Genomic DNA, 106680 nt, shown 5'->3' on the forward strand with positions numbered 1-106680 from the left:
GGTCAGCACACACCGCAAGTTGGCTTCTCTGTGCCTACTTCATGAGCTATCTGGGCAGAGAACCTGGTACCCAGCAAAGTCAGTCCCCTGAACACAGGGCAGTGTGGGAGGGGGACTTCAAAGCCTGATCCTGTACCTTCTCAGGCTGCAAGGAGTGCCGGGTTGACTTCTAGAGACAGACCAAGCCCCCCGGGAGCAGATAATTAGCAGTGCGCAGGAGGCGGAGCCAACTCGGAAAGACCTGGGTTCCAATCCTGCCCTTCCTGGCTGTGTGACCTTGAATAAGTGAGTGAACCTGTCTGAACCTTTCCTTATCCAGAAAATATGGTAAATATTTATTTCGCGTGGCTGTAGGAATGTGAATTGCCTGGCACAGGGCGTGGTACCTAGTGAATGGCAACAGGTGAACTGCGCTTCTAAATATATTAGAGAAGTGGTTCTCAGGGTGTGGTCCCAGACCAGCAGCACCCCGGAAGCTGGCAGAAGCTGGCAGAAATGTGGACTCTCAGACCCTACCCCAGACCCACTGAGTCAGAAGCTCCGGGGGCAGGGCCCAGCAATCTGTTTCAACCAGACAGATGAAGTTGGAGAATCATGTGCAGACGGTCAGATTCTGAAGTCTAGGACACATCAAAATCACCTGGGAGCTTGTTAAAAATACAGATTCCTGGGCTCAAAGCCAGGGATTGAGGTGAGACCTGAGAACTATATTTTAACCTGAGATGAATTTGAAGAGGGAGGAGGCATGTGCCCCAGAGGCCGCCTTGGGAGAACGTCATGGAAGGACTTGGGGTAGTCGAAGGTGGGGGTGGCTGAGGACCCCCTCGGGGTGAGAGGGGATATAAAGCTGGAAACTGGAGGAATTTGCACTTTACCCTGAAGTCACGGAGGAAGAGGGAGGACGGGCACACAATGAGGGCAGTGCGTGCCAGACGTGGCCACCCGCCCAACCCCGTGACGTCAGTCCCTAAGCCCGGGGGCCCTGGCCGCCCTGGGGTCTCTCCGGCCTCCTCCCTCGGTCCGGCGGCTGCAGGTAGGGAGAGGCCCGGCCCGAAGGCACCTCGATCTGGGGAGGGGTTTAGTGGGGGACGATAGCAGAGCGGCCGCCGAGCTGGGGGACCTGCGCGACCCGTCACCTCGCGCTCCTGGGCCCCAGGTGGCGCTGCGGAGCGCGGACGCGGGTTCCGCCCGGGCCCCGCCGCCGCCCTCTCGCCGCGCCTCCCTGGTCCCCGGGATTGGAGCTGGCAGCGACCCTAGCGGGGGCGACGGCACCGGAGGTGGAGGTGTCCGCGCACAGGGAGGGGACCCTGTGCGAGCCCCGGAGCGCGAACCTGCCCCTCCTCCTCGCGGCCCCGACGGCGTTTGCCTACGGAGGAGCCCCAGCCTGGTGTCCGCAGGGACCGCCCGCCGTGGCGACGTCGGCTGTGGCACACGGGTTCCATTTCTAGTTAAAACGACTACCCCGCCCCCACCAAGCTAGTGAGACCCGTCCCCCGTCCGGGGACAGCCGGCCCCTCTCCCCCTCTTTTCCTCCCTAGTGTTAGTGGCTCCTGTCCTAGTTGCCATGTCCACCATCACGGGCCCCTTAATTCAGGCCTAGCGGGGCTGGGTGCGTATCCATCATCTCGTTTAGTCCTGAAGGCAGACCATCCCTTAGGTCCTAAAGCCATCACGCCCTTTCCCAAATCAATAAATTGGGCTTGGCGGGGTGTGGGGGGCGGTGGGGGGTTAGTAACTCCTCTGAGAGCTCACAGTTAGTGATATGGGATGGGACACAGGTCTGCCGGGCTGGAGCCCATGTTACCTTCTCTCTCTCTCTCTCTCTCCCTCTCTGAGCCCCACCTCTGTCCTTGAGGGCCACGTGTTCCTGTTGTGTAGGTGGTGCACTGCACAACTTTATAATCAACGTAGATCTATGGAAACATTAGGGCAATTTTCCATTGCATGGCAGTGAAGGGATTTACCGAAGGGGCACATTTTTCTGAGGGGCCCAAAGTCGCCTTCGGGGCTGCCCTAGTGTTCCTGTAGCCGCCTCTCCAAGTTTGTTCCTCCTCTTCCCAGCAGGTGCACCTGGCATCCAGATTCCACACTGCACTGGGCTTTCTGCAGGAGCAAGGAGGTCTTCATAGAGCCCGGCCCAAGGGATCTAATGTCAGGTGACAGGGCATGGCACTACTCCTCAGTGGGATCTGTGTGTGTTGGGGTCACCTCGTCTGCCAGGCCGTAACTACCTCTTAGAGGTGAGAGCGTCTTGTGAGCAAGATAAGATTTTCCTGGCGGGATTCCTGGGGGTGGCCGAGGCCAGGTGGATGAGACCCATGAGCCAGGCCTGTTGAGCCTCTAAGCTGATACTATAAGGGCTACAGGGAGGAATCCTCCCCTTCCCAGAGCCACACTGGGCACCCCGCAGTTTTGAGGGTGGACACAGAGGAGATCTGAGAGGAGGGACATGGTCTGAGGACCATGGAGCTCATTGCCTGGATGGTTCCAGCACCAAGTGGGGCAGAGGTGATGCTGGGAGTGGAGTGACAGAAGCTGGCCTGGGGTCTGGAGAGGCGGAGCAAAGGATATGGAGGGCCAGTCTCCTGGAAGTGGAGGAGGGGAGGGATACCGAGACTGCATTGGGTGCGGGGGAGGGGGACACCCTGGACTGGGATCCCTGGCCTGAGGGTGTGGAAGGAATAGGAGAGTTTGATCGGATTGGGGGACCCTGGTCTTGGTGCCCAGTGTCCCGGCTTAGCTTCGGGCTGTGGTGGGGCTCTCTTGGAATGCTGGCTTCCCCTCTTCCTTCCTTTGAGCCTGTACCCTGTCTTACCTCAGTGCCTTGCTCACTGGATGACTCCCAAAGCACAGAACCTGCTCCATGCCTCCGGCAATCCCTGCACCCACTTTGTGCTTTTAGGATTTCCTCTATTGCCAAGCCGCAGCCAGGACCTCAGACTCAACTCTTTAAAGTTGTATCAGAGTGGCTGCTGCTTCCTGCGGTGCCCGGTGGGCCTGGCTGTTGTGGGCACATCTGTACAGACTTCCTGAGCTGCTGCTCAAGGCTGGGAGTGAGGCTTGGGAGGCTGGATGGGGAGGCTGCCTTGGCCAGTGGGGCAGGGAGATGCTGGAATCCTGGGGAGAAGGGAGGGTCCTGGGCAGGAGAGAGGAAGGGGCTGGTTGCAGGAGATGCTGAGAGGAGGAGATCAGGTCTTGCCTTGGGTGGAGGCAAAAGATTGAAGTTTGTGTGTGTGTGTGTGTGTGTGTGTATGCGGTTTGGGGGAGGGGATGTCCTGTCTGGAACATAGGCTGCTCGGAAATCAATTTATATAGCTCCCCTCCGCTTTTAAAATGAGAAGATTGAGGCCCAAAAGGAGACAGATGGTGTTGCTGGAGGGGGCTGGCGTTGGGAGGCCGGTCCTTTGACTTCTGGCCCCGGGCCCAGTCCTGTGTGGGGTGTGAGTCCCTCCTACTCGTCTCTCTGTCCCCAAGAGCAGACTTTGGACCTGGGGCTGCGAATGTGGTGTCCGTGCACACGCACACTTCTTCAGCCACCCCGCATGGGTGTGGAAGGCCTCTCCCTCTGCCGAGTTCACTTCTTGCTGGGCTCCCCAGTTCTTCCTCGCAGCCCGTCCATCCCCCCAGCCCAGCACCAACTCAGCTCCGGCTCTCCGCTCAGCCCGTTGGCCCCAGAGCAACAAGCCTTTCTTCAGCCTAGTTTGTGCATAGGGAAGGTCCTGGGCGTCTGGGGATTTTCTTAGGTCGAGGGACTGACACTGTGCATAGCAGAGATGAACTTGTGGGGGTCCGGTGCTGATTCCGAGGGCTCTTCTCGCACAGCCCGGGGTTTCGCTCTCCTAAAACTCAGTGTCTAAGGCCTCGGTTTCTTGAGCATGCTACCTGGCCGCCACGACTACCTGATACTGTGGATGTGATTGGAGACCCGCTGCGGGACACCGCCCTCCAACCCCGGATCTTAAGATGTTGGAGGCCACTGGATGGGCATGGCTAGACATAGACCCTCCCCACTAACTTCTTCCCATGGAGCCGATATGACTCCCCCATCTCTTTCCCCACACAGAAGGCCCCCCCCACCCCGGGCAGTCATTCCTCTATCATGTCAAGAGCAGGGTCCCCTCCCCAGCGCCTCCAGCACTCTGCCCGTCTCCCGCCTCCCACTCTTCGTCCTCCTGCCTTCACCTGTTTGCTTTGGCAACTCTCTGGAGCCTGGGGGAGCCCTCTCAGGACAAAAATGGTCCTTCAAGACCAAATCCTTCCCACTATGGGGACGCTGCCAAGGTAAGAGTGTGGGTGAGATCCTGGGGAACACGGTGGCTGGAGCCTGGGGTGCAGCCCAGACCTTTCCCCTAGCTGTATTAGTTTTCTGGGGCTGCTGGAGAAGTTGCCACAGACTTGGTGGCGTCAAACACCAGATATTCATCCTCCCACAGTGCTGGAGGCCAGAAGTCTGCGATCAGTTTCCCCGAGCTGAAATCAAGGTGTGAGGAGAGCTGGGCTCCCTCCCGAGGCTCCAGAAGAGAACACATTTTTTGTTTCGTCCAGCCTCTAGTGGCCACATCACTCGGATCTCTGTCCCATTGTCTCCTTCTCTTCTGTGTCACGTCTCCGGTTGCCTCCCTCTTTTAAGGGATGGGGCCTCATATCTCTGGGAGGTCATTATTCAGCCTCCTACACCAGCAAAGTCTGGAGGGGAACGACCACATTGCTCCCCAAGTTGTGCATCCCAAATGGTATTTGCCAAAAGCCTTCTTTCATGCCCCCTGCCCACCTGCAGGTTGGGAAGCTAGGGGTTGTGGGTAAGAACTTGGGTAGTCAGATAGACCCCAAGGAATGGGCTGGGGCATCACCACTTACCAGCTGTCATTCTCAAAGTATGGGCCACGGCCAGCAGAATGACTCTGGGAGTTTATTAGAAATGTAATTTCTGGGGGCACCTGGGTGGCTCAGTGGGTTAAAGCCTCTTCCTTTGGCTCAGGTTATGATCCCAGGGTCCTGGGATCGAGCCCCACATCTGGCTCTCTGCTCAGCAGGGAGCCTGCTTCCCTTCCTCTCTCTCTGCCTGCCTCTTTGCCTACTTGTGATCTCTGTCTGTCAAATAAATAAATAAAATCTTAAAAAAAAAGAGAGAAATGTAATTTCTTAGGGGCACCTGGGTGGTGCAGTCTGTCAAGCCCCCGACTTTTGGTTTCAGCTCAGGTCATGATCTCAGGGTTGTGAGATCGAGCCCTGTGTCCGGCTCCATGCTTGGTGCAAAGTCTGCTTGTCCCTCTCCCTCCCCCCTGCTTCCTTTTGGGCACGGGCTTGCTCTCTCTCTCGAATCAATAAAATCATTTTTTAAAAATTAAAAAAAAATGTGAATAAGACCTCCAACAAACACACAGTGATTGGTAGAATGAAAAGAAGTCAGGTCCACGCAGGCCTTACCGTGTGCTTGGATCTTCAGGGTAGCTGCTCAAAAGATATTTATAGCATAAACGAAGGAAGGAGCCATCCAATGAGTAATAATGGAATACGAATGGTGTGTTTTTCACTTACTTGACAAACACTTTCTGAGTCCGTTTGGGGCCTGCCTGGTGCGACAGGTAATTCCCCAGAGTCCCCGACCTTGCCAGGTTGCAGCGGAGAGGGGGTAAATGGATGTTCGCAGTGCAGGGTGAGAAGGGCCCCAGCTAGGGGGTGTTTGGATGGGCTGTCCAGGAGCCCACAGATGGAAGGGAGGAAACCGCTGTGGATTTTCGTGCTTTCAGATGTGTGTTATCTTTTGCAACCCTGAAAAGAGCACCAGCATATGGTCTCTTTCCTATGCCCACTTGCCGCATGCCCGGGAGCAGAAGGCTTGGCCTTTGTGCTCGAAGGTCTATTTCCTCCCCTGCAAAATGGGAATCAGGACACCCCCCGGGGTCTTGCTTTAAGCAGCACGCCTAGCTTAAGGGAGGTTCTGAAAGCCGTTCAATCTCTCCTTGTAGTTTCCCCAGCAATCCTGTGATGTAGGTATTAACATTCACTTCAAGTCCAGAAGAGAGAGAAATATGTTAGAGACCTAGGCCAAGGTTAGTTACTGCAATCCAGCCCAAATTGAGGCATTGAGCTCCCTGCAGCAGGGGGGCAGAGGATGAAAGGGATGGTTACTATCGTGACAGTTCCGTAATTTACATAACAAAAGGAGGCCACTGAGTTCCTACCCGGAACCCTTAGCCTGGCTGGCCCTCTCGGGCTCCAGCTCCCAGCTAAAGGCTCGGCGGCAGCACTGTTTCTTCACGGAAGCTGCAACTGAGTCACAGGCCTGCTTTGATTCAAGGGGAAGGGACCCAGACCCCACCTCTCAAGGGACGGAGCAGCAAAGAAATTTTGACCACTAAAAAAAAAAAAAAATAAATAAATCCCAAATTGTCAGCATCAGGGCTAGTGTTTACAACCTGAAAAGAGTACTTTTCTCTTATTTGACAAACATTTATTTTCTGTCTGTGTGGCAGACCCTGTCCTGGGCTCTGGGGAACACGGGCCCCCACTCCCTTGTCTGAGCATAAGTGGGAGACAGGTGCCCTGGGCCCTGGCCCTCTGGCCCTACCAGATGGAGACCAGGGGTCTCCTAAGCTCTGATGTCTCCTCTGCTTTGAGCCCCCAGGTTCTGAGAGAGAGCCACTCTGTGCCTGGGCGACCCGTGGGGGCAGCGTGGGGGAGGTGGGGACAGTGTGGGGGCCAAGACACAGGCCCAGAAGGGGAAGGCTTTGGAGGCTGGCTTCAGCTTTGGACGAGAGAGAATGGAGGTGTGTGGGGGCTGGGCCCGTCATCCCAGTAGTTCTGGGGAGAAAAGTCCCTTTGCTCACGAGACCCCCACAGGCTCAGCAGTGACGGACACCAGCAGGCTCTGGACCCAGTTTCCTTCTCTGCCATCCTGGACCCCTGCTGGAACCTCTGCCCCCAGACTTTGGGTCCCCTCAGCCTCCTCCTTTCCCCTCTACCCCATCCCTCCTTAAGTTTCTGCATAGCTGTCCAAGCTGAGGTTACTACTGGGGACCACTTGGTCCCTTCATACTGTCCCAAGACCCCAGTACCTCACCTCTGCCCCCATGACCTCATCTCTCCTCTCTGCCCCCCTGTCGTTTCCTGTTTGGTTGGCACGGGCAGATGGTCCTGGAGCTACTACAGAGCGTGGCATCGAGGGCGTCTGATCCTTCTCTTACACCAGCTGCCCTCGGGCTATAGAAGGGCCTCACACCAGCACCCCCCCTTGTCTGATCTAGAGGTTTCTCTGAAATCACCCTTCGCCCTTGAGAACCCCCAACATCGCCTGAGTGTCCAGTCACGTTGAGTAACACGCTGCCTCCAGCTCATTGTTTTGAGGTCCTGACTCCCTGCTAAGCAGAGATCTGCGTCCCAAGGTAAGGCCAGCAGCTTCCTGCATGTCCTTTTGCAAAAATTCCCCTGACACGTGACCCCATTGTCCAGGACTGTGGCTGCATCTTTCGCGGCTCTAAGCCCACCCGCCCTGCTCATGGCCTCCATCCCCCCTTCATGTAACTCCAGCCTCTCCCTGGGCTCTCTTAGGCCCTAAGTAGCCGGCATCCACTTTTTTTTTTTTTTAAGATTTTATTTTTCATTTGACAGATCACAAGCAGAGAAAGAGGCAGGCAGAGAGAGAGAGAGGGAGAAGCAGGCTCCCGACTGAGCAGAGAGCCCAATGAGGAGCTCGATCCCAGGACCCTGAGATCATGACCTGAGCCCAAGGCAGAGGCTTAACCCACTGAGCCACCCAGGTGCCCCTGGCATCCACTTTTTATTCCGTATATTGACATTAAGGATATTTCCCTTCCCAGCCAGCCCAGGCCCTCACTTCCAGTAGGCTCCCCCATGCTGCGCCCAGCTCCACTCAGTTCTGCATACCCCCAACCTTGAATATCTGTTTCTGCTTTCCCAGCTTCATCCAGTTTCCCCTTCTTCATTCTCTTTGACGCTACCCAGCCTGTAGACAGCTTCTGTTGCATGAGACCCTGTTCCCCACCCTCAACTGTCCATCCCAGAAGCTGGCCTCACCCCCTATCCCTGGAGACTCACATGTAAGGGGTCTCATCTTGGCCCCCTTGTTTCTTTCCCTGTTGCTGGGTGGGGGAGGGCACAGGTCAGAAGCTCGGGGTCAGTTCGCTGGCCTGCAACTTGACCTTGCTCTCCTCTCTGGATCAGGAGAAAGGAGCGGTGGGCTCAGGCCACGATATCTCAGACTTGACCTTCTGTTGGGGGTGGGGGTCTGCCCTGCCAGCCCCTGAGATCAGGCAGGATGGGAAAGGGGGCTCGGAACATGGGTGTGTATGTGTGTGTGTGTGTGTGTGTGTGTGTGTTTGGACGTGGGTCACAGCCGTTGGAAGTGCAAGGTCCGTGACTCACTCTTCACCACTCCCTGTGTGACAGGGGCACAGTGTGGACATGTCTCTGGGCTGGCCCCCACCTGTAGGCAGCTCCCAGTTTGGGAGATGGAAAGTGAGGGTCCTTGCGGGTGGAGTTTGCAGAGGGTGGGGGTGGAGGGCTCTTGCCTCATTTCTTTGACTTGGCTTGGCTGTACTGGAGAGTAGCTTCCTGTGGGGACTTTGCCCTTCCCCTGCCTCCTCCTCCCTTGCAGGGCTCCTCAGCTGCCCTCTGCAATGGTCCCAGCCACTCTGTGGGTCACTGCATTGGAGACATCCCACTGCCCCTCAGCAGCCTGGTCCCTTGAAGGACTTCTGACTCCATCCTGTCTCCAGTCCTACCTAACCCCCCCCCCCCCCCATAGCGCCTGGCCCAGCAGAAGCTCAGGAGGACCTTGAATGACCCCTGCCAGCACTCAGACTCACTTTCCCCAAACGAGGATCCAGGTCTGGGATCACCCCTCCCAGATGACCAAAGGGAACCCCATTGCCTGGGGGGGTCTAACCCATCAAGACAGAACCTAGGGGCCTCAAGCATGACTCCTTCCTGGGGCCCTCTCTCCTCTCCCCACCCCTCCCTGGATGGGAGATGATGCAGAACTGGGACCTCCCAGCCTGGGTTTGGTGGGGGCGGTAGAGGGAGGGGTTGGGCAATCTCAGGTGGTAGGGTCAGGGAAACTTCTCTCCTTCTCCCCTCTTTTGCTTGGAGTGTCGGGGGTGGGCAGTTACCGGACCATATTTTAAATTTCTCTCCTAATTCTTTCCTCCCGGGTTCCCCCTTCCCACCTTCTGCCGTCTCCAGACAGGGCTTGGTTTGGTGTGACACGGAATCGAAATCCCTCTTTGCAGAAGAGGGTCCAGCTCTAGAACATGCCACTCTGAGGAGACTCTAAAGTTAAGGGTAGAAAAGGAGTCTCTCCTCAGAGCCTTCTCAAAGGGGAGTTTTGTTGTTGTTGTTGTTGTTTTAAAGATTTTATTTATTTATTTGACAGAGAGAGATCACAAGTGGGCAGAGAGGCAGGCAGAGAGAGTGGGGGGGAAGCAGTTTCTCCACTGAGCAGAGAGCCTGACTCAGGGCCCCATCCCAGGACCCTGAGACCATGACCCGAGCTGAAGGCAGAGGCTTAACACACTGAGCCACCCAGGGGCCCTGTTTTTTGTTTTTTTTTTAAGATTTTCTTTATTTGACAGAGATCACAAGTAGGCAGAGAGACAGGTGGGGGGGGGGGCGGGGAGCAGGCTCCCTGCTGAGGAGAGAGCCCGATGCGGGGCTCGATCCCAGGATCCTGGGATCATGACCTGAGCCGAAGGCAGAGGCTTAACCCACTGAGCCACCCAGGCGCCCCTGTTGTTGCTTTTTTTTAACAGGAAAAGCAATTCTAAGCCTCTCAGCTGGTCCAGCCAACAAAGTCTTAGGAAGAATGGGGGCAGGACTGGGACCCCTCGTTCGCTCCCCTCCACCCACCCATCCTCACATTTGTATTGCTTCTTTAATTTCAGTTGCCGAGGAACTTTCTACTTCCTGGAGGCCTCTCATAAGCCTGCAAATCGAATAGCTTGTTCTTCTTTCTGTGTCCGGGCCTAGGAAGAGGTAGTGGCTACATTTGAAGGCTGAAATGGAGTACCTGGACATACCAAGTTCATGGCTAGGGCTCCTGTAGGGCCTCTACATCCCTCAGCTCGGCCCAGGCGTGTGGATTACCTTCAAGTTTCAGCTCCAACACTTCCCATGTGCCAAAGCGACCTCAGCCTCCTTTTAACAAGCAAACACAACTTTTTGTCATTGAAATGCTCAAATATATACAAGAGTAAGGGAAATGTTATAATAACCCCCCACGTACCCATCACCCATCTTCAGCAATCATCCACATTTGGCCAGTCCTGTTTCGCTACACAACTGCCCTCACACACTGCTCCTCGTCCCCAAACCAACATCGCCGTTAGTTAACATTTTTATTAAGATCCTTGTAGGTTCACATGCAGTTGTGAGAAATGACACAGAAGGATCCCTGGTACACTTTCCCCAGTTTTCCCCCACGGTACCTGCTGGAGACTGAAGATTTTTGTCTCCTCCCCCCACCCCAAATCCATTTGTTGAAACCGAATCCCCAGTGTGTTGGTCTTCAGAAGTGGGGTCTTTGGGAGGTGATCAGGTGATTATTGCTCTTATGAAAGAGACCCCAGGGAACTCCCTTTCCCTTCCACCATGTGAGGACACAGTGAGCAGATAACCATCCATAGACCAGGAAATGGTTCCTTCCTAGACATTGAATCTGCCAGCACCTTGATCTTGGACTTCCCAGCCTATAGGACTATGAAAAATAAATTTCTGGGGGCGCCTGGGTGGCTCAGTTGGTTAAGCATCTGCCTTCGGCTCAGCTCCTGATCCCAGTGTCCTGGGATCAAGCCCCGCATCGGGCTCTCTGCTCAGCAGGGAGCCTGCTTCCCTTCCTCTCTCTCTGCCTGCCTCTCTGCCTACTTGTGATCTCTCTCTCTGTCAAATAAATAAATAAATCTTAATAAATTTCTGTTGTTTATAGCCACCCAGTGTATAGTATTCTGTTAGGGAAGCCCGAGCAGACAAAGACAGTAACATTTTGCAAAACTATACTCTACCATCTCAAGGATACTGACATTTGTATAATCTACCAATCTTATTTAGATTTCCTACTTTTATACTCTGTGTATACATTAATTCTATACAATTTTATCCTCCGTGTAGGTTCCTGCAGCTACCAGCACAGTAAAGAAAACGAACAGTTCCAACATCAAAGGATCTCTGGTATTACCCTTTTATGACCATGCCCACTTCCCTCCCTCCACCTCCTCCACTTTATCCCTAACACTTGGCAATCACTAAATCTGTCTTCCATTTCTATATTTTGGTCAGATAAATGGAACATGTGGCATGTGATATTTTGGGATTGGCATTGATAATAATAATTATTATTAATATAATATAATATTATATATAATATCATATATTATTATATATAATATATAATAATGATAAATATTATTATTATTTTGCTCATTATAACCTACCCAATTCATCTAAGTTGTCATAAATCAATAGGTTGTTCCTTTTGATTGCTGCTTAGTATTCTGTGGAATGGATATACCATAATTTAACTCTTTACCTGGCGAAGGACATTTGGGTTGTTTCCAGTTCTTGGCTATTAGGAATAAAGCTGCTATAAAGATGTGTAAAGTGTTTGAAGTGCCAAGGGATATGAAATTAGCTACCACATTCTGGGGACCACAGGTGCTTACTGGGTCCATCATTGTTTCTAATGACTTTTCAGTGGACAGAATTAGAATATACTTTTCGGGACACCTGGGTGGCTCAGTTGGTTAAGTGTCTGCCTTCGGCTGGGGTCATGATCACAGGGTCCTGGGATTGAGTCCCGCATGGGGCTCCTGAGCAGGGAGTCTGCTTCTCCCTTTCCCTCTGTCTGCTGCTCCCCCTGCTTGTGCTCTGTCAAATAAATAAAATCCTTTTAAAAAAGAATTAGGATATACTATTCTCCCTTCCTTCCTTCAAGATCCCATTCATTTACTTGTCAGAGCACAAACAGGGGGAGCAGCAGACAATGGGAGAAGCAGGCTCCTCACTGAGCAAGGAGCCTCATGTGGGACTTGATTCTAGGACCCTGGGATCACAAGCCCAAAGCCGAAGACAGACGCCCAACCTACTGAGCCACCCAGGCGTGCCTAGAATATACTTTTCAACTAAAAATACAACAGGAAGGGGCGCCTGGGTGGCTCAGTGGGTTAATGCCTCTGCCTTTGGCTCAGGTCATGATCCCAGGGTCCTGGGATCGAGCCCTGCATCCGGCTCTCTGCTCAGCAGGAAGCCTGCTCCCCCCCCCCCCCCCGCCTGCCTCCCTGCCTACTTGTGATCTCTATAAATAAATAATAAATAAATAAATAAATAAATAAATAAAATCTTAAAAAAAAATACAACAGGAATTCTTAAGCCACTTCCTAAATTCAAGACAAAAGGGGAATTTGCATAACACCATTGATTTTGTCTGTGTATCTCTTTTCAACTATGCCATAATTCCATTTTGATATATCAACATAATTATGCTTTAGCCTACAAAATTTCACCGGTTCCTAATATTACTACTGAATACAATTTAAGATTTCAAGGCAGGTTTTTGTTGTTGTTGTTGTTGTTAAGATTTTATTTATTTATTTGTCAGAGAGAGAGAGAGAGAGAGAGAGAGCGAGCAGGTGTACAAATAGGGAGAGTGGCAGGCAGAGGGAGAAGCAGACTCCCTGCTGAGCAGGAACCCTGAAGTGGGGCTCGATCCCATGACCCTGGGATCATGACCTGAGCTGAACGCAGATGCCCAACGGAACCACCCTGGCATCCTTTTTTTTTTTTAAAGGGGGTTAATTTTGTTCTTACGGTAGATCTTTGAGTACAGTTAAATTACTGTGTTTTCAAGCCATTCAGAAGACTTCCCTTCTGTGTAGATACACATTCAGGTTCATTTGTTTCATTTTACTTTCAATTTAGGGACTGATTTTTTTTTAAATTAATTTTTGTCATATAATCATGGAACACATACGTTTCCAAAGTCAAATACACAAAATAAAGTATATTCAAAGTCCAGCCTCTTTTCCTTTTATTCTGCTCTCTCCTTTTTTTTTTTAAAGATTTTATTTATTTGACAGACAGAGATCACAAGTAGGCAGAGATGCAGGCAGAGAGAGAGGGGGAAGCAGGCTCCCTGCTGAGCGGAGAGCCCGATGAGGGTTCGATCCCAGGACCCTGGGATCATGACCTGAGCTGAAGGCAGAGGCCACCCAGGCGCCGCCCTGTTCTCTTCTCAATGTCAGCAACCATTAAGTTGTTATACTTCCACTTCTAAACCGCCCCCCCCAAAATATTTACATTTGTGTCTTCCTACTCTCACAGATGAACAGTAGAGGGAATTTACATATTTTCTTATTCCTCTCTTCAGCAGGAAAGCCTGCAGTGTGTCACCCCAGAGATACTCGGAAACATTCTGTGTGTGTAAAATGAGGGCAGCTGTGCATTCCACATGACCTTCCACAGCAGTTTCTGGTAAGATAAAACTTGTGAAAAACTGCAAAGTGGTACACAGACGTGCCTGTTGACTGAATATTAACCCCTTTTGGGGAGAGCCTCAAAAGTCATGCGCCCGACTTAGCACATTTTGCACAAGAGGAAACAGGCGCACAGAACTGAGGACCTGCCCCAAGGAACACAAGAAGCGGACAAGCAATCCAGTCTCCTGCCCTGTCTAGGAGTCCAGAATAAATCCACCGGAACTTTCTTTTTAAAAAAAACTGTATTCAATCTACAGATACTTATTTTTATAGAGACGAATATTTTAGGGAACCCTCCACGGGGACAAAGTCACAAAAGGCCCTAAAGGCGGAATGAGGCAGTCCTCGCCTCATTCACTTCGTGGGCAACCACGAACGCCCAGAGTCCAGCAAGGAGCCCGGGGCTGGGCTCTGCGAGCCCCGCGCTCACTCATCCTGGGAAGCTCTACTGGTCCCACTTCGGTCCCAGTCCCGGAACGCCGGGAGACGCTGCGGAGGCAATGACGAGGGAGGGCCAATGCGGGGCCCCTTGACCTAAAGCTGTCCTGTTTGGCGCCTCGACAGAAGGGACTGACAGACACACTCTGGACTCGAGCAGAAGTCAGGTAAATACCCTGCAGGATAAACACGCCGTGTCCAGGTTTCCAAAGGCGAAATGGCCCTCGTGAGGGCCCGTAGGGCCTCCATCGGTGGCGGTTCCGAAACTCCGGCTTAGGGGCGGGGCCGAGGTTTTGCGGGCGGAAGCCCGCGGGAGAAAGGGAGCCGAGCAACGGAAATGACGCTTAGTAGCGCCAATGGGATGGCGCGGGGGCTGGTCTTCCCGCCCCTTTGGGTAGGAGCAAGCGGTTTCCGGTAGCGGTGTTTGGGAGGGGTGGCGGAGGGGGCTGGTGGTGGCCAATTCGTGTCCCGTGACCCCCGGCCTCCCGAGACCTTGCATCCCGGCAGCCACACCAAGATGATGGGCTGTGGGGAGGCACAGCTGGAGTTGGTCGAAGGGGAGGAGGCCGTGGCGGCTCCTGGGCCACCCCCAGAACCCCGCGCCCCGGAGCCCAGAGCCCCAGTGCCCGAACCTGGCCTGGACTTGAGCCTGAGCTCGCGGTCCGAGACCCCCGAGCAGCCGACTGGCTGCCCCGGCCGGCGGAAGGGGCGGGCGGATCGGCGGGGCGGTGCCCGCAAGGGGCGGCAGGTGAGCCGGGGGGCAGGTCTGGCCGCCAGCCCGCAGACAAGCCCGCGCGCATCTCTTCACCGTCCCGCTCTCTGCTCCCAGGTCCGCTTTCGCTTGGCGCCGCTCTCCCCCGTGCGGTCCGAACCCACGCCGGCCGCCGCAGCACCTAGCGAGCAGCCCGCGGCACCGCAGGACCTGGGGGCGCCCGCGCAGCAGAGCAGCCTGGCATTGAGCCTCGAGTTGCAGGCCGCGCGGGCTGCAGCCGGGGGCCAGTTCGATGCGGCGAAGGCCGTGGAGGAACAGCTGAGAAAGTCGTTCCAGACCCGCTGCGGCCTGGAGGAGAGCGTGGCCGAGGGTGAGAGAGAGAGAGACGCCCGGCGGGGCGCGGGAAGTGGGGCTGAGAGGCGCCGCTCACCTCCGCTCCCCCTGCGGTCTCAGGGCTGAACGTGCCGCGCTCCAAGCGGCTCTTCCGAGACCTGGTGAGCCTGCAGGTGCCCGAGGAACAGGTTCTAAACGCTGCGCTGAGGGAGAAACTGGCGCTGCTGCCACCGCAGGCCCGAGCCCCGCCCCCAAAGGTGAGGGACCTGGGCTTGTTTCCGTGTCGTGCCCCTTTCCCCTTCCCGAGTGTAACCTTGCTTTGGGCTCCACTTCCCAACAGGAGCCACCTGGGTCAGGGCCAGACATGACCATCCTTTGTGACCCAGAAACATTGTTTTATGAGTCTCCACACCTGACCCTGGATGGTCTGCCTCCTCTCCGTCTTCAACTCCGGCCCCGCCCTTCAGAGGATACCTTCCTCATGCACCGGACACTGAGGCGCTGGGAAGCGTAGACGTGGAGGCTCCCCGGATTGCTAGTTAATATTTTTGTGTTGAAACTATTTTCCAGAATAAAATGGTTTTGCTGACAAATGGGACTCTTCTTGGGAGCCTTAAAATGGGGTCAGGCCTCAGGGTGGGAAGCTGTCCGGGAGTCAAGTTTTGGGCCTTTTTGGAACTTGGTAGTGATGGCAGGTTGAGAACACTGTCCCACCTCTTCCCCTGACTTCCGTCATAGAACCACATTTGTTCCTTTGCAGTACTTTTTCTCTTTAAAGGAGTGAAAGCATGCCTGAGAGGGGTCGGGGGAGGAAGATGGGGGGTAGGAGTGCATTGCAAGTGGGTTCCACACTCAGTGCTCAGCTGGAAGCGGGACTCCACCAAGGGTCTGAATCTCAACCCACCGAGCCACTCAGGTGCCCCGCACTACTTAGTTTTGATCACTGGGACATGTGGGTAGGTCTCTGTCTGTTGTATACTTCCGGGAGTCCTTCCCTAATTACCTGGCTCAAGGAGCCTGCCAGGCAGCTAGCTATTTGCACCCAGTTATTGAAATTCCTTCCTTTTACCTCTAGGGGCCTTGCCTGTCTGGTTTACACCAGATCCAGGAGGGCTCAGTATTTGTGGAATATTCAAGGTTCCAGGAACACTTGAGCTGCTTAAGAGTTTCATGTTAATTGCCCATTCAGCCAGTTGCACAGCACAAAAAAGGTGGGTGGGTGGTCTGATCAGTAGTGACTTTCCCTAGGTCCACTTCAGCTCCACTGTTCATTCTTCCAAAGTTAGCCTTCTGTCCAAAGCTCCCACCAAAAAACTGTCAGTGGTTTTTTGCGGGGAGGGGAGATGGACTCTTTGCTTCAAGTTTCACATAAAAATTCACATTACACCTCTCCTTCCTGATTAGAGCTCTCTTTAGTTGCGTGTAGATGTGACTAGCATTCAACACTCAGTCTTCCCAACCACCGAAAAATCTGTCCTCTTGAGACTCCAGTTTGGGCAGAGGAAGCACAGGTTCTAACAGGAGGCACCATCCCTTCCCCACTAGATATATCCAAAGCGCCAGACGCAAGTATGGGGGCTGCTGCCCTAAACATCAAATTTATTGTGCTGTTCTTACATTCCAAACCCAACCCCCCCCCCCCCAGTGGGGGTCAGCAGAGGGAAGGATTTTCACAGTACCTGCATGCCTCCCTGCCAGACTTCCCCCTCTTAGCCCTCAGTCCATCCATCTGTGGTCTGCTGAAATGCAGCTAAGGACAGGGGCTGAGGAGAAACGGAAATCTCCTTTGGAGAACAGGAGGAAGAGGCCCGGAGAACTTGATACCCCCCCACCTCCCATACCCTTAGGAGAACAGAGGTCAGCAAACAGTCCATGCCATCCAGCCCGGTGAGCTGGGGGAGAGAGGAAGATGTTGGTAACTCCAGCACAGCTGGGCTTGCTGCTTAGGGTGCCAGACGTGTAGGGAGGAGGCTGGGGCAGCAACATAGGAAAAGCTTTCTTTGCAGATCCATGAAAGGAAACTCTTTTTTTGGGAACCAAAAAGGAAAGACCCTGGGATCCTTTCTTTTGCCCCCAGGTCCTTAAGAGCAGTGGGCAGCTTCTTCACACTTTCTGTTCAGGGGCCACTTAGTGGCTGGGGGAACGGGCCTTGTGGAACAGGTACACAGAGCGCTGGAAGCCTGAGGGGAGAGAATGTGCAGTCAGTAGAGCTGGCGGGATTTCAACACTCCACAGCATCTGTCCCCTCTCTGCCAGGACCCACCACCTCACTGACCCTGGCCTCCCACCCTCCCCCAAGTCAGCCAGCCTTACCTCTGGAGGTGTTGTGGGGTGTAGCCACAAGCTCATAGCTGGAGAAGCCCACCTCTGGGGATGTCAGGTACGAACTGAACTGCTCGGGCCTCAGCTGGATTCGATAGTAGTTCTTATAGATTGTTTCCTGGGGGAGAAAGGCAGGGGACTGCTTCAGCTTGCTGGCTTCTCCCCTGGTGTAGAATGATACCCACCCAGGGGACCTTGTTCAGCAAGTACTTCTCTTTCTGCTTCCTTGAGGCCTTTCTTGCCCCAGCTAAAGGAAGGGTATCCCAATATCCAGGTGAATCCCAACTCACCGTGAGCGTCTTTCTTTTGCCATAGGATGACCAAGGTTGGGGCTCTAGGACCAGGATGCCCCCAGGATGTAGATGCCGGTAGATGCGGCGGAACATGCGCTTCAGCCCCTCATCTCCCCAGTTCAGGTGCACCCACTTGGTGAGGCTGAGGCAGAGCACCACGTCATACTCAGGGGCTTGGGCCTCCACCAGCTCATCGCGATCCAGCACGTAGTTACCCTAAGGGCAAGAATGGAGAGCAAGGTCAAGAGAGGCAATGAAAGAACCACTGTCCACCCCCACTCATCCCCCATCAACCTGCTCTGCAGCCTCTAAGACAGAAAGTCCTACAGCCTTGCCTTAGCCCTTGGCCACAACCTTCTCTGACACTTGTCAGACTAACTCCCAAACGGTGCCCTCTTGGGTCTCATTTTCTTGTTTACACCTTCCTGCCCCTGCTTTCTGTTGGTGGTAAACCAAACAAAAAGGGAGGAGCGTGGAGAATTTTAAATTGAGCAAACTACCCACGAGGTCTCCAAAACTGGGGTGAAACTTCAGAGAAAGAACAAAGGTTCTGCCGAGACACTGTCCCACCCCACAGACATTAAGCTAGGTGACTCAATGTTATGCAAAGGGACCTAACCCAGGTTTTGAAAGGGAACCAACCTGTGGTTCCTTCCCTGGAGTGGTGGCTGGCAGAGTTCCAGGCCTATTTCCTTTCTCAGGGAGAAGTAAAGAGCCCCAGCCCTTGGGAAACCTTTTCTAGGTGATATGCTCACAAAGTTCATTCTTGCAGGCTTAACCCAACTCGCCAGCACCAACCGTTCCGGCTGATGGCCGAACTGGAGTGTTCTATGGAGAGCTCTGTGTAGTCAGGGGACAGACACTCTATGAAGACAGTACCCTCCCCTCCTGCAGAGCACTCTGACTTTTCCCAATCCCACTATCTAGGGTCAACATGAGATGGTCTCCGGCCAAGTCACTTGAGGTCCTGATTACCAACACTCTTCAACCAACTCCGGATCTAAGTCCCCATCAAAATTAGTCAGCCACTATCCTATCCCTCCACCCACCCCCAGACATGCCATGTCTGACACCTGTCCCTTCATGCACCTTCATATAGTGCGCTGGAGGGCAGTTTTCCATCCGGACCAAATCTAGCGAGCAGCAGCGGCCAGCAAGGGAAGGTGGACTGGTCTGGATTACAGTCCAGGCCGGGAGCAGAACAAAAGGAGTCAAACCCCATCCTGGGGCCAGTAGTCATGACAAAGGGGCCCAGGTGAGAGCCCCCACCTCTCCAGGTTATAGAAAAGGAGACACTCAACAGTCATTCACAGACTCAGACCCTTAAAGATCCAGTTCTAGCACAGGGCATGCATAAATCCCTCTGGGTCTTAACTTTGCTCTGTCTTGTTCCCATTTAATCTCATCTTCACACCTGGCCCCTATCCCAAGAGCCTTTGGACCCTCTTACCGTGACGAAGACAACATTGTTGGGGAAAACTGATGTGTCCGCTCCATCCAAGGGCACTTGGGGTGCAGCAATGGGACCCCGGCTGGCTGTTAGTGAGGCTGGGAAGCAGCTTCTCTTTCGGACGGTTACAGTCCCTTCCTCACTCTTTGCCCCGGGGTCCCCCTCAGAAGTCTGGGATGGCAGCCGCAGCGCCTCAGACAGGTAGTGTCGGATGTTTTGGCGGGCCGAGTGGATGAGGCGGGAATCAATATCCAGGCCCACCATGCGGGACGGACCCCACTTACAGGCAATGCTCAGGGTCAGATGGCCCACATTGCAGCCCAGATCTAGGACGTCCCGACCCCGAAACCACTCAGGCTTCAACACTCGAAGGCGCCCATCCTCACAGGAAGGATTGCGGTAACCATAGTACTTGCAATAATTCCCATACTGGAACTTGAGCTGTTGCTTTTTGAAGCCTGCTGCAGGTAGTGGGTGGTGGTGGTGGTGATGATGATGGTGGTGGTGGCGGCCTCCCCCACTCCCTCGGCCCTTCTCCTTGGGACCCTGGCCTCCACCCCTAGCCCCTGCCTCTGACTTGCTGGAAGTCCTGCGACGTTTGCGATGTCGTGAGGAGGAAGACGGGGGTGCAGAGGTAACTGAGGCAGCTGGAGGGGCTGAAAGGGAGCCTGAGGGACCCTGTAGGGCAGATGGAAGGGGAGACACGACCTCATCCCTGCAGTTGATGGCGGTGTTGAGTTCATAGGGCTGGGGGGCATCCCGGTTCTGGCCCCTATGCCGCTGCTGCTGTGTGGTGCCCTCCCCATGGAGTGAGGGAGTGAGGGGGGCTGTGGGGAGCACAGAGTGGCTATCATTCCCTCCAGTTGCCTGCTGCTGCTGGTGGTGCTGTCCCCGGTGTCTATGCCGCTTCCGACCAGTCTTGAGTGGCGATGCAAGAACTACCTGGGCCTCATCAGTGCAAGTATTGAGACTGAGCGGGTCAGTAATATCTTTGGGGATGAGGATTTCCACTGGATCTCGCCCCTTGGCCGGAAGTGGAGATGACTTAGGGGTCTCTGCATTGAGTGCGCGGCTCACTTCCTCATCCAGGAGACTATTCAGGTTCAGTGGATCAAAGATATTGCCCCCCAGGAGAAAGTTGGAGGGTAACACAGAATCACAGTCCGAATTAACCCGCCTGCGCCTCTTGAAGGCCGGATGTTTGAAGCCTCCACCACCCCCACCTACGTTACAACTATTTCTTCTCTTGCCCCCGCCTCCCCCAGGGGGCCGGTGGGGCTGATAGCCATTACGGGGTCGAGGAGGGGCAGGGGGGCCCAGTTCTGTTCCGCCCCCTCCCCGTCGCTCCTCCCCCACGTCAGGGAGAGCTGCTCGCCCGTGGGGATCCGACAAGCGGGCCTCCCCATGCGACTGTGCCTGGGGGCCGCCCCCTCGTTGCTGCTGCGACTGGCCTCCCCGAGTGGATGTAGCCCCAGGGTTCTCCTTGCCGGCCCCAGAAGCTGGGGCTCCCGCCGAGTGTGCGCGCGGGCCCGGCCCACGCTGCGTCCCGCCGCAGAGCTCCCCGGAGGCGGCCTCTCGGTGCGGTTGCACCGTGGGGCCGCCCCCTCCGCCCGACTCATCTTTGAGCGGCGGCGGCGGGGCCGGCACCAGAAACGGCTCCTTCTCCGCCGCCATCTCGATCATTTCCTCCCCTTATTCCGTCCCAGAAGAGGGCAACGGGGGGGGGGGGGAGACTGGGGGCTTAACCCCCCCTCCCTAGAGCCCGCTCCCTTCCCCCCTGCCTGGGTGCGCGCGCAGCCCTGCTCTTCTCGCCTAGTCTCGCGCCCAAGCACCTCCCCCGAAGCTCGCCCCACTCGCCCGCGAGACCAAAACAAGATGCCCGCGAGAACCGAACAACTCGAGGAATCAACCGCGCGTGCGCCGACCCCTTTCTCCTCTACCACTACCGCTTCGCCGCGAGCGCGCACTGCTAGAGCGCGTTCCTCTCGCCCCTGAATTACGCATGCGCACTCCGCCACCACCCTGGTTGCGCGCGCATGAGTACGAACCAACTTAACGGCTCCGGGAGTTTAAATATAGCCCACCTCAGCCCCCCCAAAAACCCACCACCCCAAACTGACACCCTACTTCCCTTCGCAGCTATGTCCGTCCCTACTGATATCCTTTGTCTCTGCCGCGCGATCCCACCCACCGTAGGCGGGGGACGGGGAGCTGGTGTGAAAAGGTCTCCTTGACACCCGACCCTTGTTCCTGAGGAATGAGTTTCAGCGGTCTCCGCCCGGCTCTAAACCCAGCAACCTCCCTACCCCGCCTCCTTCCTCCCCCTAGCGGGCAGCGCCTGCGCACACCCTTTTGGGCTTGCGCGGGTAGATGCAGCACGTGCTGGAGATGATGCCCCGCCCTCCACCCTAGGGGCGGGGACTGTTACGTCGCTTCCTCAGATTTGGTACACGCAAAGTGCGTCAGCACGATCCGGAGGGGGCGTGGCCAAAGGATGGGGGTGGGCCTCATGAATTATTCATAATCCGACCCCCCCCCCCTTAGAAAGGCTTCCGAGGGAACGGAGGGGTGAACCTAAAAGTAGAGGAAGGGAAAGAGAGGAGCGTACAGATAGTTTTCCTACGAACTGTTCTCAGTAAAATACAATAAGTCATTGTAACTCACCCCCCTGGGAAATATTCTCTGCTGAACTCAAAAAAAAAAAAAAAAAAGGCACTACAACAGCCGATGTTGTCCAACTTCCTCTTCCCCCGAAATGGCCGAGTCGTTTTCTTGCTCCGCCGCGTTACCCCAATCGCGATCACCTGGGGACACCACGCCCTCCTCTCCGCGTCCACACCCACAGCCCTGGCACCAGCACCTCCTCCCACCGCCCGACGCCTGCGCGCGAGCCCCTAGCCCGCGGACTGCGACCCGACGCCCACCACGGCCACCAGTAGCGCTACATTCACTACCACCACCGCCACCTCGCACGCAGGCCCTCCCAAACACACGCTGCCTTCACGCAGCCTTATATAAAAAGGAGTGTGGGCGGGGAAGAGGGTTCGGCCTGCTTTGGGCCCCTTGCCTCGGCCAATAGGGAAGAAGCGATTCGGCGCCCTTTCCACAGGGTGCTAAGGTGGCGCGTTCTCCCTGCCAACAGTGCCTGGGGAGTGGGTCCTGTGGCAGAGAAGAACGCGGGAGAGGCGAGAGTGGGGTTGCGGATCGTTTCAACTAAAATATCAAGATAGGGCGCGAAGGAAACTAAAAGGAAGAACAGGAATCAGGAAACGAAAAGAGGAAGGAAAAGGCCGTCTGGGGTAGAGAAAAAAGTTAGTAAAAGAAAGATGTGCTTCATGAACGATCAGGCGCTGCTTCTGCCGCCTAAAAAAGTGAGGCCACTGAGGATTATGGGATTTGTAGTTTCACGGGGCATTCGGTTGGAAGATGGCGGAAATAGCAGCTGCGCAAACGCAGAAGCAGCTTTAACTGCGCATGAGCCCCAGTCCTGGAAGCCCGCCGCCGGGGTGGCAACGCCGCGAGTGCGTGTCTTCACGCCTTTTCTTGGTGGCGGGAAAACTGGGTGGAGGTTGGGGGGTTTTGCAGAATTGCTGCAGTGGCTCATTCTGCTCCTCGCCTTTAGGTCCTCCTTGTTCCAGAAGGTAGCTGGCTCTTCTCCGGTTGCAGATCGAAAGTACTAGGCGCTGCCAGTCCTCGCGCCCGTCGCCTGAGGAGTTTTCTCTTCAGGGCGACAACCACCTCTTATCTCTCCTTAGAATCCCTACCGCAAACCTACCCTAAGCAAACAGACAAAAGTGACCCAATATTGTGGCGGGCGACGACGGGCTGAGCGGGAATGAGGATGCTGGTGGCTCCCCACAGGGTGTGGGGGTGCGGGCGGGCAGCTGAGGGGAAATGATCTCGTGGCGGGGGTTCTTGAGGTGGAAGAGGGGCTAGCGAGCCACTGTTCTGTCCACTGAGGGGAGTGGAGGACTTTTGACTCTGTGGTACCTTCGCTCGTAATTGCCGTCCTAAGCGCGAGTTGGTGAGAGAAAAGAGCGGGAAAATGAGGATCCCCAGAAAATTTTGCCTCTGGGTTCAAAGGCGGAATTAGGGCTTTTACTGTTCCAGACCTCGGCACCTTGTGAGGGGAGACGGGGCAGGGATCTGGGGTTTCGTGGGAATGCGCTCTTTTACGTGAAAACAACCCAGAAAACGACCTCGAGGTCGTGACGGGCACCTTGTGGAAGTGTTGCAGCCGGCAGGTAGCAAGAGTCAATGAAATCAGCGCTCACGAAGGAAAACCAGTATTTTGGTGCTAAATGGCCGTATCTTTGCCGTCTGAAGCAAGAAGCTTCAGTTCATCATTAATTTATCTTATTTATTTATTTATTTATTTAAGGAGAGAGAATTTTTTAAAAAGATTTTTTATTTATTTGACAGAGAGCAGGAGTAGGCAGAGAGGCAGGCAGAGAGAGAGAGAGAGGAGGAAGCAGGCTCGCCGCCGACTAGGGAGCCGGATGCAAGGCTCGATCCCAGGATCCTGGGATCATGACCTGAGCCGAAGGCAGAGGCTTTAACCCACTGAGCCACCCAGGTGCCCCATAAGACATTTTGATGAAAAACATATTTTCCCAAATGAAATTTAGTGTGAAGAAGGGTGGTGGTTTACATTTTTGCAAGTCTCTTTCATGTCTGCCTTGATAGAAGACAGCTAGGTTTTTATCTGTTTCTGAATTCCATCTGTTAAGAGATCTTGTTTTGGTTGAAGTGTATGAGAAAATCCAGCCTAACATGGATTAGTAGTTGGAAAGGGGAGGGGACCCCCAGGGGTCTTTGGATCACACTTTGAGAACTGCTGAAGGAGATGATTTCATCTTAAAATCACTGTCATGATGTTTAGTGTTTTTTTTTTTTTTTAAGATTTTATTTATTTATTTGACACAGAGAGAGAGATCAGAAGTAGGCAGAGAGGCAGGTGGGGGGAGGGAGGGGAAACCCGGCTCCCTGCCAAGCAGAGGGCCCGATGTGGGGCTCAATCCCAGGACCCTGAGATCAGGACTCCGGCCGAAGGCAGAGGCTGAACCCACTGAGACACCCAGGCACCCCATGATGTTTAGTGTTTTAAGTGAAAGAAAACTTACTCTTTTTTGGAACACTTCATTCACCATCCCTTGGTTCCCTTCATTTGTTATTCCCAAGTTCTTTTCCCCATTTTCACCCTTATGTTGAGTGGGTAGGATCTGATTAATGGAATTTTCTTTTACTTTCATACTTAAAGCTCTATTGGAACCCCCCACCCCCATCTGAGGTAAAAACAGAAACGAAACAAAAACCAAAAAACCCTTCAAATGTTAATCCTGGCTCCAGAGCCCCTGGTCATTTAGTAGCTGGTCAGATGAAAGTTGGTGGTATTTTGTGTACTTATTAACTATCTGGTTAAAATTTTTTTCTCTCTCTCTGCACTACATTTTAATATTTCTTATTGTGGAAGAAGAAAATTCATCTGAAATAGAGGAGCAGAGACTTGAGTTGTCTGAAAGGGACTTCTTGGCTTTCCCCTCTCTGTTGATCAGGTTAGATATTTTCTTTTTTTTTAAAGATTTTATTTTTATTTATTTGACAGTGAGAGAGAGAGATCACAAGTAGGCAGAGAGGCAGGCAGAGAGAGAGGAGGAAGCAGGCTCCCTGCGGAGCAGAGAGCCCGATGTGGGGCTCGATGCGGGGCTCGATCCCAGGACCCTGAGATCATGACCTGAGCCGAAGGCAGCGGCTTAATCCACTGAGCCACCCAGGCGCCCCAGATATTTTCTTTAAAAGTAATGTTTTTCATCAAGCACACTAGAGTAAGGGGAATTAACAACCTCAGGGCAGCAACTCTTTCTGCCCATGGGTCCTGTCCCTGTACTTTAATGAACCACCATTTTGCCGCAAAAAAAAAAAAAAAAAAAAAAAATGACTAGGGGGAATTATTATATAATACTGCTTATAAATTTACTGTGTCTTATTAACAATGATCCATGATTTTAGACAGTTGGTTGAGGCTCCAGTAACACACTTTGGCCTAGAGAGGTCAGTATAGGTTTAGGTAATGATTTGAACCTAACTGCTGGAAAATTTTGCATTTTTAGGTGGATCAAAACACTCTATTTAAAGAATTTGGAATTAAATCACTTTTGATGTGGTAACATTGGCATATAATAAAATGCTAGAAATATGCAAGGGGGTACAGTAAAAAGCTCTCTTCCACCCCCAGCCACCGAGTTCTATTTCAGAGAGACATTTTTGTCAGTTGCTTGTGTATTCTTCCAGAGATAGTTTATGGATATACAAGCATATTATGTAAATGCATATTTAAAAAAATCAAATGTTGTCATCTCAAATACACTAATTTTCATTTTGCTTTCCCCATTTAGTATAGCTAACCTTGTCCCTTCATGGGGACTTCTCATGATCTTTTTTGGAATTCTGGAATCTGGGAGAAGTGTTTGTCATTTGTGGTCAAATTAATATTCATTTTACAGCCTTATCAGTTTCTAGCTTCTATATAGAATTATCAATAAAGAAGACCAATTTGCTGTAGTACTTCTCCCTCGATTTCCTGCTTGCCTTTTTTTCCTAGAGTAAGTAGACTTAAGGGCTGGTGGTGATGAGTTAAGATGGAAATAGTGAGGAAATGTGCTCCTTGATACAAAGGAAAAGTAGTTGCTACAGAACTGCACCCCTGAATTATTCACATTTACAGAAGTAAGACAAGGAACAAAGAAAAATAACCAAAGATAATTTGAAAATACACTTAGCCATGTTGTACACATACTAAGTCATGCCCCCATTATCTTTTTTTAAAAGTTTTCATTTATTTATTTGATAGAGAGATCACAGGTAGGCAGAGAGGCAGACAGAGAGAGAGGGGGAAGCAGGCTCCCCGCTGAGCAGAGAATCTGATGTGGGGCTCAATCCCAGGACCCTGGGACCATGACCCGAGCCGAAGGCAGAGGCTTAACCCGCTGAGCCACCCAGGTGCCCCTACCCAATATCTTTTGAATTTATCTTGGGATCTAGGGGGAGGAACTCCATACCCTGATCGACTGATTGTTCACTATAATTTGGTCATTTGAGGGTCTTAAAATTGTCAAATCGTTTAAAGAGGTTTATATATATCTTTTATAGAAGATCCATTTTATGCTGCTTTTGGGTCTCTTTATGGTGAGAGATGACATAGTTGGAAGATTGAGTTTTAGGTCCAGGGCCTTCAAGTTACTTAAAACCAACAGTGAGAAATGAGATCATTGAGCAGAATAGATGTTATTAGTAGAATTTAGAGGAAAAGGCCTGGGTTCGTCTTGGCTCTACCATGTATTAACACTGAGGCTTTGGGCAAATCACTTAATTGCATTTTACATATTTTTTCTATCTGTAAAAAAGGGGAGCTGGCAATTTATGACCTCTGTAGACCCTCCCAGAGCTACAATGCTTGTTATAATTGTTATAAAAATAAGAGTGGCTTACATGTGTTAAGCCTAAAGAAAATCGGGTGGAAGGGTTATAAGAAGTTTAAGCTGATAAAACCAAGGGCATTTTTCTTCTAATTGCTGAGTAGAAATAGTCTCAATAGTGAAAAGCAAATTGGAAAATAATGTACAAATTACTGCAATGTCACAAGATGAGTCTTGGCACTCTGCTAGACAGCAAATGGTTTATGGCTGTGTGCAGATACTGATCTCTTTAGCCTTTGATATGGCTGGATGTCCCCCTACTCCCAACCTTCAGTTGTCTATGGCTGTGAAAACCCTGATCCTTTTACTCCAGAATACCTGAAATACAATTTTTGGTGTATTTCAGTGTGTATTTTTAATAGGTGCTTTCTATGTGTGCTGTGATATTAAAATGGGTTTGAAGCACTGAATTAGACTGTTGGATAATAGTGCAAACTTTAATATCAGGTGGGTTCAAATCCTCAATTATCACCTATCGATTACCTATTATGTCTAAATCCCTCTAAGCCTCAATTTCTCCAAGTGTAAAAAAGTACAGATCTCATAAATTTAAATTTATAAAATTTACATATGTAATCTTATTTAAATAAGATTAAATCTTATTAAAGATTAAATCTTATTTAATTAAATAAATTAAATAATTAAATAAGATTAAATCTTATATAAATAAGATGACAAGGTAGAGCCTGTCATCTTATTTAAGGGTAAAGAATATAGCTGGTGCTCAGTAAGTGTCATCTGTTATTATTAGTCACAATTTTGGTAGTGATAACGAAGCATACTGATGTAGTATAGAACATCTGAGTAGATAGCTGTAGGATATAGAGTGAAGGTATTAGATTCCTATTACTAGCTTCTCTGGGGACCTCTGCTGGTTGCTAAATATTTTTGAGCCATGAACTGAGAGAGATTGTGAGAATTCAGGACACTGGAAAATTTATTGGACAGGGAGATCTAAGTAAAAGGCATATAAAGAGTATAGTGATGTTAAAAAGGGGAGTTTCCTATGCATAGGGACCTCTGAATTAGGTCAGAGAATTGCCAGATTATTTGTATTTTAAGTGTTTAGGAGAACTTTGTGGGATGAGTTTATGCTTCTGAAGAAAACTTTTACTTTTTAACTCCCAGGACTGTTCATATTACTACTACTACTACTACTACTACTACTTATACTTCTATCTGTTAAAAAACAAAGGACAACAGGCCCCAAATGCAGTTGCTTCTATTAAGCGCCAAATCACCAAAACAAGACTTAAAGTTTTGGCTCTCCCAGAAATAGAATCTTGGTTGTTAGGTAATCTACCTAACAGACCCCTACCAGCTCCTACAGGAAAGTCGACTTGCAATAGCTATTTTTTTTTTTTTTTTGGTCTAGTGTAACTTCCTTGTTCCTGCTTCTCCTGCCAGTACAAGTCTTTCATTTCCTACAGCTTCTCTGAGCTACTTTGTATCTTTTAGATCAGATGCTGCCCAATTCACGAAGTTGAATAAAGCCAATAAGATCTTCAAAATTTCCTCAGTAAATTTTTAAAAAAGATTTTATTTATTTATTTGACAGAGAGAGAGAGATCTCTATCACAAGTAGGCAGAGAGGCAGGCAGAGGGGGAGGGGGAAGCAGGTTTACGCTGAGCAGAGAGCCTGATGCGGGGCTCGATCCCAGGACCCTGAGATCATGACCTGAGCTGAAGGCAGAGGCTTAACCCACTAAGCCACCCAGGCACCCCTGAAATTTTTTTTTTTTTAATGTATTGCTACCATTATCATTTCCACTGTTGACTAGTGCCTGCCTTATGTTGGACATGACTCAAGGCACTTAAAACACTAGGGATTGTTGTTTATCTTTAAAACGGTAACTTTCATTATCCTCTGGCATGTGATTGGCACTGAGGAGGTAGAAGTATAATCAAGAGGGCAGAAAATGTAGTTCAGGAGTCCCAGGCACAGAGCCTGAGCCCAAGAAGACAGAAGAAAGTTGAAAATCATGTTCAATTGGAATTCTCGCAGTTACTTTCTTTTTTCTAACAGAGGCACAAAGTGTAGCTTCTGAGCTGAATAATGACATCGTTGCAAAGCAAAGAAGGTGAGTCAAGAGTAAAGGAGGTTCATGTTTCGTACGTTTCTCTCAGTTTTCCCTTCTTTCTCTGTCTTTGGTCGTCTCGATGCCCTTCCCACCAAAGGGAAGCTCAGTCCATATATAGCTTGTGTGCACTTTGTTAAAGTTACTACTTTCCTAGAAACTTTGAGTGAAATGTATGTGACTTAGAAGCAGTCCAGCTCAGGAAATGTAGGAGCTCATAGGGAGACAAAAGACATTTTAATATCTAGAACACAAATTTGAATGTGGTAAATACCACCAGAGAGGCACGAAGTGTTGTGGAAACTCAGAAGATATTACTTATACCGGGGAGGATCAGTGTAATTTTCATTATACGAGTTTGTTTTCTTTTTCTCCCAATTTTTCTAATCTCCCATAAAATTTCGTTTTAAGTTAAAATAAACAAATTTTTAAAATTTCCATTTGAATAACTCATCTTCTTGCATGTGCATATTTGTCTCCTTTGAACTACTCAGTAGTTCCTAAACTTGGCATCAGAATAATCTAGACGGCCTTGTAAAACAACAGATTCTTTTTTTTATTTTTAAGATTTTATTTATTTATTTGACAGACAGAGCTCACAAGTAGGCAGAGAGGCAGGCACAGAGAGAGAGGAGGAAGCAGGCTCCCTGCGGAGCAGAGAGCCTGACGCCGGGCTCGATCCCAGGACCCCGAGACCATGACCCGAGCCAAAGGCAGAGGCTTAACCCGCTGAGCCACCCAGGCACCCCAAAACAACAGATTCTTATGCCTCATTCCCAACTATTTCATCTGAATCTCAGGGGGTGGGAGAGGAGAGGCCTGGTAATCTGATTATGTTAAAAGCTCTCCCGATAATTAGGACATGCTCAGTCCATGGGCAGTGTGAACAATTTCTGTGTTAGACTCTATATTTCATAAATCCCATTTGATAATCAAATTTCTTTCAGCATGTGGGAAGGGGCCAAAGAAAACCTTTGCCCCACCTGCACCCAGATCGCATAGCCTGATGTGCCCTAAGCCACCCAAAGAGGACACTGTGGGGATCAGTTCCCCAAAGGCCAGGTTAGAGAAGAAGGAAGAGAAAACAACCACAGAAAATGGTCCAAGCAGTGGCCAGGAGAATAAAGGAAAACCTCAAGACAAGCAAGCAGAGAAGAAAGAACAGGTATCAGTCTTATTGATGGGCTCTAGTGGGAGAGTTTCACCTAAATATCCAGACTAGACAATCTTTTATGTAGGGGAACTTGCAGTTTCTTATTCCTTTCTTGGGGCTTCTATTTTCTTCTCAAAGAGGTAGAAGAAAAAAATCTTGATGAAAGCCTTTAGCTTGAAATAATGGTAGGGGTTGAGGTGGGATGGAGGTAAGAGTAGAAGTGGTCAGAGACTTTACAAACTTTTCCTTTTCTTTGACTCCTTTATTCCCGGGAAATCTGGGGTCGAGTTTATAGAATCCTTAGGGACATTGACTTCATGCCTGCAGCCTTGCAAACTTACTGCCTCATGTAAAGGAGTCTTCCCTGACTTGTCAGAGAGGAAGCCTGGGGAAAGACGAGTGGGTTTCCTCCTCTGCCCTTGTCTCTGCAGGAAAGATCAAGTCTCACCAGTGCAGAATTTGAGGAGATTGTCCAGATTGTGCTACGGAAGTCCCTCCAGGAGTGCTTGGGTATGGCTTATAGTAAGAGAAGAATTTCACTTAGACATACTGTTATCTGAGGGGTAGAGTAAGTTGACAGCTTTTCTCCTTCCCTCCAGTTTCCTAAGTCAGGAAATACTAGATGGGCATTGAAATATTTTTAAATAGCTCATCTTCTAATAACAGGACTATAGCTAAACCACCTTAGACAGGAGGTGTAGGCTTTTAGAAAAGTGAGTTACCTTGATTTCAGAATATAAATACGGTCTCAGATTTTTAAAAAAAAATGTAACTTGAATTCCTTTTTACATGTTCACAATCTACTTAGAAAAGATAATTTGTATTTCTCAGATTGGAAGAACTTAGTTTCCATCTACTCTTGTGTATTTCTGTTTCCAATACTGTTTTAACATACGCTCAGGGATTTGACTTTTGGAATAGAGAACTCTGTAGTGTAGGCCCTGAGCACTTCACCATATGACCTGAGGAGAAGGGGAAGGGGAATAGTCTGACATTTTTAGCTATTCTTAGATGTACTTCTTTTTTTTTTTTAAAGATTTTATTTATTTATTTGATAGAGAGAGATCACAAGTAGGCAGAGAGGCAGGCAGAGAGAGAGAGGGAAGCAGGCTCCCTGCTGAGCAGAGAGCCTGATGCGGGGCTCGATCCCAGGACCCTGAGATCATGACCTGAGCTGAAGGCAGAGGCTTAACCCACTGAGCCACCCAGGTGCCCCAGATGTACTTCTATTCTTAGACAAAGTTTCAGGAACAAATGATATAAAGCACAGTATGTAAAATTTCTGGTCTGTACACAAAATAAAATTGACATTACCTGGCTATCCCTGGAAAGGCTTGCCGAAAGATACAGATTTGTAGTTTTTTCCTGAGAATTTAAAGACTTAAAGTTCTGTGATATGACAAAACTCCAAAGGTGGAGTCTTCTAGACAACAGTGGAAGACATTTTAGTGGAAGGCTGCTGTTTGGAAATAACGGAGTCAGTATTTTCTTAATTGCTTCTCTGCTTATAGTATTTTGTTTTGGGAGAGATGGGATCTAGCCTTGATTTTACAGAGACTTCCTGTGCTCAGCCTATAAGATCCACCCAGTTAAACAAGGAACCGGGAACTGCTTCTTCTACTGATAATGATAATGCTGATGGGTAAGTTTATTCCAGTGAGGCAAGTCGGTCACAGGGTGGACTTAGCATTGGTACATGGTTATCTGTCTATCTAGTCATTCTCATATCTCTATGGATTTCTCTAGCTCAGAAAAGATACCTGTTTGAATTGGGAAAAATAGGCAAGTAGATGGGTAACATGATCTCAGGAGGCCTTAGAGAGCCTGGGATTCTTCTATATCCTGACTTTTACCCTTGGGTTCTTTTCAAAAGGAGGGTATGGCAAATTCCTCCCGTTTTGCCTTTTCATTAAAGAAAAAAAATATTATTTTCAGAGAGAGGGTAATGGTACCTCATATTCTAGAGATTTCAGCCACTAAGGAAGCTGGAGTAACCTCTGTGATAAAGACATCTAAGCCAGGCCAGCCAGATCCTGCTCCCTCTGAGAAGAAATTCAACAGACCTTCCCTAAGCAGAGGAAAGAAGGGAGCCCGTAAGTATAGTCAGATGTACTTCAACATCTGGCTCAAGAACCTATGGCATGGAATGAGGGAATGGGATGGTGGGCAGGCAGAGAAGCTTCAGCCCAAGACTTGAAACTATTAGGCTATGATTCTTTTTCATTATTTCACTGGTCCTTACTATCTACAGAGATTCTCTTCATCTCCCTCCCCTACGATGTTTTGTTTTGTCTTCCCAGAAGATGACAAAATGGAAAAGGTCCAAAGTGCACACGAGCAGAGACAGAAGGCCCAACTGAAAAAACCAGTTCAAGATGATTCTCAGACCAGAAACCAACAAAAAGGAGAAGGCAGTGGTTTTGGTGAGCTCAGCATGATTTGGAAAACATACCTGGGCTTGAAAATCAAAGGTAGAGATGGAGAGAGGCAAGGATTAGGTTCCTGGAGGAAATTCTGCAATGACTGTAATTTATATCTCACAGCTACCTGTCAGGAATATCCGCTGTGGGAGAAAAAGATTTAATTAATTCAGTTATTCAGCCGTATAATCCGTAGTTGTTGGGTGCTTACTATATACCAGGAATTTTAGGAGGTGCTGAATGAACTCAGAAGAAATTGTTCTATGCCTGTTGGAAGGGAAACAGGCTTGTGAGGAAGGAAAACAAGAAAGCTGCAAGTGGGGAGTGGATCTGGAAAAGTTTCCATTGAGCCATATGTCAGAATTATAATTTAGTCAGGTGAACCTGGCTAAGGTTGGGAGGTGGGGTTGGGAGTCAGAGTGATATTTATTGGCAAAGTTATGGAGGAAAGCTAATGGTTGTAGCTTTTGGGTGTGTGTGTGGGGGGTGGGGTAGGAGGTTGTAGGGGGAGATAAGACTAAAGGCATGTAAGGGTCAGATCTTAAAGGGCCTTACACATCAGGGTAAGGAATTTGAATTTTATTTTAAAAGTAAAGAGGAACCACTGGCATTAAGCAGGGAAAACTTGGTAAGATTTGTATTTTAGAAAGCTCACCCTGTCACACAATTAGACCCACAGAAACAGTGATCCAAGTGAGGAAGATAGACGGTAGCAGTGAAGAGGAAGAGACAAAGTTCGGATTTTTAGGAGGAAAGATCAGTAGGATATGGTTGTCAATTAGATCTGAGAGGTGAGGAAGAGTGAGGTCTTTGGGTTGATCCTGTTTTTCGACCTGAGTGGCTGAAAGAACCATCATTTGAAATGGAGGCTATGGAAGGAAGAGCACATTTCAGATGGTGAATTCAGCTTTGGACAAGTTAGGGGGGTCTGTGATGAGCTTTAGCATCTGAGAAAGAGGTCTGGGAATACAAGTTTGGGAATCTGGATGAAATTTTCTAAGATGAAGACATGGAGTGCAAAGAGAAGAGCAATGAGTAGAAACTCCATAATTTTTAGGTGGAACATAACATTTGGGCTTGAGCAGAGAATGAGCTGTATGGGGAGAAAAGGAAGAACTAAGAGAAAACTTTTGGAGGTGGAAGGAAGTCTAGGAGAGTATGACATCACAGATGCCGGGGAGGAGAGAATTTCAAGAAAAAAGAGTGTTTATCCTTGTTCAGTACTGCTACAGAGATATCAAAGAGGATAAAGATTTGAAAATGCTCAGTGATGTTATAATTAGGACGTTACTAGGGTCTTGACTAGACCACCCATATAGGTTGGTAAGGGTGAATTGCCAGTTTAGTTGGTTGAAGAATAAGTACTTTTTCAATTAGTTTATTTTTTTTATTTTTATTTTTTAAAGATTTTTATTTATTTATTTATTTGTCAGAGAGAGAGAGAGAGAGAGAGAGAGCGAGCGCGAGCACAGGCAGACAGAATGGCAGGCAGAGGCAGAGGGAGAAGCAGGCTCCCTGCCGAGCAAGGAGCCCGATGTGGGACTCCATCCCAGGACGCTGGGATCATGACCTGGTCCGAAGGCAGCTGCTTAACCAACTGAGCCACTCAGGCGTCCCTTCAATTAGTTTAGATGTGAAAACCAGGATGGAGAAAATGGTAAATAGAAGGGAGTAGATAGAGTCGAGGGAAGGTTTTTCTTTTTTTTTTTTTAAACTTTCTTTTAAAAGAAAGAGACTTGACCAGTGTGTCCTTAGCGTATGTATATGCTGAAGGAAAATTGTTTATGAAGAAGGAGAGGTTGGGGTGACTGGGTGGCTCAGTGGGTTAAGCAGCCAACTCTTGATTTTAGCTCAGGTCTTGATCTCAGGACTGTGAGTTGAAGCCCTGTGTTGGGCTCCACTCTGGGCATGGAGCCTACTTTAAAAAAAAAAAAAAAAAGGAGAGATTGAAGGGAATGAGAAGAGAGCCACAGGCCTTATTCTTAGAAAGAATACTTTAGCCTTTGAGATTAGATGGAAGGAAGATAAGCATAGATATAGATTTATTTATTCTTTTAACCATAGTTATTAATGCCTTATGTTCTATTCCAGGCAGCGTGCTAGGTATTAGAAATACAATGGTGAACAAAATAGATAATCCTTTCTTTCATAGAACTGATGGTTTTAGTGTATTAGGTAATAGACAACTATAAGTTATAACCATGGTAATTTGGGGAAATTTTATTTTATTACTATTATTTTTTATTTTTATTTTTTTAAAGATTTTTATTTATTTATTTGACACAGAGAGAGATCACAAGTAGGCAGTGAGGCAGGCAGAGAGAGAGGGGGAAAGCAGGCTCCCTGCTGAGCAGAGAGCCCAATGTAGGGCTCAGTTCCAGGACCCTGAGATCATGACCTGAGCCGAAGGCAGAGGCTTTAACCCACTGAGCCACCCAGGCGCCCCTTATTGCTATTATTTTTTAAAAATTGTATTTATTTATTTGACAGAGAGATAGAGATCACAAGTAGGCAGAGCAGCAGGCAGAGAGAGAGGGAGAAGCAGGCTCTCCACTGAGCAGGGAGCCCGACGTGGAGCTCGATCCCATGACCCTGGGATCACGACCTGAGCTGAAGGCAGCCACTTAACCAACTAAGCCACCCAGGTGCCCCTATTAACTTATTTTTAAAATATTTTATTTATTGGATAGACAGAGAAAGACAGTGAGAGAGGGAACACAAGCAGGGGGAGTGGGAGAGGGAGAAGCAGGTTTCCTGCTGAGCAGGGAGCCCGATGCGGGGCTCCATCCCAGGACCCTGGGATCATGACCTGAGCTGAAGGCATATAACAACTGAGCCACCCAGGCACCCCAATTTTGGGAAATTTTAGAATGAGAAATAAAAGAAATCAAATGATATGTTAGTATATTTAAAATTTTGAAAGTAAATACAGTTAACAATTGGAGAAAACAGGCTTGCATCAAAAACGGACTAGTACATACTTGAAAGAAAACTCTGAAAAAGAAAAAAAAAAGAAAAAGAAAACTCTAGGCATCACACAGGATAGTCCAAGGCAATAAACTGCTCTTGTTATAATGACATGGTAACATAAGGAGCTGGAGGTGTAAGTCTCATTTGGGCAGTTGGGTGGTCAGGGTGGTGGTGTTCCATGTCCCTCACCTCTTGGTATTAGGGAACAATTGGATTTCCCCAGGAAATGGAAAGTCCACTGCTTTTAGGCAGTGTTCATTGAGTTGAGTTGTGATTGTCATGAATGTGTAAGCCTCTGGCTATAAACAGACTGGTCTCCCTGTTTCTTCCAGTTGCCAGGGACAGGCGAGTCTTCCTGGACTAGGAAGGAGAAAGGGCAGTCTCTGATAAATACAATCCGTTTGTGTGAAGTGAGGGAAAAGAATGGAGTGTTATTGTAGGAAATAAGGGAGACCTAATCAAGACTGGGCCAGTCAGGGAATGCAGCTGTAAGTAGATGGCCCTTGAGCTAAAATCTGAAGGAGGAGCAGGAGTAGGACAAAGAGTTTAGGGAGAGTACAGTTTGGTATAATCCAGGCATTAAAAGGATCGTGATTGGAGTTCAGAGAGCAAGGGGAAGCGAGGCAGGAAAGTGGATCTGGATGAATGTACAAAGTGAGGATTTTATCCTCTGTGCAGTGGGAAGCCACGGCCGAGACCTCCCCAGGGGAGTGATGTCATCAAATTAACATTTTAAAAGACTCCCTTTGGTGATTAATTGGGGAATGAAGTATGTAGGGACAAGAGTAGATGAGTGAGTCCTAGGATTAGATACTTTGGTGGCTTGGATGAGGATGATGAAAGTGGAAACAAAAGTGGATGGTTTTACGATATGTTTTAGAGGTAAACTTGTCAGAACTTGGTAATGAATTGGATATTGTGTGAGAGAGAGGCGAGAGTATGTTAAAGATGATTGGTTTCTGGCTTGAGCAGTTACGTGAGAGAAGGTGGGGAAAAGTGGAGGAAGTACACATTTATGGGATAAGATCAAGCATTTGGGTTTGGGCCTGTTAGGTTTGAGATCTTTGTGAGACGTCCAAATGGTGATGTCAAAGATCAAGGTGGCTGTGGGAATCTGGAGCTCAGAACAAAAGTCGGAAGTGTTATACATCTGTGTATGGTCAGGTGTGGAGATGGGTCTCAAACCTGTAGGAATGGGTGAGCTTGTCTTAGGAGAAAGTGTAGCATAGGAGTGAAGGCTCATGACTGGGCTTTGGAACCCCAACATTTGGAGACTGAGTGGAGAAGGAGGAGGGAGCTGCCAGAAAGGGGGTGAGGGCGAAATGGAAGGAGGAGGGATCACAGAACCCAAGGAAATGGGTGTACACTGAAATGCTCTTAGGGTGTCTGTGAGTCTACATTATCATAGAGCTGTGTCGTGAGCCTCAGCCTTCTGGAGCACATCATCCTCTCTTCAAAGTTGTTTGAAAGGAAACTTGAAAGAACTAAGTGTTGCTGTCATTGGAAATTTTATCCCAAGCCAATAAATACCTAATTCTACATCATTAGGGTGACTTTTCCTCAATTCATTTGCTCATGAGTATTCATTATTTTCACACCAACCATTTATTTTATTGATCTGTGTTTATTTTTATGGTCCCTGGCCTCTTCTTCCCTTCTTTTTTCTAGTCTTGCTAGTTCTCCTCTGTAAACATAAAAAAAACTATTATTGGCAGCTCGTTTTGTTTTGTTTTGGTTTGGCTTTTTTGGATGGTATTGTTCTGTTTTTATGTATACAAAGTTTTCAGATTGTATATTATCATATCAAAGACTCAAGATGCCAGCGCATAGTGACCAGAAGAAAACCCTGGTAGGAAGCCAGTACAGAAGGTTCCAGCATACCTGGACCAGCTGGGCCAGAGTCTTGACATCATGTCCATCAGCCCAGAGGTAGGGCTGGCTTGATGGGCACCTTCACAGGAGGTCTGTGCCGGAGCGAGGTCCACAGGGGCTCTATGTGAATTAATTGCCCAGCAGTATTCGCCTCTAACTCCAAATCATAGTCTTTCTGTCTCGGTCCTTGTTCAACTCTCTTGGGTTGCTGAGACAGAAGGTAAAGATCTGTTTGGGCTGGGTGTTCTATCATGGGATGGGGGTGGTGGCAGCCATGGGCTGCCCAGGAGTTCATCATGGAAGAAGGGAGACCCCAAGTGACCTGGCTGCCAGCCACTCACTGCAGGCCTCGCCTACCAGCAGCAGTGGAGGCGTGGGTCTCAGAGGCCCACGGTGGCTGCTCTGGTGCCACACACACGTGTGTGTTCCAGGCTCTGCATCTGTCTTTTCAGACTAATGTATCATTCCCAACCAGTACTTTTTTCTTCAAAATAAAATAATTCAGAATGTGATACATAGTATGAGCTACTTTGAAAGGACCCAAATGTAAGTCAGCTGTTTCTCTGAGGGCTGATGAGGGCATCCCTTATGCTCAGACATGGAAGGTAAAACTTGACAGTGGGCAAGTGAACTTACTGGAGAAACTTATTGGTTGATAATATTAATTGTGATGGTATGGTGTAGACCCATGTGCCTGGTTATGTGACATTTCTCTAGCAATGCTCAGTTGAATGAATGTAGGCAAAGGAAAGATAGAATGTGTTCACTCAGGGTTGTGTTTGGCCAGCTGGGTGGGAAGAAGGACAGAGGGCAAGGGAGTTGAAGATGCCTACTCAGGAGACAAACCTGAGTAAGTATGGTGAAGAAAGGAGGTCGCTACTAGATTGGGTAGAAACTAGGGACCAGTGGATTGGTGATCTAGATAAAATGAAAGTTCCTTAGTGGTCTTTGTGCAAGTGAGGTGGAAAGATGGGGCATTTTTATCAGGCAGGGATGCTTGGATAAGTGGTTCCGGGGTGTGTGAGGTCACTACAGATGACAGAGTGGGGCATGCAGGAGGGGAGTGCATCATGGAAGTGCATTACTGAGGTGGCATGGAGGAAATGGTCAAGGAACTCAGAGAATGGGATGCTTCTTCGAGGTACCCCTGTGAGAACAGTAGTCATCTGGAATGAGGGCAGGAGGTGGAGAGGAGGAGAAGGCTAAACCAGGTGCCAGCGTCTTTTCAATGGGGATGAGAGGGAAGTGTAATCCCATGACATGGATCTCAAGGAAGGAAGGGTTTTTTTTAAGGAAGGAGGATAGTAATGGTCTGGAAGTGGTGATGAGTAAGGATGATGCTGACCCCACTTTCTGGCCTGGGGTGTGAGAGAGGGAACAGACTCCACTTTGAGGCCTGTGGGTGGGGTGGGGTTGGGTAGGGGTATTGTCATTAGTGCATCACCAGGTTTCAAAAAGGAGATGGATGTTCAGAGAAGAAGTTGAAGATATGTGGACTTTTTGTTGCTCTTGTCTAGAATTCCAGAGAACATAGTGGAGGAATTTAGGATGGAGAGAGGAGAGCCTTTGAGGGGCATTGAGTCAACTTAGTAGATGTTGGGATAAAGAAAACTGGGGATAAGGGTTTGGAAGTTAATGGATGAAAGGAATGCTTGGTCTCTGAGCAAGGCCTGAAGTAAATAGTTGGTTGAGTTGGTAGGCTTATCTCTGTGTTTTGGAAGGGGTTAAACTCATGGCTGTTGGTCCCAAAGACTACAACTTGGTGATTTGGTAATGGATAAATCAGCTGGGATTCAGATAGGAACTCTGGATGTTGTACACAAAAGAGATGCTGGTTAGCCCTTCAAAAGAACTTTCCAGGGGCGCCTGGGTGGCTCAGTGGGTTAAGCCTCTGCCTTCGGCTCAGGTCATGATCTCAGGGTCCTGGGATCGAGTCCCGCATTGGGCTCTCTGCTCAGAGGGGGGCCTACTTCTCCCTCTCTCTCTGCCTGCCTCTCTGCCTACTTGTGGTCTCTCTCTGTCAAATAAATAAATAACAATCTTAAAAAAAAACCCAAAAAGAACTTTCCAGTAGTGACAGGCCAGCAGAGAATGAGGCACTAGCCAGAAAGATGTTGGCCAAAATTTCAAGAACCGTCAATACAGAAAATGCTCCTTTTCTCCTTGGTGGGAGGAGAGATTAATAGTTTGGCACAGGAGAAAGATAGATGTGTGAGATCAGGGGCCCGAATTTCGCTCTGCCACCAATTTAGACTGATCTTCAGCAAGTCAATTATCTTCTCTGAGCTTAGTTTTCCCACTTATAAATCTGGGATTAGACTAGTAGATTCCTAAGGCCACATGATTTTGAAGGAGGTATATTGATTTTAGTTGGACTGAAGAAGGAAGGGCATATCTTTGTTTCATTTCATTTTTTTTTTCCTCGCAGGTCAATGTCTTGTCTGGGTCCAGTGTTCCTCCCCAAACTGTGAAAAGTGGAGGCGGCTTTGTGGGAACGTTGACCCCTCAGTGCTTCCAGATAATTGGTCCTGTGACCAGAATACAGGTAGAAAGGACTGGAGATTTTTTTCTTCTTTTTAGTTTTTAATGATTCTTCCCCTTTCTCTGTATGTATCCCTTAGACTAAAGATGTCATAGATGTAGTTATAATTCCAGGGGTCTCTGTAGTGTTTGGGAGAGAGGAAGGGGTCATCCTGTCATATCAAGATGAATTTGGCATAATGGGCTAGAAGCAGACACCCTGTAGAGTTATGTTGTGGGAAGGGCCTGGGATCTAAACGTAGTTTCTGAGTGAATTCCCCATTCTGCAGTATTAATCTGACCTGATTGGTCTTGATTAGACTGTTGTATTGGGTTGGTGGAACAGAAGGAATATGGGGCACATGGGGGGAAAGCAGGTGAGAGAGAATGTTTGAAACCACTTGGAAGAGATGATGATGATCTAGCCCAGCCCAATTATTCTTACAGACGAGATAACGGAGTCTCAGAGAAATGAGTGTCATGATGTTATGTAGATGGAAGCAGGGTCAGATAATATGGGATATAGGCAGAAGTTTGGAATCTCTTTAAAGTACAAGGAGGCAGCCCTCCTCCTCTAGCTGTAGTTGCCTTTCCTCCAGGGGTCTTTGTTCTTCCTCCATGCCTGTGTCCCACCATGCCCGTCTCCCAGATGCCCTTTTGATTCCCACCTGCTGCATATTCTTGTCCTCTCTCCTACCCACCCAGATTTTTCCCTGATGGGTTTTTTTTCCTTCCCTTCATTCCTTCTCTCTTTTGCCAGACTCGAGGTATAATCGCTGTGACATCCCGGAGGAGTCCTGGACAGGGCGTGAAAGTGATGTGGCCTATGCCTCCTACATCCCAGGATCCATCATCTGGGCCAAGCAATATGGTTACCCTTGGTAGGGCACCATGGCATAGTCAGAGCACCCTTCATGAACTTGAAAGTGGTAGATTCAAGCAGAGAGGGAAGGAAATGGAGAGCACTTATAATGCAGATGATACCTGCCTTAGAAAGAACATGGGATGAAGGAAGAGAGAAAGTACGAAGCCCTGGTCGGTTTGAAAGAATGCATTTTCTAGAGGTTTCACAGTGGAGGTGGTATCTCCCTGGAAAAAAAGTCTACGAAATCTACCCTGAGTGGGTAGAAAAAGGAAGGTGGCTTTAAGTCATTGTTTAAACATTGAGATATGACAGGTATATAAAGTAGAGAGAATGAAGAAGGGTAGGAGAGTTTCTTCTTTAGAGATGTCCCTAATCAGAAGGTTTTTTTCTCAGGGTTGATGGAAGGCCTATTCTTACTAGGAAGAATTTGACCTTCTTTGTATACTGATAGAGGTCACTTTAGTCATTTGGTAGACTACTCAGGGAGATCCACAAGGGGGAGATGTCCATCTTTGAGATCCTTTTTCCTTTCTTTCTTTCTTTCTTTCTTTTTTTTTGCAAAACCTATTTCCCCTTTCTGTACATATGTATTGTTGAGTTTGTGTTGTGTTCTTCTAAACCCTTCCTCTTCTGTTCCTAAACCTGAGTGTCTTCTCCAGGTGGCCAGGCATGGTAGAATCTGATCCTGACCTGGGGGAATATTTTCTTTTTGCTTCTCATCTTGATTCCCTGCCGGTGAGTTTTCCTGGCTCAGGCCAGAGTAATGAGCAAATCCGTCCTAACCGGTGTACAGAGTTAGACATACAGATTCTGCAGATATCAGCAGAAACAGACACTTACCTAGAATGACAAAGACAGAAATAACTACCCACATATAGAAATAAACTTGTATCTAATTAAATATTTAACCATTAGGGTGCCTGGGGAGCTCAGTCGTTAAGTGTCTGCCTTTGGCTCAGGTCATGATCCCAGGGCCCTGGGATCGAGCCCCGCATCAGCCTCCCTGTTCAGCGGGGAGCCTGCTTCTCCCTCACCTACTCCCCCTGCTTGTGTTCTCTCTCTCGCTGTGTCTATCTCTGTCAAATAAATAAAAATCTTTATAAAAAATAAATATCTAACCATTACTAGGACATTTATGGTTCTGATAAATGTGCTTTGCTTAGGATTTCTGAGGTCAGGCTGGAAGCAGCAGACTGAGGTGGACGAGTTGGGTCAGGTTTATGGCATCAGATGAGGACCAGCACCTCCTTCCTTTTATGAATCCTCAGTTCTTCCACCGCCTTTTCTGGCTAGAGGCCCAAAGCAAGGAGAAGGACTAGAGGCCATAAGAAAACCATTTTTTATTTCAGTCTAAATACCACGTGACATTTTTTGGAGAAACAGTCTCTCGTGCCTGGATCCCAGTCAACATGCTGAAGAACTTCCAGGAGCTCTCCCTGGAGCTAGCCGGAATGGTAAGCAACCCTTGGAGGTAATACAGGGAACCTGAAAACTAAATCTGTCCTTTATTTAACCTGATTTTTTCCCAGGGGAAGCTGTGTTGGGAGAAGGTCCCATGTCTGATCAAGTGTGCAAGGTTGAAGTGATGCATGAAGGACTCTTCTTTCTACCAGGCTTGCAACAGGATAATGATTTTTCTTAGTCTCCTTCCTTGCCTGCAGGCAGGGAGTCTTCCTGAAGAGGACAGTTTTCTACAGTTTAGTCCAGTCAGGTGTGGCGGAAATGAGAACACATATCAACTCAGGGTTTCTCAGTCTTGGTACCATTGACATTTGAGGCCTGATAATTCTTTGTTGTGGAGGCCTGTCTTATATATTTTAGATGTTTAACAGCATCCCTGGGCTCTTCTGGCATCTAGCCAAGGGGTGCTCCTGCCCCTGGCCTCAGTTGTGACCACCAAAAAAAATTGTCTCTAGACATCACCAAATGTCTTCTGGGAGGCAAAAACCTCCTCTGGTTGAGAACCAATGAATGAACTAAATAATGTTTCCTGCCTATAAGCTCTTTGGTTTCAACCAGCCTTAGAAATGAGCAGAGGTCCGGCAGCTCTGGGGGCCTTCAAATATCAGGCAGTATTAAACCAAGCATCTGGATTTGAAGAAGTTTGTGAGAAGCTTAACAGTGGAATCACTTGAGCTCCTTTCATCTTGCCTCTCCAAGTGTACATGGGATTTACTGTGGAGAGGACACTAAAATATTGGTTGACTGTATTGCTATCAATTGATAACAGGTTTGTTATGGGGAAATAAAGGGGGGTTATGTCTCTAAGCTCAAAATATTAAGAATAGGAGTATCGTATTAATACCAGGAACTGGAAATAAATGTATTTAAAGATCCTGTGTGGTGAGTAGCAGTATGTTGGAGTCACTTCTTTAAGATTCATCGTTGACTTTAATCTTCATTTCAGAAAAAGTGCAGGAACAAGGACTGCAACCAGAAGCTGGGAGCAGCCCTGACGATGGCTCAAGAGGCAGAACAGATCTGTATTCAGGTGGGAGAGTGTTCAGACCACACACCTGCTCCACTTGGGGACTTGGGACACAAAGCAAACCATATACTCTGTACTACAGAAAAGTGGCTTGTCTTTCCCCATCATCCAGTCTTAGTCTTAGAATTAGTCTTTGCTTCCCAGGTCAGATTCCCTTGACTCCTTAAATCACTTATTCTTTCCCCTACCCTTGGACAAATCAGATCCTCTCTCATCCCACAGAGACATTTTATCGTAGGAGGCTTCCTACCTCCCTGTTTAACTTTAGATTTCAGACGAATGTGTCTTAACCTCTCTTTTATGCAGGGTCAATGCTTATCCTCAAATTATGCCTTTGGGGGTGTGGTGGAGAATGACAGACTGAATTATTTTAAAAAGTGGAAAAAAGAGGTTATAATAATACAGCATATAACTATATAACATAATATAAAAATGTAAAGATAATATTATAATGTATTATAATGTATTTAATCATCGATCTTCAAAGAAATTGAGATAAATAGAACACAAAATTTCAAGTAAAAATGGTATAGAATACGAATATAAAGTCCATAACTAAAGTCGTAAAGGCAGAGGGCAAAAATTATCCCCGGGAGATAGTGGTTGATGCTTTTGTTTCTTGATTCCCTCAGGAACGGGTTAATTTGTTCGGTTTCCGGAGCCGATATAATGGATCTGACAGTAGTGGGGAAGGAAAAGGTAGGATCAGTAGGAGGATGAGGACTAGAGAGGGAGGTAAGGAGAGGACATAGAGAGAGAAGTCCTTCATGAGGGCAGCAACGGAACCTTTATTTTGTATCCAATGTCATCCACCTAGTTCTGGATTCTCTAATAGGAGGCTATCCATGAATGCCATTGACCGAGTGTCCAGGGTGGATGGATGGATAGAGGGATGGGTGAAGAGAGGAATGGAGGGAAAAAGAGGGTGGGGAGGGAGGGTGCATGTTGAAAAGTGGTGGGACTTTGGAAAAGGTGGAGCCGTGATACTCTAGGGCCGTGTTTTATGGAGAAAAGACCACTGGGACGTGAAAGGCAGAGTTAGAAGACTGCTTCTCTGGGATTAGCACTTTTAACTCATCATCTAATTTATTGGGTCAATTCTTTAGCCTTTCCTTCCTATTCCTGTTCTAGACTTAAGGCTCTCTGGGGATAACAGCCCAGATTCCTGCCTGGAGAAAGAAGAGGAAGATTCGGAGTTGGAGGCGGAGGAGTTGGAGGAGGAGGAAGAGAAAAAAGTAAGACTGATCTTGGGGATGGCTTTTAGGAGATTCCTATAGGACGTCTGGTTGGCATGGGTTTCTATTTAGTAGGGAACCATCCTGTGCCTGCCTTAGGGTGGCGCTCACTAGCTGGTCTTATCTCTTAGGGATCTTTGGGGAAAGAGACTCTCCTCTTTCCTCAATTATTTTCTCTAATATCTCACATTTCCAGGAACTTATTTCTTGATTATCATCTCAGATCTTAATGTAGTGGTTTGGTTCTTCCTGGAGCCATTTCAGAGAATAGCAGTTTGCCTCTCTTCACTCTCTGTCCTCCGTTGTGTGGACCCTTAATCTCAAGTGGCTTAATATTCATTCACTTGCCTCCTTATGCTTTTTTTAAACATGAAATATAGATTTAAAAAATTTTTAAAAAAGATTTCTGTATTTGAGAGAAAGAGAGACTGTGTGTGTGTGGGACAGAGGGGCAGAAAGAGAGGGAGAGAGAATCCCAAGCAGACCCCATGCTGAGTGGGAACCCAATGCAGGGCTTGATCTCATGACCCTGAGATCGTGACTTCAGCCAAAACCAAGAGTTGGATGCTTTAACCGACTAAGCCATCCAGGCAGCCGAGCCTGAAATACAGATTTTTAAGAAGTACTTAAAAAGACTTTTTTAGGGGCGCCTGGGTGGCTCAGTGGATTAAGCCGCTGCCTTCGGCTCAGGTCATGATCTCAGGGTCCTGGGATCGAGCCCCGCATCGGGCTCTCTGCTCCGCGGGGAGCCTGCTTCCTCCTCTCTCTCTCTGCCTGCCTCTCTGCCTACTTGTGATCTCTCTCTCTGTGAAATAATAAATAAATAAAATCTTTAAAAAAAAAAAAAAGACTTTTTTAAAGAGTGGTTTTAGGTTCAGAGCAAAATTGAGAGAAAAGTACAGGGAGTTCCCCTATGCCTGCTGTCTGCACACATGCATAGCCTTTCCCATTATCAACACTCCCAGCAGAGTGGTGTGTCTGTTTGTTGATGAACCTACACTGGCACATTGTAATCACCCAAAGTCCACTGTTCACAATAGGGTTCAATCTTGGAGTTGTTATATTCTATGGATTTGGACAAATATAGAACAATATGTGTACATCACTGTAGCATCATACAGAATATTTTCACAGCCCTAAAAATCCTGTGTGCTCTACCTATTCACCCCTCTCCCTGCAACCCCTGACAATGCCTGATCTTTTTATTGTCTCAGTAGTTTTGCCCTCTCAAGAACGTCATATAGTCGGAATCATGCATGTATATCCTTTTCAGACTGGTTTCTGAGGAATATACATTTAAGTTTCCTTTGTGTCTTTTCATGGTTGGATAGCTTGTATCTTTTTTTTCCCCTCTGAATTTCTCCATTTTCTGGATGTACCATATTTATTTATCTATTCACTTACTGAAAGACATCTTTGTTGCTTCCAGATTTGGACAATTATGAATAAAGCTGCTATGAACAGCTGCATACAGGTTTTTGTGAGAACATAAGTTTTCAGCTCCTTTGGGTAAATACCAAGGAGCTTGATTGCTTGGATTGTATGCAAGAGGATGCTTAGTTTTGTAAGAGAACAGACTGTCTTCCAAAGTGGCTATACCATTTTGCGTTCCTATCAGCACTGAATGAGATTTTTTTTTTTTATTTGACTGAGAGAGAGATCAGAAGTAGGCAGAGAGGCAGGCAGAGAGAGAGGGGGGAAGCAGGCTCCCCACTGAGCAAAAAGCCCAATGTGGGGCTCGATCCCAGGACCCTGAGATCATGACCTGAGTGGAAGGCAGAGGCTCAACCTACTGAGCCACCCAGGTGCCCCTGAAAGAGATTTTTTGTTGTTTTACATCCTTGCTAGTATTTGGTGTTATCAGTGTTCCAGATGTTAGCCATTCTAATAGGTATGCAGTGGTATTTCATTCTAATAGGTATGCAGTGGTTGTTTTAATTCATTTATTTTTATTTTTTTAATTTTCCCCCCCACGTGTCCCCTCTAATTTATTTATTTTTAAAGATTTTATTTATTTATTTGACAGAGAGAAAGATCACAAGTAGGCAGAGAGGTAGGCAGAGAGAGAGAGGGAAGCTCCCCGCCTAGCGGAGAGCCTGATGTGGGGCTCCATACCAGGACCCTGGGATCATGACCTGAGCTGGAGGCATAGGCTTTAACCCACTGAGCCACCCAGGCGCCCCTCATTGTTGTTTTAATTTGCATTTCCCTGATGACATGTGATCTGGAGCATCTTTTCCTATTCTCATTGGCCATATCTATATCTTCTTTGGTGACATGCCCACTAAAGTGTTTGGTCCATTTATTTAATTGGGTTATTTTCTTTATTGTTGAGTTTTATGAGTTGTTTGTGTTTAGATAACAGTCCTCAGTCAAATGTGTCTTTCACCAATATTTTCTCCCAGTCGGTGGCTGGTTTTCTCATTCTCTTGATATTGTCTTTTGCAGAACAGACGTTTTTAATTTTAATGAGGTTAGTCTATTAATTGTTTCTTTCTTGGATCATGCCTTTGGTGTTGTATATAAAGAGTCATTGCCATACCCAAGGTTATCTACATTTTCTCATGTTATTTTCCAGGAGTTTTATAGTTTTACATTTTTACATTAGATCTATAATACATTTTGAGTAACTTTTTGTGAAGGGTGTAAGGTCTATGTCTAGGTTCATTTTTTTGCATGAGATGTCCGGTTTTTCAAGCATATTTGTTGAAAAGACTGTCATTGCCTTTGCTCTCTTGTCAAAGATCAGCCGACTGTTTTTATGTGGTTCTATTTTGGGGCCCTCTATTCTGTCCCATTGACCCTTTTTTTTTTTTTTTTTTTGCCAATTCTACATTGTCTTGGTTACTGTCGTTTTATAATAAGTCTTAAAGTTGGCTAGGGTCAGTCCTCCAGCTTTGTCCTTCTTCAATATTGTGTTGGCTATTCTGGGTCTTTTGCCTTTCCATATAACTGTAGAATCAGTTTGTTGATACCTACAAAATAACTTGCTAGGATTTTGTTTGGAATTGCATTGACTCTAACAAGCTGGGAAACATTAACTGTTGACAATAATCAAGTTTTCCTAATCCACAAACATGGAATATCTATTTAATTCTTTGATTTTATTAATGAGAATTTTTGTAATTTTACTCATATAGATCTTGCCCATATTTTGTTAAAATTATACCTAAGTATTTAAACTTTTTGGTACTACTATAAGTGGTATTGTGTTTTTAATATCAAATTCCACTTGTTCATTGCTCGTATATAAGAAAGTAATTGACTTTTATATATGAACCTGCAGTCTACTATTAATGTTTGTTAGTTCTGGAGTTTTTGTTGATTCTCTTGGATTTTTCTATTTGGTGATTATGTTATCTGCAAACAAAGACAGTTTTACAATTGATCCTTGAACAGGTTTGAACTATGTGGGTCCACTTATAGGTGGATTTTCCTCCCATAAATATAGTGCAGTATTGTAAATGCATTTCTCTTCCTTATGATTTGAATATTTTCTTTTCTCCACCTTTATTGTGAGAATACGGCATATAATACATATAATGTACAAAATACATGTGAATCATCTGTGTTATTGGTAAGGCTTCCAGTCAAGAGTAGGCTATTAGTAGTTAAGTTTTGGGGGAGTCAAAAGTTATATACAAATTTCCCACTGTGTGAGGGGTCAGTACCCCTAACCCCTGCATTGTTTAAGGGTCAACTGTATTTCTACCAATATCTATATTTTTAATTTCTTTTTGTCTAACTACATTACTTAGAACTTCCAATATGATGTTGAAAAGGATTGATGAGAGGGAACATCCTTCCTTTGTTCCTGATCTTAGGGGGAAGTCTTCTAGTTTCTCAGCATTAAGTATGATATTAGTTTTAGGTGTTTTTTTTTTAAAGATTTTATTTATTTATTTGACACAGAGAGAGAGAGAAAGAGATCACAAGTAGACAGAGAGGCAGGCAGAGAGAAAGGGAGAAGCAAGCTCCACGCTGAGCAGAGAGCCCTACAGGGGGCTTGATTCCAGGACTCCGAGACCTGAGCCGAAGGCAGAGGCTTTAACCCACTGAGCCACCCAGGCGCTCCCATTCATTGATTTTCATGTGTCAGACATGCATTGAATAAATCCCATTTGTTCACGGTATGTACTTCTGTTTGTACATTGATGGATTTAATTTAGTAATATTTTGTTGAGGATTTTGTATCTCTTTTCATGAGATACATTGGTCTGTGGTTTTCTTATAATGTCTTTGTTTGGGTTTGGTCTTCAGGTAATGGTGCCCTCATAGAATTAGGAAGTATTGTCTGCGTCTTTTCTCTGAAAGAGGTTATAGAGAATAGGCATAATTTCTTCCCTAAACGTTTGGTGGAATTCACAGTGAGCCCATAGGTCTGGTGCTTTCTGTCTTGGAAGGTTGACTACTAGTTACTGATTCAATTTTGTTAATAGATATAGACCTATTCAGATTGTCTGTTTCTTCTTGTGTGAATTTAGACAGATTATATCTTTTAAGGAATTGCTCCATTTCCTCTTGGTTATCAAATTTGTTTGCATAGAATTATTTGTAGTATTCTTTTATTATCCTTTTAATGTTCATGGACTCTGTAGTATATTTTCCAATATTAGTAATTTGTTTCCTCTCTCTTTTTCTTAGTTTGACTAGAGGCTTATCAGTTTTATTGATCTTTTCAAAGAATCAACTTTTTTGTTTCATTGATTTTTCTCTACAAATTTCCTGTTCTCATAACCTCATCAATTTCTGCTCCAATTCTTATTATTTCTTTTCTTCAGCTCACTTTGGATTTAACTTACTCTTCGTCTTCTAGTTTCCCAAGGCTGAAACTTAGACTACTGATTTTAGGTCTTTCTTCTTTTCTAATGTATGTGTTCAGTGCTAAACTTTCCTCTAAGTACTGCTTTTGTTGTATCTCACAAATTTTAATAAAGTGTTTTCTTTTTCATTTAGTTTATATATTAAATTTCATTTAGTTCAGTATTTCAAAATTTCTCTTGTGATTTCTTCTTTAACTTATGTGTTACTTAGAAGTGTGTTTTAAAATCTTTATTATTTGGGGACTTTTTAGTTATCTTTCTGTTACCAATTTCTAGTTTAACTCTGTTGTGGTTTGGGAGCAGACACTATGATTTCTATTCTTTTAAGTATGTCACATTTTGTTTAAGTTTTGTTTTATGGCTCAGAATGTGATCAGTCTTGGTGAATGTTCCATGTGAGCTTGAGAAGAGTATGTGTTCTGCTGTTGTTGAATATAACAACGTAATTTGTAGATGTCAGTTACGTCCAGTTGATTGGTGCTGTTGTTGAGTTCAACTATATCCTTCCTGATATTCTACCTGTGTCCATTTTTGTTTTCTATTCTTTTCCAGCCAAGTGTTTGGGTTTTGTTTTTTGCTTTTTTTTTTTTTATTATTTTTTAAAATTTTTTAAAAAAATATTTATTTATTTATTTGACAGACAGAGATCACAAGTAGGCAGAGATGCAGGCAGAGAGAGAGAGAGAGAGAGGAGGAAGCAGGCTCCCCGCTGAGCAGAGAGCCCAATGCGGGGCTCGATCCCAGGACTCTGGGATCATGACCTGAGCTGAAGGCAGAGGCTTTAACCCACTGAGCCACCCAGGTGCCCCGTGTTTGGGTTTTTAAAAAAGATTTTTTTTAACTAATCTCTACACACAATGTGGGTCTTGAACTTACAATCCCCAAGATCAGGAGTCTCATGTTCTACCAGCTGAGCCAGGCAGGCACCCGCAAATGGTTTTCTGTTTTGTTTTTAGAGAGAGAGACAGTGTGTGTGTAAGTGGTAGGGAAGGGCAGAGGGAGAGAGAGAGAGAGAGAATCTTAAGCAGGGTGCATGCTCAGGGTGGACCCCGACTCGGGGCTTGATCTCATGACCTTGAGATCATGACCCAAGCCAAAACCAAGAGTTGGATGCTTAACCGACTGAGCCACCCACGTGCCCCTCCCCACCCCACAAGTAGCTTTAACTGAGCATTTTATAGGATTCCATTTTCTCCCCTTCCTTAGCATATCAGGTAAGGTGTTCTTTTCCTTTGGCTTCTTCCAAGACTTTTTCTTTTTTTTTTTTTCCTTTTTTTAAAAGGTATTAAATTCCAGGTAGTTAACATAAAGTGTAATATTAGTTTCAGGTGTACAGTCTAGTGATTCAGCACTTCATACATCTCCAGTGCTCATCACAACAAGTATACTCCTTAGTCCACAGGGCTTTTTCTTTATCTTTGATCTTCTATAGTTTGAAAATAACGCACCTGCATGGGGCTGTTTGGCATTTATCCTCTTGGTGTTCTCCAAGCTTCCTGAATCTGTGGTTTGGTGTCTGACATTAATTTGAGAAACTTCTCAGTCATTATTGTCTATAGTATTTCTTGGGTTTCTTTCTTTTTTCCTTCTCCTTCTGGTATCCCCATTGTGTATACATTACACATTTTACAGTTGTCCCACAATTCTTGGATATGATATTCTTTTTTTCCTTTTCAGTCTTTGTTTTCTTTGCTTGGCAGCTTTGAAGATTTCTGTTGAGATAATCTCAAGCTCAGGAATTCAGTCTACTAATAAGCTCACCAAAGGCATTTTCTTCATCTATTACAGTGTTTTTGATCTCTAGCACTTCCTTCCTATTCTTTATTAGGATTTTTATCCTTCTGCTTACATCACCCATCTGTTCTTGCATGCTACTTTATCCATTAGAGCCCTTTACATTTTAATCATCTTTGATTTCATTCCAATCTGATAATTCCATGCCATGTCCTGTTTTGATATTTGTTCTGTCTGCAAATTGTGGGGATTTTAAAAAAGATTTTATTTATTTATCTGACAGATAGAGAGATTGCAAGTAGGCAGAGAGGCAGGCAGAGAGAGAGGAGGAAGCAGGCTCCCCGCTGAGCAGAGCCTGATGCGGGGCTCAATCCCAGGACCCTGAGATTATGACCTGAGGCAAAGGCAGAGGCTTAACCCACTGAGCCACCCAGACAGGCCCCCCCCCTTTTTTTTTGCCTTTTGGTGCACCTTGCAGTTTTTATTGATTGCCAGACACAATATACCAGGTAAAAGAAATGGTTGTAAATATGCCTTTATTTATTTATTTATTTTGGCGGGGGAGGAGGAGAAGAGCGCCAGTGGGGGTAGGGGCAGGGGGAGAGAGAATCTTAAGCAGATTCTCTGCTGAATGTGAAGCCTGAGTTGGGCTTGATCCCACAACCCTGAGATCATGACCCAAGCTGAAATCAAGGGTCAGACGCCCAACAAACTGAGCTACTCAGGTATCCCTAAATATGCCTTTAGTAGTGTGATGGTAAGGTCAGGGGAGGGGATGTGTTCTGTGGTCCTACTACTACGTCTCATGTCTTTTTTCTTTTTAAAAACATTTTACTTATTTAAGTAATCTCTACACTCAATGTGGGGCTTGAACTCACAACCCTGAGATCAAGAGTTGTATCTACTTCTAACTGAACCAGCCAGGCAAGCCTAGATCTCATGTCTTTAAATGAACCCATGCTCTTGACTGTGAACTTTGCAGTATTTCTTAGTGTTTCCCCCCTATTAGGTGGGACAGGATGGCTAGAGTGGCAGGGGTTAAATATTTCTCTTCCCCCTGGACAGTCAGTCTCTGATAATATCTCAGTAGATTAGGCTGTGGTTAACTAGTTTTTCCTGAGAGCAGGCCTTTTTCAGAAGAATAGAGTGCTCTCCTATATTTCAAAATGTTGCCTTTGCTCTTCCTTGTGCCGGAAGCATGAAGGGATTTTTCTCTGATATTTTCTGTGAGAACATGGTCAGACTCCTGGAGGTCAAACCCACAAAGGTCTGGAAGCCGCTGTAAGACTGGGCAACACCGGCTTTTTGTTTTTTTTTGTTTTTTTTTTTTTTAAAAGATTTTATTTATTTATTTGACAGAGAGAGATCATAAGTAGGCAGAGAGGCAGACAGAGAGAGTGAGAGGGAAGCAGGCTCCCTGCTGAGCAGAGAGCCCGATGCAACACCGGCTTTTTAACTCCCGTACTTGTCTGCACTGAACAATTTATTTAGTACTGTTGCGGTTTTTCTGCCCTGGAACTGGTTCTTGTGAGAAGTTCTGGTTCTTCTGCTTCTGAGTCTGTGCCCTGGTAAGGTATGACTTCCTGCATTTGCTTCTCTGTCTCTTCGGTCTTGATGACAACGGTTTGGTGGCCCTGTGTCCTTCCCCCCTTTTTTTTTTTTTAAAGATTTTATTTCTTTATTTGACAGAGACAGCACAAGCAGGCAGAGAGGCAGGCAAAGAGAGAGGGGGAAGCAGCTCCCTGCTGAGCAAAGAGCCTGATGCGGGGCTTGATCCCAGGACCCTGAAATGATGACCTGAGCCAAAGACAGCTAAACCCAGGCACCCCATTCTCTCTTTGATCAAAATAAAAAGAGTTGTTGATTTTTCAGTCTGTTCAGTTTTTTTTACTTGTTGTTAGAGTGATGACTTCTAAACCTCTTACACATAGAACTGGAAACTGGAAGTCCTGAAAGAGGGTTTTTTTTTTTTTACTTTCTCTTTTAATTATTTTTTTGTTGAGGCAAAATTGGCCTATAACACTGTATAGGTTTCAGGGTTACAACATTATAATTTGAAATCTATATGTACTATGAAGTGATCAACACTTAAAGAGTCTAGTCATTGATTTGATTTTCAATAGTTTTTTTTTTTTTTATCATGTTCATGGCCTAAATTTCTTTCTTTCTCTTTAAAGCTTTGTACTGACCAATACCAAATAGAATGGAAAGGAGAACAGTTTTATATTTGTCATTGATTTAAACAGTATCAAGCTACAGAACTCAATTAGACTCCCCTAACCATTCATCATTTCTACAGCATCCCACCTTATTAAAAACACAATTATATGACTTCATTTGTATTTTCTTATTTTTCTCTCCCATTCTTAGGACCCAACTTTGCCCAGTCCCAAGCCAGCCAAAATTCAGACCAAAAAACCCAAGGCAAGAGGTAAGCAAGCCAGCTCGGAACAGGTACGTGGTACCATTAAGGCAGAGCAGAAGCAGATAGTGGGAGGGGTCTGCAGGTTACTGGATCTTACTGGCTGTCCCAGCTCTAAAATCTGCAAAAATGGTCAAGATTCTTGCTAGTGTCATCAGGGAAGCTGTAGCCTCCTTACTTCTCTGTTCTGATTATAAAATCTTAGGTTAAAGGTGGAATGAATGTCTTAAATTCTTAGCCAGGCAGGATGACTTCCTGGAGGAAGGAGGCTATGAGAAAAAACACAAGGTGAAGAAGGTCTAGGACCAAAAAAGAAGGGGGGCAGTTGGAGAGAGAGAGATTGAGAGGGAAATATTTGGGGAAAAGGAGGGAATCGAGAGAACTCCCTTGATTGAGAATGAGCAGAGGACGCAGGCAGAGACTGAGGGGAGTCTATGGACCCTTGCCGAGCTGTCATTTGGAGGGAAATAAACAAATATCCTTCATGATTGGGGTGGGGTGATGCAGGACTAGCAGATGGACGAGATGGGACCCTGCAAAAGAAGACGATGAAGAGATCTCTGGGAAGTGAATCTGCAGCTCCTCCTGTATCCGTAATAGGAAGGAAAGAAGGGCATGGGAAATTGGAGCCTGACCAGCCAGGTAAGCCTCAGGACCTGGGCAGAACTATGGGAGATGAGGTTCAAGTCTGTGTCTCCCCTCCCTGGATCATTTCTCAACTTTATAGTTTCTCACTACTTTTAAAAAAAGAACAAAAATTCGGGGTGCCTGGGTGATTCAGAAGTTAAGCATCTGCCTTCGGCTCAGGTCCTGGGGCTTCAGGTCCAGGATCTTCAGGTCCTGGGGGTGGGGTGAGCTTCAGCTCAGCAGGGTGTCTGCTTCTCCCTCTCCCTGCTTGTGCTCTCTCTGTCTGTCTGTCTCTCTTTCAAAGGAATAAAATCTTAAAAAAAAATTGGGCATCTCAGATTGGAGAGTATAGCACACCCTGTAGAAACATAATGGTTATTGATGGATTTGATCTAAGGACAGGACAATGGTGAGGAGGCGGGACCTGACATTTGTTGAGTATTGCTGTGAGCTAGCTAGGTAGATACTCCTTGCTGGTTCCCTTTAATTCTTTCAATATCTCTATGGCTGGACAGTTGCCATTTTAGAGATAAGGGGACTAAGGCCCCACAGGGTTTAAAATTTGCTCAAGACTCATGACTAGCATATGTCTGGATCCATGGCTTGAATCCAGGTCTTTCTAACGCCAAAGCCCATTTTCTTTCTATTGAGAACAGGCCTCTTTCCCAGAGAATTTTATGGAAATAGGAATTTAGGAGTTTGACTTGTAAAATCTCACAATGGCCTAATAGGACTCTCAGTTTCATCACTTTTTCATCCAGGCCCTAAGAAAAAATTTAAAGCTCCTCAAAGCAAAGCCTCAGTAACCAGCTTGTCTGAGGACGAAGAAGCTAGAATGGTACCAAAGGACCTGACCCCATCAGCTCATCGTGGGGCCTGTCCCGTGGTCGGGAACGAAGGCTGGAAGTGTCCTCAGGAGGCTGGAAGTGTCCCCCCTGACGATGACGCCTCCAGTGACCTGGACCTGGAGCAGTTCCTGGAAGATGTTGGGAAAGAGCCAGAGCAGCTGGAGGAGCCGTGGTGTGGAGATGATGCCGGGGACTTCACCTTGACCTTCTTCGAGGAATAGCTATGTGCACCTGGCTCCCTGCTGCTCTCTCTCACCCTCTTCCCTGCCGGCAGCAGGGAGAGCCCCTCAGAGGGTCCCTGAGAAGCTGCTAAGTGTGGGGCTTGCTCATCGGCTACAGGTCAACTGGCCGAAGTCCTAGCTGTGCATTTCCCATGTTAATAAAACAGGTTACAGCTCTCCACAGCTGGTCTCTAACCATGGGCTTCCCTTCAGCTTCCCTCCCTCTTCTCCCCTCCCTGGGGCACGTCCCTGTGTCTGTGGGAGGCTGGCACAGTCTGAGGGATCTGGGAAGGCCGGGACACCTGAGTCCTGGGAGAAGGCCTTCGTCGGGGAGGGCAGGTCTGGGTTCAGACCCCGGCTCAGCCACTTACTAGGTGCGTGGCCTGGAGAAAAGCACTAACCCCTGTGGTCCTGTTCACGGCTCGGGTGAGCGCATCCCGTCCGGCTCAGCTTGTTGGCGGAGCCGAAATGAGGTGGTGCACTTGGCACCTGCGTGTTCGTTCTGATGGGAGGGGAAGGAGAAGGGGTAGAGGAGGGGCAGACCCTGGCTTCTGGGCTGGCTACCAGTCGGGGTTTCTTGTCTCCCGCCCTGAGGCAGTCACCCAACTCCAGTACTGGGGGAGGGATCTCGGGTGTGACCTTTTATTATAATTCATTCCTGGTGAGAAGGAGAAGACAGAAATGGAAGGTGCCATCAGTTTTCTCCTTAGATGCCTTCGGGCAAATCCCACCAGTCCTTTGACTCTTGTGGGCACGGGCTGGGGAGGTGGAGAGGGGCTGGAGCAGCCTGTCTCTCTGTGGTCCTTGGAGGCCTTCCACGCCCACTGGCTTCTGAGTCTTCCGTGTCTGGCCGGGGTCATTATCAGAGGCTGTGACCCGCTGGGCAGCTCAGTCTAAGGAAGTCATCCTCCAGTCCCACTCGTCAGGCCTTTACGAGAGAATATAGGGTCTCCTCCTGGGGGTCCTCCTTGGGACGGAGGCGGGGAGGTGCTGCCGGTGATGAGGAGCTGGAGAGGGTGAGGGAGGCATAGAGGATGGGGTTGTCCTGGGCTTCATCCTGGCCAGAAGGAAGGAGAAGGGGGTGAGACCGTGCAAGGGGAGCTGTCCCCACCTGAGAGCAGTAATCCGGCACCTGAGTGTTCTACCAACACTGCGCACAGTCCCTCTATTCCCTTCACCCCGCGTTCTCCAAACTTTTCTTTCTTCTTTTTTTTTTTTTTAACGATTATTTATTTATTTATTTATTTGACAGAGAGAGAGAGAGATCACAAGGAGGCAGAGAAGCAGAGAGGGGGAAGCAGGCTCCCTGCTGAACAGAGAGCCCGATGCGGGGCTCAATCCCAGGACCCTGGGATCATGACCTGAGCCGAAGGCAGAGGCTTAACCCACTGAGCCACCCAGGCACCCCCAAACTTTTCTTTAATTCCTTCAGGCCATAGTCTGAGATGCTTACCTTGGGCTCCAGCTTGGGCTCCAGCCAGGGCTCTGTTTGTTGTCCTAGAAAAAAATCAAGGTGTGCTGGGGTCAGGTGCATACGGCCAGGGTAGAGAAATGGGCTGGAACCCCCAGCAGTGGGGTCATCTGCTGTGTCAGGACCAGGGTCAGGCAGGAGGGGTGGGTGGGGCACGTGTGTGAGCAGGGAGTGTGTAGGGAAGGATAGGAGTGAAGGCAGTCAGAACTCACTTTTAATCCCAATGTTCTCATACTTCTCCTCAGTGTTTTGGAAGGATCCCCTGTATAAGAAGGAGAGGGCAGAACGTGGGTTAGAGGCTGGACAGAAGAGGGTTCAAACCTGTGTGGGGCTGGTTCTCTGTGTGTGTGTGTGTGTGTGTGTGTATCGGCGGGGAGGGGCATTGCTACTGCCTGACACTCGGAGGTGAGCTCTGTTTTGAGGCTCTCAGGAGGCGTCCTGGATTATCCCAGAGGCAGTTTGCAGTGTAGCCAGTAGAGGTCCCACAGGCCCATTGAAGGCGGATGGTCCTGGAGGAGCGGCTTTGTTGGAAGAGCCTTGGGAAGGGTGAAGTCTTGTCTGCCCTGTGGTTGTTGGTACAAACTAGAGAATAAACACCAGCTGTACCCACCTCAGGTCTTCTGGTGAGTGCCCAGGCCAGAGGGGAGAGAGAGGAGGGAAGGGGCTGGAGAGAAGGACAGAAGTCTAGAAGATGGGCTGGAGGGACCGGGAGGTGGGAAGGTGAAGAGGAAGAGGGCTCCAGAGGGAGGGAGGGAGGCGAGGTTAAGAGCTGAGGAGGGAAGTGGCTCTGAGAAAGGAGACACCCACTGGGAAAGGACCAGGAGAGTGGAGTGACAGAGGCCCTGTGCCCTTCCCATAAGGAACTTCCCTATTTCCCAAGAGGGACAAGCACTCACTTGGGTCCCGCTCTGGCGTTAGTCTTCAGACCTGTAGGGGAACAGCAGCATGTTAGGGTGCCATCCATAGAGGGTGCCTCTCCTCCCTGCCTTCCTGCTCTGTGTGCTCTGAGACCAGCCTCCAGGGAGACCAGGGCAGTGGAGCGGCTCTGTTGGACCTACCTGGGACTCAGCGTGACACCTGCTGGCACCCTGAGGCTGCCCAACCCTGTCCTGTGGTTGTCAACGCCAGATCAGGAGAGCAGCTCTGGGCTGCATCGTCTTTCTCTCCCAACCTCAATTTTTCCCTTTGTTTCCTTCCGCCTTGCTTGAATTCCCCAAGCATCCCACAACCTTGCTCCTTCTACTGCTGAGGCCCTGCCCACTGTTACTTTCCTTCCACCTTGTCTCAGACCCACGGCTTCCTCCTATCCTAAAACACTGGCTTTTTGAGATTTCCTGAGTGGTGGTTTTTTTCTCTCCTGCCTTGTGAGCCTCATGGCTGGGACCTGGGTCTGAGCTGCAGCCCGTTCCTCTCCACCCTCTGCCACTGACACCTGCCAGTCTCCCCACTCCCCTCTTCCCTTCTCATCCCCCTGAGTCTCTCTGCGGCATTTCCCAAGGATTGGCCCCTGCTTCACAGACATACTCTCCACCACCCAACACCATCTGGGAGGTTCCACCATCCACGGAGACAACCCTCTGGACACACGGGACTCCTACGTCCCCCAAACTCCAGGACCCTCTCTTCTGCCATGCCCTGGAATTTTTTTTTTTTTTTTTAAATCTCAGGGACTGAGAACTCTGAAATATTAAGCGCCAGCATCTTTTTTATGCTGCAACTTTCTTTCCTTCCAACTTTCTCCTATTATGATCCTGCTTGCTATGCCTGTGCTTTGACCCTATGAACTCTTGTCCCTTAATAATCTACTTTCTTTCAGGCTGTCCAAGCTCCCTGCTGATCCTCTCCTCTGCATTCCCCCTCTCATGAGCTCCTTGACCTCTCCTGTTCCCCTGTCCTTAGGCCACACTTAGTTGACACATCTCTAATTCTGACTGAGGCCTATGGCAGCGGACACTCTTTGCTTACCCATTTCCATTCATTTCTTTTTCCTCAGTTACAGAACCTTGATTTTATTTGGGATGGCAGTGTGCTCCACTGATTGATGTGAGGAATATGACTGCATCCTTGTCAATACGATTCAAGGGGAAGTTGTGGGTATGATTTTCAGGAAGACTGACTAAAGGACAAACAGCTGCAGTATGGTCTTTTTGTCCTTTCTTCCTTCCTCCTGTTTCCTGCCTGGATTCAGAAATGATGACTGGACTCCAAGCAGCCATCTTGGATCATGAGGCAATCTTCAGGACAGAAGCCAGTAGCTAGGACAGTGAGCAGGAAGCTAGAAGCCTGAGTGCCCGAGGACAGCAGCCTCTGCCATCTGCCTCCTCATCCTTTTCTATGAGGGGAAACAAGGAACTCTGTCGTAGGTAAGCCCTGTTACTTTTCTTCTCTGGTGCCAGCCGGGGAACATAACTTCTAACCAACAAGTTCTAGAAGTTTCTACACCTGCATGGGGGAGACAAGATCATGCGCAGTGATGCTTTTACAGAGCTCTGGCATCTCATCTGGGTGGAATCCTGAAATACCCTCTTCTCTTCCCTCAGTGACTGTCAAAGCTCTTCTTCTCCGACCCTCAGCCTCACTCTAGAGACAACTGTTGTGACTTTTCCTCTGCAGAATGAAGAACAATTTGTGTATGTTGAGTTTGTCAACATTTTTATTCACAGCTTTTAGGTTTTACATCATACTTAGGGAGGCCATCTCCACTGTACGGACATGAGATGGTCTCACGCGCTTTCCTCGAGTACTGGGGTTATTTCCCCCCTCATTGAACTCTGATTGATCTCTGTGGAAGTTATTTTGGTGCGAATTATGAGGTAATATTATTTTCCCCAGATGGCTGCTCCCTTCTGGTTGGTTCCCACATGGTTCCAGCACCATCTACTGAATGACTCTCATCTTTCCCTATTGATTAGAAATGCTGCTTATTAGCCCACTAAATTCCTGAATATATTTTGATCTGTTTCATCCTGCCTATATTGGGGCTTTTCTCTTCTCGGATATTGGTTTATCTGTGTTTCCATATAGGATTGGATCGAATCATTTTAATCATTACAGCTTAAAATTGCAGGCGCTAATGCCCATATGGTCCTTATGCTGTGCCAGGATCTAGTCTCGATGCGTTACATGTGATTGTCATGTCAAACCCCGGGGTGAGTGTTGTTATTCTTCTCATTTTACCGACGGGTGAGCTGAGGCGGAGAGTAGTAGTACCATTGCACCAGCGTTTCTGCAGCCAGGACCTGACTGCAGCCGTCCGGACTCTGTGCGCGTCACCTCTGTGCTTTAGTATCTCACGCAGCTAATCTCCTCTCACTGAAAATTGTCTTCAGAGGGATTTCAGATCAATACTGCAAGCTGGTGGGGGCTAAATATTGAACGCCTCTAGCCCTGTCCTCTGAGCTATAGATGCAGACACCCACACTGCTGAGGGACATCTGTCCGCGGAGGCCACACGGGCACATCTCCAACATATCCCAGACTAAGGAACCATCGTTCTCCCCCAAACATGGTCTTGACCCCCTGTGTTCTCTAATTTGCTTGGTGGTTTCCCCACGGGCTCATTCACCCTAGTCCTTCCCACTCCCTCGCCTCTACACCAGCCCAATCCCCAAGTCTTACTGGTTTTCCTTCTGAAACTGTTCCAGGATCTGGTCTTTCCCTCCACCCACTGCCATTGCCTTAGACTCGCCCCGCCTGGCCCACCTCTGGCCCCACCAGCACAGACTGATGCGTCTGTAAGGCCGACCTGAGGTGGCCACTTCCTGCTTCATGTTGCCTCTGGGATCAGAGGTTCTTGAGAGTCACTTACAAGGTTCTCTTCTCCCATCGCCAGCCTTTTCCACAGCACTGAGTTACCAAAAGCTTCCTCACTGACTTCCTGCCCCTGCGTGGACAGCGACCTCTTCACCACCCTCACTGTGGCTAATTCTCATATTCTTTGAGACTTTTTGCAGGGTCACTTCTTGTGGGAATTCCTCACTGGTTCCGCACCTTTCTCCTAACCTACCACAGCTCTTTCTAAATGAGGCAGTCACTCCCTCTCCCCTTCCTCCAGCGCTGAGTTCCTGGAAAGCAGGACCTAGGCTTTATTTACATTTGTTATCTCCAATCACCCTGCTCCAGGGTCTGCAACACTGGTTCTCAAACTTGATCACACACACAAAAGCACTTGATCAGACCTTTAAAAATTTAGATTCCCAAGCCCAGACCTCAAGCCCAGCAGGGAGCTGCCTTTTTTTTTTTTTTTTTAAGATTTTATATATTTATTTGACAGATCACAAGTAGGCAGAGAAGTAGGCGGGGGGGGGGGGGGATACAGGCCCCCTGCTGAGCAGAGAGCCCAATGAGGGTCTCCATCCCAGGACTCTGGGATCATGACCTGAGTGGAAGGCAGAGGCTTAACCCACTGGGCCATCCAGGTGCCCCTGGAGCTGCATTTTATAATGCAGAATGACCCGGGGTTATTCTGATGCAGGTGGTTCTGAGAAACACTCAGTAGGAAAGCTTGGCAGGGGGCATGGCCCAGAACCACTTACCTTTGCTCCTCTTCCGCCTGAGGTAGAGTATCAGTCCCAAAATTGCAATTATGAGCCCAGCAACAGCCAGCGCCACCCCGACTGCAGCTCCCACAGTCAGGAGTGAAGACGCTGAACTCTTAGTGTCTTCCAAGTCACCAACGCCAGTGGTGGTGAGGCCGGTGGTGGGGGCAGGGGTGGTCGTCGTGAGAGCTGAGAAGACATGAGAATTTAGCAGATTTTTCCCCTGGAGGACTGGAGATTTCTGGATGAAACTGTCACATCTTGTTTCCTACTTTGGGGAATACTGGGGGCCGGGGACCACTCTCTGAAGCTCCCACACAGGGAGCGGGTAATGAATCCACATCACCCAGCTTAGATGCCGACTCTACCTCCCATCAGTGGTGTGACCTCAGAACCTCATTTCATCGCCGACAAATAGGGATCCCTAAATTATAGGAAGGAAAAAATTTTTTCATTGTGGTAAAGTATAGGTAACATAAAATTTACTGTTTTAACCATATTTAAGTATATAGTTCAGTGGCGTTAAGTACATTCACACTGTTGTGCAACCATCACCAATATCCTTTTCCAGAACTTTTTCATTTTCTCAGACCGAAACTCTGTCCCCATTAAACACTCACTGCGCACTCCCTTCCCCAGCCCCAGGCACCCACTGTTCTGTTCTCTGTCTCTATGAATTTGACTGCTCTAGGAACTTGTTATAAGTGGAACCAAACAGTATTTGTCCTGTCTGGATTGTTTTAATAAGTGATAAAACATCCGTAAAGCACCTAATATATATTAGAAATATGTTTTTTTTTTTTAAAGATTTTATTTATTTATTTGACAGAGAGAGAGATCAGAAGTAGGCAGAGAGGCAGGCAGAGAGAGAGGGATGCAGGCTCCCCGCCGAGCAGAGAGCCCAATGCGGGGCTCGATCCCAGGACCCTGAGATCATGACCTGAGCCGAAGGCAGAGGCTTTAAGCCACTGAGCCACCCAGGCGCCCCAGAAATATGTTTTTAAGATTAAATTAATATATACTGAGCTTCCTACAAAAAGATTGTACCTTTGTAGATGTTTAATGCACTGTTTAAAAACTGACATAATACTAAGCTACTGGAAAAAATTCAACTCCAATAAAACCTTCAGGTTAGGGGGCGCCTGGGTGGCTCAGTGGTTTAGGCTGCTGCCTTTGGCTCAGGTCATGATCTCAGGGTCCTGGGATCGAGTCCCACGTCCGGCTCTCTGCTCTGAAGGGAGCCTGCTTCCCTCTCACTCTCTCTGCCTGCCTCTCTGCCTACTTGTGATCTCTCTCTGTCAAATAAATAAATTAAAAAAAAAAACAACCTTCAGGTTAGTATGAACCAAATTTTCTGTCAACCCTCATTGGAAGGGAATAATAAAACCATCCTTTAATTGAGATAAAAATTTTAAATGCTTCAACAAATGTATATAATATGCTATCTAGAAAAATAAAATCCAGGAATACATATTTTTTTAAAAAAACCTCCTAGAATATGACTAAAGCCATACTCTAAGCCAAATTCATAGTATTAAGTGCTTTTATTATTTAAAACAAGGAGAAATTTGAAAAATGAACAGAAGAAATACCAAAACCAGAAAGAAGCCAGCCCCAAGAAAACTCAGGGAAAAAAGTAATGAAAGCTATGCAGAAAATAAATTTATTAGGAATCAGGACAATAGAAATAAAAGCAAGAAGTGGTTATTTAGGGCAAAAACAAACAAACAAAAAAATCAAGAAACAAAGAAGGAAATAGACCAGACTCTTGTAAACCCAACAAGAGTCTGTTGAAATCATTTGTGATTGCATATGCTCAGTTGTACGTTGATAAATTTTAAAAACTCTGAATTGGATGATTTTCTGAAATAAAAACTTTGGAAAATGGAGCTAAGTAGTACAATTTCAGTGAGAGGTAAACCAAGAAGTAAGAACTCTGGGGGTGCGTGGCTAGCTCAATCAAAAGAGCATGAGACTCTTGGTTTGGGGATCATGAGTTTGAGCCCCACACCCGGGGTAGATTTTACTAAAAAAAAAAAAAAAAAACAAGCTTGAAAAAAAAAGGGAACTCTATTAAAGAACTACCCATCATAAGGATTCCAAGCTCAGGAGGTTTAATGGGTAAATTCTTGCAAAAATTTAAGGAACAAATAATTCCCAAATAGATTCTAGAACACAGAGAAATACAGAAAATGATGCAATTCTAATTCATTTCATAAAACGATAACCCTGACACTACTATCCATTCATAATTTCTTTTTTTTTTTCTTAATGCAGGTTAAAACAATAAAGGCCTACGTTTCTTACCAATCTGAGTGGAGAAAAATACCCAGGGCTACCACAATGGGAGCCTAGGTTGGCACAACCATTGGGAATGCATTTGCAAAATGTAACCTACCCGGGCATACCCTTTGACCCAATGATTTCAGGGCTAGAAATTGATCCTGTGGAAATGCTGAGCAAGTGTTAGAAGGCCTGTGATTAGAGGTGTTCTTTGCAACTTTGTTTGTGATGTGGCAGCAACTTAAATGTCTTTAAACAGAAGACTGAGGAAGTAGATTGCGAGACATTGCTGTGGCAGGACACCCTGCCACCTTTTTTTTTTTTTTTTTTTTTTTTAAAGGCAGAGCTGTGGGGCACTGGGTGGCTCAGTGGATTAAAGCCTCTGCCTTCGGCTTGGGTCATAATCCCGGGGTCCTAGAGTCGAGCCCTGCATCGGGCTCTCTGCTTGGCGGGGAGCCTGCTTCCCCCTCTCTCTCTGCCTGCCTCTCTGCCTACTTGTGATCTCTGTCTGTGAAATAAATAAATAAAATATAAAAAAAAAAAGGCAGAGATGTGTATGTGCTGAAATGGAAAAATACTTTGTTGTACGGGGACATGAAAACACGTCATAGAGCAGAATAGCATGCAGTTTGATTCTATCTGGGTTATGTCTATATCTATATCTGTAAGAGAGAACATTTCTCAGAAAGAGGTAGTGGTTGGGGAGATAAAGTGCAGAAGAAGGAATGTACTTGTCATTGGACTCAGTTCGGTATTGTCTGACCTTTTTTTTTTTAATGATGTGCAAGTATTACCAGTCCCTTTATTATTTTCAAAATTTAACATTTATCAAATTTCTATAGGCACATAATTTATTTTTAAAAATATCTATTTATTTGAGAGGGAGAGTACGGGGGTGGGTGGGGCGGAGGAAGAGGGAGAGAGAGAATCCCAAGCAGACTCCCCTCTGAGTGCGGAGCAGGACAGGAGCTCAGTCTCAGGATCCCGAGATCAGGGCCTGAGCCAAAACCAAGAGTCAGTTGCTTAACCAATTGCACTCCCCAGGCGCCCCAAAAGGCACATAATTTAAAGAGTCCACAAATTCCATACAGTGTATAAAAATAGTAGCCCCTGCATAAGCCCACCGTTAGCTATTTCTTCTGACATGAGCCTTGTTTTTCTAAATCACAAGCACATACTGCTGTTTCTTGACTTAAGTTGTGTTTGTTCACTTCCTATCGTTGAAATTGAGGATTTAGATCCCTCACACCCCCACTTTCACCACCTTACTCGACTCTCCAGCATTCAATGTTCTTTTCATGACATGGGTTCTTCGCCTGGCTTCCGGGACACTGTTCTCTCTTTGTTCTTTTCCCGCGTCCCTAGTAGCTCCTTCTGTCTTCTTGTTGATTCCTCCTTTTTCCAACCCAAAACAGTCATGGGACCTCCTTAGTTCAGTCCTAGGACCTCCTCTCTATCTACACTCACTTCCCAGATAATTTATCCAGTCCCATGGCATTAACTAGCAGCAACATGCTAATCCTGCCCAAAATTACAGATCCAGCCAGCTCTCTCCCCACACTGCCAACTCCTAAATCTCACGCCTACTCACACCTCCATTTGTTTGTCTTGTAATGTCTCAAATTTCAGTTGTCCTTAACTCTCGATCTCCTCCCAAGCCTGTTCCTCTCCCAGGTCCCCATCTTGGTAAATAGCAATCCATTTTTCAAGATGCTCAGGCCAAAAGCCTTAGAGTCACTCTTGCTTCTTTTTCCTACCCCCATATCCCGTCATTTGCAAATTCTGCCTGCTCAGTCTTCCAAATATAGCCAGCATCTCCCCTGCCCTCGTTGTCACCCTATTCAAGGCATATCACTTCTCACTGGTGTTCCTGCTGGTGACCTTGCTCGTCCTTACAGTCTGATTCTCCACACAACAGCTGGAGGGACACCGGTACAGTGCACGTCAGAACACAGCAGGAAACCCTCACTAGATTCATTGTGTGAGTGAAAGTTCTTTTCTTGGCTTTCAGAGCCACACGGGATCTGCCCCCACTGCCTGTTCTGATCTCACCCCTGCTACCATCAGCTTCTTCATCTGTTTCAGCTGTACATGTTCCACCTCATGGCCTCTGCCCTGCCGATCCCTCTTGACTGGAACATTCCCTCACTTCCTACAGATCTGTGCCTGAGCTGAATTTCTCTGCTGGCTTTTCTTAGATCTACTCCCTGAATCTTCTCCACCTGCCTTGTGCCCTTGGAGGCTGGTTTTGGTGGGCTCCATCCATGGGCTCTCTCACGCACTCGTTCCTATTCAGTGGCCATTGGAAGTCACCATCAGGGGATAAAGGTAGAGGGGCTCCTGGGTGGCTCAGTTGGTTAAGCGTCTGCCTTCAGCTCAGGTCATGATCCCGCAGTCCTGGGACAGAGCCTCACATCGGGCTCCCTGTTCCCCACGGGAGCCTGCTTTCCCCTCTCCCTCTGCCCCTCCCTGTACCACGTCCCACCTCCACTCATGCTCTCAATCTTGCTCTCCCTCTCAAATAAGTACATAAATAAAATCTTAAAGAAAGAGAGATGGAGAGAGGAGGGTAAGTCATGGCAAAACTATTGGCCCCCTCCTCACTGGATCTTGTATTAATCTGGGGTCTCAGAGACATAAAACCAATGGGGTATAGAAAGAGATGTAGAGTTTTGAGGAATTGGTTCATGTGATTATGACAGCTGAGAAGCCATAGTTTGCTGTCTGCAAACAGGAGTCCCAGAAAAGCTGGGGGTGTGGTTCCAGGCCAGACCTATAGGTTTGAGAACCAAGGAAACCATTTATATAATTCCCAGTGTGATTCCTAAATCGCAAGAACCAGGAACTCTGCCTGAGGACAGAAGAAGTGGCCATCCCTGCCCATCCTCTACTTTTTTGTTCTTTTCAGGCCCTCAAAGGTTTGGATGATGCCCACCCACTGCTAAACTCTTCTGGAAATGCCATCATAGACATATCCAGAAAGAATGTCTTACCATCTCTCTGGGCATCCCTCAGCCCAGTCAAGTTGACACCTAAAACTAACCATCCCAGACATGTTGACTCTCTCCCCCCAGAGGCTACAGCCCCCTCTCTGGTCCCAGTACCTTCTCTCTACCTTCTCCTCAATCCTGGAGATGGTTGCAGGTGTGTCCCATCCCTGACTAGGTTTCCCTACCCTGTGCTCTACTCAAAACTCTTCTCAGTCACCCTGTTACAATGGCTGCTTTCTCCTGGCTCTAAGTCCCTGGGGCCTTTCCTATTCCAGCTGAAGAGGGTAACACCCCTAGCAACCTTTATCCCCCAGATTCTGCTCCATTTCCCTGCTTTTCTATTTTCACCACCATTCAACACACAGAATTAATTCGTTGGCTTTCTCTTCAGTCTTCTTTCCATACTTGTGTGCAAGGGGCATTGTTGTGGACATGTTTAGCCTTTTTCCCCCCTCTCTTTCCTGCTGTTTCCCTAATGTCTATATTAGCACCTTACACATAGTAGGCATTCAATAAATATTTGTTGAATGAATGAATGAATGTAAGAATATTCTCTTAGAATTTCAAAGCATTCAACTATTGTCTTCCAGCTTCCTCTGTTGCTATGGAGACTGCCAGAGCCTTGACAATTCCCAAATTTCCTGTGGCCTCTTTTTTCCTCCTTGAAAGTTTCTTGCATCATCTTTTTGTCCCTGACATTCTGAAATTTCATGTTGCAGTGACTCAAGGTAGGTCTTTTTATTTTCACCCATTACTCTGGGCTCCTTTGTTCTGGAAGAATCAAGAGTTATTTGGTCGATATTTTCTTTCAACTACCTTCTCTCTTCTCTGTCTCAGGAACTCCCATAATTCAGAGGCTGGAGTTCCCGGACCACTCCTCAATTTTTCTCTATATAACTTTCCTCTGGCTGTTGTAAGAAATGACCACAAACTGGGTGACTTAAAACAACAGAAGTTTAGTTTCTCTCAGTCCTGGAGACCAGAAGTCAGAGCGCAAGGTGTTACTAGGGCCTCACAGCCTCGGGAGGCTCTGGGGGAGACTCTGTTCCCTACTTCCGCCAGCTTCCAGACTGCACCACTGAGTCTCCGCTCTGTGGCCACACTGCCTTCTCTTCTGTGACAACTAAGTCACACCTGTTACCATGTAAGGTAACAGTCCCATGTTCTGGGGGCTGGGATGTGGATACGTCTTTGTGGGGGCTGCTATCCAGCCCGCCACAGTTTCCAGATCCGTGAGTCTTTATCGGCCTTCTGAGGCCTATCTGTCAAGTTGATCTCGCAATCCTTTTATTGGGTTTTCCATTTGTGCCATCATAGCTTAAGTTCCTAAGAGCACCTAGTCTGTTTGGAAAGCTCCCTCTGTTGCTCCATGCTTGTGCTCTCAACTTTCTGAAAATGGTGGTTATCTGAGTTTTATTCTCCCTGTTGTTCTGGTGCCTGCCAGCTACTCCCCTTTGCTTCCCACCACCCCATTTGTTTTGCTGCGTGTTTCACGGGGAAGGATTCCTTAAGTGTCTAATGTAGTCATAGTTTTAAATGGTGTCTCTAGGCACAGCAGAGGTGAGAGGTCAATCCTCAGGGCTGGAGAATTCCCGGAGAGGCCAAGACTCAATGTCCTTGTCCCCTTGGAGGCCAATGTGCAGAAGCCACACTGACTGGAAGCGGTGTGTGTGGTCTGGGAGAAAGTGCTTGTCAGCTACTGGGCTGTGGGATCTGTTAGGATCCCTGGATCCTTTGGGGTTTTCATCAGATAGATTTCCCAGAGAGGAATCTCCTGATTTCTTGCCCTTAGTGGGATGGGGGATACCAGCTGGGTTGCCTGAGAACTGAGAGGCATCTAAGGGGGCTGGGTGTTTAGGGTCTCATTAGTTCACCAAATCTGCAGTTTTAAGGACTGATCCCTTGCCCCCAGTATGCCTGGGGTAGTGCCCCCAACATCCCTCTGGTCCATCCTTTCTGGAAAGCAAATTTCCAGTCTCTGCTGGGTGGGGAGGGGGCATAGAGGTTTCCCTGCTTCTTAAATAGATTCTTGCCCAATCCTCCAGCTTTCTGATGCCCTTGCACTCCCACTGTCAGGCGTTCTGGGGTCGCCCTTGCTGAACCGTCAAGGGATTTTTGTAGTTAAAAAACTGCCTTTCTTCCAGGTCTCCCCACTGCTGGTTTAGGGCTAAGGTCCCCTGATCTCTTAGGCCAGGTACATTAGTCTACGTGTTTCCAGCTTCCCAAATACTGATTTTGACCACATGACTCACATATTTTTTTGTCCTTGTGGATTTTGTGTTAAACATTTCCCTTTGCTGTCATTGTAGTAGAGTTTCGTAGGGAGGGGAGGTAAACATGCACATAACCCAGCATTTGGCCAAAATTTATGCAATATTTTCTAGTGAAAATTATAGAAAATGAACATTCAAAAAATAACGTTGCATATTAGTTAAAGAAATAGAGGATTTAGAGGAAAGCGTCTTGTGAGATACTTACATGGTCTGTGGAAGAACACTGCGGAGGTTACTGAGGGATATAAAGTAGCGGCCATTCTGGTGGGAAGATTGGACTCACACTGATTTCCGTTTCTGTCATTGCCTTATAGGTTTAATGCAATTCTGGTTTTAAAAATACCTATAAGTGTCTTCTTCAGAACTTGGTGAGCTTATTCTAATATATTTTTTAAAGATTTTATTTATTATTTATTTGACAGACAGAGATCACAAGTAGGCAGAGAGGCAGGCAGAGAGAGAGGAGGAAGCAGGCTCCCCGCTGAGTAGAGAGCCCAACGTGGGGCTCGATCCCAGGACCCTGGGATCATGACCCGAGCTGAAGGCAGAGGCTTTAACCCACTGAGCCAACCAGGCGCCCCTTATTCTAATATTTATGTGAAACAATAGACCAAAACAATAGTAAGGTTTTTGAGGACGTAACGTGGTTCTGATGGACATAGACTCACCAGCCACTGAACCGTGATGTTACAATCCCTAGAACAGTGCGGTAGTGACAAGAGAAAAGACAGGGAAATGAGTCGACAGACCAGAAGTGGGTGCTATCCTACAAAAACGCCAGGCCTATGAGTTAGTGGAGAAGAGAAAAAAAGATTCCATAAATCTAGCTGGGAGGATTGATTTGTTTCTTGCTATGATGATCAATTTAGTTCTTTACCTCATACCATATACCAAAAGAAATCCTCACTTTAGATGAGTGAGTTTTACTGTCAAAAGAAAGCATAGAAAAATCAGAAGAAAATAAAATATTTTCAGCCCCTAGCGGAATACAGGATTTTGAGCCAAGACATAATAAGAGGAATTTACAGAGGAGAATACAGTGAGCTTTGGAAACAAAAAGAAAACATCTGTATGTAAAAAGCATGATTAAGCCAACCACAGACTTCTCAGTTCGATTTGCTGCAAATTTCCCTTAGGGGGATGTTTTTGTGTGGTGATACTTCACTTAGGTTAAAAGTTTTCTTTTTATTACTTCCCTGTATTTTTAAAAAATTATAAGCATGAATATCCAATTACTTGTGCTAATTGAAAAATTAATTTATTGATGAAAAACTCATAGCGAATGTGACTGAAACTGAGGAATGAGAAAAGTTAGGAGAATTAAGGAAGGAAGAGGAGGAGGGGTCTGAGAAGAGCCAAAATCTCCCCCAAATGGCCACTTAAGGGAAGATGGAGGAGGTGCCCGAAATATAAACCCAAGCCTGTCTGGCCTAATTCAGTTGTGAGCCATGTTCTATTTGCTCTGAAACCAGCCCGGTGGTCCTGCGGGGCAGTGGTTACCAGGGCTGGGGACACAGACGGTGTCCTTCCCGCCAGGAGCAGTGATGTGTAGTTGGGAACTGCCAGCACGAGTCGCTGTAAAAAGCAAACCCACGGTTTTTCGTTTTTAAGGAAGCGTACAGACAGCGCACCCCCCAGTGCCTGCTCCTGGGAGAGATGCCCTCCCCCCGTGCTGTGGGGATAAACCCAGGTTCAAGTCCCCACGGACTGCTGAGTTACATGGAGGATCTAGGAATGCAGCACATCCCATTATCCATGAAAAATACTCAAGACAATGATAGCCTCAGGTCAGCCGGTGAGGCTGACAGTTACTGGTTAAGAGTGGAGGCTCCAGGGTTAAGCTGGGTTCAAGTCCACCTACACTACGAGGGTGACTTTGGGCAGGTCCTCAGGCTGTTCGAGCCTCAGTGTCCCTATCTGTGGCAGGAAGACGACGGCAGTACCTGCTGTTACTGTAGGGCCGTGGGGCAGGTTGACCACGGAGACGCATACCAAGCTGTTCCCCCCACAGCGCACAGTGAGCGGGAGCGGCTGTACCTCTGCTGGAGCCATGCCTCTCACAGGCCAGCACGGAGGGGCGAGATCGGAGGGGACAACGGGGACAGTACAGGCAGAGGCGGGGGACTAGAGATGGGGGAGTAACGAGGGGAAACAGGATGGAGTCAGGGGAAGAGGGAGATGGGAAAGGAGAGGAGGGATGGGGCTGGGTGGGGAGCATCATGGTCTGGGTTCCAAGGAGCAGAGCAGGAGAAGGAAGTGGGGGGATTGGGAAAACAGGGCATGGGGCGTTGCCAGGGGAACGGGCTCTTGGGTGGGTCATCTTTGGGCACCTGCTGGGTGTGCTGGGCTGAGCACATGGCTGGGGAGATGAAAGACAAGACTCGGGGCTGGCTGGCGTTGTACACATGGACGCATGACAAAGGCCCACATCCTGAACTAGTCAGGACAGCCTGGGGGTGAGGGCAGGGAGGCAGGCTGGAGCCCCAGCTTAGGGCAAGAAGTGAGGATAACTGGGGAGCCCAGAAGGTGCTGAGGCTGGGGGAGTGGGGCCTGGGTCTGGAGGGGGCAGTGAGGGGGTGGCAAGGCCTGGGGAGATGGAGGAGAAAGAGTAAAGTCATCAGAGGGCTGGGGAGGAGGGTGGGAGACGAGTTTGAGAGAAGGGCACACAGGAAGAGTGGAACCTGGGCCAGGCCTGGCGGATGGGGGTACCATGGCCTTTAAGAGCCTCAGGGTGAGCGTGGTGTCTGCTGGGGCAGCTGGACTCACCGGGGGTGATGGTGAGTTTGGTTCCATTGAGGGCCTGCCACACCTTCTTGCCGCATCTTAATGTTTCCACTTGGATCCGGCAAAAGTATATATTCCCGTCCTTCTCCTGCAGGTTCGATATCGTCAGGGAGCCAGACCTCTGACCGTTTGACAATTCAAGGGAGATCCGGTTCTTGTAGTCCTTATGGATGGAAGGCAGAGTACTGTTGTAGATGACCTCCCCATGGAAGTGCGTCCGTCTCAAGGCTACACTCACTCTCGGTTTCTTGGCTAACTCCCAGTCGTGATAGAAGGAGAAAGGGATGCGGACGGAGCCACCTTTGAGGGCTGAGAGGTGGTCTGGTTGCTTGATTCCATAGTTAGTACTTAGATCACATTCTGCTGAGCGACCTGCAGGAGCTGGGAGAGGAGAGACTTGAAGCCACTGGGAGAGATGAAGAAGACAACCCTAGCCCTTCCAAAACCGGCCCCCATGGGCAGTAGTGGGACAGATGGTAGGTCTGGCTCTCTGGCCTGGGTGTTCCCCTCGCCAGGCATGGGGTAGGGAGGAGGGTGAAGGGTTGGGGCTGACCAGCTCTATGGGACCAGCCCGTCTCTTGCTGGGGCTGGGAGGCCTGGCCAGCTCCCCCAGCAGACCCCCTCTCCAGCTGCCCAGCCACAGCCCTTGCTGGGGACTCGCTGCGCCTCAGGGCAGAGCCAGGGTGTCCCGGACACTCACCAGCCTGCAGACGTGACGGCAGCAGCAGCAGAGACAGCAGCAGGAACAGACCCATTGCCTCGCTCTCCTCCCCGAGAAGGAGACGACAGCAGCTCCGTCAAGGCCAGAGGGGAGACCCTGGCGGTGCCTCTTTGGGGAGGCAGGAGACACCCGGAGAGCGTGGATCAGGCCCTTTCAGAAGAGCATGGGAGGGTGAGCCTTCCCCAAACTCACCCGCCCCCAGAGTGACCAGCACTTCCTTTATCAATGTGGTATCTTCTTTTCCTATATTGCAAAAGTGCTTCCTTGTGGTCAGAGCGCAGAGAGCCATGACAGAGGCCCCAGCCTCTATCTTCCTGCTGAAGGCCATGGTTCTGACCTTGGCCATGTGTGGCCTCTCCTCTTGTGCCTCCACTCCTGGCCCCTGCCCGCACCTCTACCTCTCCTTAGGAGTCAGTCTCTGTCTCTCTAGCTCTCCTTTTCATTGGACACACATTGACTGAGTGTCTCTTGGCCTCTGTCTGTCCTTCCAGGGGAAGGGGCATCAGTAGTACCAGCTCCAGGTCTGCCAGCGAGAGGACAGGCAGCGAGGAGTCTCTGAGAAGAGAGAAGGAGGAGGGAACCACTGGTGGTCAGATGCCCTCGACCTCCAGCCCCAGCACCAGGACACCCAGCTTGCTCTTGGTCACTCTCCTTCCTGGCAGGGCCTCCCCTTCAGCCCCTCCCCTGCTGTCCTGTGCAGGACCCAAGTCTACCAGGCCCCTTCCCTGCCCTGATCAGGTCATTTTGTGCAGTCTCATACCCTCCCTATGGTTAAGAGGTAAGGGTGGACCTTCTGGAGGCCATTCCTTGACCCCCCAGGATGCAAGACCATATCTGTAAGTCCTTCTGTTCTCCACTCTAGATGAGGAGACCAAGGCTCCGAGGAGACCTGCCCTAGGTTGTATGACTCTCAGATGGGAGGCCCAGGACTCAAACTCCAGTCTTGCTGAGTCCACAGAGCATTCTGCTCCTTCTGGATGCTTCTGTCTGGTTGTCCCACACAAACTCTGGGCCTTAGCTCCTGAGAACAGAGTTCTGGAGGGTGAGTCTCTGGAGGCTATGTTTTTCTAATGCTCCTCAGGTGATTCCCTCCACAGCTGGGATAGTCCTGACTCATCCATAGCCTTTCTCGCCCAGGGGGGTTCAAGTCCCAGAGCAGTAACGAGTCACACTGTGACAGTCTCTGGACAGTCTTCAATGGAGCGCACTGCCAGCTTGTGACTGGTGGCGGGTGGGGGTGAGAGACTGGGGCTGGGACCTCTGGTGACTCATTGGGCAGGTTTTAGGAGGCTCTGCTCCCTCCCTCCCCCAGATGAGGTTGGCATTGGCTTACTGAGTAGATGGTGATGATGGGAGAGCATGATTTCATCACAGGAAGTGGTCTTGTCTTCTGGAGGTGGAAGCAAGCAGACCGACTTCCTTTCTCCTTTTCTGTTTCTTCCCCAGATCTCATAGTTTTTTCCCACTCTTTTCCCAGGCTAGCCAGGCAGACCCTGCCCTTTCCCCGTGTCTGCAGTTCTTACATTTCCTGCCAGGCTTGTGAAGAGAAATTCTTCATTTTCACGGGATTGCCTTACCTGAGCCAGGCCCTAAACATTCATTGCCTCATTTTCAGCTTTAAAATATTGTGTAGCGAATGTATTTTCGCCAACAGGAAATTAACGCACCATCAAGAAACTGAGCCTTAATGTCATGGAGTCCTCTGGGCTGTGGAAGGTGGTTGGGCAAATGGTAACAGATAGAAAAGTGGACAGAAGAGAGGACAAAGGACTGACCGCCTTTTTGGCAGCTCTTCTAGAGGGTGGCCTGCTCTGTCTGAGGGGTGACACCTGAGTTCCATTTCCACCTTGTCTCACTAGATGTGGGACCTGGCTGGACAGTCTCCTTTTTGCCTGGCCACCCAAGAAGGGGGTTGGACCCCACTAGGGGGTGCCTCTAGTAGGTAACATGGCATGTTTACTAAATATGCATGTTTACTAGCTAAATTTTGGAAGAGTGTCTGCTGCCCAGGTGCCTTGGGCCCCATTGTTCCCATATATGGTATCCTATATGCAAGCTGCACATTTCATGTCCTGTTCAGGCCCCTGGGCCCAAATGGATCCCCATGATGCCTGGAATTGTGAGGCACGACTTCTGCTCACAGACAGTGTGAGGTTTCTGGGTTTGTTCATCCTCCCTTCTCCCAACAGTAGTGAGAGTGTCCAGTAATCAGTCTTGAATTGTGGCTCTCACAGAGGAGGTTTCTGGTGGGAGGAGGGCCTGGAATTTTGTGATTCATAGATGGGCAGAGCCTAAATGCAACTCTTTAGTTCAGATGGTGGCCATAGGGGAGGGATCAGAAGCCATGTGATGAGAGAGAGAGAGGGAGGGAGAGAGAGTGAGGGCTATGAGCTGTGGACCACATTTTGAGAATTCTACCTTAGATATTCCCCCAAGTTCTCCTAAGTTTTTGTTCTCCCGTTCTCATTGGCCACATCCATCACTGCCCATTCCCCCTCCACAGTACCTCACCCTGCTCCTGCTTCCCCACCAAGGCCAGGAGTAAAGCAAGATGTAAGCCCTCACTACCTCCACTAATTGTGATGGAGGTTCTAGCCCATGCAATAAGACAAGACAAAGAAATAAAAAAAATGCTCTGTGTTTTCCTAGATTCTGTGTTTATGTAATTTGGCATTCATTCATCACAGGGCAATTGTATTAACTATTTCTTTAAAATTTTCTGCATCCTTGATGCTCTGGTACCTGTGGCCTTGCTGACTGGGGAAAGATGGTCCCTCCCAAAACTAGCCTGTTCTTAGATAGAGCAAAGGGCATTCCTAGGAACATGCCTTTCCTGTACGAACTACTCAATCCAGGACCTGTCCTCTAAACCACCTCTTTTATCTAACTCTCACCCACCAAGCCAATATTTCCTCTGCTCTGAGTCAGTCCTGTGTCAGGTGCCAGGGAACTAGAGATAGTTGTAACCTGTAACCCAAAGCCCACTGGAATTAATTAAACTAGTCAATCCTAAGCTGTTTCCCCTTCCTTGCTTATCTTGCCAGGGGAAACACACAAAAGGTTGTGGTCATTGCCTTCCCCTTGGTCTTGCCTCTGCCCCCTCTAGTGCTTCCTCAGGTGGCCCTCTCTGGCACGGCATTTTCATTCTCTGCAGGAAATGTAAGTTCTAAAATCCTTTCAGTGTCACTACCCTCTCTGTGTCATCACTCAGTCACCTGTACAAATTAAAATCCTGTGAGTATAAGAATTGAGCCAAAAGACATCCAGATTGGAAGGAAAGAAGGAAAAACTCTTTATTAACAGGTGACTTGATGGTTTATGTAGAAGATCCAATGGAATTGACCAAAAAAGCTACTAGAGCTGAAAGTGATTTAAACTAGGTCACAGGATACAAAAGCAATACACAAAAATCAATTGTTTTTCTTTTTTAAAAACATTTTATTTATTTATTTGAGAGAGAGAGAGACAGAGCACACAAGCTGGTCTGGGAGAGAGGTAGAGGAATAAGGAGAAGTAGACTTCCTACAGAGCAAGGAGCCCAATGTGGGGCTTGATGCCAAGACCCTGAGATCATGATCTGCATTGAGGGCAGATGCTTAACTAACTGAGCCACCCAGGCATCCCTCAATTGTTTTTTTATATACTAATGACAAAAAATGGAAATCAAATGAAAATAATACCACTTAAAATAGCTTCAAAGTATGAAATACTTAGAAATAAGTACAACAGAAGATGTGTAAGATCTGAACACAAAAACTATAAAACGTTACTGAGAGAAATTAAAGATTAATGAATGGAGATTTCATACCTAAGTATGAACAGTATTCAATACTATTCAGATGTTAATTCTCCCTCCATTAATATGTAGACAAAACACAATCCCAACCAAATCTCAGCAGGCTCTTTTGTGGAAATTGGCAAGCCAATTCTAAAATTCCTATAGAAATTCAAAATACTTAGAATGGCTAAAAACTGAAAATGAAAAACAAAGTTTACGCTACCTGACTTTAAGACTTACTATAAAGCTACTGTAATCAAAATGTATTGGTGTCAAGACAGAGAAATAAATCAATGGAACAGAACAGAGTAAAGAAAGAGATCCACAATTCTGTGGTCAGTTTATTTCTAACAAAGATGCAAACGCAATTCAGTGGAGAAATTACAGTCTTTGAACAACTGGAAATTTATATTGAAAAATGAACTTCACTTCATATTTTGCACTAACTACAAAAATTAACTCAAAATGAATCATCAGCCTAAATGTAAGTCCTAAAATTATTTAAGTCAAGAGAAAAAAAAAACCAGGAGAAAATCTTTGTGACTTTGGGTTAAGTGCAAATTTCTTAGATTCAACACCAAAAGTATTAAAGAAAATATTGACAAATTGGAGCCCCTCAAAATTAAATCTGTTCTTCAAAAGATGCCATCAAGAAAATGTAAGGAGACACTACAGACTGGGAGACAATATTGGCAAATCACATAACTCACAAAGGATCTGTATCCTAAATATACAAAGAACCCTCAAAATTTGTGAAAAAAAAAATCCTAACTGAAAACATGAGCTAAAGATTTGAAGAGATACTTTGTCAAAGAAGACATACAGCTCATGACCACATGAAAAGATGTGTAACAGCATTGGTCACTAGGGAACTGTGAAAGAAAACCACAGTGAGATCACATCACATATCTGTTAAATGGCTCAAACTGAAAGACCAGCCAATACTAATTGTTGGCAAGGAAGTGGAGCAACTGGGGATATCATACACTGTTGGTGGGAAGGCACAGAGGTGCAAATATTTAGCCATTCCTTACAAAGTTAGACATATACCTACCTCACGTAACACACACACACACACACACACACACACACACACACACACACACGTATCTCCCACTCCAACCTGTTCAAGTTTGAGAACCAGTGCCCTGAAGTTTGAGTCCACGGACATGGAATTTAAAGACCTCTCTTGTCTGTTACCTTTCCTTTTCAGGGCAATCCTGTGAGGTTAAGGAGTTTAATTCCCACCCAACAAAGGAAGAAACAAAGGCCCAGACAGCTCACCTCACTTGCTCCAGTTCCCTCCACTAGGAAGGTCTAGAATCTGGATGATGCTCAGGTCTGTCTGTCTTTTTTTTTGACCCTCCCCACCCCGGCCCACCACCCACAGGTCTGTGTGCCTTGTGAGCTTGGTGCTTTCCCAAATGACGGTCTTTCTTCCCGGCTCCTGCAATAGCTTAACTTCTCCCACCTCGTCTCTCCTCCCACAGCCCTTCCTACAAAAGCCCTCTAATGCTGCTTTCATCCAGCCACTGGTCAATTTCTGGGGAAACAAAGGCAGCAGAGATATGAGTGTGAGGAGAGGCAGGCCATGGAGTGATGGAAGATGACAGTGGGTCTCTGAGAACAGGGAGGAAGAGAAACCAGGAGCCAGATCTTGATCTCTACCCTTCTGCACAGTCTGCTCCTATGCCACGGCTGACATCAGCACTCTTGTTTACTTCCTCTTGTTTTCCATCGGAGGGAGGAGGCCAGGTTCAGAGAGGGTTTGTCCTGCCCTGGTTGGGGGCAGGCATGCAGTGAGCCCTCCAGAAATGAGAGCCCAGCTGGGAAGGGGAGACTCACCATGTAAAGCAAGTAGAGGGAGGCCCCAAAGTTAACGTTGGAACAGGTGGGCATGACACCCCCCACTTCCTGGGTGCTGGGTGCTGTGCTCATTTGCTATATTCTTGATGCTTTGACATCTGGGGCCTCACTGACCAGGGAGAGACTGCCCCTCACAGTGCTAGCCAGTTCCTAGAGATAGCAAAGACTTGCCCAGGAGCACGCCTTTCTTTTTATTTTATTTTAATTTTTTAAGATTTTACTTAAGAGAAAGACCAAAAAAAGGAGAGAGAGAGAGAGAGAGAAAGAGCATGAGTGGGGAGAGGGGGAGAGGGAGAAGCAGGCCCCCCTCTCAGCAGGGATCCTGACGGGGCGCTTGGTCCCGGGACCCGGGGACCATGACCTGAGCTGAGGGCAGATGTCCAACCCACTGAGCCACCCCGGTGCCCCAGGAGCACGCCTTTCGTGTGCACACCAACCAGTCTAGAACCCACAAACCACCTCTTCTATGTGACGCTCCAGGAGGCCACTATTCCTCTACACCATTCCCCCCAGGCAACCTTTCATCCCCAGAACCTGCTGAAATTATTCCCACTGGTCAGTCCTCGGCCTGCTTATCCTGCTTTGTCTTGTCTTTTCCACAGACAGTGTGATAAAGGCTCCCGTCCCTGTTTTCCCTTCACTTCCTCGGCCTCCTGACCGACCTTGGTGCCTCCCGACATGGCCCCGCCCGGAGTTCTGTGCCTCCTGTTTCTAGGCAGTCTGTGAGGATACCTTCTCATTTCCCAGTGTTTGTGCCTTACCACACCTGATCCAAACAAATCCAAATCCAGTTCTATTCTAAAACAGTCGCAAAGTCTCCCCAGACCTCAAGAGGTAGGCAGGGTCTGTTAGGTCATTTTACAAGAGGAAACTGAGGTCCCGTGGGAGGTTATGAACGTCACTTACGGTCCCACTGCCAGTAAATATCTGCTGGGTTGTGGGGTCTGGGCCTGTGCACAGTGCCACTTCCCCATGCAGTGACAGCAGTTGGCAGTCCTCTGACCCATGGTACAGCCGGGGTTCCCTTTACTGAGTCTTCCTGCTGTACAGGGAGGAGCTCAAGGACAGACCGGCTTGTGGAGACTTGGGACCCGGTCACCCGACTTCGTGCACGGGGCAGTCAGGGCCGACTGGTGTGGATGGAGAGAAGGCAGAGAGGCCTTTATTTTTACGGGGTGGGGATCTGGTCATAAGGATCCATGTGGCTTTCCTGTCAGTATGCGTTGTTTTCTGTGTTGCCTCGTTCTGTCCCCACTCAGACCCTCTAAGGGAGGTGGCTGTTCTCCCCATTTTGCCAATGAGAAAACAGGCCCGGGGAAGGGAGGGCATTTGCCACAGAGCCTGCCGTCTGTGGAGTCGGCCTCTGTCACAGTCCCAGGCTTCGTGTGTTATGTGACCGAGACTTCCTTACCTGTCAGCCTTCTCCGCACGGCCCCTCGCTGCATTCCAGCTCCTGATCAACCCGACACACGCCAACTGAGCTTCTAGGAGAAGAGTGAGGGCAGACAGCAAAGACCTGGGGGGCAGGGGCTGACCCCTGACCTTGCTGCACTCCCAGGCTGGGAGCAGAGAGAGGATGCTCACAGAGGAGACCGTTGTCTGCCCTTCCCCTCAGAGCAGTGGAGGGCTGTAAAGGTTGAACAAACAGCCGTCCAGAAAAGAAGCCCAGATTCATAGCATTTGCCAATTTCCTGGTGTCAAAACTCCCATAGTACTGAGTTAACTACTACTATGTGGACCGAAGGTTTGTATCCCCCAAACGTATGTGTTGAAGCCTTAGCCCCCCAGTGTGCCTGCATTCAGAGAGGGCGCCCCTGAGGACATAATGAAGGTTAAAGGAATCATCGGGATGGGCTCAGGGTCCTCATAGAAGGTGACGGCAGAGTGCTCCTCTCTCTTTCTCTCTCCAAGTGCACGGTCTGCGGGAAGGCCTCGTGAACACATAGCAAGACGGCACGGCCTACACGCCACGGGTCGCGACCTCAGAATGCAGCCTACCTTGCTAGCATCTTGATCTTGGACTTCCTGGACTCCAGAACTGAGAGGAATTCCTGTTTCTTAAGCCGCCAGGTCTGTGGCATCTCATTAGGGCAGCCCGCGCGGACGACACCCCCTCCCAGGGTGAAGTCACTGAATTTGAGGCCAGAAGAAACGCACAACAGCAGGTGTTTCTATCTCTTTCCTGCTGTACGGACACAAGAGCATGGATGACGTCAAGAGCGTAGACCCTAGTAGTATGGGGTAGAATAAGTAGGGAGGAAAGAAGTTAGCAGGGAGGGATGAACTTCCTTCTTTTTAAATACAATTTATTTGTGAGTTTGTATTTAACGTTTTCTTGATTATCATTTTTGTTGTGATAATACATACCTAGCAAAAAAATTCACCATTTGAACCATTTTCAAGTAGACAGCTCAGTGGCATTAAGCTCATTTACACTGTTGTGCACACACTTAATTTTTAGTAATGCCACACAGCCTTCCCCAGAATGTAGCCGTCTGCTCCGGGACACTTCTCTCTGTGGGCTTCCGGGTGGTCATCAGGGAATTTAGAAGAAAAAGCCATGACATGATTGTTTCTGTGCATTTCACAGAAGTCTAACTGAACATCAATTATGGTGGACACGTGAGTCCTCTTCGTCTTTTTCCCCTTCCTTTATTTGTAAAAGGGTTTTAGGAATCCGAGCTGAGTATGGGCTGGCAAGGGAACTGGCCGATGGATCTGAGCTGAGGTGGGGGCTCCAGTCCCAGTCAGCCCCAGAACTTCGTGTCCCCCCGGTCCCTGGCCGGCCGTGTTTATGTGGTTTGGGTTTGCAACAGCAGACGGGATTCCCTCACCATCCTGGAGGCCAGAGGTCCAAACTCAAGGTGTCATCGGGGTCGTGCCCCTCTGAAGGCTCTGGGGAGGGTCCTTCCTGCCTCTGCCAGCTTCTGGAGCTCACAGGGATCTCCGCGGTCCTTGGCGCTTGGCCCCGCGCAGTCCCTGCCTCCTGATCTGCCTTTCAGCAGGGAGACCGGCTTCACCATACTCCCAGGTCAGACTCGGAGTGCGAGCACCTGTGAGGAAGTAGTTAACAAACGTTTACACAACACAAGCGTGTGCCGAGGGTGAGGACCGAGAGAGGGGGAGCTCGCATCTGAGAGGGGTGCAGGGGGCGGCGACCGCAGCCAGGACCCCAGGGGGAAGGGGCTTCTGCAGAGTCCGGCAGTAGGGGAAACCACCCCGCCCGCACTCCGGCCCCAGCGCACGGTCTGTCACGGGACTTGATGAACTTGCAGTCTCTGGAGAAACGGAATTATTCGGTCCGAGCAAAAGGCAGTTTCTCGGAACAAACCAGAGAATGTCGTTTCTGAAGGCGGAGACAGGGAGCATCTCTGCTGGCGGGGTGGGATGCAGCCTGATGCAGGAACGGCTTAGGTCAGGTTCCCTGTGCCCTGGGTCACCTTCCTTCTGGATAGTGGGTTTGCACCTATCAGTTGTGTGAGACCCGGGTCAGAGCACAACCACAGCCCCATGCCTTCTGGCGAATATTTAAGTTATCATAATCTGCCAAGTAAGATCTGTCTGCCCTGAGGAGTCTACCTTCCTAATACAAAACTGAGGAATAAAAGTTAGCAAAACAAAGACAGCTGTACTGATTATTATTACACGAGCCTGGATGCTCTGTTTTGGGTTGGCGATATTTGCAGGACGTTTAAAGACATGTGGCATTTCAAGTATTACATATTTATGTTGTAAAATTGTTTTTTAACTTCTCCCCATAAAATCACTAAATACGTTATAATCATTCTCATGTCATTTGTTTTGTATGGATAATAATGCCAAGTGAGACAACCTTTCTTGAATCATCGCGGTTCTGAGGTAGTTTTGTCTTTTTAATCCCACCTGAAGAAACTCCTGTCCATTGAGGCAGCAGTCGGTTCACTTCTGCAAGTGATATTTAGATCTGGGAATGTCACGCGTTGTACCCAACAGAGACACCTGCTGTGGCGGGGGTCACACATCACAAGTTATCCTCGTTACAGAAAATATTACAAAATGTTTTAATTTTATGATCTAAATTGTGACCACTTCTCTCCTGAGTTTAACCACATTTTAAAGAAAGTCTGGGGCGCCTGGGTGGCTCAGTGGTTTAAGCCTCTGCCTTCGGCTCGGGTCATGATCCCAGGGTCCTGGGATCGAGTCCCGCATCGGGCTCTCTGCTTGGCAGGGAGCCTGCTTCCTCCTCTCTCTCTGCCTGCCTCTCTGCCTACTTGTGATCTCTCTCTGTCAAATAAATAAATAAAATCTTTTAAAAAAAAAAAAAAGAAAGTCTGGTAGCTTGCTTCACGCCCGATACGTCGAAGTCACATATATATTCCATGTGTGTGCGTCTATTTAACATGCACACATACGTTATGCAGATAAAGCAAGGTAATAAGAACTGTTTAAAGTTCTGCAGCTGACTTGTACAACGTTAGAGCAGGCTACCCTGGATCTCTAGAACTAGGATATGGAACATGAAGAGAGTGGGTGTTTGACACAACTAGGAGTCAGACAGGTGTTACACAAAAATCTATTGCCTGCAAGTTACCTGAGGGAAAAATATAACAAGTGCCTTTTTGTTACTTACTTGTCTGCTCCTTTCCTTCATACAGGCCCATGGAAAGAGAGTCTTCTGCGTCAACAAGGCCACAACACCCCCTCCGCTCTGGTCTGGGCTCAGTCCCCGCTGTGGGAGGGGGCAGGGAAATCCGAGGGCCAGAAGGGTGATAATCTAGAGATCCTCCTTTACAGGCTCCAGGTTGCACTGGGCCAGCCCTAGGTGATGGAGTCCCAGATGTTTGTGTGTCTTTTATAAATTCACTTGTGTGTTTAGGTTCAAGAGGTTCTAGAGCCTGAGGCCAGGTTGGGATCCCTAACTCTGGGCATGGTGTTGGTCACAGCCCATCAGGCAGCCCCTGTCCGCACAGATCTCCCCGCCTCTCTCTGAATTCTGGTGATTTAGCTGCTCTCTTGGGCCTGGAGATAGAACTGCGGACTTGCTGGCGTGGCCTTGGGACTGCACTCGGTCTCAACAGTGTGTTCCTACACTCTGCCTGCTCTGTCCTCTGTCAGGATTCCTTTCCTAAGCTCTTGTCCAACTGCCTTCACCTGAGAGAGTCATCTGTTTCCTGCCAGGGCTGCTGGCTTCGTGAGGGGACAGAGGCATGCGGAGCGTGAATTCATCGGGAAATACGCGGCAGACACAAGGGGTGAGGTGCTCAGCGGCCACTGCTGAAAACCACTATTGGAGAGGAGAACAATGTAGGTTGGAAAATGCAGACCGGAAGAACTTTTTGTCATTCCTGGACCTGAGATCCACCGGACAAAGTACATCCCACTACTGCCAAGACACAAGCAAGCCCCAGGCGCTCGTGGGTTCAGACAATGAACGTCAGTCCTGGATTGTGCAACATCCCAGTGAGACGTTCCTGGTCCAGGGCCCTCAGGGAGCAGCTCCTCCGTCTCTCCTGTACTTGGCGATTCAGGGACCCAGGCTCCTTCCCTCTTGCAGCTTCACTTGCTCTAGTGCTGTGGGGGCCTCTCCACTCACCTGGCAAATGGGGAAACAGGGTGGAAAATTGCACGACCGAGTTTTGCATCACTTCCTCTGGGGGGAATACACATCCTTTTTCCCACGCTGCACAGGCGTGGTTGTCTGATCCCCACATGTCTGCGAGAGAGGCTAGGAAATGTGTTTAGGTGTGGGACCAGGATCAGGGTAAGACCCGTGAGGCTTTTGCTTCAGATCAGAGCCTGAACAGGACTCCCAAGAAACTCGGTAGAGTTTGGAAGTATTATTGGTGAGTTTGCTTCCACTAAACTGAGGAAGGTAAAATTATAACTAATTCTGTTTGGCGTATGAATGAAATATTTAAACTTAAAACAGTTTTTGGAGTTTTAATGACCTACTTTTTAATGTTTCAATTTTTTTTTCAACTCTTTAATGTTCTGTTAAGAATTAACCATTAAGGGGCGCCTGGGTGGCTCAGTGGTTTCAGCCATTCCTTTGGCTCAGGTCATGATCTTGGGGTCCTGGGATCGAGCCCTGCATCGGGCTCTCTGTTCAGTGGGGAGCCTGCTTCCCTCCCCCCTCTTGCCTGCCTCTCTGCCTACTTGTGGTCTCTGTCTGTCAAATAAATAAATGAAATCTTAAAAAAAAAAAAAAAGAACCATTAAGGGGCACCTAAGTAGCTCAGTGGGTTACGTGTCTGCCTTTGGCTCAGATCATGATCTCAGGGTCTTGGGATCAAGCCCTGAGTCAGGCTCGCTGTTCAGTGGGGAGTCTGCTTCTCCCTCTGTCCCTCCCCCTGCTCATGATCTAGCTCTCTTTCAAATAAATAAATAATTTTTTTAAAAAAGGAATTAACCATTAAAAACACATGAGACATACATAGAGGCCCACTTTTTTGTGTGTCCCACAGGAAAAGGATCTAAGTTTTAAGGAACATACAACAATCTCAATCCTCAAATTTTATTTTTCATTCTTTGTTCCATTTTTTTTTCATTTTTCTTCTTTAATACCAAATGGCTTTAAGAATGGACACTTCTCTGCATACAACTTTCCTTGTGTCCAAAGGTGGTGTTTCTTGTTGCCTAGTCATTTGTTACTTCCCTTTTAATTTTTTTTTTTTTGATCCAAGAGTTACTTATGAGTGTGTGCCTTCCTTTCCAAGGACATATAACTAAGACTTTTTGTTCCATTAAAAAAAGGAAAGTTCTAGAAGCCATGATTCACACACCATACAATTCACTCATTTAAAGCATACAATTTGGGGTGCCTGGTGGTGGGTGGCTCAGTCCTCAGTCGGTCAAGCATCCAACTTTTGATCTCAGCTCAGGTCCTGGTCTCAGGATCGTGAGTTCAAGTCCTACATTGGGCTCCGCACTGGGCATAGAGGCTCCTTAAACAAACAAACGAAAACAAAGTGTACAGTTCAACGGTTCTTGGTGTATGACATTATTTCTAAAAATTATGGCAAAATACACATAATATAAAATTTTCCATTTTAAACACTTTTCAGGGTGGAATGCAATGTTACGTACCCACACAACGTCGTATAATCATCACGACGATCTATGTGTAAAACTCTGTCATTCCTCCAGATGAAAACTTTCTGTTGCATGTAGATATCCTATTGTCTCAGCAACATTTCTTTCTTTCTTTTCTTTTAAAGATTTTGTTTATTTATTTGACAGAGAGCCACAGCGAGAGAGCGAACACAAGCAGGGGGAGTGGGAGAGGGAGAAGCAGGCTTCCCTCCGAGCATGAGCAGGGAGCCTGATGGGGGGCTCGATCCCAGGACCCTGGGGTCATGACTTGAGCCGAAGGCAGCTGCTTAATGAATGAGCCACCCAGGTGCCCCCAGCAACATTTCTTGAAGAGAACTTGTGTACTTTTTGGTAGTTACTATAGGGATTACAACTATACTTAACTTTTCACAGTTTAGTTAAAATTAATATTTTAACCATTCACATGAAATGAAGAAAGCTTATAACCACAGAGGTCCCTTTTTACAATTGTGGAAAATCCTTCCACTAGATAATGTTATAATTTTTTTTTAATAGTGAAGGCCCTACATAATTCTTTTTTTTTTTTAATATTTTATCTATTCGACAGAGAGAAATCACAACTAGGCAGAGAGGCAGGCAGAGAGAGGGGAGGAAGCAGGCTCCCCGCGGAGCAGAGAGCCCAATGTGGGGCTCAATCCCAGGACCCTGGGATCATGACCTGAGCCGAAGGCATAAGCTTTAACCCACTGAGCCACCCAGGCGCCCCGATAATGTTATAATTTTTGCTTTTTTTTTTTTTTTTTTTTTTTAAAGATTTTATTTATTTACTTGACAGACAGAGAGATCACAAGTAGGCAGAGAGGCAGGCAGAGAGAGAGGAGGAAGCAGGCTCCCCGCAGAGCAGAGAGCCCGATGTGGGGCTTGATCCCAGAACCCTGAGATCATGACCCGAGCCGAAGGCAGCGGCTTAATCCACTGAGCCACCCAGGCGCTCCCATAATTTTTGCTTTTGATAGTCATGTTTATTTTAAAGTATGTAAGAGGATAAACATAATCCCTCCCGTTCTCTTGGAAAATCACCATTTCTGTCGCTCATTCGGTTTTCCAGAAGTTCCAAGCTTCCCTGCAGTGCCGTTTCTCTTTCCTAGGAAACTTCCCTGGGGATTTCTTTCACAGTGGGTGTGCTGGCCAGAAGTTTTCCTTCATCAGAGAATATCTTTCTTTGGCCTTCACTGCTAGCGGATGTTTCTGCTGGATAGAGGATTCTGGGTTGATGGCTCTTTCTCTGAACACTTGAAACACAGTTCTGGTATCTTCTGGCCTCCGTGATTTCTGATGAGGAATCTGCAATTGTTTGAATGATCGTTCTCCTGAATGCAATGCTTTGTTATTCTCTGGCTGCTCTCAAGATTTATTTCTTTATTTTTGGCTTTCAATAGTTTGGTTATGATGTGTCTGGACAGTTGTCTTTGAGTCGATCCTGTCAGACATATACAGATCCTCTTAAATCTTTTCTTTTTTTTTAAAGATTTTATTTATTTGACAGACAGAGATCACAAGAAGGCAGAGAGGGAAGCAGAGAGAGGAGGAAGCAGGCTCCCTGCTGAGCAGAGAGCTCATGGCCTGAGCCGAAGGCAGAGGCTTAACCCACTGAGTCACCCAGACACCCCATTCTTAAATCTTTAAGTTTATGTTTTTCACTGCTTTTGAGAAGTTTTCAGCCGTTGTTTGTTCAAATGTTCCTTTCTGCATTGCTCTCTGTCTCCTCTTCCTCCAGAATTCCAATGACATATATATTCAATCTTCTTTAGAGTCCCAAGGGATTCTAAGACTCTCTTCATATTTTTTCTTTGAATGTTATTTTCCCTGGCTGTTCAGGTTGGATTATTTCTTTTGATCTGTGTGTGTGTGTTTTTTTTTTTTTTTAAGATTATTTATTTATTTATTTATTTGTTAGAGAGAGAGAGAGAAAACACAAGCAGGCAGAGGCAGAGAGAGAAGGCTCCCAGCCAAGCAAGGAGCATGCGGGACTTGATCCCAAGACCCTGGGATCATGACCTGAGCCGAAGGCATCGGCTTAACCGACTGAGCCACCCAGGCGTCCTTTTGATCTGTTTTCAAGTTTCCTGATTCTTTCCTCTCTCACCTCTATTCTGTTATTGGCAGACTTCCAATTAACTTTTTGTTTCAGTTATTATATTCATCAGCTTTAAAATTTCCCTTCAACTTTTTTTTATGGCTTTTATTTTCTGCTGAGAATGTCTGTCTTTCCATTCATTTCAAGACCGTTTGCCTTATTTCATGGGGCATGCTGATAAAACAGCTAACTACATGAAAGTCTTTGTCTAATAATCCCAACATCTGGGGTTAGGGTCTTTCATATGTGGGCTATGGAGATTTTCCTGTTTCCTTGTATGTCAACTAATTTTGGATTATATCCTGAACCTTTTAAGTATTAGTATTATAATATTATAATTATAATTGTAGTTTTAAGTATTAAGTATTATAAGTACTATTATTCTGTGCAGTGTTGGGTCCTATTAAAATTCTATGGAGAATGTTGATTTCTCTGTTTTGGCAGACACGGCAAGTCCCAAGGCACCTTCTGTGGGCCGTGGTTCCCATGCCACTGTCTTGGAGATGGGCTTGGATCTTTTACCCAGTAGCTTTTTCAAACTTCCTCCTCTTAAAAACAGAAGGCCAAGACTTTAGTTTCCTCTTCAACATCTTGTCATATACTTCCTGTGACTGCTTCTGCCCTCAGGGAAAGCAGTGACAGAAAAGGAAGAGAAAAAAAACCAAGGGGATTCCCCTGACATTTTCCCTTTGCCAGTTTCTGTCAGGCAGAGGGCTTTTTGCTCTGTCTCCTGGTTTCTTTCCTTTTTTTTTTTTTAAGATTTTATTTATTTATTTGACAGAGAGACAGAGATCACAAATAGGCAGAGAGGCAGGCAGAGAGAGAGGAGGAAGCAGGCTCCCTGCTGAGCAGAGAGCCTGATGTGGGGCCTGATCCCACGACCCTGAGATCATGACTTGGGCTGAAGGCAGAGGCTTAACCCACTGAGCCACCCAGGCACCCCCTTAGTGTTTTTTATGTTTGATTTTTTTCTTCAAATTTTTCATCTCTGTGTTTCCATGCTGCATTCTAATCATATCTCTGGATCTGTCTTAGGCCCATCCAGTAATTTTATCTCTTGCTCTATCTAATTTGCTATTTAATTTATCTACTTCCTTTTTTCCCTACTTTTTATATTTTGTATTTCTAGAGTCTCTGTCTGTGGTTTCCCCCTCCCAAGCCCCTCACCCACTTCCCCAAATTGCCTGGTTCCTTTTACATTCCCTTGTTTTGTCATACTTTCAATATCTTCTTTTCTTTCTTTAGATATATTATTTTATGATGTGTCAAATAATTCCAGTATCAGCAGCCTTTGACATCTGATTCCATAGCTAATTGTTTGTGCACATCTCTTGCTCATGATCACTTATTTTGTTGTGCTTGGTTTTTTTTTTAAGATTTTATTTATTTATTTGACAGACAGAGATCACAAGTAGGCAGAGGGGTGGGGAAGCAGGCTTCCCGCTGAGCAGAGACCTCCCCCCCACCATGTGGGACTCGATCCCAGGACCCTGAGACCATGACCTGAGCCGAAGGCAGTGGCTTAACCCACTGAGCCACCCAGGCGGCGTCCAATGATTCTTTTTTTTTTTTTGTATTGCTACTTCATCTTACTTGGGACTTCATCAATAGGAAGCTTTGAAGCCCAAGTGTAAGTGCCTTCCTCCAGAGGGGGCGTGTTGACATTGACCAGGTGCAGGTGTGTTTCCCATCAGGGGTCAAAATGCAGTGGGATCTTGGGGCACTTAGGTGGTTTGGTCAATTAAGTGTCCAGCTCTTGATCTCTGCTCAGGTCTTGATCTCAGGGTCATGAGTTCAAGCCCCGTGTTAGACTCCACAGTGGGAGTGGAGGTTAAAAAGAAGAAAAAGAAAGTGGTATCTTGAAGTGGCATCTTGTTATTCGTAACAAGCCCCTCTTTGCCACAAGGGGCTTTATGTTAAGGTGACTTTTGGAAAGTACCAGAGAATGGGAGCTGGTCTTCAGGGGAACCACACATGAGGCATCCCCTGATTTCCGGGGGGCGGGGGCAGAAGGGTTAGAGGTTGAATCAATCACCAATGGCCAGTGACTTAATCAGTCATGCCTAGGTTGGGAAGCCTCTATAAAAATCCCAAAAGGATGGGGTTCAGAGAGCTTCTGGGTAAACATGTAGAGATGTAGGGAGAGTAGTTGGCTCAGAGAGAATGTGAAGCTCTACTCCCCTCCCCCATAACTTGCCTCAGGCATCTCTTCCATTCTGCTGTTCCTGAGTTAGATGCTTTTATAAGAAACCAGGGATCCAGTAAGTAAAATGTTTCTCTGTGTTCTGGGAGCCACTCTAGCAAATTAATGGAACCCAAAGAGGGGTTGTGGGAACCTCCAATCTGTAGCCTGGTGACTTCTGAATTAGGGGGAGTGAGCAGTTTTGTCAGACTGAGCTCTTAAGTCTGTGGGATCAGATACTATCTCCAGGTAGATACAATCAAGTTGAATTGTAGGACACTCAGCCGCAGTCAGAGCGTTGCTTGGTGGTGTTGGGAGAAATCCACACACACGCTAGAATTGGGATCAGAACTCTTTTTAACTCCGCATGTGACTTTGAGATGCTTATCTATTTTGATAGGTGAATTTTAGATCATTTATTTTAAAAATTTTATTTATTTCATAGACAGAGATCACAAGTAGGCAGGCAGAGAGAGAGGAGGAAGCAGGTTCCCTGCTGAGCAGAAAGCCCGATGTGGGGCTCGATTCCAGGACCCCGGGATCATGACCCAAGCTGAAGACAGAGAGGCTTAACCCACTGAGCCACCCAGGTGCCCCATAGATCATTTATTTTAAATATGGGTCAAGGGGCGCCTGGGTGGCTCAGTGGGTTAAATGTCTGTGTTCGGCTCAGGTCATGATGCCAGCGTCTTGGGATCGAGCCCCGCATCGGGCTCCCTGCTCAGCAGAGAGCCTGCTTCTCCCTCTCCCTCTGCCTGCCACTTCCCTTGCTTGTGCTCTCTCTCTCTGTCAAATAAATAAAATACAAAGAAATACTGATCAATATTTCATTATAAATATTTGCCACAATTTACCTATTCTCTATTGAGGACATTTACGTTATTCTAAAATTTTGACTATTGTAAATAATGCTACAATAAATATTTTTTATATGTTTCTTTGGGTACACTAGAGTTTCTCCAGTGCGTATACCTAAAATAGCATTGATGGATCATGGGGTATGCACATTTGAATTTTTTGAGATTATACCTAATTGCTCTCCAAGGAAAACCAAGACACTCCCACCACTGTTCATGTAACCTCCTGGGTTACGTGAGTCCGCTGTTTTAATTTTTACCAATGTGATGGGTCTAAAATGGTTATTTTTATCAGCAGGTCCTTGACTGCTAGGGAGAAGAGCATTTCTTTTTTCTTTTCCTTTTTTCTTTTAAGCGGGCTCTACACCCAACATGGGGCTTGAACTTACCACCTTAAGATCAAGAGTCGCGCACTCTGCTGACTGAGTGAGCCAGGTGCCACGGGAAACATTTCTTAGGCTTTGGGCCATTTTGATTTTCTCTTCTGTGAATTGCCTCTTTGCATTTATTATTTTTCTACATTTATCTATTTTTTTAAAAGATTTTTATTTATTTATTTGACAGAGGTCACAAGTAGGCAGAGAGGAAGGCAGAGAGAGGGAAGCAGGCTCCCTGCTGAGCAGAGAGCCCGATGTGGGACTCGCTCCCAGGACCCTGAGATCATAACCTGAGCCAAAATCAAGAGTCAGATGCTTAACTGACTGAGCCACCGAGGTGCCCCAGAACTATGGAAATTTAAATCGGATCTTCTCAGATTCATCCATCTTTTCTTTGTATGCCTTATTTAAGAAATCCTGTTCTAAGGTCATAAAGATAGCTTCCGGTATTTTCTACTGAACATTACAAATCTGCTTTTCATTTTTGGTTTTTCATCCAGTTGGAACTGGCTTTTGAGTAAGGCATGAAGTTAGTTAGCATTTATGGTTTCCAGCCAATTGTCTTACCCATCCTTCCCCAGAGAACTGTAAGGCTACCTCTGTAATATTTAAAAGTTCCACATGGGGGCGCCTGGGTGGCTCAGTCGGTTAAGCGGCAGCCTTCAGTTCAGGTCATGATCCCAGGGTTCTGGGATCCAGCCCCACATCAGGATCCCTGCTCAGTGGAGAGTCTGCTTCTCTCTCTCCCTCTGCCTGCCTCTCTGCCTACTTGTGCTCTCTTATCTCCCTGTCAAATAAACAAAACCTTTAAAATAAAATAAAATTTCCACATGTGCAAATATTGATTTCCAGGCTTTCTGTTATTATTGCTCTATTTGTCCATCCCTGTGCCAAAGCCACATTGTCTGAATTTCAGTAACTTTGGAATTAGTACCCATGTCTGGCATGTGAGACCCTCATCTCATTTTGGATCTTCACAATCTTATTCTAGGTATTTTGCCCTTCCATTTGCATTTTAGTATTGCTTGCACATTCCCACGAGGAAACCTGTTGGGATTTTTACTGGAATGGTGTGAGTTTATGGACTAATTTAAGGAGAGCTGACGTATTTATGATACTGAGTCTCTTATCCATGGCCATGATCTATAACTAAGTGAATTTCAATAGATAGATTGATTGACTGACTGATTTTTAGAGCACTTGTGCGTGGTGGGGGGAAAGGCAGAAGAAGAGAGAGAGAGAGAATCCCAAACCGGGTCACCGGAGCCCAATGTAGGGCTTGGTCTCACGACCCTGAGATCATGACCTTAGCTGAAATCAAGAGTCCGTCGCTTAACTGACTGAGCCACCCAGGCACCCCTCGATACTTTTATATTCTTTTCCCAAAAAGATCTTATGTATGTTTTATTCGATTTATTTATTTTTTTCTATTACCTTATTGTTTGTTGTTTTAGATAATTGTGTCTTTTTAAAAATTCAGTCTGGTCTAAGAGTGAGGTCTAGTTTACATACAGTATCCTTTTCGGGTACTGTAGTGCGGTAAGTTTTTAAAAGGTAATGGGGGGGGTGCCCAGGTGTCTCAGTCAGTTAAGCGCCCCACTCTTGATTTTGGCTCAGTTTTTTTTTTTTTTTTTAAGATTTTATTTATTTGACAGAGAGAAACACAGCGAGAGAGGGAACGGGAGAAGGAGAAGCAGGCTTCCCACCGAGCAGGCAGCCCAATGCGGAGCTCGAACCCAGGACCCCAGGATCATGACCTGAGCCAAAGGCAGACGCTTAACGACCAAGCCACCCAAGCACCCCTTGGCTCAGGTCTTGATCTCAGTGTCGTGAGTTCAAGCCCCCCATAGGGCTCTACGCTGGGCTTGCAGCCTACCTGAAAGGAAGGAAGGAAGGAAAAAAGAGATATAAGGTCGTATATCTGGGACACAATCCTGATACAGACTTTCCGCTACCTCCAGAGCCCCTTCGTGCCTCTTTGGAGTCAGTCCCCTCCCCCCAGCTTCCCACCCTGGCAGTCGGCGCTCTGAGTTCTGTCTCTATCATTTTTCCCTTCTCTAGAATGTTGTGTTAACCTTCAAAATAAAACTGCCAGTTATTTCACCAGCAAAATGGGTTTGTTCAGGAACAGCGGAGGATTACAAACCGTGACATATCAGCTATGGCTAAATCAGTGGCCAGTCCACCAAACAAGAGAGAGGAGCACTTTCTGCTGCTGCTGCTGCTTTTTCTTTTTTAGATTTTATTTATTTATTTGACAGAGATCACAAGTAGGCAGAGAGGCAGGCAGAGAGAGAGGGAAAAAGGCTCCCCGCTGAGCAGAGAGCTTGATGCAGGGCTCGATCCCAGGACCCTGAGATCATGACCTGAGCCGAAGGCAGAGGCTTTAACCCACTGAGCCACCCGGGTGCTCCCCCTTTTTTTTTTTTTTAAAGATTTTATTTATTTATTTGACAGAGAGAGATCATAAGTAGGCAGAGAGGCAGACAGAGAGAGAGTGAGAGGGAAGCAGGCTCTCCGCTGAGCAGAGAGCCCGATGTGGGACTTGATCCCAGGACCCTGAGATCATGACCTGAGCCGAAGGCAGCAGCTTAACCCACTGAGCCACCCAGGCGCCCCTCCCCCTTTTTTTAATGGAGGAAAGGGAGCAGCAGGGAGGTCTGTTATAAACAAGTCTATTGGAGTCACCTGGGGGTTCCTGCAGCAGTGGTCTCTCCCTCTCATTGGCTGGGTTGTCCTGAGGCTTTCGTCCAGCTGCTGGGGTATAAAAGCCGCCTAACCCTAACTCTTCCCAGCTGGGTTGGCCAAGGGAGACGCCGCCGCCGCACAGCTCAAGGTAAGGCACGGGAGCGCTCCCCTTCCGGGCCTCCCCACTTTATTTTAGTGAAATGACCCTCGGTTAATTTTCACAGTCCTGTAAATGGAATCCTAGCCTTTTGGGTTTGGTTTCTTCCACTGAGCAAAATGCTTGTGAGATTTATTCGCATCATTACGTGTGCCGGTGGCTGATTCCTTTTTACCGCTGGTCTCGGTGCCTTGCGTGGACGCACCACAGCTTGTCTATCCTGTCATAAGTTGATTGGTTGGTGGACGATTGGTTTTTTCCCCGCAGTTTTGGGGGATTACGCATAAAGCTGCTGTGAACACGAGTGCGGTTTGTGGGAGCAAGTTTTCGCTTCTGTGGGGTAAATGCGGAGACGTGGGACTGTTGGGTCAAATGTGCGTATGTGTTAACGTTTCCGAGAATCTGCCGAAGTGTTTCCCAAAGCCGTTGTACCTTTCGTTGTTGTTTGGTTCGGGGCGGCATCCGGAGTCCACAACCTACAGCACCTGGGGCCGGAGAGCCTTTGGAATGTTCTGGCTCTAACTTACGTTTCTGCCATTTTGAATCCCTGCAGGCAAAGTCCAGGAGTTTCATTTGCTCCACGTGGTCACTGGCTCTTGGTATCGTGTCTTGCTGTGGTTTTAATCTGCATTTTCCTAAAGACTAATGATTTTGAAGTTCCTTTCCCGTGATTATTTGCTACCTGTATCTCTCGCCTTTTTTTTTTTTTTTTTTAAGATTCTATTAGGGGCGCCTGGGTGGCTCAGTGGGTTAAGCCTCTGCCTTCAGCTCAGGTCATGATCTCAGGGTCCTGGGATCGAGTCCCGCATCGGGCTCTCTGCTCAGCGGGGAGCCTGCTTCCTCCTCTCTCTCTGCCTGCCTCTCTGCCTACTTGTGATCTCTGTCTGTCAAATAAATAAAATCTTAAAAAATTAAAAAAATTTCTATTTATTATTTGACAGAGACACAGCGAGAGAGGGAATACAAGTGGGGGGAGAGGGAGAAGCAGGCTCCCCACTGAGCAAGGGAGCCCGATGCCGGGGCTGGATCCCAGGACCCCAGGATCACGACCTGAGCCAAAGGCAGACGCTTAATGACTGAGAAACCCAGGCGCTCCTGTATCTCTTCTTTGATGAAGTATCTCTTCAAATTTTTTGTCCAGTTTTTAAAAGTTGAGATTTTGGTTATTGAGTATGGTGAGTTCTTTTTTTTTTTTTTTTAAAGATTTTATTTATTTGACAGAGAGATCATAAGTAGGCAGAGAGGCAGGCAGAGAGAGTGAGGAGGAAGCAGGCTCCCTGCTGAGCAGAGAGCTGGATGCGGGACTGGATCCCAGGACCCTGGGATCATGACCTGAGCCAAAGGCAGAGGCCTAACCCACTGAACCCCCCAGGCACACCTGGTAAGTTCTTTATATATTGTGGTTACATGTCCTTCATCAGATGTATGTTTGGCAAAGCATTTTGTTCCAGTCTGTAGGTTTTATTTATTTTCTTAGTAGTATCTTTCAAAGAGCAGAAGTTGTTAATTTTGTTGAAGCTGGTTTATCAGTGTTTTCTCTTATGGATCATGGCTGCGGTGTTGAATCTTACAGATTTTTGCCCAACTTACAGTCACAAAGGTTTTCCCCTGTTTTTTCTTCCGGAAGTATTATAGTCTTAGGTTTAACATTGGGTCCACGATCTAGTTTAAGTTTTTAGAACATATAATGGAAACTACGGGTCAAGGTTCATTTTTATTTTTTTGCCAGTGGATATCCAGTTGTTTTAGCACCAGCTGTTGCAGACTCTTCTTCCTCTGGTGAATTTCCTTGGCACCTTTGTTAAGACCTGGTTGACTAGAAAGTACGGTAGGTAGGTGGGCGTCTATTCCTGGACTTGATTCTACTCCACTGCTCTGTGTATCCTTTCCCTCCTACTTCGCTGTCCTGATTTCTTTAGGTTTACTTAAGTTTGAATCCAGTAGCGTGAATCCTCCAACTTTGTTCTTTTTCCAAAATTGTTTTGGATTTTCTGGGTATTTTCCACATAAATTTTAAAGTCGGCTGGTCCGTGTCTACAGAGAAGCCTGGGGAATTTCGATTAAGAAAGCCCTGATTCTGTAGATCATCTGGGGGAGAGAATAGACCTTTTAACAATGACCCTTTTGATCTATAAATATAGTCTATGGCTCCGTTTACTTGGGACTTTGCTTTCTCTCATAAGATTTTGCGCACAGCTCTGGCCCCTTCCTGAGACGCTGCCTGGGCCCTGAGGAGGCATCAGGAGGCTGTTTGTACCTCACTTGTGTGTCCGGCATCTCAACCCAAGCTATTTCTTCTTGGCCCCTTGTCACCCCTTCCCTGGAAATGCTCCTTTCAGTCTTCCACTGAAGTGAATAGCATTTCTCCTACCTAGTGGCTCACGCGAGAAAACCGGCCATAACCCCTGAGACCATCCTCATCCCCTCTCCCCACAGCGGGGAACAACTCTGCCTCCAGAACACATTTTGAATCACCAGCTGCTTTCCATCTCCATTCCGCCATCTGTGACCCGGGCACCCCACCTCCCACTTGGACCGTTGCAGTAGCTCACCAGTTCTCTGGACTTCTTCACCAGTGTTCTCTCCCCCTCCCCAGAGGCTCCCTTTGTAAGGACGTGGATCTGATCTGATCCGACTAGCGCCCTTCTGAAAAAATCCACACTCCTTCCAGGCGCTTTGCCTACTCCCTCCCTCGCCTCGTTTCAGACGCACTGACCTGCTTGGGGCCCTTGCCGGGCCAGGCTTCTTTTAACCCGGGCTGTGGGACACGTCCTTCCCTGCCTGCCTGGCGTGGTCTCTGCACGGTCCTTGCCTAAAGAGCTCCCACGCAGCTTCAGGTTCTATTTTAATTGTCGTGGACTCAGAGGCCCCATCACGCCTTCTCACACCACTCTCATCTTTTTCTTTTAACATTTGTAATGTTGTCTATTTACTTTGTCTCCAAACAGCCCAGATTTCAGATTCGTTTCACAGGTGTTGAAGTGAGGCAGTTTGAGGGCCCTGTTGCGGACACTCCAGATGTCACTAGCCCCCTTAGCAGGGTTTGCTGAGAACCTGAAGTTGGAGAGCCTCCCCGTGCCCTTGGCCGAGCCAGCACACCTAGTGTCCTGTGCATTCGTGGGTCCCTGTGCTGGGAGCGGGATCACAGCCTGCGGCTTCTCATTGAGGAGTTACTCTCCCATAGCGCCTGGGAGAGGCCCCGAGAACAGGCCGGGGCCTTCACCTATCCCACTGGCTGAGCCCTCGGACACGCCTCAGCCCTGTTTCTGCTCTCAAGGTCCCAGGCCCCCACCAGGTACCATAGAAGTCAGCATGAGCGGGATGGACACCCCGACTCGGCTGGGGTGAGGCCATGTCGTTCAGCGCCCTACAGCGAACCCCGCAAGGGTTCAAGTCTTCCTGGGAGGTGGTGTCCAGGTCCCAGCATGCCTTCTGGGCGCTTGACTCTTCCCACTGGTCCCTAGAAGGGAGGCACCTGCCAGGCAACTTGGCTTCCCAGGCCAGGGGCCAGTCCAGAAAGGGGGTTGCTGAGGGTGCAGAGCCAAGCGGTGGGGACATCTGTGGACAGTGGGTCCGGGTACTAGTGATGTGGGGCTGCCAGGAGAACGGTCAAGAAAGAATTCACAATGTTTTTGGTGCAAAAAGGTTTTCATTATAGCGCTGGGACAGGACCTGTGGGCAGAAGGAGGTGCCCTCGGGATCGTGAGGAGTGACTGACTGCGTACTTCTTTCTCAGCTGGGGCTGGAGATAGCGTAGGTCTCTAAGGAATTTGGAAGCAAGGTTTCCGGGACCTCGAGGGGCTCACTGTCCTTTAAGATTAGGTGATTCTCTATGGTCCAGTAAAACCTTGACCCTTCAGATGTAAACTGATGGGCCATGTTTGAAAGAAAGTTGTTACCGCCTATCCTGAGGTCACCACACCGATTTGGGGTGGCGCTGAGTCACGCAGCAGCAACTGCCGTGGGCAGAGGTAGCCGCGGGGCGGGGCCATCCTGAGGGCCACTCGGGGAGGAGCCAGCTGGTGTCCGGGGTGGTAGGTTGGGCCAGCTGCAGTGGTGGGGCACCCGGTGCGGAGGGGTGGGGGTCGCTCTATCCTTTCCCCCTGACGCCTGCTCCGGACAGGCTGCGAAGCTGCTGTTCCCTTGGGAGGGTCTGGTATCCGCTGCAGAGGGACCCTGGAAAACGCTCAAGGTTCGCCGCGTGGCCGGGCCCCTCCGCAGCGAGCGAGTCCCCTCTCTCGGGCCGCAGCTGCCGCATGCGTCCAATGAGCAGAGCAGACCGTAACCACGAAGGGTGGCTGCGGGGCCGCAACTCCGCTCGCCCAGCTGGGCCCTCAGTGCCGTGGCCGGTTCTGGGGCCAGTGCGAGGCAGGCCGGCGTGGACCCTTCTGGCTCCCCAGGTTCTGGGTTTCACGTACCGCAGGGACCAGGCTGGCGGTGGCTCTGAGCTTGTGGGAGACCAGCTCGAGTCCGGGGGAGCGCTCCCTGACCCCAAGGTGGGCAGGGGGTCCGGGGGTGGAGTCGGGTTCAGGCCAGGGATCCCTTAGCGCTCCGTCCTTTGTCTTACAGACATTCCCCTCCTAGAGAAGTGGGGTTTCCTGGGGAAGCCCCCCAAGGCCCTGCAAGACCCTGCAAGCCCCTCTGTGCCCACACCCCTGTCCCTGGTTCTGACACAGTCCTACGGCAACTGGGCCCTGATCTACTTACTCCCTCCTTCATGTCTCCCTGACCCTCCCCAGGGAGCTCCGCAAACCCCCACCTCCCTCTTGACCCCCCAGCCCTGCAGGGGCTGATTAGGCCGGCGCTGAGTGCTTCTGAGAGGCCGAGGATCCCTCGCTGAGGAAGCCAGGCCCATAACCACTCCCTTGCTGCGGCGCCGCCCTCTCCCCAGTGCGGGTAGAGCTGGTGGCCCGGCCGTGCTGGGTCTTGGGAAGGCCCCGTTAGCACAGCCTGGAAGGGTGAGCTGGTTCCTGAAAGGTTCTGCGGTTGGACGCAGGCTCCCGGCAGCCCCTTCCTCAGCCAGGCAGAGGGCGTGCTTCCTGGCTTGGCAGGTGGCACTGGCCGGGATGTCCCACAAGCAGAACCAAAGAAGGGGTGGAGTGACAGGCGTCCCGTCCCCCATGCTAGCGTTCATCCTGGTTGGGGTGCGCTCTGAGCCTGGCTCCAGGACCATTCTGCACCCCCCGCCCCGGAATCTGCCGCGTTCCCATGGGGGCTTGCCGCTTACACCGCCGACCCCACGTTCTCCTGGGGCGAAGGTGCGACGAGGCGCAGGCTGCGGCCCTGTCTGCCCGAGGACTGGCTCCGCGGTGGGAAGATGAGTGGGTCGGGGGGTGTGTGCGCAGTCCCCGTGTGGACCGGGCCTCTACCTACCCCCCAAGCAACCCGCGGGGAATAGTGCTGGTGCCCTAGTAACAGAGGAGCCGGAGGAAGCTACTGCGGGCAGACACGAGGGGAGCTGCCCGGTCGTGAATTCTCTGGAAGGCAGGCGTCAGGACCCCGTCCGCGGCCCATCTCAGAGAGCCGGACGTGGGTGCCGCAGGGCTGCTCTTCCCGGGTTGAAGAGCCAGGAGCCCTTGCTGCTCTAGCACGCGGCCAGATTTGAGTAGGGATCCTCCTGCCCTCAGCCCCCGGTGCCCCTCACAAGGTCTACAGGGCCAGGACTCCCCCTGGCCAGGAACACCCTGGCTGGGGGCGGGGGGCGGTGGGCAGGTGAGAGCTCACATCCTGAGGCCCCGTGGCCATCGGAGTCACACCTGGCCCCTGCCCCCAGGTTTCAAAACCGTCTCTAACTTCTCCACCCCTAAAACAAGAAAAGGTCCAGCCGAGGCCCCAGTCAGAAACCACTTTTTTTTTTTTTACTTGGTTTTCCTCATCACCTGTGAGGGCGGGGGACTTGAAAACAGGAAACGACCTGGGATGGGATTTTGTCACCTCACGCAGATACACACGTGCCCACACGTTCCCACACGTGCACACGGGCTGACCACATCCGCAGCAAGGGGGCCTGGGCCGGGCGGGTGTGGAGACACTTCTGCAGGCCCGAGACTGAACCCAGATGTGCAAAGACGATACGCCCCCGGGACACAACCGGGACACAGACCCCAGCAGGGGGTCCCAGAGGTCGGAGAGGAGAGGAGGCCCAAGAGGGCTTGGGGTCCCTCTCATCGAACTCCTAAATGCCCCTCCGCGGCCCTGTGCCCCAGAGAGTCAGGGAAAGGGACGAGGTTGGGGCCAGCTTAGAAAGGCCTCTCTCCGGCCTGAGCATAAAGTCCGTTCTCCATGGAGACGAAGCTGTTGCGAGTCGAGGCGGGCAGGGGCGCCCAGCGGGCCAGCGGCTGGGGCGGGAGGACCAGGTCCAGAGTGGCCGGGCTGTAGCGGCTGGCGGTGACGGCGGTGCAGGGCGCGCGCAGAGAGACCAGGGGGGCTTGACCGGCCGCCTGCAGGGGTGCCGGGGAAGGAGGCCCAAGTCAGGCTCTGCCTCCCAGGACCTGCCCTGCCCCGGCTGCAGCCTCTCTGTTCCCCAGTCCTCACCCTTGCTCGCGCCTGTGGCTGGGGACTGGCGAGGGGCGGCTGGGCCTTGCTGACCGACCTGGCAGAGTGAGAGCGTTAGCGGCGGAGCAGGGGGCTGGCGTGCCCCGGCGGGGTTTAGACTGGGCCCGGCGGGGGTTGGGTCTCACCAGTGCCTCTGCCGATGCAGGAGGTGGAGGAGGTAGACACAGCCAAAGAGGAGGACCCCCGACACCCCAAAGATCCCGGCCAGGTCAGCCCGCAGCATGGGAGCTGGCGTCGGGGCAGGGAGCCCTGGGTACAGACAAAGAGGCGCACCGGACTGGGTGGCTGGAGCCCCGGCGTCCCTCCCTGGCCCCCCTGGCCCCTCTCCTCCGCCCCACCTGGGTCTGTGCTGAGGAAGAGGCTCCCGCAGGCCTCCTGGGAGCCCTCGGGAAAGGAAACAAACTTGCAGCAGAAGGTGGTGTTGGCACCGGGGCTTCTCCCCTCAGGGCCTTCTCCCACAGCCAGGGAGATGCTGGTTTTGGTTTCCCAGTGGGCCTGGCGGGCCGGGGACCACTGCTGGATGCCGAATTCTGGGTGCAAAACAGCCAGCCTCCCTCCGGCACCATCGGCCCCCCCCGAGCTCACAGTCACCAGGGAGATGGAGCCAGAGCCCAGGAATCCACAGCGGACGGTGAAGGACAGGGACGTGGCGGCCTCCATCTGAACTTGCACCCACACCGCAGGAGTCCCTGCGGGACACAGACATAGCAGGGCCCCAGGGCCGGGCTTCCCCCCCTGCCGCCACGTCTTCCGCTTCTCTCCTTGCCCCCAACTCACCAGCAGTGATGCAGAACGTCAGCAGCACCGACAGCAGGACTGGGGCCCGGGGCCGGTCCATGGCTTGCCTCTGGCCCCCCGCTCTGGGAGCTGTCGCGGCGGGGGCAGCACCTGGGCTTCCGTTCTCATCGCAGGAAGTTTTCATGTGTGAGCAGCCCCGGGAGGTGCTGGGCTCGGTGCTCTACGCCCCCCTGCCCCACTTCCTCTCTGTCTGCCCTGGCTTGGCGAACACGGGGCAACGGACCCCCACTGCGACCAGGTCCTCCCCGTGCCAGAAACTGTGCTGCACGTGAGCGGGGCAGCGGCTCAGGGTCCTTCCCCAGCCCTGTCTCTCAGTAGCCACCTGGGCAGGCCCTGGAAGCACGAGGGGTGCGAGAGGGAAGAACCAGGGGTCCCGGGTCTCTCCTTAGGAGGAACCTTCTGGGCCCCTCCTCCCAGCTAAGGGATCTGGGGAATGTGCAGGAGTTTAGGGGAAGCCAGCAGGGGTGAGAAGGTGAGAGCCTGGCGCAGCTCGCCTCCTCTGCTGGCTCTAGCTCAGGCCTCCTTCCCGCCCGTGGCTTCATCATGTCCAGCTGCCCACCGTCTTGGATGCCCGTCACAAACGCACCCCAAACTGCCCTCTGCCCCCTCTGCAGTTCCCCCCCCCCACCCGCCCCCGGCAAGGGCAAGGGGCTTCCAGCGGCCTGGGCCGGAGGCACGGTCCCCTGGGGCTCTTCTCTTTCATCTCCAGCCTGTCCTGAAACCCCAAGGGCTGCCCCTCTGACCACCTCGGGCCTTTGTGCCGCTCCTCCTGTCGCTTCCCTGACTCAAGCCGTCTCTTTCCACAAAGCATCGCTCCGAACCGCTCTCTCGCTTCTGTAAGTCATAGAGCAGAAACGAGCCGGGATGCTGCTGCGAGCAGAACGCTTTGCCTCTTGGCCTGGCCTGTGCCAAGCTTGAACGCGGGGTGAGAGGAGCTTGGTGAACCAGGGTTAGAGCCAAGGGCCCGTGCTGAGGACTTTTTTTTTGGTCTAAGGTGTCGTCAGAACCGAGATGTGGCCCTGCCCCAGAAGCACGGTCATCTGAGGCCACGCTTGCCCACGTGCCCGTTCCAGTGCATTCAATCCCGTGTGAGCCAGACACCAAGTCCGGCTCTTGGGCAGACGGTCCTCCCACCCACGACTGAACACCCAGGAAAGCAGGGCCTCCAGGTCAACCCATTCACCGCTCCGGGCCCCACGAACATCTTGTCAACCCCGTGACCTTCACTCGGATCCCACGGACCCATCTCCAAATCTGGCTCCGACCGCTCGAGCCACTCCCTCCACTGCCGTGGCCCTCACAGGCCGGGGGCCCAGCTCGGGGCCCGATGCGGAGCTCAGGGACTTGGCAACCTCAGCCTACCCCGCCTGGAAGCCCTCCTCCCACCCGCTGAAATCCTCCCCACGTTGCAAGGCCCAAATCCCACCACCTCCAGGAAGCCATCCCCGAGTGCACATTTCCTTCTCGCACAACCACTGCCCAGCGGTGGGCCCTGGGCGGTGGCTGCCTGGGGATGTCCTGCGGGGCTGATGCTGAGCCCTGGGGGGAGGGTGGTCTTTGAGAGCCCACACACCAGCTCCGGGCGCGGGGGGAGCACTGCTTGGTGGGACAAGAAGCAGTGGCACAACTGCTCCCCCACGTCTTCCATTTTTGTCCTGGAAGCCGCGCTGTCCCCTCAGTAAGTTCTCCTTGCGGACAGACGACTTAACACAAAACAGACTAGAAAACATCAAAGTGCTTTTACTTTCCCACTCATTTCCATTCCCCTGTCCATTTTCTCGTGAGGGTCAGACTCTCCATATTTGATCATTTCTGGATTTTGTGCGTGACTCAGGAAGGCCAGATGGTAAAAATAACATTCTGAGTTTTGCTTTTATCCCAAACTCGATGAAGGGCTTCCTTTTAGCTCCTAAAGAATTTAACCTGGGGATGGTGTAGGACAGGGTGACCTTTCGGGTGGAGCGGCCGCTGCTCGGAAAGGCCACCTTGGTCATGAATGCTTACAAGTGGTCTACTTCTGGACCCTCTTTCCCGACCCGCTGACGCCTCTGCTAAGTTCTGTTTCACTTCCGCAGGGGCCCGAGTAGAGCGCTTTTGTTTTGATGTGTTGACCCTTGTCCTTCCTCAACACTCTCTTGGCTATTCATGAACAGTTTCCAGAGTTTTGAGCTCCAGAGACGCGGGTCATTAAAGCTGCCAACCGAAGCCCAGTATCATCGGGCCTGCGTTGCTGGGCCTGCTCCCTTTTGGACCCAAAGGCACATGTCCGAGAACACAGGTCTGATAATGGCCGCGGGCAGCTCGGGCTTTCTCCGTGAAGTCCCTGCCGCCACACACCGCTCCGACCCGCTGCGGTAATAACCGCCCCATCAGCCTCCGGAATTAGGCCCGCGGGGCTTGGACTGGTGCCGCAGTTTCCTAGTTCTGCAAGCTCCGACCGAGCCGCCTCGCCTCGCCAAGCGGCAGACCCCACCGCGGGTTACACTCTGCCTCCCAGGCTGGCTCCAGCCCTCCAGGAATGCTACAGACCGGATATTTTTTTTCTAAGATCTTATTTTTAAGTAATCTGCACACCCCACGTGGCGCTCCTGCTCACAACCCCGAGATCGGGAGTCGCGCGCTCCGTGGACGGAGCCAGCCAGGCGCCCCTGGTGACCGTCATCCTAGGAGACCTTCCCCACCTGAGTTTGCAGAGTGAGACTCGTTAACTGATCCTTCTCACGAACATTTGAAATGTTCGTGAAAAGGCCATTTGTGTGCCCCTATCAAGGTAACAGTGAGCGCAGCGCTGGGGTGTACGCCCCGTGCTCGGGCGCAGGTCCCGAAGAGCAGCGCCACACTCAGTGACCTCCTGAGGAAGTGACTCGCCCCTGGCGCAAGGCTGGTGTGCGGTGAAGCCGGGATTGGACAAAAGTTTTAGCCCCAGGACCCACACTGGTACAACTGTGCTGAACGGCCTCTCCCACATTTAAAAATGTCAACTGACAAAGGTTTTAATCAAAATCGAGCCGTCCGCGGCCCCATCCACAAGAACCTGTGCTCCGGTCCACGGCGGGGCTTGCCCCATCCCCGACGCGCGCTGCTTCTCCGCAGACAGATGCTCTCATCCTCCCGCCGCTGCTCCCCCCTCAGCCCCTTCTCGGGCTCTCACCTGCCGCCGTCAAGCGGATCCACGCTCCTTCAGGTTCCCCAGGATTCAGGGCTCCTCGGCCGCCCAGAGGTCTTCTCTGGTGTCCCAGGCTTCCTCCGGCTGGTCGGCCCTCCTCTGGGCTCCGCTCCCGGCTGACCCACGCCCTTCGGGGCCTGCGTCTCGGGCCAGGCCAGCTCCACACCCGCCGCTCACAGGGAATCTCTGCTCGAGAAAGACTTGTTTTGTGGGTCCTTTCCAGACCTTGTGTGCCGCCCTGCCCCAGGCAAGGACCTACAGAGGTCAAGGAAGACTTCAAAATGTCTCCTGAGAAAATAAACCTTCCCCCACCTCGCCTCCCTTATCCTCTCCGGCCATCCCAGAACAGACTCTCCTTTCCTCCTCCAATATCCCCAGGCACTGCTGCCTGGAATTCAAAACGCGTGGGATGACTTACCTGTTAGCCCAAGACTTTTCTCCGCAATCTGAAAAAAATCCCTTCGCTTTATAATTTAGGAGAGAACAGCACCAACTCACCTTCTGGCAGAGCTCCTGGTCTCAACAAAGATTAATAAGGAAAAAGTCTTAATTGAACAATATTTAAAATAATTAAAAGCTATTATTCGGGGCGCCTGGGTGGCTCAGCGGGTTAAGCGTCTGCCTTCGGCTCAGATCATGATGCCAGGGTCTGGCATGGAGCGCCACATCGGGCTCTCAGCTGGGGGTCTGCTTCTCACCCCCCCAAGCTCGTGTGTGTGTGTGTGTGTGTGTGTGTGTGTGTGCGCGCGCTTCTGTGCATGCTACATCCGTCCATGGGCTCGCTCTCTCCAGTCTTTAAAACAAGAAGGGGGGAGGCTGTTACTCAACAGTAAGTTCACGGGCAAGGCACAGCAGGGCCCTGAAACGCACAGCAGGGCCCTGAAACGCACTGCTTGTCGTCCCCTGTCAACCCAGGTGAGGTCCGCCTGCGCAGCGGCCTCCCCTCTCTTACCCAAGCTGCCGTCAGCTCTGGTTCCCTCTTGGCTTGCGGCCTGGCCACTCAGGGCTGCTGTTCGGCCGCCGCCCGCCTGTCAGCAAGCGGTTCACCGGCGCGTCATCCCACCGAGCTGTGCGTTTGGGGGGGGCGGGGGGTGCCTCTGGTGGTGCCCAAAATAGCCCCTGCTGTCGGGCGGGGCAGACCGATTCGTGCTCCTCACTTTTAAAGGAAAGAACACGGTGAGGTGACCTTCCGGGAGCACTCAGCGACTCGGGTGCGCTCCCGGGATCCCGATGCTCACGTCGGACCAGATCCGCGTCCGAAGTGAGGGACGCAAACCCCGAGCTGACGATGGGCTGCAGCGCCCGTGCCCTGAGGCGCCGCTGCGGTGTTCGTGGTCCTGAACCACGCACGTCCCCTCTAAACGCACAGCCGCTGTATTTGGAAATCATTTCCTGACCTGTTTTAAGTCTTTCAAAGGAAAAATTTCAGTGGGTTTTAACTCAAAAAAAGAAAAAAGTAAATGCAGCCAAAAGAGCACCTGTCCCATCTGGATTTTTAGTTTTGAGAGGTACCCCTGCCAGTTATGTAGACCATAAAAAATAAGTACCAAAATAAACTGAACTTTCGACAAGAACCTCCAAAAATGTTAGCGCATGATTTAAAAATGTTTCTCACTTTGCTGTTTTTTTTTTTTTAGAGCAGGGAGACATTTTGTACTAATATTTCAAAACATTTGTTTCATTAACTCACCCATTACTTTTTCTCTTTTTCTTCGAAAGAGCAAGAGCGCGTGTGTGTACAGGGCGGGTGGGTGGAGGGCAGGGCGGAGGGGGAGGGAGAATCTTAAGCTCCACGCTCCGCACGTGTCCAACTCAAGGCTGCGTCTCCCAACCCTGAGCTCATGACCTGAGCTGAAATCTAGAGTTGACGCTTAACCGACTGAGCCACTCGGGCACCCCAGCCGTTACGTTTCTAATGTGTATAATAAGGGCGCCTGGATGGGCTCAGTGGGTTAAGCCTCTCCCTTCAGCTCAGGTCATGATCTCAGGGTCCTGGCATCGAAACCCACATTGGGCTCCCTGCTCAGTGGAAAGCCTGCTTCTCCCTCTCCCACTCCTCCTGCTGGTGTCACTGCTCTCGCTGTGTCTGTCAAAATCTTTAAAAAAAATAGACTACTGGTAAATGTTTACATAATTCTTTCAACTGACAGATATGTCCAAACTTCTGGAGTCTTAGGACACCAAGGTTGTGTTTCAGTCGCTAGTGCTACACCACGAACCGCCCCACATCTAGTGTGAACATTTTATAGCGTGCAGACTTGGGGGCTCAGGAATTTGGAAGAGGCACAGAAACGATGAGGCTGGATGCCTCAGAAGCTGGGCGTTGCAGTCTGGTTCACACGCAAAGCACGTCTGGGGGTTGATACTGGACACACGCTGGGACTTCAGCGAGGGCCGCTGGCTGGCCCCCCAACCACGGCCTTTCCATGTGGCTGCTTGGGACTGTCTTACAACGGGACCGGGCTCCCAGAGTGTCAAGAAACAGGACCTTGGAAGCTCCTAGTTTAATTCGAGTTCAGAGACCCGCAGAGCATCGTTCCACCACGTGCTAACAATCAAGCAGTCGCAGAGCTCATATTCCAGGGGAGAGGACCTAGACCCAGCCCCTCAGTTAGGCAAAGAGTTTGGGAGCGTGATGCGGAACTTGCCTGTAATTTAAGACTGAGGCTCAGTTCACCCCCTGCACTATCTGGGTGCAGAAAGACCACGTTTCCCGAGCTGCTGAGTTTCTCTCTTGATCTTGGAAGTAACCTCAGCTTGACTGGTATTTAAATAACTTGGGAATCTTTCTCCTCCTGGATCCTTAGTGACCTCCGTATCCTCACCTTAGTTTTCCCCTCTGGTCGCAGATCCCATAGGAAGGCTCCTCTCCTTGGACCTGTTCCCCCTGAATACAGATTAAAGCTCACTGAACAGGTCAGCTGCCTTTCCAAACAGACTCTTAAACCCAGCTTCAGCGTCTGTCGGGGGTGGGGGGAGATGGTGCTGGGGAGGAAGAGTGGAGGAGGAAGAAGAAACGGGCTTGGCTGAGCGACCAGATCACAGAAGTCCGGGTTCCTTTGCACAGACCACTGGCCGACTGGCTGTATCCAGCCTGGGAGACCACAGGGAGGACCCGCAGTTAAAGCAGATGGCCAGGACAGTAAAAAATGGAAATCACCTGTAAATGGAGGCTGAAAGGCTTAAACAGTCAAAGTAGAAAGACACGAGTGTCTGCACGTATGTGAGAGCTCGTCGGGGG

The 106680-nt window shown here is 48.7% G+C and overlaps 5 protein-coding genes and 2 long non-coding RNA genes across 11 annotated transcripts; 4 read left to right on the forward strand and 3 right to left on the reverse strand.

Annotated features, from left to right (window-relative positions):
- The first annotated feature begins 465 nt into the window (after nt 1-465).
- Nucleotides 466-11799, forward strand: LOC123933523. 2 transcript variants are annotated; one of them, XR_006816626.1, is made up of 4 exons: nt 466-691; nt 2062-2240; nt 9903-10210; nt 11125-11799. It is a non-coding gene; the product is annotated as an uncharacterized LOC123933523 (long non-coding RNA). The 2 variants fall into 2 exon arrangements; XR_006816625.1 differs by lacking the exon at nt 11125-11799 and having other exon boundaries at nt 9903-10786.
- A 2352-nt stretch (nt 11800-14151) lies between these two features.
- On the forward strand, nt 14152-15563 carry PPP1R35 (protein phosphatase 1 regulatory subunit 35). 2 transcript variants are annotated; one of them, XM_045992771.1, is made up of 4 exons: nt 14202-14673; nt 14755-15007; nt 15091-15227; nt 15311-15563. In XM_045992771.1, the coding sequence occupies exons 1-4, from the start codon at nt 14443-14445 to the stop codon at nt 15482-15484; spliced, it is 795 nt and encodes a 264-aa protein (XP_045848727.1). In that variant the 5' UTR covers nt 14202-14442; the 3' UTR covers nt 15485-15563. The 2 variants fall into 2 exon arrangements, with proteins under 2 accessions (XP_045848728.1, XP_045848727.1); XM_045992772.1 differs by lacking the exon at nt 15091-15227 and having other exon boundaries at nt 14152-14673.
- A 983-nt stretch (nt 15564-16546) lies between these two features.
- On the reverse strand, nt 16547-22006 carry MEPCE (methylphosphate capping enzyme). Its single transcript, XM_045994014.1, has 4 exons — nt 19036-22006; nt 17583-17801; nt 17284-17410; nt 16547-17150 (listed from the first exon to the last, which is right to left on the reverse strand). Exons 1-4 carry the CDS (start codon nt 20716-20718, stop codon nt 17098-17100), a joined length of 2082 nt encoding a protein of 693 aa, XP_045849970.1. The 5' UTR covers nt 20719-22006; the 3' UTR covers nt 16547-17097.
- Nucleotides 22007-22557: 551 nt separating this feature from the next.
- ZCWPW1 (zinc finger CW-type and PWWP domain containing 1) lies at nt 22558-55188 on the forward strand. Its single transcript, XM_045993903.1, has 18 exons — nt 22558-22676; nt 24509-24590; nt 28537-28591; nt 29536-29753; nt 30173-30251; nt 31296-31383; nt 31677-31834; nt 32042-32164; nt 39432-39548; nt 40284-40404; nt 41048-41123; nt 41738-41842; nt 42796-42879; nt 43509-43575; nt 44008-44111; nt 53039-53099; nt 53598-53732; nt 54479-55188. Exons 3-18 carry the CDS (start codon nt 28567-28569, stop codon nt 54784-54786), a joined length of 1869 nt encoding a protein of 622 aa, XP_045849859.1. The 5' UTR covers nt 22558-22676; nt 24509-24590; nt 28537-28566; the 3' UTR covers nt 54787-55188.
- Nucleotides 55189-55335: 147 nt separating this feature from the next.
- LOC123934041 (paired immunoglobulin-like type 2 receptor alpha) lies at nt 55336-72032 on the reverse strand. Of its 2 annotated transcripts, none has more exons than XM_045993905.1 (7): nt 71826-72032; nt 71108-71497; nt 60793-60984; nt 57154-57184; nt 56470-56519; nt 56240-56283; nt 55336-55843 (listed from the first exon to the last, which is right to left on the reverse strand). In XM_045993905.1, exons 1-7 carry the CDS (start codon nt 71878-71880, stop codon nt 55709-55711), a joined length of 897 nt encoding a protein of 298 aa, XP_045849861.1. In that variant the 5' UTR covers nt 71881-72032; the 3' UTR covers nt 55336-55708. The 2 variants fall into 2 exon arrangements, with proteins under 2 accessions (XP_045849861.1, XP_045849860.1); XM_045993904.1 differs by having other exon boundaries at nt 71108-71506.
- LOC123934042 lies at nt 66155-79712 on the forward strand. Its single transcript, XR_006816727.1, has 3 exons — nt 66155-66796; nt 76838-76963; nt 79402-79712. It is a non-coding gene; the product is annotated as an uncharacterized LOC123934042 (long non-coding RNA).
- Nucleotides 79713-98762: 19050 nt separating this feature from the next.
- PVRIG (PVR related immunoglobulin domain containing) lies at nt 98763-100977 on the reverse strand. Of its 2 annotated transcripts, none has more exons than XM_045993545.1 (5): nt 100253-100977; nt 99814-100005; nt 99601-99724; nt 99455-99512; nt 98763-99360 (listed from the first exon to the last, which is right to left on the reverse strand). In XM_045993545.1, exons 1-5 carry the CDS (start codon nt 100395-100397, stop codon nt 99160-99162), a joined length of 720 nt encoding a protein of 239 aa, XP_045849501.1. In that variant the 5' UTR covers nt 100398-100977; the 3' UTR covers nt 98763-99159. The 2 variants fall into 2 exon arrangements, with proteins under 2 accessions (XP_045849501.1, XP_045849499.1); XM_045993543.1 differs by having other exon boundaries at nt 99814-100164; nt 100253-100925.
- Nucleotides 100978-106680: the final 5703 nt, after the last annotated feature.

This window comes from Meles meles, chromosome 21 (assembly GCF_922984935.1).
Source record: "Meles meles chromosome 21, mMelMel3.1 paternal haplotype, whole genome shotgun sequence".
NCBI classification, from domain to species: domain Eukaryota; kingdom Metazoa; phylum Chordata; class Mammalia; order Carnivora; family Mustelidae; genus Meles; species Meles meles.

Coding starts and splice junctions, on each gene's coding strand:
- PPP1R35 (XM_045992771.1), top strand. CDS start 14,443: ATGATGGGCTGTGGGGAGGCACAGCTGGAGTTGGTCGAAGGGGAGGAG. Junction 14,674..14,754: donor GTGCCCGCAAGGGGCGGCAG/GTGAGCCGGGGG, acceptor CTCTGCTCCCAG/GTCCGCTTTCGCTTGGCGCC. Junction 15,008..15,090: donor GGAGGAGAGCGTGGCCGAGG/GTGAGAGAGAGA, acceptor CTGCGGTCTCAG/GGCTGAACGTGCCGCGCTCC.
- MEPCE (XM_045994014.1), bottom strand. CDS start 20,718: ATGATCGAGATGGCGGCGGAGAAGGAGCCGTTTCTGGTGCCGGCCCCG. Junction 17,802..19,035: donor ACAATGTTGTCTTCGTCACG/GTAAGAGGGTCC, acceptor TCTTGCCCTTAG/GGTAACTACGTGCTGGATCG. Junction 17,151..17,283: donor ACCCCACAACACCTCCAGAG/GTAAGGCTGGCT, acceptor CTCTCCCCTCAG/GCTTCCAGCGCTCTGTGTAC.
- ZCWPW1 (XM_045993903.1), top strand. CDS start 28,567: ATGACATCGTTGCAAAGCAAAGAAG. Junction 28,592..29,535: donor ATCGTTGCAAAGCAAAGAAG/GTGAGTCAAGAG, acceptor AATTTCTTTCAG/CATGTGGGAAGGGGCCAAAG. Junction 39,549..40,283: donor GTCCTGTGACCAGAATACAG/GTAGAAAGGACT, acceptor CTCTTTTGCCAG/ACTCGAGGTATAATCGCTGT.
- LOC123934041 (XM_045993904.1), bottom strand. CDS start 71,880: ATGGGTCTGTTCCTGCTGCTGTCTCTGCTGCTGCTGCCGTCACGTCTG. Junction 56,520..57,153: donor AACGCCAGAGCGGGACCCAA/GTGAGTGCTTGT, acceptor CTTCTTATACAG/GGGATCCTTCCAAAACACTG. Junction 56,284..56,469: donor TGAGAACATTGGGATTAAAA/GTGAGTTCTGAC, acceptor ATTTTTTTCTAG/GACAACAAACAGAGCCCTGG.
- PVRIG (XM_045993543.1), bottom strand. CDS start 100,397: ATGAAAACTTCCTGCGATGAGAACGGAAGCCCAGGTGCTGCCCCCGCC. Junction 100,165..100,252: donor GACGTTCTGCATCACTGCTG/GTGAGTTGGGGG, acceptor TGTGTCCCGCAG/GGACTCCTGCGGTGTGGGTG. Junction 99,725..99,813: donor CTTCCTCAGCACAGACCCAG/GTGGGGCGGAGG, acceptor GTCTGTACCCAG/GGCTCCCTGCCCCGACGCCA.